General features: G+C 38.0%; 1 pseudogene; it reads right to left on the reverse strand.

Moving 5' to 3' along the window:
• Positions 1–11,465: 11,465 nt before the first annotated feature.
• On the reverse strand, positions 11,466–81,580 carry LOC149144727 (WD repeat-containing protein LWD1-like; annotated as a pseudogene).
• Between the last annotated feature and the right edge of the window lie 62,599 nt (positions 81,581–144,179).

Consider the following 144,179-nt stretch of genomic DNA (forward strand, 5'->3'; position numbering starts at 1 on the left):
TCTCTTTTCTAAGACTAACAATTTCACATTCCAATTTTTTGTGATGTTTTTCCCTTTCAGCCAGTTGACATTGCAGAGAATTAATAATCACATTTTTCTCTTCTAAACAAATTTTGAGATTAGAAATCTCTTCATAAAGACCTTCTTCATCTACAACATCCATGTAATCATCATCTTCAAAAGCCATTAAAAGTTTATAAATATTACCTCGTTCATCTTCGTCACTATTTGAAAGTCCATCACTATCTTCATGAGTGTAATAGCTTTTCTTATTTGCATTCTGTTTCTTGTTCCATCTAACAGGTTCCTTCCCCTTGTCAATCTTATCCTTATGAGGAAATTTGGCAGCATAGTGACCGACTCTTCCACAAGCAAATCATTTGAAAGGTAACTTACCTCGGAATCGTCCAGCACCCCGTTGAAGGTTTTTGACAAAATTTGATTCTTCTTCTTCTTCTGACATGTATCCTGACTCATAGTAATCTCATTTTCCTGAAGCCTTGAAGGTAGCTTCTCTCCTGTCCGATGGTCCTCCTTTCCTCATTTCATAAGCAGTCAGAATTCCGTGCAGCTGTGACATGGTAAGGTTTCGTAGATTCTCCTTTTCTTCTATTGTAGAAACTTTAGATTCAAACCTAGGGGACAAAGATCTTAGAACCTTTTCAACCACAACAGCCTCTTTTATTTCTTCACCCAAATTTTTCATACAATTAACAATCTCATCTACACGAAGGAAATAGTTAGCCACACTTTCATCGTTGTGCATTCTGAGATTTTCATACTGAATTCTGAGGGTTTGAAGTTTTGCTCGTTTTACCTGATCATCTCCTTCATAGCTCAGAACAATCTTGTCCCATATTTCTTTTGCGGATTTATACTGCATAACCTTCACGAATTCTGATTGAGATAGGCATCCTAATAGAGTATTGACAACCTTTGCATTTGTTTCATATTTCTTCTTCTCAGCCGGATCTGTAGGAGTTGCTGATGGAAAAGTGTACCCTGTATCTATGATATCCCAGACTTCTGTACCAAGAGATTGAAGATAGGCAGTAACTCTTACCTTCCAATATACGAAGTTTGTCCCGTCAAAAATTGGTGGCCTGATAGATGCTTCTCTCTCATAGTTGCTCATGATGATGGATCTTCCTTCAAGCGATTAAGCTTCTTCAGAAGAACCTGGTTCTGATACCAATTATTGTAAATAACACTGAGAGGGGGGGTGAATCAGTATTATTAAATTCTTTTCAATATATCTTCCAGATTTATACTTTAATTTATTCTTCAGATATTGATCATTAATTTGTATGTCAGTACCATATAATAATGAGCAAGAACAAGAAAAACAGATAGTCACACCAAAGAACACCAGATATAAGGTGGAAACCCAATGTGGGTGAAAACCACCTGCTGCAATATGTCTCTATCTTCTTTCAATTAGAAACTTCTTTTACAATGATTTTGTACTAGTGCAGTCCTTTACCAGTACGTAGGCTGCAACCTGTTGAGAGCTACAACCCTCTCTCGTTTTCCAGTCTCTCCTGGAAAGGAGCTACAACCCCCTTAGCTCTTGTACTAGCTGATCTACTAGTACGTAGGTGTTGACCTACTTCTTTTCTTCCAAGGACCTCGTTTCATTAATTTTCAGACTGGATCCATGAACATCAAATAATCATCAAGTACATGTGAATCAACCAATCTCCTTTTACAATCACACAATGATTCAACCAATAACTTCTCAGAATGCAGTAACTAGAAAAGAAATACCAGTAATCTAAACCCAGAACTCTGCAGCAATAGATAAAAGGCAACCAACAAATATTTCAAGAAAAGTCCGCAACTTCACCAATAGAAACCTGCGAATATCCGCAGCTCTTCTATGTCTAAACTGTGCAGATCCGCACCTGATCCTTCTTCTTCTCTGCGTACCTCCGCACCTACTCCTTCTGTTGCACTGCGTACCTCTGCGCAGATCTGCACCTACATTGTCTGCCTGACAGCGTAGCTTTGCACCTGGTGCTTTTGTTCCTCTGTGTACCTCTGCACTGTGCCTTCTGCTACGCTGCGTACCTCCGCACCAGCGCCTTTTGCGCTACGTACCTCCGCACCTTCACCTTCTGCTGAGCTGCGTACCTCCACACCTGCGCTGTGGATCGCTTGCAGACCTCCGAATAGAGCCAATTTATCAGTCCTCCAATGTGCCACAGACTGTCAGATCCACAAATCTGATCATGCACCAATGAGATCACGATAGATCCACCTTACAATTTACAGTATTCACCTTGATTTAGATCTAGCGTTATCAAACCGATCACCCAAAATTTCAAATCTTAAGATATTCAATATTCAAAAAGTGTCTAGCCAAATGATCTCCTTTCCTTTTTATAGGCAAGCCCATACTCAAACCAAGGATCAAAACCATAGAGAACCGATACAAGGGACCCAAAACCGAGGTTCAATAATTTAGATGCTATACCACGGACCAAAACCATAGGATCATATACATCGGACTAAATACCATGGACCATTCATAAGAATTCCCACGTGCGTGCGCTTCTCTGCATTGAAGTGAGTGAAATTGAGGTCCGCACCTTTTGAACAGAGTACCTGCGGGTATGTCTGCACTTCTTGGTCGGGGTACCTACGGGTTTGCAGCTTTTCTTAGGCTCACCTGCGGGTATCACATTTTCTATGATTTTGAGAGCCTGAACAGAGATCTGCCTTTTGAGTGAGTTGCCATCAAGTACAACACCTGTGCCATAGCGCCAAACCTGAATCATAATGAGAACAATTAAAAACCATAGGAATCCCTACTAGAGACATTTCCAAAGTTGATGGATCATATTCCTGAAGGATCTCCAACCACAAATGAATCATATTCAAGACATGTTACACATGGTCTCCCCAACCTTTTTCCAATCCCATTTCCTATAACCTACCCACACCAGAGTAAAGTAACAATCAAACATAGGCCTTGACATTTGTTTTTATCTTTGATATCTATAAACTTTGAATCTGGTTTATTTCAAGGACATATTAATTCATAATTAAAGTCGTCTAGTCATGAGAAGGTATCAATCAAGTAGGACATCAGAAAAATCGACCTCAATGAGGTCCTCAAACAATTCCTACAATATCAATATTTTTCTTGATATGATATCTTGGGTAGAAAAAAGAACATATATGCAAAAGAAAAAGCCATATATTACTTGTGTTGAAACTCATATATGGCATAATCTGAGGCAACTTTTTAATATGTTCCTCTTCCTTTACCAAAGGAGATTGTAGCTTGGTTAAACTCTATATACTTTCATTCAACATCAATTCCTGCAAGATAAATTTCACACATTATTCTTTCCCATTTCTCAACATGCTACAAATGATAAATTGAAAGTCACATAAAACCAAGCGCAGACCATTTTCTAACCAAAACAAACAAACAAACAATGTCTCTAATAAAACTTCACACCTCAGAAATTACTCTGCCACATGCTTAGGCTAAAGGTGAGATTATTTGAATCATCTTTAGCTCATACTTAATGGGATATTTGTATTGTTACCTTGATGTCAATTTGGTCTTGAAATGAATATATAAATCGATGTCATTATTAGTGAAATTCATGTATAATTTAGAAAAATAACATTACAAGGTATTGGTAAATCTAGAGACGTAGGCATCTATTCATAATGGTAAATGAGGGTGCACACTCTCAAACTTATGTGATTGAGTGGCACTATCCATAAATACATTATTGGTTGTATTAAAATTTGCATTTAACCCATTTATTCTAAAGATTCAATCAGAGAACACACAGGCAGGGTCCCAGAACGTCCCTGGGCTTGACAAGAAACAAAGAGACATTCACTCTATGACGATTTCATTATAGAGACAAAAAATATCCTAGGGCTAACCCAACAACAAGAAAACATAAAACAAATATGGAAAAATACACATACAGGTTGTGTTCCAAGTATAAGATAAGATCATTTTATTTGTGTCCACTAAATGACCACAAAATTAACTATCTAGCAAAAGAGAATATAAGCTAATATATCATTACAAATATAGATATTATAAACTGAAAATCTCTAAAAATATGAGTATTGAGCAAGAGAAGAAAGGATAACAGGCCCCGTTAGACCTTAGAACTGAGGATGAGTGAGAGGACCAAGAGTCATACAAAACAAGATATATTAAGAAAGTCATCATAAAACTAATATGAATTCTATATTTTGAGAAACTTCTACACACATTATATTAAAGAAGAAAATCATTGTAGTTGGCATTTTTCCAAACAAAAAGCTAGGAAACCAATCTGTAACAGAAATCAAACATGCAGGAGTATGTCTTTCCTTTTTTATTAAATGAAAAGTTAAATTTGTAACATATGAAGGAGCATTTAGATGGAGAAAACATGGCAAATGACATATTGAAACTACATCTAATACCAAAATTTCATAATTAGGCATACACTAAGTTGACTTACCTCACATTGATGAGCTACTACTGAATATAGTGGTTTATTAGTTGCATATGTACAAAAGTCCCATATCAACAAATGGTGATCATATCCAACAGATCAAAAAGGTACTCGTGCCTTAAATTCCATGCAACATCTTCCGCGACACCCTCATGGACCTACATTAACATGAGGTCATCAAACATTTTCAACAAAGATAACAAAATTGACATTGTAAAGTAAAAAATACACATAAACAGAAACTCACCAACAAATCCCATTAAATTTCTACAAAAAAAAAATGATAGTAAACATTAAGAATAATCTTGGCATCTTTTAATGGTCACATTTGTGGGGTTGTGAGCTCAGTTCTAACAATGTATTTTCCCTTTTTTTAAGGATGAAAATGGATTTTGACACAACTTGAATAGCATGAAACATTAACAAACCTAAAGAAAATAACTTTCAAAGCCTAAAAACCTATGTGTGTTCAATTTCATATAGAATCCTCTGCTAAGATGCAACTGACAGACAACAAAATATGAACCAATCCTATTATATGGAAAATTCATCCAACTCATGAACTATATTCAAATTCCAACCTAATGATAATAAGAGGGCATTATGATGGGTGTATTTATTTGCAGTCAGACACAAAGTTACTTTGAATAACATCTATCAAAATAACTCACCTTATATATTTGTTGGGCCTCAAGCACTTTGTTTTTGGTAGGTGCATTAATGTCCCACAAACAAATTTGTGTGTCATCTGAACCACTTAGAATATGGCCATGCTTAAAATAGCTCCATGATAATTACTTTTGAGGTTGAGTATCAAGTATTGTAATAGTCCCCCTCCTTGAAATGCTTTGCTCCCAAATTAGTTGTAATGTTGGGTATTGTAGAATATCTAGGCCTCACTATGTCGCCTCTTCTGCTGGTAGATATTTCCTCTACCTAATGGTAGTCAATGGCATAGGTCTTGGATGATACTTGCAAATTCATCAATCAACCATTGCTCCTTTAGTATTGTTATTTTTTGGGTCCTTACCCTACTATGCAAACCCTTTGTGGAATTAAATAGGAAAGTGAAACTTAGCTCATTCTTAGCAAGCTATTTGGACATTTTGTTTGGTGTAATCAGGTCGTTTGCACTCAGTTTTAGTTCTCTAACACTAATAAGTTTTTGTCCTTCTTCAAATTTTAGGTAAAGTTCCTCCATAATCATGCAGAATTCGCCCAAGCTCTTCAACCATTGAGCTCCAACAACAACATCAACCCTCGTAGTTGTCCAATTGCAATTTCGTCCCTTTGACCATCATTTTGCACTCCATCATACTAGCATTGGCCATTGATGCTTGGAAATTCTATAATTGGACTACTTTTAGGTGCAAGAAGTTACCAACTTTGCATCAATGATGTTACGAGCACTCTCAGAATCAATGAGAGTCATCATAATTTACCCTTCTCTAAAGTTTTAAACATTGGCTTGCATAGCATCCCTTCTTGTGACATTTGCAACCAGTCACATTCCTCAGGTCCTCCCTCTCAGAATGAGACATTTATCATCTTTCTTACCATTCCTAGTCCCTTCTCATCTTTATTCTTCCTACCAATGACTACCAGGCCATTCACGTTCTCAACTCTAGCTTCCACCATTTCTCAAATCATTTCTTCCTAGATATAAATTTCCCAAATCCTTGAAAATATGGGTGTGTTCATGGGCACAAATACTTCATACAAAGGTTCCAACATGTACAGATCTGATACCATCTTAATTTCAAAACTATTGATTAGGTCTGCACTCAAAGAATGAAACCTATAGGAACTAAAGCTGAAAATTTAGTTTCCCCCTATCAAACCTTTAGATATATATACACTAAAATTTTTGTAAGGCAAATTCAAGAGTGAAAACACAGAATCGAAAAACTCAAAATAGCAGATAGGAAGTGACTAGAATCTACATACATATGCAATTAGGAAATTAGGACAACAAGCCACAATAGATAGATAGGGTATTAGAGCCTAATCTGCATGACACATTAAACTCAAACATTCTAGACAGTGAGGATGAACTCCAACAACAGTCACATTAACTTTGTTTTACTCAGAAAAAAGAAAAAAAAAAAGTATTACTGCCACTTGGCATCACACTCAATCTCTATGAAAAACTTAAAGATACCATACACATTAATTGTCACTACTAAGCTAATGTGCCCCTTCTCTCTTTATAGACTGAGAGAGTGAAGGGAGGTCACAACTGCCTCATAAAAGGCTTTGAGAAATGCACCCTCATGGAGTTAATGTCATCAAATAAGATTAAATTCCACTCATGATTGTAATCTCAACATTATATGCATACAAGGAGTGTGTTACACCTACAAGGTGTCTTCTACCATCAATGTGCCCATGTTCAGGTGTAACCACGAGCATCTAAAAAACCCCTTGGGAAGTGCACCCTACCTAACTGATGCACAATAACTCTTGCAAACCAAAAATAGCAGAGATGGTTTTAAAAAAAATATACCCTTTGTGAAGATCTCTCTCATAAGATCACCCTCTCCCAACATTGCAATGTTTGGTCCTATAGCACACCCTTACTAAAAGGTGAACTCTGTTGTTGCTTTGCCTAGGCTGAAGAAGAAGAACACCTCTGAGTAATAGGTAATATAAAATAATGCATATACATAAGACAATTAGTTTTCGCAAACGTAACCACTGAAGCTGGTTGACACACCTAACCTATTATTAACTTTTTAAAGTTCAGATTAACATGTCACAAACTTAATATTTATTCCTAGCATTCACCAAGAATGTCCTAGTCATTTACTTGTAAGACTAACATTTAATGTTGAAAATATCAACACACAGTAACAGTCCTAACAATCTAACCTAGCCTACCTACTTAGAATCAGTAAAAAACCCGAAAGTACTATCAAAACTGTAATATGATTTTACTAGAAATTGGAGCAAATCAAACTGAAAATTATAACAAGAAGGTAAAACAGATGTGAAGCTCAAATCATGTCATTGTTTTATTACTCTTAAATACAATAAATCCAGACACCACATCCTTAACTATCTGGGACATCCTGTAAAGAAGATAACATCTCCATACAAAGATCAAGACAAGTGTTTCACATCTATCAAAGTCACACAAAAAAAATGGCACAAGTCAACTTTTCAATCCTAGAATAACAAGCTCATGTTATAGGCTACAACCTATGCATGGCCATCAACAACATATCAAAATGAAAATCACTCTCATGCACACCTCCAATCCTCTGGCAACTGAACCAACCAAGACTAGGTCAACTTCCTCATCCCAAGAGGATTCTGAAGCAAGAGTAACATCATGGGCTACTTCCTGTGTCTGGGAGAATCCATCAACCCAGACACTGTACTCTAAAATAATCCCATCAACTGCAAACTTGGGTTCAAACCCAACATCATCGTCCATCAAAGGTTCTGAACCTCTGTCCATATCATCCCATAATGCAAGATCAATATATGCGTCCCCAAAGCTAGAAGGATCATACAACTTCTCACTAGAATGTACAAGTGCCACTATATCATCAAGTACCCTGTAATGGTCACCCTCTCTCATCCCTCTTTCCAAATTCTTTGAAGTATCTAGACTACAATCATTAATGGTTCACCATTTTCCCTCAAAAGCAACTCCCCATTATACATTAGTCATACAATAAACTAAAATAAAATTCTTCTTCTAACCATAAACAAATAAGACATTATCCAACTCAAGAACATCACCAAAAGTCATCTCAAAGGAAATGGGGGCAACTTCTCTTACACGATAAGTAGCATAATCACTAAGCTCAACGAACATGTTTTTGTGTTGTTCTTGAATCCTATGAAATAAATTATTGTCATGTCATATGTCCTGAAGCTCCACTATCCACATAGCATCTAAGTTCCAACTTTGAACATTAGACATAGAGTTAAAGGACAAGCAAGAGACCAAAGCCATTTCCATATTGGAAAATTTTCAATAAGAAGAATATCCTCCACCTATCACAAGTGAAAAACACCGACACCTATCAAAAAAATCAGCCACCTATCACAAGTCCTCCTAGGCATCTCACCTATTGAAAATGAAACTATGCCAACTAACAATCACATAGATCTACCACCTCTCACTCCTGAAACAAATCAGGCACCTATGGTAGGTCCTCCTAGGTATCACACCTATGAAAAAAAAACATCCATGACCATCATTAATATGGTGGATCCATCATCTCTCATGACAAGAGAAACCAAGGTTTCAAACCAGCAAAAGCATCTCACAGGTCCAAGTTATGATCTCAAGCAACCTAGGGCTGATTCCCTATTTGGAACTGGAAGTCTAAAATTTGGGTTGGGCAAGTGAAGAATGATATCAAGATTCCATTGCAGGCCTATGATCATCATGTGTAGGCAGCCAATTGGATTGCAAGGATTCTCTGGATAGGGAAAAAATATTTGAAGAGGGACCCTACTTCTTCTACTCCGGTGGTATCTATTTTATATGTTGATAGAATTGTTCATGATGTACTATATGCTCCCACAAGAGCACGATGTGAAAAATTCCTTCACAATTTGGTCAAGGTTGTGAGAGATTCATAATATTTGAGAAATTGAGTAATCACATATTGCACAAGGACTTGAAAGTAAAAAGTATTCAAAAGTGTAATGAAGCACCCCAAAATACCTTTGAAGCAAATATTAAGGACAAAGGAAAGTAGAAGAAAGAAGGAACTACTAGCAACAACTACAAGCCTCTTGCTTCAAGATGAGTAGTATAACAATTGGCAATTGAGAAAGAAGTAGATCAATGTCACAAAACATGAAGAACAATTTATGCTTTCATTGCCTCTTAAGCAAGAGATAAGTCGACATAGTGATTCTTTGATTATGGAGCTACTAAGCATATCACTAACCACAATGATTGGTTTATTGCATTTGTAAAAGACAAAACCACTTTGTGGTGGTTTTGGGTGATAAAAAGAAGCACTCTATTGAATGGAATTGTAATGCGTAGGTCAAGGTGAGAGGTATATACCTCCATGTTGATGAATATGCTTTGTTTTCCTATTTTAAGTAAAATTTTCTTTTAGTTAGTGAAATTATAAAGCCTACTCTATTTTTCAATGTTTTGGAAAGAAATATGCTTTGTAATTGATAAGTAAAACTAGATACAAAGGAACAATGGTTGTACAAGATTATGGATGATAAATGGTGGTTGATATCCTTGATATCCATGAGAAGAAAGAATAACAAGCAAGCAACACAAACTACCCTTTGAAAGAGGGAAGGATTGAAAATCCAAAGGTGTTTTGAATCTTTCCCATGATGATATTTGTAATGTATGTGGACAACATAAGGTATGTCCTATTGCCTATTGCATTTATAAGGATAATATGTTGTCCCAAAAAAATTGACCACAATTCTTTTGAGGAGCAAGGTTTGGTTCTAAATGTTATTTCCAATGCCATTGGTTAAAAGCAAAGAGATATTAAGAAATAAATTTGGTCATGAAAAGGACAAGTTTTATGAAACATAGAGAAAGAGAAATAGTTGAAAAGGGCTCCCTAGAGGTACATTATCCTTTAAGGAAAATTCATAGTACAAAAGAGTGGAAAGATGGGATAGACCCAATGTCACAAATGGATGGTGAAAACCATGCCAACGTTAAAGGGGACAAAATCTTGAAGTTGCATGGAGGGAAGATCAGTTTGTTGGGACATGATGAAAAAATGTATTCTCAAATTGTAGGTGCTATGCTTGATGGAGAGTTGAACAATGAGATAACTCAAATTAGAGAAGTGTGAATTTTTTTAGAGTAGCGTCAATAGATGAAGGTGCAAAAAACATTGCATATTTTCAAGAATGTTTTGGAGAAAATAGAGGATTCAAGAGTACAATGCAAAGTCAGATTCCTTTCGGCCGATGGAAAGAATTTTATTTTTAGAGAGTAATTTCATCCCTCATCCATGAGAATTTTGTTAATGGTGAGCAATTATTTGAAAATCAAGCATTTGAAAAAGTAGTTAATGTGTGCCAATAAGGAATTGGATGAAATGGAATGAAAGGTTCTAAAACTACAGAGGAAGAAATTGATAATAAATGGGAATCCATGTAAATATTTTATTGTCAAGAAGCCTATTTTATGCAAAGTCACAAGAAGGGCCGACTTGTGTATTTTAATGATGAGAGTCTAGAATCTAGTCATCTCCAAATCCATACTTTCTAATATGGAATCTATGATGCTCCTCTACATATATAAATCTAATAGATCTAAAGTTTTTCTTTCGCAGTGTTTACTCAGAAGAATCATACAATTTTTATAGACAGAATATGGGATCATATGTGAATGGAAAGACTTATTGTGCATGTAGGAAAGAGGAAAAATAAATTTACAATCAGTAGCAATAGAGGGTCAAATAAAGACACATATTACTAATCCTTACCTCCTATGCTCATCTAATTCGCAGAATTTAATATTGGAAGCTTTACGGAGGGCTTCTTTCCATTCATCAATTTGCTCCTTGCCATATCTACCATTCAATTCATGTTTGTGAAATGTCGTAAGACCCTATACACCAACGAATTTCACCAGGACTAACATACCAAAATACTGGTGGTAGCTACCACCAGTTACATGTGTGCAATGCATGTATTGTCTAACTTCGAAGAGAATAAGAGAGAAACAGATAAGAGCTAGAATGTCCCTTCTCTTTATTTTTGAGATGACAATATACCCTAACACTATTTAAAAGAATGAAAGTGCAAAGGAATTGACGACCTTCAATATTTATCTCCAATGTCCATAATTTACAGTCAGTCATATGCTCACCTTAAATAGGGACTTAGAAGTCTCCCTCTGCCTAAATAAGCCTAAACCTAAAGCCAAGAAGATGCTCATTCAGTGAAGGGAATGAATCACAAGATCCAAGGGACAATTGTTATCTCCATCTAATAACTATCGGTTTGATGTGACCTGTCCTTTCAAACCTTGAAGATCTGCAGCTTGCTGGAGAAGGTGATGGTGACCTAATTAGGCTAAGTGGAAGACCACTGCAACTGCTTGATCTTGGCCCCAATAGTGTAACCAAGAATAGGATTGAGGTCATCATCGATAGGTTTTATCATGGAAGAGAGATCCCATATGAGGGCTTGCAAGTTGTCTCCAGCAGTGCAGATGTGGCAAGAGCTATGCGGTGCCCAAGCAATGGCATTGACACTAGCCTGGTGCCTCTGGAGCTTTGTGATAGGTAGGGTTGGATATCTGATATCCAAGACTACAACCTTGGGGCTTTCCATGATAATGGTAGCCATGTATTTGGGATCTTTCTTGTTCTAGCCTAATTTGACCAGGAGAGTATCAGGCAGAGAGCTCTCATAGATAATTGTAGAGTTCTCCTTGTCCCTCAAATAAAAGACCCTAACAGACCCATCTGTGCTGACATAGGAAAAAACACTGGCACCCCCTAGGCAATGTCGTAGACCTCCTTGTTATGGGCAATCAATTGGGTGTCGACAACCTCCTTGTCGATTTCCTAGATGGTGCAGGTAGTGACGATGCTGGAAGTTGTGTTGATCCTCTTGGGTTCTTTCTCGTTCCAATCGAAGGAAGTGAGAGGGCCACAGAACTTGTTGTTCTTGTTGTTGTTCAAGAGGCTCTTTGCCTTGACATGGTCATCAGAAATGTGCCATATGCAGGAAGAATTTTAACATACCAAAATATTGGAAGAATTTTAGTATCAGATTTCAACATTAAAACTAGCTCATTCAAACGCCAAACATACTTCACATAACTCTGGGAGAAAATGGGGATGCCCTCAGTCTGTTAGAAATTGTATTTCCTCCTCTTCTTTTCCTTCAAATTGATATCATAATGATAAGATCCAAAGAGTCGGAGATTCTGCAGCCGCAACTAAAGGGTTGAAAGTTTCGCTACCGCTCAGTGATAAATTGTACCTTGATAAAAGAAAATGGTGGTAGAGAGTGAGGGTCGCAACCCTAAATGCAACAAGAAATTTTTTTATGGAAGGAAAAGTGTTTCAGCTGCCTCCTTCGCTGACAGCCATTATTGATGCTTTGAATCCAATAAAAAAGAGTATGAGAGCCATATAACAAAAGGCCAAACCCAATCCTTGAGGCAAGTTTAAAAGAGTTTAAAAAAAACCCAACCCTTTACACAAGTTTAAAAGAGTTTCAAATTTTTTTTGAAAGTATTTTTTTAAAAGGGTCGTAGTCGTGCCTGCTGCGGAAGGTTGGAAGTTGAAAGGGTGTGAAAATGATTGAAAAGTCTTTTTTTAAAGTTTGAAAAGTCAAATATTTGAGGTTTAGTTTAATTTTATTTTTTAAATCGTTCAAAAGGTTTTTTGGTATATTGAAAAGTGTTTGCACTTATAAAGGTTTGTAAAGAGTTATAAAAGGGTTTATTAAAAAAAAGTGTTTTTTTATATATTAGAAAAGTGTATGGTGTAAAAAAGGTTTACAAAAATGCTTTCAAAAAAGTTTTGGGAGATTTTTATAAAGGTTTTTATGACTTGTTTAAATTTTAAAACATTCCATGATACTTTAAACAAGTATGAAATGTATATTTATACACAAATTATTGTGTATATATATATATATATATATATATAGATATATATATATAAAAGATAATGGTGAAGTCGGTTTAGGAGAATATAAACTTTTAAGTATGATATTTGTTTGTTGGGTTGTTCATACTTATTTAGTGAAGTGAACTTTATCATTGGACTTGATGGATTTACTAACCTAAGTAGATAATAGCCAAGTTAGTGAAGGAGAATATAGGCTTGGAGAATATAACTTTTTAAGTAAGATATTTGTTTGTTGTTTTGGTTTTTCATATATATATATCTATATATATCTATATATATATATATATATATATATATATATATATATATATATATATATATATATATATATATATATATATATATATATATATATATATATATATATATATATATCTATATATATATATATATATATATATATATATATATATATATATATATATATATATATATATATATATATATATATATATATATAAGAGAATATAAAAAAGGAAAAGGATTTTATTGGAAAAAGAGTTTTTATTGAACAAGAAAGATTAGGGTTTTGCAAAAGTCCATTCATCTGCAAGGTTTTTGGTATGTCAAGCATGACAATGTTTTGGGTTCATATGTCTTGGTTTTGAGTTTCATTCCACAAGAAATGGGTGAAATGGTTCTGTGCAAGGTAGCAAAAGCTACATCTTCCAAGGAAGCATGGAAGATTTTGGAAGCATAATTTGGTGCAAGGGGGAGTGACATGCAACAACAAGATGTGTCACAATTTGTTGAGTCAGCCGCAGATCTGAGAGTAGATAAACAAGACTCTGAGAGAAGAATAGAGCTTGGAGAATCCCACTCAAAAGTGGATGATGGTTGTCAAGACCATAAAATTGAAACCCATTATGCAAGCATGCATATGGATGAAGAAGATGCAACAACGATTGCAGAGAGAGAAGCATAAGCCTTTGTGTGTGAAACGAAGCAAGAGCATATAAATTCTCAAGGACTCCACTGCAATGTGAATGGTGTAGATGATGGTGAATCCCACTATGATGAGACACATGTGGATGATGACTGCAATGTGATATGTGAATTGGTGAATCTAGCTGCAACTGATGAATTTGGTAAAGTTGAAATTGTCAATGAGCACATGCATGCTCGGATATCCCACAATAGAGTGGATGAAAATTATGTTGATGTTAAATTTGATGAAGAACCATTAACTGGTGATGAGTGGTTGCATATGATGCAACAAAATACTCTTATTGATATGTTATTATTTGGTGAGAGAAGCCCACTTGTGTTTGGAAACCAAGTGGAAGACAACATGTTTGCAGCAACTTATGTTTGATGACATTTGTTGACAAGGAACAAGCAAAATAATTCTTCCCTTATGGCATACATTTTGAGGAAATGATCTACCCTATGTGTCCCTACACTTGGTCCACATAAGAGAGAGAGGATGACCTCTAGCAAAGATGAGGGAAAATAGTGTGAAGGCCCTCGAGAAGATATTAATCAGGATGATGGTGTCAAAATTGGATCTGGAAGGGCATATAAATCAAATGCAGATGGACCCACAAGCTAACCCAACGACCATACTCCTTCACTTGGTGACAATTGAATGAGATCTCTGGGATATGGAAGATGGAGAAATCGATCAGGTAACAATCTCAATCAATAGGCATATTGAAACAAAGGTCTCCTCTTGTTTCACCAACGACATTTTCCAGCTTTCAAACCTAAAAATGTATGAAACTTGATGTTATCAGGGTTCAAAACTCCAACGGTTATATGATTAAAAATCTAAAGGGCATACAAAATAGGGCATAAACACAGAATCAAACCCTGAGCATGGTCTCACTGTTAGAAAATATATTTGACATTTGAAGCACTAGATAGACATGATTATTTGAAGAGAACATATGCGTGATGAAGTACCACAAGGTGTACATTGCAAAAACCCCAAACATCATCTACCACGGGCACTGTTGTTGTTGTTTCCTTCCCGTAGGTGAAACAACTTGCTTGCCTCTTTCAGGTGATGCCACGATTCTTAATAATATTAATGAATACCACTCCCTTTAGAATTCTCAGATTGAATGACAGATTGAAATCGTTGTAAACCCTGAAAAAACAATCAATGGGGTTTTGGGCAAAAATAGGAAAACTGAACTCAAAAGGAAGTGTGGAATCGTTGTCCAAGTGTGAGTCGAAAGTTAAGATGGATTTTTTGTACTTTCCACCTATCGCAAAATCTTGCTCAAATTTATTGTGCTTGGAAATATCACTCAAATTTAATGTGCTTGGAGGGATTATATTTTCCCTAATTTAATAATAATAGGATGCATTTATGTTGTCATTAAAATTAAAATGGTGTAAAATAATTTTTATCTATTAACAATAATCTTGGTGTAAAGTTTTATTTATTTATTTTGAAACATGTAATCTTACAATTTGATTTCCATTTTCAATTTAAATTTTAATAAAAATTAAATCCCATGCAAATTGATTAATTTGTATTTTTTCAATAACGGGAAACCCTATTATAACTCAGTTTTCAAACCAGAAGTGAAGACATCCATCTTTAGTTGCTATCTACGAATGCATCCTAACTCACCACTGTTATTCAAGGAAAACCACATCACCTGGAATGACCCGTTGGTGGTCTGTAAAGGGGCAGGCTTTCATGCTTACTAGATGCCTCTGTGTCTTTGCCCATTAACATGTTTCCTTATGTTCAACAAAGATGAGCTCTTAGCCAAGAAGAAGCAGTTTTAGGGCATACTCCAGGCCTATTCGATTAATTTATATTTCAAAGAATATATTAAAATTAATAGTTAATTTTATTATTTTTATTTATCGAATTCTATATTAATACGAGTTGTCTTTAGTGCAAGATTGGCTAGCCTTACATTGATGAAATCAACCCCTGATTCTCTTTCTATTTTCTTTTCAAGTAATGTTTTCCTAGTTCCATAAGGGCCATACACCAAAACACTGGAGGACTAAGGAACTTGCTCTGCTCAAACAAATTAGGCCTCTGTAACAAAAGAATAACTAGCTCATAAAGTTCCTATTTAACCTATTCTAACCCTCCAATTGAGTCAAAGGTTACATCAATATCATCTATATTTATAACATAACAAGCTATCACAACATGTAAGAGAAAGGAATCACAATCCAAAAAAAACAGTGCACAATTAAAATGACTAACATAAATGACTAATTTGTATTATTGTAGTACTTTTTAAGTAGTCATATTTTTGTTACTAAACTAAATTATTCATTCACGTTAGTCATTTTTAGTTGCATTACTTATTATCTAGTTGTATATTTTAACCCGAGAATAAATTAGTAATTTATGTTAGTTGTTTTGAGTTGGGGCACTTAAGATTTCTCATTTTTGGTTGTATTTCACTTGGAAAAGTTGTGGTGACCAAATTTTTTAGTCACCTGGTCATTAATTTTCATCATTTTCTACTAGTGATTATATTAAGCTGAGTGGAGCCCTCAAGACCATATCATCCCAAGGATAAAATCCTAGGAGTTTCCCTTTGGGACCTTTTACAAAAACATCAGGATGCCTTTGATTGAAATCATCGGGGTGACAAGGATTTCCATATCCATGTATGCCCTTTATATAGTTCCCCATGACTTTTACCCATTGATAACATACTACGGCCAAACATATTGGAGGGGCCCACCCCTGTGACATAATCATTGGTATTTTTCTCTCCTTGCACCATTGCTAAGATACGCCAAGGTTACATGGAGGATCCACATGGTAAAGGTGCACATTCACATGGTTATTTCCCCATTGGCTATTACATGAATTGCATGCACCACTTGGCATCTAATCCATTCCACTAGGCCCATGATTTTCACATACTCTTGGGGATAAAATCCCTACAGGATTGCACTGAGCACTACAAGAAATCGCTGGGGTAGGGGGCACCTATGTGACGTCACAAATTCGATACACCAAGGTGACATAGTTTGGTCCCACTGGACCTCCAACCCTTTTCCATTGCGGCTTTCACATTGCATGAGGTTTTGGGGTCTTTGCAACATTGCAAGGGGTCATGGTTTGGAAATTCCCATAAGCCATGTCATCCCAAGAATTAAATCCCATAAGTTCCATAAAGAGCTTCCCTTCAAAATATCCAGGGTAATACATATGAGGCTCTTCCAACGACGAATACTCCTTAAGGCATTCAATAGCCAAAATTTCCTTTAGGACATAGGTTTTCAACTCCCGTGAGCTACCAAAATCGAAACTTATATATGTATGTATTCAGAGCCCTTGCTCAAGCCTCAAAATCCATAACATATGTGAGCTTATTTTTGCCTCGATGAGCTACCCCCCTGAGATTTTAGTATTCTTGGCCCATATTAGCCTACGCTCTACAAAATATAAACATATTAGATATTTATATATGAGAACAGGGCTATCCCCCGTGATATTTTTCATTGCCTCAACCCATCTCAGCTTGCATCTTGAAAATATATATTTATAAACATATTTATATATGAAAATAGGTGTATCCCTCCTGATATTCCATATTACAAAATAAGGCATAATGGCCAAATTATTTTAACATAGCCATTCAATCTCTTTTTTTTATTATCAGCGGCTGTCTTTCTTTTTCTTTCCACACACAAGTTTTTAGACAAATATGTAGGCTTAGAGTAAACATAGGAATGAAAATTATTCCTCAAGAAAATAATAAAGGAATCATAATCACATTTCTAAACAAGAAAAAAGGCTTTCCATGCTATGATTTGGAGCCATTAGACCCAGAATGCACTCAATAAACAGTGATACAAAACTTCAAAGATTTAGCCCTTATATATATGATAGGAATTCTTAAAAAGAAGTATAAGCCCTCATGAACTACATTCAACAAGTTCATGCACCATCATTCTACATCAGTGCAACATCATTTAGAGCTACATATCAATTTCCACAAAGAAATTCTTTAATTTCTCAGTTCTCATCTCAAAGATTCTTATTTACAATATAGAAAAACGACAAACCTAAGGTGGGACTTCAATTTTCCATACTACCATAGACCTATTGTAACCATAATGACTTACATCAGTCACCCCTAATCTAGATCCATGATCTAAGGGGAATTTCAATTTAGCAAGAAGATATATTTAGTACACAAAGGATACAAAATATATATAACATTGGGTGTTTTATCAGCTAGTCAAGCACAATAAAATTTATAACAATAAGTGGTTTATTAGCTATGTCAAGCACTCTAAGAGTGGTTTATCAACCTACAACAAGCATCCTAGGTGGTTTATTAGCTATGTCAATCACTCTAAGAGTGGTTTATCAACTCGCTCTTAGCAAGCACCCTTCTTCATATGGTTTATTAGCCCTAGCTAACACCCTAAGTGTTTTTCATCCATTTCCTGACAAGTACTCATTCCCATTTCCTCTAAATCCTCTTGCACTTATGGTCAAAAGTTCCTCTTTTAGTGAATCCCATTCCCTAAGCTCATATCTCTTTCGAGATTGACTCATGAGGTTCACTAAGATGAGGTCCAACCACACATTGGTGTGCATTTTCCTTTTTACAATTTCCTCAAGTATCTCTCCATCTTCCTCTTTGTTTTATTTCGATTTTCACCACAAACTTAATTAATGGTGCCAACTAACCCACCTGGGTTTATCTTTCCTCTTTTGTTGGCTTAGGGGGTCCTGACTCAGGTTGAGAGTTAGTTGTCTAAACCAACAAAACCCTACACTACTGTCCCTTTCGGTAACAACCCGCGTAGCGTAGGTTGAAGTCTCACTCAAAGCAGTATGGGGGATGCTGGAACTAAGTTTCTGCATCCAGAGATCAATGTGATGTATTTTATTGCCCTAGATCTGCCTTCAAGTAGATCTATATGCCCTTAGGGCTTGGTACTGCAACTCCCTTAAAATAATCTCTACACCTTCGCGAAGGTCTATGATGGGTCTTAGGGGACCCTTAATGATCAAATAATTCACTTACGTGCATCAGAAAACAACCCTAGATCTGAGCTCGTTCAGATCTACTTACGTATTTAATAAACATAATAGAATGTATCACAATCTTTGTGAAAGTACTTAACATACAATGCATACAACGATTAAGACTTATTCCATAGAGTCGCACATCATTTGATCATTATTTCATGAAAACATTATTCATCCACAACATATCGCAATCATAAATAAACAAAAGTAAACATATAAACACAAGAATTATTTGATAATCTTTTTTATTGATCTTTAGTTAGGATTTATAGAATCAAAACTACCCTGTTCACTCAACTGCGAACTTTATCTAGGCCTCTACGCACTCAGCTGCAAAGCCTTTCTCTCTATCTGACCCACTTCTCTACATTATCTTGTATTGACCCATTACTAACATGATCTCCTATCTTATGCCTTAGCTTCTCTAAGACACACCTATTTATACAATCCCATGGTCCATGGACCATGGGTGGATCTCAAAGCCGAATCAAATTTACATAAACAAGGGGCTAAAACCCCTTTTACTCCTAATCATCTACGTGCTGCGCATCCACAAATCTAGGAGAGTTTACATCTTTTACAAAAATTACATCAAAACTTGGGTTATTCTAACCCCAAAACTGACCCAGGTGATGAGCCTCATCATTGGGTAACTATATGGACATAAATACACCTCCAAGCTTATTAAAATAAACTCTTCTCATAATTCCTTACATATTTTAACTATATTTTGCTTAATGAGATGAATAAAAGTAAGATGTTATGTCTAGTGGTCTAATGTGCATTGATTACGGGTTTTTGATAGCAAATCATGGAAATTTTGGATAATTAAGGGTAGAAACTTGAATGAGACAAGGAGGAGAGATTATAGGAGATAGATCCTTCTCATTTAATCGTCACTCATTCGAATATTCCTCAATCAAATCACACTAGCTCGGAGTTGCAAGCAGCCAAGTCATGGAGATCATGGGCAACCGAGCCAATGACAGTTAAGAGTTAGTTCATCTTGAGTTTGGGAGCCAAGCCTCCCTAGATTTAAGGAAGTCGTTGGAGAATTCAGTTGTATAAATAAGGAGGCCTAGAGCCTCATTAGGATTTGGATTTTTTTATGTAAGAGCACTAAGCATTTTTGAGTTCAAGTTTTGTGGAAAAACATTGTTATGTAATTTTTTTGTTATGTAAAGGGCTGAAGCTCTTGGGTTAGGGCCCAACGCTAGCAGCAAAGGCTCCTCTTCTTGTACTTGTATGTTTAGGTTATTTCATAGATTAAGTGTTGAGTTGATTTTAGCATTTTTCATTGCAAGTAGTGGTGAATTTGATTAGTTTGCTTCCATTTGTGCATTACTTTAGAAATAGAGAGATAAAGGAATACCAAAAAGGTTGATAGTAGGGGAATTTGGCCTCACTCCTCCCCTCAGGGACCATGGTTTGAGGAAAGAACTCATATGCAGCGCCAAAAATACATAGTTTTGAATTCTTATGGAATTTAGGGTTTTCTTCTACTTAGGCCAACATCTTTTTAGTCTTCAAGAATAGGATTCAATTTTAATTTCTAATGTCTTCAACGTTGTATTAGATCTCATAGTGTTTCACATTATTCTGCAAGTATTTCCATGCATGAACTAGGCAACTAGATAATGAGATTATGTTTTCTTAAGTTGATTGAAAATCTTTCTTGTTTGACATGATTCATGGATAAATGTCAGCAATTGATGCAGTGTAGGAGTTTCAATAGTGCAGGTAGATCTCATGACCAACAACCCCAACCTAACCTCATCCATCCATGATAACCAAAAGCCACTAATTCCATCAACCAATTCATCATTCCATAAGAACAACTTTCCAGGTTTGTTGAGCAAATCCAACCATCTCACAAACTCTGTTTTGAGCTCTTAAAAAGTCCTAACCACTCCCCTACCTTATTTCTTTGACAATTCATCTTCCCTAAGCCCTATACCACCTTCCGAATCACTCCTATTGCTCTCAGCTGGATCCTATAGGAGCTTTAGGACATCCTGTAGGAAGCATTAGGACATCCTGTAGGACGACCTGTAGTGGCCTGTTTTGAGGCTGATTTGTGGAAAAAGCTTCCTGAAGGATAGGAGAAGACCCCTACTTGCCTCCCAAGCCATTCGACCTTGCACCACCATCTATAACACACTTGCCACATCACCAAGAAGGTTTAGCATTCACAATTTCACAAAAAAGGGACGAAAAGAAAAAGAGTTATTGTGTTCATTCATATGCACAATAGTAGAATGTTTGGTTATTTCAGAGTGCATGCCTAGGACAATTAGGATTACACACATGTTAACTTAGAATTTTTTTGAAGAAAAACCTCTTAGCAATTAGTTATATGAGTGGTGTGTTTAAAGCATTCGATTTTAGTCTTTCCCTACTACATTAGACATTATTTCAATACTCCCAAGTAGTGAAAAATTCCCCTTTCCTCATTAGTAATCAAGCATCTTCTGAATCAATAGAAGGTTGGTTTGAGAAACCATAGTGGTCTATCGCCAGCTCAACAGTGACAAAGAGTGGAACCTTCGCATCTACTTCTGTATACAACACTGTCACCTCCAAGTTTGTATGAACCCCAGGTTGATAAAGTAAAGTTGGTAACCCCAGGAGTTGCAGCATTCTTGTTCGGTTGTAGAAGACATCTAAAGGCGATATCTCTTCTATATGCAAAACAATTTCATTCGATGGATCCTTAGGAATTATCCTACATCTTTACTCATAGGTAGGCCACTAGTTCCTTCAGTTGGAACCATATTTGTTGATGTCTTGTGACCAATTGTCACTTCAGACGTGATGAAACCCTGTGAACTCTCGGGATTGCTTATAATGGAATCGAACTGTTTCCATTCTTTAAGGAGCTTGGGATCAATATGAGTATCTATATCCATGTGTTCCCTACCTTTTCCCTATTCTTTCTCCTGAGCTGGCTCTTTTCTTTTCTCAGGAATTTTTTCCACAGCAGGAGATTTGTCAATAGTTTGTTGTTCATGCTCGCTTGACTAGATTTTAGGGTTGGTGACTAATAAGTCTAGAGGCGGAGTTTGCAACCTCTACTCTCTTAGCCTATTAAACACTTCCCGCCCTTCATCTTGATACCTAATCCTGGCCAATATAATACTCGTGCTCATCACTTTTTGGTGCCATTGCCGGGGAGGTTTTTGAGTAAGATGTGATTTCTTCTTTCTTTCTTCCATTTCTGATCTCTTTCATTCTGCTATTGGCTTCATTTCTGCAAGAGTAATTGTAAGTTTCTTTTCTTTCTTTTCCATTCTACAAGTGAGATTTCATTCAATAGTTAGTATCCATTTAGTTTGTTATTTCAGTTCTGCAATTAGTCTCAAAGCTTGAAAAAAACAAAAAACAAAAAAAAACATTTCTTTCATGCCTCATAGGAATAGGGATAATTTAGGAAAATTTCTGCCAAATACCCCCACCACTTCAAATAGGCAACCTCCCCTCTTCTTCTGTGGTTGTGAATTGGAAGACCCTTCAGGTGAACAAATAGAGATTTTTGAAGAGCCTATAGGGGGAGAAGAAGAAGGAGAACCTATTCCAACTGACCTAATGGCTGAAAATAGGAATGGTAGAGGAGATAGAGAAATAACTGAGGGTGCTTTTCCCATCAGAGAAACCAATGGGAATGACAAGATGAAAAACATAAGCCCCTCTACACTTCCTCACTTCCATGGCCCAACTTCAGAAGATCCGGATACTTTCTTGTTTGAGTTCGTTGTCATATGTATAACTTATGATTACACCACTGACGATCTGAAGTTTAAATGATTCCCATCCACTCTCAAGGATGCAACTTTGAACTGGTTCATGGGTTTACCTGGGGATATCATCACCACCTGGGCTCAGATGCAGCAAGCTGTCAACAATAAGTATCAGGACTACTACAGGTCCAAAGACACTAAAGAGGAGATTTTTAGAATGATCTTGGGACTTGATGAATACTTAGAGGATTATGAGGAAAGATTCCAGCTTAGCTACAAAAGGGAGAGGTGCGCACTTGATCTTGAGTCACTGAAGCTAGTCCTACTCAGGGGGGTTAGGGAAGACCTTCCGGATACCTTAAACTTGCTAGCAAGAGGGGACATCTACCAGCTACCATATGATGATATCAAGAATGTTTTTAAGAACCATTCTAGGGTAGCTAGGAAAAAGGGTAGTAGTAGTCAACCAATGGTTAGCTCATCCTCTTCCAACACATCCATAAAAGGTGAAATTGGAAATATGTTGGAAGATTTCAAGAGTGAAATGCTACAAACTCTTTCCCTACAGATGGACACTATGCACATCAAGAGAAAGCAGGAGGAAGCAGAGAGAGAATTAGCCATCTTCTGCCCTAGATGCATAAGAAGTCACCCTAGGAATGAATGTCCATTAAGCCTTAATGAAATATGCTCGGTTTTTTAATAAAACCACTCCACAGACATGTACCCTTCTCTACCTGCACTAAAATATGTGTATCAGGGAATTGATGGGGTGACAAAACATCTCTTCTACATAAATCAAAGGAGACCTCATGGGCCTCGACCATACTAGCAAGGCATGCAAGGGTCATCCTATGCATATTACAACCCTAACCAAAACACATCCATTTCCTCTTCGGGGCCCCCTGATCGTCCCTCCTAGTCTACAACTTCTCCTTGGTCTTTTGCACCTCAGTACCATTCCCAGCCAACCAACCAGTCATTTCAGCAATATACTCCTCCACAACTTCAGTGGAATGCGCCACCCCAGGGGTGGAGGTCCCCATACAATAATTCTCTAGCTTTATTGCCTTCACCTCCTACTCAACCACAACTTTTACACCCTGCTCCACCTAAATAACCTCAGATGCATGCCTAGCCAAATCCGAACCTGAACAATAGACATGAACAACAAGTATACAGTGGAGAGACATCCTACCCTGCTTATGTTGTGGAGATTCAAGAGATCAACCTAAGTTTTGGGAGAGTACTCCCAGAGAACCAACCTCCATCTCCACCTAGGGAGAGTGAGGAGGAAAGAGAGGAAAGTATGCCTAGAGTGAATCCACCACCCTTTCCTGAAATATTAACTCAGCCATTCCATCCTACCCCAGAAGAGAATGAACTTCTGGGTGAATTGAAAAATATATGTGTCAAAATTACACTTCTCCAAGCCATTAAAGATGTACCTATTTACAAAAAACGGATTGAAGAGAAGTGTTTCAAACATCCAGGGAGGCAAAAAAGAGACACCCCTACTATTAATGTCGTTGGACAGCTGTCCGAATTAATGTTCGGGCAGGTAGTTTGTCCAAAGTATTTAGACCCTGGAAGCCCTGTAGTAGATGTGCACATCAATGGCACCATTGTCCCACATACCTTGATTGATCTTGGGGCTGCTATTAATGTAATGACTAAGGACACCATGCTCAAGCTCAATCTCCAGGGTTCATTAAGAAAGACCACAACAGTCTTGCAACTTGCAGACCATTCCATAGTAGCCCCTGAGGGGATTGTTGAGGATGTGATGGTCTCCATCGACTCTTAGGAGTACCCTTCAGACTTCCTAGTTCTTCAGCCTAAGGCCAAGCTTAGTAGTTATCCTCTCATACTTGGGAGACCCTGGTTAGCCACTGTCGATGCCTACATAAGTTGCACGGCTGGAAATATGACTATAAAAAATTGGCATTTGTCCAAGCAGTTGGTCTTGTAACCTCTCGCTCAGCCATCCTTAAAACATGATTTACCTTTATGGATAGAATAGGAGGAAGAAGATGAAGTATACTCAGACCAACTCTATACCCTAGAAACTGCCATGGGAGGAGGACAACCAGATGAAGATGATTTGATTGAACACATACTCCAAAATCCAACTCCCAACACCTTGTCTTTAGAGTAAGTAGTAAAGGAAGCCAAGAGAAACCATCATATTGATCTATGCTTAACTGAATCAAACCCTACTCGTGTCAAGACAATAGAATGTTGGCATTATGAAGCATGTGTTGTACTTGATGGCAACCCTCTCATAGAAGAATATCTCACTGATGTATAACTGGATGAATCTTCAGAAGAGATGTCAGATGTAGCTGATGGAGGACAGCTCAAAGGAATCAGATGATAGTTCTAAGTGTAACAAGTTAGCTTTGCCATCAAGTCCAAAGGGGGAGATTGTTGGCATTATGAGATAAGTATTGTCCTTGATGGCAAACCACTCTGATGACAAATCATAGTGCAGAAGGTCAGCAGCAAGGAATTTATGATCAGACTATAAGAAGAAGAGAAAGTTCATACACGCAGGTTCATTAAGCCCAAGTCGCGTGTACACGCTAGTTCACTATATACCAAGTCGCGTATACGCAGGTTTTCTATATACCAAGTCGCGTGTACACGCAGGTTGGCTTCAGTAAAAGCGCGTGTATGTGGAAAACTCATTTTTGGTCCGTGGCGGTTATTCCTTGGAAGTTGTGCCTATGGTTTCGGACCATGGTGTCTCGACGGACGTGTCGATCCCTTGTTTTGAAGTTGATGGTTTTGGATTTCTATGGTTTTGGCTCGTGGTAATGAGCAAGGCCTAAGGCTATATAAGGAGAAGAAGATCATTAGGCAAATGTATCTGAAATTTCTTGAATATCTGATGAAGTATTAGATCCAGTATGCAGGTTATGGGTTGATGATGCATTGCTTGATCTGAGCTAAGGAGAGATCTCACCGGTTGATGGAGAACAAGATCTAAGGAGAGATCGGGATCAAATGGTTTGAAATGAACTATCTTTATATGGTTGATTATGCTTATTCTAGATCTGCATACTGACGCAAATAATGTTCTATAAGGGTTATAGTATGATTGATGTCTGGTACAGCCGCAAAGTTATAAGGAAATATTTTTAGATCTGTACGCGGGTTGGCCTTGGAAAAAGTGCGTATACACGCAGGTTGGGTTCATCCAAGTAGCGTGTACATTGTAAAGTTTGATATTTAAAGTTGCAGTTGGGTCTGAATGATTTTGCAGAGATCTGTGTCAGCTCTGTGTTCTGGTGACTGTGTTATTGACAGGGTTTCAGTGTTTCAGTGATTCAGAAATTGATGATGTTAGTAGTGATTGTTTTGAGCTTCAATGATAGTTATGGGTCCAGTATGAAAATTTGATGAAACGTGGCCTTTCAGATTATGTGTTGTGCTTCAGTGTATCCAGTCTGAAAATTGATGAAACGTGGTACCTGGAGGAGAGAAGATTGTAGGCAAGCACCTACGTACTAGTATCTAAGCTAGTACAAAAGCTAAGGGAGATCTTTGGAGCATTGTAGCAGGTAGCAGCCTGTGTACTAGTAAATGGATCGGCTAGTACAAGAGCAAAGGGGGTTGTAGCTCCCGTACTGGTATAAGACTGCACCAGTACAAATATTGTAAAAGGATTTTCTTATTAAGAAGAAGATTGAGATGACTTGCAGCAGGTGGTTTTCACCCACATTGGTTTTCCACCTTATATCTTTGTGTTCATGTGTGTGGCTTTTGTGTGATGATCTGTTCTGTTATACTGCACCTGTTTACCGTTAATATGGTTAATAATGTTCTGATGCATTTACTGAAGATAAGCTAACTGAATCATAAGATTTCTGGATATACGCTAGTTACTTTAGACACAGCAGCGTGTACACGCGGGTTCACTTAACTGAAGTAGCGTATATGTTTTTGAGTGTTGAAAAAGTTTTAATGATCTGATAATACTGATTCACCCCCCCCCCCTCTCAGTATTATTTCCAACATAGAATTCAGCCCTGAAAGAACTTTGAAAATTAACCCCTCTCTTTCTCTACACCAAGAAGAAGAGTTGTGCAACATGCTAAGGGAACATCAGGATGCCTTCACTTAGAATTACAAAGAAATGAAGGGAGTGCACCCCTTAGCGTGCACCCACCACATTTATATGAAAGAAGGCTGCAAACTAGTCTGAAAACCCCAAAGGAGAATGAATCCAGCTCTCAAGGATATAGTCAAAGAAGAACTGCAAAAGTTTTTGGATGCAGGATTCATTTACCCAATCTTGGACAGTGAGTGGGTTTCTCCTTTGGTGTTGGTTCCAAAGAAAAATGGGAAGTGGAGGATTTGTGTCGATTATAAAGAGTTAAACAAAGCAACAAAGAAGGACCATTTCCCTCTACCCTTTATTAACCAAGTGTTAGATGGCCTGGCGGAGATTTTTTTTTCTCTTTCTTAGATGGGTTCAGTGGGTACAATCAAATCTAGATTAGCCCAGAGGACCAGGATAAAACCACCTTCACCTGTTGTTGGGGTACCTTCACTTATAGGGTCCTTCCTTTTGGCCTATGCAATGCCCCTGCCACTTTCCAGAGGGCAGTCTTGAGTATTTTTTCCGAGTTAGTCCATGATGCAGTAGATATACTAGTCAGTGTGATCGGTGCCAAAGGATGGGGAAACCTACCCCAAGGGATGAAATGCCTCTACAACCTCAAGTGACTTTCAAGCCATTTGACAAGTGGGGCATGGATTTCATTAGACCCATTGATCCTCCATCCAGGAAAAAGTAGTACACCATTGTGTGCACTAACTATTTAACCAAGTGGGCTGAAGCCAAGGCCATCAAAGCAACAACAAAAGAGAAAGTGGCTGAGTTCTTAAGGGAAAATGTAGTTTATAAGTTTGGGTACCTTAGAGAACTGGTCACTGATCAAGGCAGTTAGTTTATATTTCACATGATTGAAAATTTGTTAAGCCAGCACAAGATCAAGCATAGAACATCCACTCCTTACCACCCACAAGATAATGGGAAAGTGGAGGTAAGAAACAGAGCACTGGAAGGCATTATGACCAAAGTGATTAGCAGTAGTAGAAAGGATTAGGCAGATAGATTAGTTGAGGCCACTTGGGCCTACAATACCACCTGGAAGACCACCACTAGATTCACTCCTTATGAGCTCGTCTATGGGAAGAAGGCCATATTTTACATTGAATTTGAATACAACACCTTAAGAATGGTAGCACAAATGGATCTAGATCTCAGCAGGTCACAACAAGAAAGATTGCTTCAGCTGAATGGGTTAGATGAATTTAGAATGCAGGCCCTCCTACACACACAGGTGACTCAAGTTCAAAGGAAGATTTGGCATGACAAGAACATAAAGGACAAACAGTTTCAAGAAGGTGATTGGGCTTTGTGTATGATTCTAGATATAAGGATTTTAAAGGCAAATTAAGGACTAGATGGTTAGGGCCTTATGTCATATTAAAAATGTCATGATAATGGTTCAGTACAGATAAGAACCATTGATGCAGAGGCTATCCCTTTACTTGTCAATGGGTACAGATTGAAGGTATACAGGAAGCTCTTATCAAAGAAAGAATTCATCAATGGCATTAGTAATACAGTGATGGTGGTGGAGAAAGTCTCAACTTCTACCCCATTAAGTCCCTGAACAAAGAAAAAAAAGAGAAAAAAAAGAGACTCAGGTGAAAACCTCCATGAGGCACCTGAGTCCCACTGTTGGGTTGAAAACCTCTTGAGTAAAAGAAAAAATAAAAAGATCTCTGGGTGAAAACCTTGTTTGAGGCACCCAGGGAAAACAATTAGGATGAAAACCTCTTGGAGGCAGACTAGTTGTTTTAAAGAAAAAAAAAAAAAAGAGAGAAGAAAAAGTTTGAAAATGTTGTTTGCAGGTCAGCAGGAGGAGGATCAGAGCAACTTGAGAGGAATAAAAGGACATACACAATCCATATTTTCATTCCTCCATCCCCTATTCTTGATTATCCCATCAATCCCTCTATTTATGAACTCCTTCAGCTCAGTTTACACAGACTCTGTGTTTTCTATAGGATTCCCTGTAATCCTACAGGATTCCTTGAAAACCTACATGAGTTTCCTATAGGAATTACAGTGGCTTGGTAATCCCAAGAAAAGTGACCCTAGAGCAAGGGGATGACCAGCCTATGTCAAAAAATAAAATGTTTACTCCACCACCTCATCACCATGCCTCTCATTACCATGTTACCCCTGCATCCATCCAATAAGTCAATTCAAAAAGATTACAGTTTTCAAAGAAGAAAAAAAAAATAAAAAAAAAATAGAAGAGGGTGAGAATAGAGGACAAGGGGACAATACCTGAAGGCTATACCTCTCACCTACCAATCACTAGACCCCTTCTATACCCATGTCAACAATCCTCATTCTCCAGAAGTGAAAAAAAGAATGAAAGTTTAGGGGAGAGGCAACTATAGGACATCCTGTAGGTTTCCTGTAGGAAATCCTGTAGCAGCCTATCCCACAAAGGAAATTTCACAGGGTTGCAGCCATCTTCAGCATTGAGATTCCAAGGTCAAGGAATCTCCTCCAGAGCTCAACAGCAGTAGCAGGATCATCAACATCACTCTCCAGTACCTGCACATCAAAGGAAACAAGCATCAAAAGAGGCCAATACAAAAAATATGCAGCAAATACACAACACAAGGACATCATTCTCCAACAAGCATCATCATCAAAGCATCTTACTCACAGGTATGTCACCTTACTCATGCTCTCACGTTAGCAAGATATGATAAAAATGTAGGATTATGTAAGAGTTGGTTTTATAAGAAAAGGTGGCCAATTAGCTTGGCCACCTTCGGCTAGTCGATGAGGAGAAAACAATTAGACCACTCCACACGTGGCAACAGTCAAATCAGAAGAAAAAGGAGATAATGCCAAAAATGGTTAAGTTACAAAGGAACGAAGTGGGAGATGATTACGAGGTGAGTGAAATGATGGACTGATAGTGGGACCAATGGTCCAAAAGGAGGTGCTTGTACTTAGATAGCCAACACACCATCCCACACAATCATCCATATAAGGAAATAAAACATTGATTCCCACACTAAAAGAGCATCAGAAATATTGAGAATTCAATGAAAAAATTATTGCCTCGACCTTCTTGAAGCAGCACCTACATGAGACAGTGAGTATTTTGCAGCGTAGAGGCACCTACAGGATCCTATAGGAAAATCTAAAAGATCCTACAGGAAGACCTACTAGATACAAAGAAGTCATCTACAGGATTATCAATGGGAATTAAGGGAGGAGAGATCAAAGGTTGTCCTCATCAGATAGTAACCACTGAGGTAGGAGCTATATCTTCCCATATTTCCCAGTTAAAAAAAAGAAGAAAAATCCTCAATTTAGTTAAGGAAGTTGCAGTCTAGGAGAATTTTATTGCGGAGTTATCATTTAAATCTCTCACCCACTAGAATTCTTGAATTATATCCATACAAGCCTCCACAATTACTAGGGAAAGATGATAGGGGGTTTTCACAAGAGAAAACCCACAAACACAGTAAGAATTCTTCACCACCCTCCTGTAGCAGAAATTTTCACAAGGCACAATTGGATGGGTTTCTTTGGAAGAATGAGAGGATACGATGATGAGGTGGCCAAAGACTTTTCTCTCTCAGTCATACCCCTAACTACGACCCATGCCACTGCTGTGGTGAAATGCCTATCAGTAGAAATCACCCATGAAGTTATAAGAAGAATCACCACACTCCCTTTAGGGTTACCTTGGAGGAAAGAAGATAAGGGTAACAACACACTTGCAAAGAAGAAATTATTTTTGGAAGGGGAGGAGGAAATGGAGGAAAAAAATTGGGTTAGAGGGGAAAGCCTTCCATACCCTTGGAATGAAGTTAGTTACCACCTCATTAAATATATATCATGTGAAGGGAGATACAGTGTGGTGTATGGATACCATTTCAGACTTCTCCAAGAACTGAGATTTGGAGCAGACACACCTCCTCAAAATAGACTAAGTATACCCTACTTTCTTCTTCAATCAATGATAGATATGAGCATCAAAGTGCAGGAGGGAAAACATCAACAACTAGCTCATCATGGGTTTGTTATGTTCCTATACCAATAGGTGTCATAATTTTTGAATGGCTGAGATAAAAACTGTAATATGTACATACCTTTGATTTCTGCAAATGTTTTCCATATTCAAAAAAAAATAAAAAATAAAATGTAAAGATGGTATGTCCTAAAGGAAAAATCAAAGGACAAAAAGAGTAAAAAGGTATAAAAAGATGAAAAATGAACCCCAAAGAAAAAGAAAAAGACCATGAAAGTGTGCAAGTCCAAATGCCACTGCTATTTTACTTTTTGTACAATAATGATTGTGTGCAATTTGTTATTTATGCCACAATCCATGGTAACCAAACAGTTTAATCTTGGTTATTCCATGTTTTGAATTTCATGCTTAGAGATAGAGAATAAAATTTGACCAAACTGTTTAATCTTGGCAGATAAGTAGATAGGTAGAGTAAATAAAAGGAGCTCAACAGTTTAATCTGAGCCCTTGGATGTAATAAGGATAGCCTTAGATAGAGTTCTATTGTAAAAGAAAAGAAAAGTGTTTTGATAAGGGTTTGCCAGCTTAAGTGCACCCTAATAAAGAGTAGAAAAAATGGTAGGATGAGTAGGTGGGTAAGTAGTTGCATGGTTGCAGAATTATGGTGATTGATTGGATAAAATCATATCATTTACTTTCATCATCAAGTTGCTAAGATATGGATGATAAATGAACATTTACAAAGTCAAATGATTAATTTCCCCATTCATTTCACCTTTAATTTCACTAATTTCCCATAAGCAATGTCAAAAGTACCTAAAACCTTAAGTTAAAGGGCTCAGAGCATTTCTCTGACTTCTGGAGGGACCGGACCCTCAGCCCAATAACTTATAGGGTCTAAGTACTAAAGCCCCCTTACCAACATTCACCCCTCCATAATTCATTCATTTTATCTAAAAAATCCCTTTTCCTAAGGTAAAATCACCATTTACCTAGGGAAAGTAATTACCCCCATACAAAACCCCTTTTTCACAAAAACCCACAAATGCGCGTTTAGCCTAAGTTATAATGTTTTATGTGAATATGTAAATAAATTTCAAACACATTATACTTAGCGCAAAGTCCACTTTTCCGCTTTCATTTCATATTAACTTTTAATTTTAATTATATTTATTAACTCCCAAAAATAAACCCTTCCCCGTATATTTTATTAAATCCCATATGATAAATATTCTGCCCTCAAGGTTTGAAACATAAACCTTATTAATAAATTAATTAAATGGATTAATTAGTCAATCAACGGTCAATTAAGAACCATAATCCTCCGCCGAATAAAAAGAGTAATTAGTCAATCAGTGATTAATTAAATCTGTCCCCGCCAATCAAATCACTCCCAACGTCATTAAACCTTCCTAATCCGCATTTAAGTAACCCTTCCACTCATTAAAACCCCGTCGGGGCCCTCCATTAAATCTCCGATCAAATCATAGCCTCGACCACCGTGCGATCTAACCCCTTTAGATCCAATGGTCTACACTCATATCGGGCGGCCTTCGAAGGCCGACCTTTACCTGCCCGATGTGAGCGGTTTCACTGTTCACCCCGCCGCTATGTGGCGCCTGATGAATGGCATCGGGTGGCCTCCCCCAAAAACCACTTATCCCAAAAAACGGTGCGATGGATTCCGCTTACCACCTCTACTACACGCAAAAATGTCACATCCTCATTGGCGCCAACTGTCCTTTTCCCAATGTACCCGCCAAAATCATTGACTTTATGCATAAAACCAAAAAACTTATAGTTTTTTCGTTTATCATGAAAAAGAACATTCTGACTTCCATGCAAAGCACAAAGTACGTTCAACTGTCAACCTTCTACCAACCGTCAACTTACCAAAGTTGCTGAACTCAAAACCACCTTGCAGACCCGTGCGCTTCCTACAAACAGTGCACAGTCGCCATTACTCCATTCAAAAGCCGAAACCAGGTATTTACTCCATTTCCACTGAGAAACCATGTTTTATTGTCGAACCTGAACTGAATTGCTTTATGTACTAAGTAATTTAGTAAATTAAGCCGCATGGTGATCCTAAAATAATCCGAAATAGACCAATTTTTCCCAATTGCACTAAAACCCTTTGCCCTCGTCCTTGAATCTACAATAATCAAGGATGGATGCCCCAATTGCACTAAATATCATGCCAATCATGACTCCTCACAGGTATTTAGACCATCTCCCACTTGCAGACAAAGATTTCCATATTAAAGATACTTTTGTCTCAAAATCCCCTTTGAAACTATTCTGCAAGTACAGAGACTAGCACCTGAACCGTGCAGACTCCGTTGGACTTTGGGAATCAGGTTTTTCCAAGTACCAGTTCCCCATAGTGCATATATTCCCAGAGATTGTATATTACTGCCACATGAACTATGATCCTATCCAAATGGCAGTAAGAACCCCTAACCAGTCTGTTCTATTTACTATCACTGCATAATCTATTAACAAGATGCTACAATTGCATCCAAGCCAAAGCCTGACTCCTCTTTCCATTGGAGATATGCTGAATAGGTATCCTACCCTCACATCAATCAAACTGGCTCAATTATTCCAGACCTTCATTAGAGAAGAACAGTATACCCCAAAGGACTCTTCCCCTTACCTATGGACTATTTTCTCCAACCTTGGACGAGACATCATAGACATGATATCCAATGTGCTAGGCTATACCACTAGTGAATTTGTTGATGAAATCATAATATCTTTTATGTCCATCTACTCTCCTGGCCAACCACCAGGCATCATGTTTGACTATGCCAATTTAATTGCCGACAAAATGCATGATCAATTCATGAGATTGGAAAATGAAAGAGTGTTCACGTATTCTTCAGTTCTGTATCATTTGTTCCTATATTACCGAGATGATAGATTTCCAATTTCCCTCCAAAAGCTTGATACCATAGGCAACCCAAAATCAGTGATCTTCTAGACTTCATTGATCCATCAATTTGATTCTCAATACTCCTATACAGATTTCATAGACCTCTTTGTGTACCCTGTGACAACTATGCTACTAGGAAGCCCTCCCCCCAGAATCCATGCAGACATCAGGAGGGTCCTACAGTTGTCAAGGCAATATAAAGTGGGGGATTGATACTTGTACCAAAACTGCACTGAAATCAAAATTTATGGATGTGAGTTGGCTCCCTATAGACTGCCTAGATACCTCCCTATGAGATTTTTTGCTTTGGAGTACTACAGGAAAATGATAAATTCATATGAGGTTCACTTTGTGAAAACCAAGAAGAAAGCCCAACTTAAAATAAAAGATCAGCTGGGCCCATTTATTTGTAACAGTAGGGAAGCAGGAAAGGAAGCAGAGGAAATCCTCCGAAGGTTGAAACTAAAACATATATTTATATGGAATTATGACCCCTTAGATTTCATTTGTAATAAGAGACAAAAGAACAAACTATCTCCTTACATCCACCATAGAATCCATGAAATTGAACAATATGCTAATCAATTTGAGTGGGTGGAAAATACTTTGATAGATCGAGATAGCACAGAGGTTGCCGTTGATAATGTTTTGATAGGTTTAGACAGAAGACTTGATGATGATTCCTTTGTATAGGTGCTAGGAGAGTCTCAGTCTCAGAGACAATCATAGGGACACAGTGGGCAGACAGCAAAAGCAGGGCCATCAGAACAAGCAGGACCATCAAAGCAACCAGAGATTTCAGAACAGCCAGAAGAATCTGAACAACCTAAAATTTCAGAGGAACTTGCTCAACCTGAACAAATCATGAGCAATCTTCCTGTTTTGCAGACTCCTCTAAATTTGGAGAGGAACCTCAAGAGATACAGAGAGGAGTCCACTCCTTCTAGTAGGCTTGTTGCCCAAACCTATGCTAAGAGGCAAAGGTTGAATCCATATTCAGAGCAGGAATACACTAAGGAAATAGCAGGAAATTCAGAAGCAGAAAGGACAGAAAGTATGCATACCACTCCTTTAGGAGGGCCACAAGAACCTTCCACCTCACAGACTCAAATGTTGGACAGGCAACAAAGTGTGGAAGTATCCTCCTTCTAGGCTCCTACTGGACAGAGCCACGATATTAAAGAAAATTATAAAGAAATTAAAGCAAGGAATGAAAGGCTAAAGGTGCAAAGCTATGCATATTATCTGAAGATGGCTCCAACAAACCAAACAAGGCTAATGTCAACCTTTGATATAAAAGAAGGTAAAATGCAGATGAATTTTTTGAAGCCAACCACACAGCAACCTAAATCAATGGCAGATTACCTAAAGACAAATTTTGGAGTATTGGCAAAGGATATCCATCCTATTGACCAAATTGAGTTACATAAGAAAACTGGTGAAATGGTCTACTCCACTTTAAACAACAAAGAAATTGCAGCCCACCAACTCCAGAATTCGTTGAATAACATATCAGCAAAATTCCAGTTGAAGAAGGCCTCTTCACAGGTCAAAGACACCGGAATAAAGTCCTTAGAGGACTTGGTCATAGAGCTGGGAGATGATCCCAAGGATGTGAAAGCTACAGAGAAGCTTATAAAGAAGAAAAACAATGACATAGTTGCACTTAAGAAGCAACTTAAAATTCCTCCTCTACATCATCCTCAAACAGCTGAAGTGTTGGAAACATAGAAGGAGGAAGAGCTTAATGACCTAGTCCTTAAGTTAAATGACCAATTGAAGGAAACTGAAAAAGAATTGGATAATTTGAGACAGTCCAAGTAGAGTGAGTTGGCCACCGCTCCCTAGACTGTAATACCTATAGTTTCCACAGCAGTGCCCTCCACCTTGGCAGCTACCTTGGCACTTACACTTCCACCATCTACAACGTTGCCAGTAACATGTACTTCAGCAGGCACAACTACATCGACAAGCACAGGGACACCAACAGAACAAACTGCTGAGTTGATCAAGGCCATGGAAGAAATGAGTATCCAAGCCACTGAGCTCAAGAAACTCAGAGAACAAGTGACAAGTTTAGAGACCAATTGTAAACTTGCACAAATACAGCAAAAGGAAGAAGCTCAGAAAAACCAAAGGATGGTAGATAGGATAAAAGCCCTTGAAAAAGACTTAACATTAGAAGTGTCACACGGAATAAGTTGATCTTGCGGACAAGATAGACCTTCCTAGAATCTAAAGAAGACCTAATGACAAGCAAACCAACCAGACACTATCTTTCTCTAAATATGCTTTGATAAACAATGGCAAACAAGTGCTTTTAGGTCCAACGCAAGCTTGTGGATGCCCTCGCTCCTTCGATCCAAATGAGCTCTTTGTCACAAATCTGCAAACACAAAAAAGACAAACAAATTAAATAGCACTTGAAAAGCCAATTGCATAAAACATATTTAACATGAAAGTCAAGGAGTCCATGAAACAAATAACATGAGATACTTGTTGAGAAAAATGAGTTTGATTGTATTAATTCAAAAGAAGAAGAACTTTACAACCTTTGCCTTGACGCTGTACAGGCTCCTCCCAGGGTCCAGCAAGAAGTCTCCTCTACTTTGACAAGTTTCACTCACTCCCCAATGAAGCCAAAAAGGTATGTGATCTCTCCTCTTAAGCTCAACTAGGAAGTCTTAATTTCACCAGCATTTACCCTAAAAAATGTTCAGCTTCTAACCTCTCTAGCAACCAGCTCATTGCCTGTATTTATAGTGCAATGGAGGGAGGTTACTAGGTCCTCCTTCAAAGGGATAAAGCCCTCCTTCAAAGGGATAGCTCCTCTCATCAAGGGATTAGCTCCTTCTCTTTTGGGATGCATGAACCACCTCAGAGCGAACAATCCACGTCAAAATTCCTTCTAGAAACCTCTAGAATTAACCCAAAGTGAGTTTTTTAAGATAAAACTTGCGCCTTTTGACTTTCACAGGGGTCCGCACCTACACCGTTAGGGACAGAGTGGGTAGGTCCACAGTTTTTATACACAGAAGGTGCGGGACCGCAGGTGACAGTGAGAGAAAGTGTGGAACCAGAGTTACATTGATTTTTAATGTCTTTCTCTCATTTCCAAAGCTTGACTTGAAGAGCTGAGGTCTGAGACTTGCTTAGGAGGACAGTACAAGTGTTGATAGACCCATACTGACTGCAAATAATCATGGTGACAATATTTTTGTGTAACAAGAAGAGCCATTGGGAGATATGAAAGAAATTATTTGGGCCAACATCATTGATTCTATCAATGATGTTTGGCCTTCTATTCAGATTATTTTTGAACAAACAAAATTAATCAAAATGGCTACAGAACCAATCCACAAGACAGTGGAAGAATTGGGAAATAAACCTGAAGAAGCCAATCAGTTGATCACATTTTTGAATAGCGAAAATAGATATCAGCTTGATGAATTGGAGATAGAAGATAGAACAACAAGAATTATAGAGATCAAAAAGGTTCCCACCAAAAGGAACCTAATGCTCAATCTAGAGAAAATATGTTAGAGCATCCAAGTAGACATTGACAACTTCATGCTAAACTATGTCATCTTAAGAGAAAAAGGACTTCCAAGTCCTATGGTAATAAATGACAAGCGGATGACCTAGGAAGATTACATTGAAAAATTATACAAGCTGGCCAGAAACCAAGCTAGTACTTCAGGGGTGAACTCTTTGCCCACTGGAAAGGTGTTATATGATGGCCTTGAGAATATGTTCTACATAGAACCTGAAGTCAAACACTTGTTCACAAGCAAACCAAATTTTTCCATGTACACGAACGCTGATGAGATTTACAGAAAAATGATAAGGATGAAATTACTTGACAGTGAATGGTGGACAAACTTGACTGATTTCCTATAAGTTACTATAGTAAATCTACATGGTAAAACATGACTTCCAATTAAAACAGGTAATATAGGATCAAAGCAAAACAAGCAAAGAGTATCAGTAGGTAGAAGATAAAAGTGATTCCAACACATAACTACAAAGCAACTGAAAGAGCCAAATCTGAGTTACAAAATCCAACATAGTCACAATAAAAGGGATAGCTAGAAGACAGTTCTCCATCTGTCTCTATCTTCGTGTTGAAGATATTTTTTGTTTCCTAGAATAATTCTCATATGGTTATGAGATATTTTGTATCAATTTTTGTATAAATACTTCACAAATTGAAGTAATTAGGGTGGGTTCAAAGACATTTCAGTAGACATTTCATATCAAGTTAAAGAGCTATTGTAATCAAGATTGGATTGGCTTGTTGGATCATGCAATAAAGTTAAAGACATTTCACAGGATTCTTGTGCACAGTGGAAATCAAATAAGTATTATCTCTTCATGTTTATTACTATTTTCTCTTCATGTTTATAAATATTCACATGTTTCTCTATGAAATCTGAATGGTAAACAAGGAATGATATTTTAGAATTAGCTTTAATGCTCTCTGTCTTGACTGTTTACTTTCTCACTGTTTTCTACTAAACTATCTTAGTCTAGGAATTCTTAATTGCTCCCTTACTTCTGTAGTTTTCCCCCCTTTGGTCCATAGTAAAAGATTCTTAGTTGCCCTTTCCTACTGATCATCCTTCTTTTCTTCATCTTGATCCTGGTTTAAGGATTCTTCATTGCCATTTTACCTGGTTAGGACTACCTCATCCATTTGGACCTGGAAATTTTCTTCTTGGTGTGCTAGCCTGCCCTGTGAACTCCTACTTTAGTAATTTATCTAATTCAGTTAAGCCACTCTTTGATTGACTCCATAGCCCAATGGTTTGAAGGCTTGCTTTGCCCATCTATTCCCAGAATTTCACCACCCAATCATAATCAAAACCTCATAAGCATTAATAACTAGCCTAAGATCCCATAAAAAAAAAAGTTAAATCATAAAGAGAGAGCCCTCTCTAGACTTAGGTTGGCTAGAGCCTAAGCCTAAAATATTGGTTTATGGTTGCCTCAGAAATTTCTTTCTTTAACCTTGAGAAAATTCTGAGTGATAACATAGTGGTGACTCCACTGGGGATTCAAAATCCTAAGTCTTAATAAACCTTTGAGAAATTCAAATTTTCTTATTTTAAGCCTCTGAAAGGGTTTTTAGAAGTTATTTCAATTTTTTTTTATAAAAAGCAAAATAATAATAAAACGCTCGAAATCTGGCTTCAGGGAGAACTCACTATACCAAGGCCAACCCTGATCCAAATCCTCCCCTTGTATTTGAAAATCCCAACCTTATTCTGAGAATAATTAGAAGACAAGAAAGTTTAGTAAGCCCTAGACCTGTTTTTAGATCCAATTCATGCCCTCCTGAGTGGTTATTCATTGAATACATCCCTTTTGATGAGTATTTTGACCTTTCTCTTTTAAAAACAAAGTCTGAGAGTGAAATTGTGGACACAGTCCTAGATATAGAATTCAGAAGAGAACTTGGAGTCCAACGAGCTAACTTGTCAATGATCAGTACCTTCTGAACTCCCCTTAGTCATCCCTTACCACTGATAGACTCCTTGAACTTTCTGAAACAACTTCAACATATTTTATCTCACCATCGTTTCCCCACACCTCTGAAGATCAGCCTTCACCTTCATTTACCTTCCCTCCCCCATCAACCCATCACTACCCTTCCAATACCCACTGCCCCAGTGACCCCAACTCCCCTTATTGTCCCAAATCCTCCTGTTACTCCAATTCCTGTTCTCAATCTTGTCCAACTTAGAGCTATGGCACTCAGATATGCCCCCCTTGTGATGTCTGCTCCTCAAGGTGCATTACCAACAGATTATCAGAGTAAAATTATCTTATTCGATGGCACTGGAACCTACACAGCACAACAACACACTGAGAAAATGACATATTATTTTGAACTACATGAGATTGACATAGGATATGTCCAGATGAGAATCTTTGTCCAAACTCTAGCTGGAGAACTGAGAACATGGGTTAGATATTTTCCTCCTCAGAGCATAGATAGTTTAGAAGTCATTTACCAATAATTTTTAAATAGGTGGGAGAAGAAAAAGAACCCCCTTCAAATTCTTTTTGAATATGAAAACCTTAAAAGGGGACCAAACGAAACTGTTCAGGACTACTGTACTAGGTTTAAGAATGTATATAATGTAAACCCACTTGACCTTAGGCCTCCACGTGGCTTAGCCCTGATTAAGTTTCCAAATGGATTTGACACAGATATGGATTTTCAACTTAGAGAAAGGAATCCCCCTACATTTGAAATATGCAAAGTGTCAGTTAGTGTAGAAGCTAATCTGCTATCCAAAAGGGCTAGGGTTAGAAATGAAAGAAGAACACCTCTGAAAGATGAAACTTCACCCTTTGATAAAAAAATGGATGCTTTAGCTAAAGGAATGGAAAGGTTGATGGTAGAAGTCATTGAAAGGAAACCTCACTGGGATAACCAACATGCTAATCCAGTAAGGAATCCAAACTTTAGGAAGAACCAAAACCAGAACATTGGTAAAAATGGGCCTGATCAGAACATTAGACCATCTTTCCAAGAAAATTATGTTGAAACTTCCCACCAAGAAGACCTTGAGGTATATTACAGGGAAAAGTGTCTATGCAGAACTGCTAAGCCCACTAAGGTGTGGTAGCTACCTTAGAAACAAACAAAGTAAAAATACTTTCACTTTCCTTTATGAAATATAGATGAGAGAAGAGTAAAGGAGACCAACCTCTGTCTTGCGCTTGGCTCCTAGTTCGATTCCTCTCTCTTCTGATAGTCCTTTGCTACTTGCTTCCTTGTACACCCATCTTCACAGAGTACCTGTAGAATCAAAGTAGCATAACACTATACAAGAACATGGATCTATTATCATAAACAATCTAGGATCAGATGTAAATTGACCATACAAATACATAAAACATAAACGACACAAGAGTATGGAGGAAAACTTGAATAGCTTTATTGATAATCAAGAAAGAGCCAAGAGAGTTACAACCAGTTGTTCTGACCCAGCATCATCCTCTCAGCAAGTAAGCCCTTCTTCACCTCATGCAAAGCTTAGATCACCCAACACTATGATGTTTCCTCACGAAACCAACAGCAATTCCTTACAAGATGCAAAATTCCAGCCTCAGGATCTCTGGGATGAGGGATCCATATATAGATATCTGTAAGGGAGATGAGTCAGCTTGTGATTTGATTAGTGTCTTCCCTCTGATAATTCTTGCTTCCACTTGGAGATTGATGATCTCTTACTCATCCTTGGTCGAATTCAGAGAGGCAAGTGTCACAGGAGAAGTTTCTGGAAGATTCCATGCCTCTCCACCTCGCGGATTGACACTGCCATTTGTCACTTCTCACCCATCGCACCCCATAGAAGGGATTTTTGAAATGCAATGCACCCACAGAGTGTACTTAGGTGAGATGCAACGCACTTTGCCTATGGAGCAGGTGAAATGATCCTGTTTTGACCAGTTTTGAGTAGTTTTTCATGGAGAACTTCTGGGAGAAGCTGTAATCAGTTGACCTTGTTCCTTTAGGGGTTAGAACAACACTTTTAGGGACTTAGGAGCCCTTGGTTTATGGACATTTTATGCTTGGGGTTGCAGTGCCCAAAAATGTCTATAACAGTTGCCCCCTAAAGCATGAGGTCGTTAATCGTTTTTGATGTCGGGTGAAATGCTTTATCATGAGGATTCGAAGTTCTTTCAAGCTGGGAGGAGACCTGTAATAAGATACAATACAATACATTATCTCCATAATATTTCCATGATCTAGCTGAGGCGAGCATTCCCATGCTCAGCTTTATAAATTCATTTTCATGTACATAGGACAGACAATCGTCTGAGTGTAGACTGATGATTCTGGTAGAGCCATCATCCCTTTGATTGGATGATTATCTGTGCAGCAATGATGTACATTTGATGTCTTTATTTCCCTCAATATATATCGCAGCTCGGATGGATGAAACTAGATCTGGGGTCTTCAATCTCGTTCGATCTTCACTCGAAGTACAAGTCGATCCATGTGAGAGATGTTCTGGAGTTGAACATGGAAAGACATCGCCTGATTACCAGCCAATGATGTAAGCTGTTAACAGGCGCGAGAGGAATCACCGATAATAATAATGACCCTCAAGGTACTGCAATAAAATTCACGTGGTGTGAATAAAGGACTTGGCATCGAACACCACACAAAATCTTTCGGTCGAAGGCCATTGATGTAAACCTGTTGCCGGAAGTGAGAAACTTGCCATTGAGGCATGCAAGCTTCAAAGTACTGAACGGGGTGTCCCTAGATCAGATTCTTGGATAATGAGCTGATGTCGACAAGAAGCGATCCGTCATAGGAGGGCCTTAATGAATCCCACATCAATGACACGGAACAGAGCAAATGATTTTTAATGGAGGTGAAAACGATCTGGTGATATAAGGTTCAGGGTGGCGGTCATGAAAGAATGGAGCGTAAATGTATTGCAGCGGGTGAGACATAGGTGAATTCTCTGAGTGACTTCTCATGAACATATCGACGAAACTGACGTGATGGATTGGTAGCATTAACCCCAAATGTGGATGGTGTGATGGGACCATGGTGATGTGACCGGTGAATGAAACAACCCAACCCGACTTGGATGCGGAGTGAAAGTGTCATGTTCAAGAGCGACTTTCTACCAACAAAGTTTCTTCAAGTTTTCTTCCCAATTTTTCCCCAGTCATTGCTGACAAGTACCTCTTTATTTTTGTCAAGCTTGAGGAGGATAACATATGCTTGTTCTATAATTTTCCCTTCGGGCAAACCCATCGCTATGTTTTAATGAGCCTAGCGATAGTGAAACTCGTTCTTGTCTGCTATGGACAAGTTTGTCGCTATTAGGTTTTAACGAGTTTAACGACAAAGATAACTCGGTCCTTTTCAATTTTAGAGAGTCTGAAAAGGGACGTAAAGAAAACTCCAAAATTCCTTTTTCGTCATCTAATCCCTTAAGTCCGAAAAAGTATAAAACAATACAGAAGGGATGAATTTTCGATACTTTTAACGAGCCGAACAAAACAAGCGCTCGATCTTTTTGTGTAATAATCCCTCAGGTCCAAAAAGATTAAAATCTAAAGGAGGGATAGAACTTCCGATCCCTTTAACGAGTTGGAGAGGCCAATGGCTCGGCAATCTTTTCATATTTTATGAGTCAGTTGAAAAGAGATTAAATGAGACTCGTTTTTGAGGAACGAGTGATAAAATTGGGTAGCAGCTGATTCCAGGTAAGGTTTGGAATTTTCCAATCACAGCAGTGTTACAAGGATGGCTAGCGGGATCACTCTTTGCAGCTGTTCCTCAAAAGGGGTAAACAATCAAATGGAGGTGAATGATCGGCCAATACAGAGTGGAGGTGATGATGGGAACACGACCAAGGCTTTAAAGGCTGAAGTACTATATTCACGATGATTATTTACCAGGAATTGGTTCATTTTTTATTGAGCTTAAACACTGGGGGAAACATTTGCTCATTGCTTATGTTTATTTTTTAACGAGAATGAAGTCTGCGTTAAAACTGCTCAATTAATCTAGTCGTATAATAAGAATGTCTCATATATGAAAATGACAATTTTTAGAGTTTTGCCCCACATCCTTTCTTTATGCAAGTTAGGAAACGACCAATCCTATGAGTTTAAAGGGTTAGAGGACCTACAAATTTAAAAAATAAATGGTCGCTCTTCGCTTGCACGCCAAAAGGTTTGCATGCCCCCAGGTATAAAATAAAGCTTCAAGGTCACCTTTTATTCTATCGACAAAACAATTGTTTTATCAGGAAAGGTCTACCTCTTTCAGGTTACCAAAGATTGTTCTATTCACACCGCAAACAAAACACTTCGACGATGTCTACCGAAATAGACAAAGGCAAGCCAATCCACTCACATAACTTTGATGAGGGAATCTTATTCCAGTCTAACCCCCTTTTCCAATCACGGACGAGAGTACAGACTAGTCATATATCTCTCGCGGAAACCTACCCTATACCCGAAGTTTTCCTGCCGAAGCAGACCAGGGTGCATGCCCCCTGGGTTTCAGTCATGTCCCCCGAATCACTCGCGCTCATCAGGTGGACGGACTGGGGATTGATGAGACATTTCTTGTGTAAAAAGACCATTTAGGGATGGTATATGACTATTTGCTATGTGTGATCCAGGAAATGAAAGCTGATCTATGAGCTTGACCACTCTTCCTTCCTGCGGAAAACACATTACTCTAAAGAGTGATGAGACAATGGCTCCCATGCAATAAATATAGTCTCGTCCAAGGAGTAGATTATAATCAGGGGTCTTTGGACTACCATTATGTTCATATGAATGGTTTTCCATCTCAATGTTATGGGCACATTGGGAAGGATCCCTAATGGTCGACTGGTTCCTTTGTCAAAGCCTGGTAGATTTTTCATCTCAGGCAAAAGCGATGGCGAACCAAGCACTTTCCAAGCAATCGAGGAAAGGATACTCACATAATCCCCTTCATCTATGATGGTACTGGCCATAACCATTCTATATATTTGAGCAATGATTCGGAATGGTACACTAGCCGGTAAAGGTCTGCCTAGTTGATTCCAGTCAAAGGAAACAACTAAGTTGCTTGGAGGTGGGACCGAATAGACGGCCGGGTACAACTCTGACGAACTTCCTTCCTACGGTAAAGGAATGGGTAAATTTCCCCCATGTTCATCGGAGTCTATGCTTACGAAAAGAATTTGGCCGGTGTCATCCTTGTTCTCTTCGGTGACTGTATCATCTGAAGATGGAACCTCTAAAGGCAAGATTGGGTCGGCTGCCGTCTCGACCTATTGACTTTCGTCTGGTATGGGTTCATATGGTTCGTCTTCAATGATAGATGTTTCGGCCGACCACCTGGGTGGGTCAACCGGATTTTCAACTAGTGACGGACTTGGCAAGAGTTTTTTATATCCAGGAGGAAGTCGTAACGGTTAAACCGGATGATCATCCAAAACTCTTTTAGCCTCGTCTAAGAAGGGACAACGGTGGATGGCATGATCGCCTTCGCACAGTTTACAAGGAAATCTATATTTTCCTTTTTGTCCTGGGGCTTCACTTTCACTAGTCGACGGTGTGTTCTCAACATGATCATCAGAGGTTGATGACACCGGGTTGTGCAAACGAGGAGACCGGTCCCTTAAGATCCGAGGGATGCAAGGACAATCTCTATGATAGTGGTCTCCTTTGCAAATGACACATGGTGATTTAGGCCTGGTCGGTGTAGTGTGTGGATTTTCGCTAGACGACGCTTGGTTGCCCCCTTTTGCTTTTGGCTCCTTCTTCTTCTTTTCCTTCTTCTTCTCAGATACTTGATTTTTGGCTTTATCAACCCCATCAAGCGAAGAGGAAGGAGGAGAGGAAGAATTGGAGGAAGTAGAGGGTTGGGGGGTAACTCTGGAATCGTCTAGTTGCTGACTCGATTGTTCAGGAATTGCGGTGTTTTGAACGACAGAGGTTGAGAAGAGCCATACAGGCAAGCCAATTGTCAATCCTGGAAGTGACAATGTGGCCATATGGGGTGCACCAACATCTCCCCAAGAGGAGAAGGGACTAGGATTTCCTCCAAGAGGAATTCCCTGGTTGGTGGACTCCATTCTCTCAACCTAAGACCAACGTAGGAAAGGTGATAATTATTCCGTTTAAAATAAATTTTAGACGCTTTGACACAACTTGTTATTTCAATTTTAAAGAGTCGAGAAAAAACAAAAGATGACTCTAGTCGCCTTCGATTTTTAATGAGCCTGAAGTGACAAGTGCTCAGATGGACCTTTTCCGTTAAGGAGTCTGAAAAGGAATGAAAGGGACTGCTCTGGAAATCTAGGCAGAGGGATTACCAAACTAATCCCAAAACTGCAGAATACTTTTTACGGTACGACAGTCAATCTTCCCGAATGTTGTGTTCAGTGCATTGCGATCGATAGGGCGGCAGACACGGCTTCCTATGGATAAAGGATTAAGCCTATTGTGGTCTCCCAAAATATACTTGACGGTACGTGGGAGCACAAGTCCATACTGGCACTTATCGTCTCAAAGTGGAGGAATCACCCAACCAACAGTGAGAACAACAGTTACCAGGCTTTACAACGCCGGAATACGTCTCTAGCCTAGACCTCTAGATGTTGTGCGTTAGGTTCCAAAACATTGTTAGATTCATTAAATTTATTTTATAGTTGATCTTGCTTAAGAAATTTTCCTTTCAGGTTCACCGCGTGATGTAGATGTACAATTCCTAAAATGCAATCTAAGATGATAAATAGTCTTTTATCTTCTCTGTGCAATGAAAATCGTAGCTACTAAGGAAAGAAAGACAAAATTCTTTCAACAAAGAGCAAAGAGCACACACTATATGCACTGTCCTAAATCAAACCAATCAAACAGTCTAAATGCAAATGCACATGCATGTATTTGTTTTCAGCCTTCTTAATATGTGAATGATAAAAAGAAAGCTAATGCGCAAATCTGAATTACTTTCAAGCAACAATTACTAACAAGTTTCTTTTCAAATTCAAAATGAAGACTTGCTTTCGACACTAGAAAGACTACAAATTCCGATCAGATGCAACAGTAACAGGGTAATCGACTATCAAGAGCAATTAGACTCTCTTCTATGACTGAAAACGACACTTGTGACACTTTCAAATAAAAACGACAGTACAATTACGTTACTTTTTTGCAAAGGAGAACTGAAAATGACTCAACAAATACACAAAAAACATTTACAGTTCTTTGCACAATGGAGGCGGAATATCAGCAAGGAAAGGGGTTTCAAACAGAGGTGTACTGACTACAGGTAGCAAAACTCATGAATAGAACTGAAAAGAATGAACACAGAAACCAAAATTGAGGAACAATGCCTAGTCTGATCAGCGCACCTGTAACACAGTGAACTTGAAATGCAGCACACCTACTACACTCGGGAAGTGTGCTGAATTTCAGATTCACAGAACAGAGACTGCGCTGGGCCAGAGACGAGACTTTGCTTGGGTTCCGGGTCACAGTTTGCAGTTCATTTCAGGGATTTTGGCCGAGCAAGTGGTAATCAGTAAATCAACAACAGGGGTAGATCTAAAGAGGTTACTAGAGCCACCACAAGGGAAATTAGAGAGTTTGTAAATTAGTTGTTTAATTCATAAACAAAACTCGGAGATTGACTGAAGCGACATTTATCTACTTTGCATTTGCATAGAAAATGCAGTTGGAAAGCTACCTGGCTCGAATTCAGGCTCCGTCTGTAAGTTTAAAAAATAAACAAAATGTAGATTAACAAACAACCTAGTCGTTCCCCAGCGGAGTCTCCATTTTGTTACAGGGAAAAGTGTCTATGCAGAACTGCTAATCCCACTAAGGTGTGGTAGCTACCTTAGAAACAAACAAAGTAAAACTACTTTCGTTTTCCTTTATGAAAGATAGATGAGAGAAGAGTAAAGGAGACCAACCTCTGTCTTGCGCTTGGCTCCTAGTTCGATTCCTTTCTCTTCTGATAGTCCTTTGCTACTTGCTTCCTTGTATACCCAGCTTCACAGAGTACCTGTAGAGTCAAAGTAGCATAACACTATACAAGAACATGGATCTATTATCATAAACAATCTAGGATCAGATGTAAATTGACCATACAAATGCATAAAACATAAACGACACATGAGTATGGAGGAAAACTTGAATAGCTTTATTGATAATCAAGAAAGAGCCAAGAGAGTTACAACCAGTTGTTCTGACCCAGCATCATCCTCTCAGCAAGTAAGCCCTTCTTCACCTCATGCAAAGCTTAGATCGCCCAACACTATGATGTTGCCTCAAGAAACCAACAGCAATTCCTTACAAGATGCAAAATTCTAGCCTCAGGATCTCTGGGATGAGGGATCCATATATAGATATCTGTAAGGGAGATGAGTCAGCTTGTGATTTGATTAGTGTCTTTCCATTGATAGTTCTTGCTTCCACTTGGAGATTGATGATCTCTTACTCATCCTTGGTCGAATTCAGAGAGGCAAGTGTCACAGGAGAAGTTTCTGGAAGATTCCATGCCTCTCCACCTCGCGTATTGACACTGCCATTTGTCACTTCTCGCCCATCGCACCCCATAGAAGGGATTTTTGAAATGCAACGCACCCATAGAGTGTACTTAGGTGAGATGCAACGCACTTTGCCTATGGAGTAGGTGAAATGATCCTGTTTTGACCAGTTCTGAGTAGTTTTTCATGGAGAACTTCTGGGAGAAGCTGTAATCAGTTGACCTTGTTCCTTTAGGGGTTAGAACAACACTTTTAGGGACTTAGGAGCCCTTGGTTTATGGAAATTTTATGCTTGGGGTTGCAGTGCCCAAAAATGTCTATAACAAGGTAGACACCCAAATCAACCTAATGGGATTAGATGATGAAGAAATTATTTTTCTAACTCAGGATGACCAAGAATTATACATGCTTCAACAGTTACAGACTCAAACTGGAGAATCTTTTGACTATAAGCAAGGGTATGACTTTGCTATTTTCAAAGTGCATAAACAGTACAATTTAAGAAGCAAAAAGAACACTAATGTTCCTGATCAAAATAAAAAGGCAGTACTTAACTAGCCTAAGAAAGTAAAAGCTGCAAATCGGAATCCTCAAGTTACAAAAACCTTACAAATCCTTTCTAGACCACATCAAAACCCTCCCAGTCCCACCATTGAAGATGTAACTAATGACCAACCTTCCACTTTAATCCCCCTCAAAGGAACAGTGGAACAACCTCCAGAAATTATATTAGAAAATCCAATTGAAAACACTCCAAGCAATGAAAAAGAAGAATAGACTACCCCAAACATTGGTGCTAAGGTTTCAAATGTTCAAACAGACAAATCCCCTTTGCCTTTTAATTTGGGAGCAGAGGTGGCCAAACTCAAAATCTCAGTGCCTCTGACAGAATTGGTTAGACATGAAACTTACAGATCTCAAATAAGTAAATCTCTAAACTTCGTTGAAAATGAAGACTCAGTAAACCTATTTGATGATCAACCTAAGTTAATTTTTGGACTTGATGTTAATGGAAATCCAGTTGAAGGAGGGATACCTCCCTTCTACATCAACCTTAACATCCACGATAAAATCCTACATAATGCCATGCTCGACTTTGGGGCTCCGCATAATCTTATGCCTAAGTCTGTTATGGAGAAGTTAAACTTGGATATCACCAGGCCTTATAAGGATCCGTTTTCCTTTGATTCAAGCCAAGTTAAGTGCTTAGGGCTTATAAAAGATTTGTGTGTTTCCCTAGTTCAGTACCTTGCCAAGACCATACTTATGGACATAGTTGTTGCTGATATACCCCCTAAGTATGGTATGATGTTGTATAGATCTTGGGGTGCTAAACTCCAAGGATCTCTGCAACTTGACATGTCATATGCTACCATATCAGTCTTTGGACATCAAAAGAAGCTATATTGAGAGACTCTGATGAAGTATGTAGTAAGTACCTAGGAGAGACCTCAAAACTTTCCTATATATTTAGAACATTCTGATATTGATTCTGTTGACACCTAATCATCAGGATTGGGTGAATAAGTGTAACTGATGTAAATAAATAATAAGAAATATGAATAGTCACCAGGAGATGAAGTGAACAGTATCTCCCTCATGTATATAATAAAGACCAACCTAAATGAATGAGAACGAATTGATTTGGAGGAGTTACTGCCTGGTTTGACATGGTATCAGAGCCAGCCCCCAAAATTAGCCTTTGTGTAACTCCTGTGTCAGTTCCCTGCCTATCTTCTACCTATTTTGCAAAACTCACACCTCTGTCTGGTGTCAGTTGCCTAAAGCCTACTCCAACTGTCCATACATTTTCATATACATTTTATATTCCCTCTAAACAGTTCGCCCTCCAACCATTCTAAGCTCAGTGGTATCGTTGGTCCGAATAGCTCAGTGATATCGCTGGAATTGCTGGAAACTTAGTGGTATCGACACTATAGAAACTCATCGTAAAATTCCCATGCTCAGTCCACTCCGGACTCCACTTCTTGAAACTGAGCTTCCATACTAGTTCGATACAGTGGTTTACTCACTGGTTATTCAGACTCTGGTCTTCCAATATCTATATTCATATTTGCGTCTTCCATTCTTATAACTCAAATATTTCTGATTTATGTAGAGCTCACTGGTAAAAGATAGGTCAGCGAGAAGCAGAGATCTGGTAACTTGTAGGTCAAGGCAACTTCAAAAACTTATGCTGATACAGTGAGAATGACGTTCCTAACAAGCACAGAGTTCGGTTTCTGCCTTGAGTGTCCCTAGCTTCATGGATTGAAAATTCAGAGCGGTTACTGGATAGAATGATCGAGACGATGTTCGAAGACTCGTGTATCGTTCGCCCAAAGGGTCTGGTAGAGATACGGTGAGCATGGAGATGTGGTGACTTGCCACTCATGTTTTTTTAACACATTTTTTAATATATAACCCAACCATACATGGAACATTGGTATATCACTTCCTCTGCTGCAATATATATGACTACGATCGCTCCATGATATATCATTGTTGCTGCAATGCTTTGTTATGGCAGCGGTATTTTTTGTGATTGTTGTTGTTGTTGATGAGATTTTTTGGATGTATACACAGTGAATATATTTTTGTGGATTTTGTTGGAAATACTATGGTCTGACATGGTCTGATATTGCAGTGTATGGTATTACATTTTGTATAGTAATACTTCTGTCTCCATATATCAGAATCAATTAAAAAAAAAAAATTGCAGCAGAAGTATTTATTTTTACAAAACTAAGATTTTACAGTATGCATTCAATCATATCTATTGTGGGAATAGTTATTACTAGTAAGGAGAACTATCTTGAGTGGTCCCAGATGATAAAACACACCCTCATTTTCAATGAGTTGTGGAAAGGAGTGTGTATTGGAGACGAAGACAAAGAGCCAGAACAACCTAACTCAGACAAAGAGTTTGCCATTTGGGAAAATAAGAATAGCAAAGCCTATGCATTAATTGAAACATCCGTAAGTGAAGAGGTGAGTCGCCATATTTTGCCATTTTCAACTGCTTTTGAAGCCTTACAAAAGCTGAAAGAACTCTATGACTCACATTCTGCACTTGAAGTTGTTCTACTCATGATTAAACTCTTCCCTCTTGAATTGCAAAATAATGATCCTCTTGCTCTTGCATCCAAAGTAAAATCGATAATGCATGATATCAAAGCCACTAAGGTTGAATTGGATATTCCTCTTATCACTTTTCTCAAGGCACGTTATCCTACATACTCCAATTATCTTGAGTCATTGCAAGCAAATGGAAATCTCAAAGATATTACCTTTGACTCTCTTGTGAAAAAAATTGTTGAAAGAGAGAAAGCTTTTGGAAAGAAGATAGCCCTTGAATCTTTTGAAGAGGATGTGTGCCTTGCTCATAAAGAAAAGAATCTTACTCAAGATTCTTCCAAAGGAAGAGGTGGTTGAAGAGGAAGAGGAAGATATTTCAGAGGCAGGGGGGCAGACACTCTCAAGGAGAAAAGTCAGATTTGCACTGCATACGCTGCAAAAGAAATGGATCACATGATGCCTCCACATGCAAGTTACCTTGGGACAAAATTGAGCAGCAAAGAAACCAACAGAAAGGTAAAACTAATGACACAGAAAAAGGTAAAGCACCTGAATCTGCTCATTATGTGTTTCACAATGTAATATTGGAGTAAATGAAGACTTATTTAATGCTTCACTTGCTTCTTGGAAAAATGATTGGTTCCTTGATTCAGGAGCAACTTGCCACATGACTCATAGAAAATATTTTTTTGAAGAATTTATTGACAATGTTGATGGAGCAGTATACTTTGCAGACCAATCAAGCCATCAGGGCTTGGCATAATTAGGCTCAAATTGCGTGGTCTTCCAGACTTCCTTCTGCATCATGTTCTATATCTCCCATAGCTGAAGAGAAACTTGCTGTCCTTGGTCCACATCCGCCAGCAAGGTCACTCCATTCATATGTTTGATGGAAAGCTTGAGGTGAGAAAAGCATCTGACCACTCACTTGTCATGAGGGGGATAGAAGAAGAAAGGCTTCTCAAGCTGCAGGGTACCTCTGCTCATGCACAACATTTCTCATACAACTCTCATTATGAAGAAGGTACACTTCCATCAAGTTTATTATGGCATGCTAGATTTGGACATTTGAACTATGATAGCCTCCACTTGTTGAAGAAAAATGGTGTTGCTAGTTTGCCTACAATTCCTAGGAAACTTAAGCAATGTGATGCTTGCATTCTAGGAAAGCATAGCAAACAATCTTTTCATGATTCACATTCAAGAGAACATAGAAAACTTGAATCATTCATTCAAATTTATGTGGTCTAATGCCTGTTCCTTCTGAAAATGGAAATAAATATATGATGACATTTATTGATGACTACACCAGAATGTGTTGGGTTTATTTATTGAAGAACAAATCTGATGCTTTTCAAACATTCAAGAACTTTCTTACATGGATTGAAAATGATGCACAATCTCATATTGTCTCTATTCGCACTGATTATGGAAAAGAATACACTTCAAATGAATTTGAAAACTATCTTCGCCAACATGGGATCAAACATCAAAAAACTGTGCCTTATAATCCCCATTAGAATGGTGTAGCTGAAAGAATGAATGGGACAATCTTAAATATGGTGCACTCCATAATGTTTTTCAAAAATGTAAAGTTGATGTTTTGGGCTGATGTAGTTCTATGTGCTGTATATATAAAGAATAGTTGTCCATCTAATGCTATTAGAAACAAGACTCCATATGAAATGTGGTATGGGCGCGTTCCTTCGGTAAAGCATCTCAGGGTCTTTGGTTCCACCTGTTATGCCTTGATACCAAAGGTACATAGAAACAAACTTGGTGCAAGAAGTCGTAAGTGTATCTTCCTGGGGTATTCAAACACCTCCAAAGCATACTGTCTCTATGATGAAGTCAATAAAAATTTTGTGGTATCTAGAGATGTAATCATTCTTTAATCATCCAAAACTGACAATGTTCTTGAGTGACAACTTGATTGCTTGAATAGATTTGCAAATGCAAAATAATTTCAAGAATTTGATAATCAGATTCCACATCTTGAAGGGGGGATTCCTATACTAGATCAACATGTGGAATCTTCTTCTGAAGAACTCTCTCCCTCGCATGAAACTCCAACAACAAATGATGGTTTAAGTGATGTGATTGATAGAATTGGGAGACTCAATCTTGATTCAGTCCCAACTCAATCAACAGAGTAGCCTAGACCATCTGTGAAAGGTCCCCCAAAGTGGCTAACAAAGACACTTGAAAGTGTTCATCTTGATGAGGTTGGGAAGACAAGAACTAGAAATTCAAACCGGAAAAATGGAGGTGATGTAGATGCCTCTGATTCACTTGTTGATATGGATGTTTCTTATGATTGTGAATTGAATTTGTCTATAGGTTTCGAACCAAATTCCTTCAAAGAAGCTGCTTCTCATGATGAATGGAAAGAGGCGATGCAAAAGGAGTATGATGCCCTGATAAAGAATGGCACTTGGAAGCTAGTTGATCCTCCATTAGGAACCAAATGAGTTGGTTGCAAGTGGGTCTACAAAAACAAGTATAAAGCAGATGGTTCACTTGACAAGCACAAAGCCAGGCTTGTGGCAAAAGGTTTTGCACAGAAGGCAGGGGTCGATTATGAGGAGACTTTTGTCCCCACAACAAAATGCGCTACCATCTGGACAGTCTTTGCCCTAGCAGCTTAGAACGGTTGGAAAGTCCATCAAATGGATGTAAAAACTGCTTTCTTGAATGGAGATCTAAAAGAGAATGTTTTTATGTCCCATCCTGAAGGATTTACTGTGAAAGGACATGAACATAAAGTATGCAAACTTGTGAAATCCTTGTATGGCCTCAAACAAGCACCTCAAACCTGGTATGAAAAACTAACTGAGCATCTTTTTAAACTCAATTTCAAACATTATGATCTTGATGATGCAACTTTATTTGTCAAGAAAGTTGGAAAAATAGTTGTATATCTTGTGGTGTATGTAGATGATCTTTTGATGACAGGGAACAATGAAAGCTACATTGCATCCATAAAAAAGGAATTGAGGAAAGGTTTTGAAATGACTAATTTGGGCTATGTTCATTACTATCTTGGTATTGAAGTAACTCAACATCCAAAGCCCATATTCCTTTCTCGAAAGAAGTTCATTGGAGATCTGTTGAATAGGTTTGGCATGACAGAATGCAATCCTCTTACTACTCCAATGGAACAAAACTTAAAGCTTACATCCATTGAAGGAAAAGAATTTGTGGATGCAACAAAGTATAGACAGCTTGTAGGAAGTCTCAACTACCTAACCCAGACCAGACATTTTGTTTGCTGTTGGAATCCTCTCTAGGTTTATGCAAAAGGCTTGTGAGGGACATTGGTCTGCTGCAAAAAGAGTTCTAAGATACTTGAAGGGAACTCAAGACTTTGGAATCAAGTATACACAGGTGGACGACTTCAGCTTGATTGGATACTATGATTCAGACTTCGATGGAGACAAAGGAACTGGTGTATCTACTTCAGGTTATGCTATGAGTCTTGGATCAGGAGCTGTCTCTCGGAGATCATACAAACAATCAGTTCCAGCAGATTCCACAACAGAAGCAGAATTTGTGGTAGCAGCGCAATAAAAGAAATTGTGTGGCTCAAGAAAATTCTTGAAGATTTGCAAGTAAAACAAGAACAATCAACTCCACTCATGATTGACAATACCTCGGCAATAAATTTGGCCAAGAACCCAAAGTTACATGATTGAATGAAGCACATCAATAATAAATATCATCTGATTCGACATCATGTTGAGGCCAAAACAATCCATCTCCGCCATTGTTCCACAAATGAGCAAATCGCAGACATCTTCCTCAAAGCGCTTGGAAGAGAAAAGCTTGAACGATTTAGAACGATGCTTGGACTCACCAACATCCCTTCAAATTAAGGGGGGGAATGTTGACACCTAATCATCAGGATTGGGTGAATAAGTGTAACTGATGTAAATAAATAATAAGAAATATGAATAGTCATCAGGAGATGAAGTGAACAGTCTCTCCCTCATGTATATAATAAAGACCAACCCTAAATGAATGAGAATGAATTGATTTGGAGGAGTTACTGTGTGGTTTGACAGATTCTTTCATACTTTACAATGCTGAAACTAATCAAGAAGACACTTCAAGCAACATAACAACAGAACAAAAGATATTGCAGTATTAAAAGAAAATCAAAATGTCCAAATTCATGAGATTTCAGATAAAAAAGATGACCTAGATGCCTTTCAGATAAAAAAGATGACCTAGATGCCTTAGTCAAGAAAGATTTCATTCCCCCATATAGTGAAAATTATGAGCATGAAATCCTATGGCATCTTGAATTTGATGGGTCAGTCAACAAACTAGGTGTCGGAGTAGGTGTATGGATTTACAACTTAAAAAACGATCATTCAGAGGGTCATGCCTACAGGTTGAACTTTAAATGCACAAAAAACATGGCCAAATATGAAGCGCTTATGTTAGGTCTGAAACTAGTCAAAAGGTTAGGATCCATTAGAGTCTCTATCATGGGAGATTATGAATTGGTAATTAAACAAATTAATGCCGTTTATATGACTAGAGATTCTAGGCTAGGATTTTATAGAGGAACAATTGTAGAAATACTAAATACTTTTTTAGAAACCAAACTTGCTGTTATCCCAAGAAAACACAACATGCAAGCTCACAACTTAGCCATGTTTGCTAGTACTTGCAAGCTGCCATTTCAGCCCAACCATCAGTACACTGTTGAGGTTAGGCACAGACCTTCCATTCCTGACAACTTGAAGAACTGGAAAGTATTTGAGAATGATCAACAAATTAACAATTTTTTGACTTTAGATAATGAATTTGTAAATAGCAACATAGACACAGACATAGAATTAGATTTTGATTGTTCTGATGAAGTAGAAATTAAAAAACTAGAAGATGGTCAGATAGATAGACTTCATCCTACACAGTTTACAAAAGCAAATATCTAAAACCTAAAACAAATGGAAATTTATGAAGCAATTGATGAAGAAACTGAAGTCATAAACCTTAAAGACAATTTTCTACCCAAAGGATTAACTCCTTTGGAGGACTTATTTGATTCAAATGATATTCCTAAAAATCCTAAAATGGAACCCTTGAAATTAGACATTGAGGAATGTAATATAGGCTCTGAAGAAGATCCCAAATTGATAAAACTTTCAAAATCATTACCTCCCAATGAAAAAGTGAAGCATATGGAACTACTGAAAGAATTCCAAGATGTTTTTGCATGGAATTATGAGGACCTGAAGTCCTATGATACCAGCATAATACAACACACCATTCCCTTAAAGAAAATCAAAAGCCTTTTAGACAGAAGCTTAGAAGAATCAACCCTGTTCTACTACCCTCTATCGAAAATGAGATCAAAAGAATATATGAAGCTAATGTTGGGTGTGGAGCCTGATTATCTTTTGTATTCAAAGGTCTCAGCTGGATGTATACCCTAGGAAGATTTTACACCCCTCCAAGCGGGGGGGGGGTGCGGGGGGGACTTGTCCCCCCAGCAGGGTTCGGGGGGGTTGATCTCCCCTGGCTAGGGGGTCCGGGGGCCAGCGGTCCCCCGGCGGGGGTTCGGGGCCAACGCCCCTGAAGCTAAAAATAGATGTAAAATTGCCTTGTAAAAGTATAGTAATTTCTAGTCAATCTGGGCCGTTCATTAGGTGGATGATCTAACGGTAGAAATTATGCTTAGTTTAGAGATTTTTTCCCTAGAAGGCAACCCCTCACTATATATGAGGGAATTGTATTGCATCTATGTAGATCTGTATTCTGAGTGAGGAAGAGAGAGGAGATTGAGAGAGAAGAGGGAGTTATAGCGGATCTGTTGTAGGTTGTATCTCTTCAGCTTGCTGGATAATATAATAAAATAAGGATTGGTTGTTTCTCCATGGACGTAGCCCAAACTGGGCGAACCAAGTATATCTGTGTCTCTCTTGTTTTATGTGTTTTCTGTGTTTATTTTTCTGCAATATTTTATCTGTTCAATTGCTCTATAATATATAATTTTCTAACAACTGGTATCAGAGCCAAAGGTATATTTGGATGATAAACTCACAGGAGAGAAGAGTTCCTGGTTCGAGTGGGAGCAATGGCAGAAGATGGTAGGTTTAGGGTCGAAAAATTCAATGGCAAAAACTACCAGCCGTGGAAGATGCAGATGGAAGATTATCAGTATCAAAGAGATCTGTACCTACCATTTAGCGGAAAGACAAAGAAGCCGACGAGTATGATAGAAATAGAATGGAATATTCTCGACAAAAAGGCACTTGGAACAATACGGCTGTGCCTAGCAGCGTCGGTAGCGTTTAATATTTCAAAGGAAATGACAACAGAGGGTTTAATGTTGTCACTGGCCAAACTATATGAAAAACCCTCAGACTCAAATAGGGTATTTCTTATGAAGCGTTTATTTAATATGAAGATGTCAAAAGGTGGATCTATTGCAGACCATTTAAATGATTTTAATACAGTTACAAGTCAGTTAAGTTCTGTAGGGGTAAATTTTGATGATGATGTTAGGGCTCTGTTATTTCTGTGCTCATTTCTAGAAAGTTGGAATGGTTTAGTTATGGCCATTAGTAACTCTGTCTCTGGATCTAGTACTTTGAAGTTTGATGATGTTGTCGGTGCAATCCTTAGCGAGGAATGCGATGGAAAAGCTCCGGTGAGACATTAAGTAATGCTTCGACTGCAGAGACTAGGGGAAGAAAAATGGAAAGAGGAAAGAGCCCAGGATATCACAGTAAGTCAAGAAAAGGCAGATCCAAGTCCAGATCGAGGATAGTGTGCTGGAAATGCGGGAAGAAACGACACGTGAAGAAAGATTGCAAATCTTGGAAGGGAAAAGAAGGAGACGTGCAGTAAGAAACTAATCATGAAGCGAATGTAACAGGTGATGTGTTGCAAGATGCTTTGATTCTTTCATTAGAAAATACTATTGATGCCTAGGTGGTAGATTCACGGGCCTCATTCCATGCCACACCTGATAAGAAACATTTTCATGATTATGTTCAAGGAGATTTTGGACAGGTTCGATTGGGTGATGATAAACCCTGTAAAATCATTGGAATGGGTATAGTTTTCATAAAACAATAGAATGGAAATCAATGGCTATTGAAGGAGGTAAGGCATGTTCCAGATCTGAAGAAAAATATGATTTCAACAGGGCAGTTGGGAGGTGAAGGTTGTGTAACTACTTTCAAAGATAAATCCTGGAAGGTCACTAAAGGATCCCTGGTAATAATGAAATGAGGAAAGGTTGGTACATTGTATTTATGAAATGGTATTTCTAATTCTGTTAATGCTTTAACCTCTACAGGAGAAGATACAACATTATGACATCATAGGCTCTTGGCACATGAGTGAGAAGGGGATGCAGATTCTTCACTCAAGAAATTTGTTGCCAGGTTTGAAGCATGTTGATTTAAAATTACGTGAGAATTGTGTTTATGGAAAACATAAGAGAGTCAGATTCCTTAGAGTTGGGAAAGAAAAGAAGAGTGAAAAATTAGAGCTTGTGCATATAGATGTATGGGACATGCTCAGGTATCATCTCTTGGTGGCTCTCGTTATTATATTGCTTTTATTGATGATGCAACCAGAAAAACCTGGATTTATTGTATTCGAAATAAATCTGACGTATTTGATACTTTCAAGAAATGGAAAGCTTTGGTTGAAAATGAGACAGGACAAAGGTTGAAGTGTCTCAGATCAGACAATGGAGGTGAATATTGCAACAAAGAGTTTGATAGATACTGTTCTGAGAATGGAGTTCGGAGAGAGAAGACAGTTCCAGGAACACCACAAGAAATGGCGTGTCAGAAAGGATGAACACGACAATCATGGAGCGTGTAAGGTGCATGAGATTGCATGTAGGATTGCCTTTACAATTTTGGGTAGATGTTGTAGATACGACTGTTTATATAATAAACATAGGGCCTTCAAGTTATTTTGATGGTGGTATTCCAGAGGAGGCATGGACAGGTAAAAAGGTAAATTACTCTTTTTTAAAGACTTTTGGTTGTGAAGCCTTTGTCCACATTAACAAAGAAAATAGAACAAAGCTTGAGGCAAAATCAAAGAAATGTACCTTTATTGGATATGGTGTTAATGATTTTGGTTATTTCTTTTATGATTATGAAAAACACAAAATCATTAGGAGCATAGATGTCATATTCAACCAAAAGGTTCTGTATAAGGATCAGCTGCAGGAAAATAAACAAGAAAAAGAAAACAGAGATTACACAGTGCTTGACGAGATGACAAAAAAAGTGATGGTGCCTAAAAATCATAATGATCAATATCCAGAACAAAAAACACAATAGCAACAAGCACTTCAAACACCTGAAATTGGTGTTAGAATATCTACTAGGATAAGTAGACCCCTTGAACGATACTCTCCTTCATTATATTATGTATTGTTGACTAATTTTGGTGAACTAGAATGTTATGAAGAAGCAGTGCAGGTAGAAACCAGGAAGAAGTGGGAGCAAGCCATGAAAGAAGAGATGGACTCCTTAGCACATAACCAGACTTGGGACTTAGTCAGGTTGCCTGAAAGTAAAAAAACATTGCAGAATAAATGGGTTTACAAGTTGAAGGAAGAAGGTGGAGGTAGAAAAAGGTATAAAGCTAGACTTGTGGTGAAAGGGTTTGCACAGAAAAAGGGTATAGACTTTGATGATATATTTTCTCCTGTTGTGAAAATGACTTCAATCAGAACTATTCTTAGTCTAGTAGCAGCTGAAGATTTACATCTTGAGCAGTTAGATGTAAAGACAACCTTTCTCCATGGGGATTTGGAGGAAGAGATATATATGCAATAGCCACAAGGATATGAGGTAAAAGGGAAGGAGAAACTAGTGTGCAAGTTGAAGAAGAGTTTGTATGGCTTAAAACAGGCTCCAAGGCAGTGGTATCTAAAATTTGACAAGTTTATGTCTGAACAAGGTTATACTAAGTGTCACTCTGATCATTGTGTTTATCTCAAAAGGAAAAATGATGGCAGCTATATTATATTGTTATTGTATGTAAATGACATGTTTGTTGCAGGTTCTAACATGTAGGAAATAAATGTGCTCAAAAGGAAATTGGAAAACTCATTTGCAATGAAGGATTTGGGTGCTACAAAACAAATCCTTGGTATGAGAGTAACTAGAGACAGAAATAATAACAAATTAACATTGTCTCAAAGTGAGTACATAGAAAAGGTGTTGAAAAGGTTTAATATGCAGAATGCAAAACCAGTTAGTATACCTTTGACTAGCCATTTCAAATTAAGTAAGGAGGTGTGTCCCAAGACTCAGGAAGAAATGGCTCATATGTCTAAAGTTCCATATGCATTAGCAGTTGGAAGCTTAATGTATGCAATGGTCTACAGAAGGCCTGAAATTGCACATGTAGTGGGAGTTGTAAGCTGGTACATGAACAATCCAGGAAAAAAACATTGGATGGCAGTGAAGTGGATTCTCAGGTATTTGAGAGGTACCACAAATCAAGCATTATGCTTTGGTGTTTCAAACATTGCTCTACAGGGATATGTTGATGTAGATATGGCATGTGACAGAGATAATAGGAGGAACACTATAGGATATGTATTTACTGTAAGTGGTGTTAGCGCTTGAAATTTCACCTCAGGCTGAAAAAGGTAAACTCCAAGGCAACATCAAACCACTTAGCCTCGTAGCTAGCCCTACGGGGCAGGAGAGGGCTCTCTCCGGTATATCTCGGTAAAGATCTTCAATGGGCGAGATAACCAAAAAGGGAACACTGATATTAGGCTAGTAAATTGATAAAAAGGTTTGAATTGGGAAGTTTTAGGATTTTGGTGGAAAATCGGGGAAAGGCAATTTTGGGTGCGGGGATTGGACACAGTTTTTGCAGGGGGTTCTTTGGGGCAAGGTAGGAGACTGTATTGATGCCTTTGAATTAAGTGAATGGATAGGAATGACTGGTGAGGAGCTAAAGAGAGCAAGAAACCTTCAAGGGTTCTCTTTAGACAGATGAAAACATAAATATTAAGCAAACTTAAAAGCAAAGCATGACAATCATGAATTCTACTTTAACACTTCATTCGCCTAATTTGCAGAAGGAAAAGTAAGATGATGAATCACATAACAAATTTAAAAGTACAAGGAGATACACACTATCAATACATGTAACCACAGGAATCCCAAAAAGACTGCAAAACCCTGGTCTTTCTTCCTTTGCCAAAACTGTAGTGATACAATGAGTAATACAATAGAGCTTATCCCTCAAGATTCCAACCTTCCAACCATGAAAATGATTGATAAAATACATAATATAGATCATGCCAACCCATTCCCTAGCCTCTAGGGGTCGAGCTCATCCTTCTAGGAGCTGTTTCAACCAATTCTAAATTGAGCACTAAAATCTAGGCAATCAAAACAACTTGCCTCTATAAGCTAGGAAACCAATTCATTCATTAAATGTTTGCTATTTCATGAATGAATCTTCTAGAATAGGTAAATAAGTGTCATTTCAACATGAAAATACATTAATTTCATCAAAGAGGGTGAAAAATCCCATCACAAGTCAAAACTGGTCAAAGCTGGGCGAATTCCTGAGCTGTAGATGAATTCCTGTGAAAACTGCCCAACGGGTCGCGCACTTTTCCAGGTCGCGCTACTTTGGAGCTGATTGTGAGGTACTTCCAGGTGTCAAAATGAGAAAAAAGTGGGCTTGTTGGAAAGGTCTAGATGTCTACTTTCCAACCCAAGTGGAATCTCTGAATTTGGGGATCATTTGCCCCTCCAAAATTGCAATCTCCCAAGACTGCTTCCTGTGTGTCAAAAATGTGGCAGAAAGTCATTTTTTGACTTTCTGGAGGCCCAAAACTTGGTGAAATTTCTTGGCAATGGCTGATCAAGTGTAACTTTCCATGAAAAATCTAGAAATGCTGAGTTTTCCCAAAATGGAGTTGCCCAACGAAAGGGTCGCGCATTGGTGGACAAAACCTGTTTTTTGCCCAAAAAATCACAAATGACCGAAAATGCTCAAATTTTTTTGAAATTTGTGCTGGAGTTGAGTTATTTAGCATCATGCTCCTTCAAGGAAGCCTCAGCCAAGATATGGAGGGGATCAGACCTTTTCCTTCGTTTTTGTGCTTTGGCCAGCCGTCTTTGGAGCACCTTCATTTTTGCCTTGCATACGTGCATTCGTGCCCAATAGTGATTTTTCATGTTCCTGAGCAAGTCCTTATCTTGGTTGGCCTTGGCCAACAACCTCTCCAAATGAGCATTGACCCGGAGAAGCATAGCCTCTCGCTCAACGGGTACCAAATCGCCGGGTCTCTTTCGAGCCAAGTTGCGGTCCTCATGGATCCTCCGCAACTCATCAAGAGTGTGCTCCTCCTCAAGTTGCTTGTTGCGCTGCTCTAAGTAGGTGATTGTCCAATTTTCCCTTTCCAATCTTTGCTGCAATGAATCATTTTCAGCTCTTAGGTGCTGAATGATCTCCTTTGACTCTAGGCTAGGAGAACTGATGTCAAGATCAACAACCTCTATGCCTGGAACACCTGATGGCCCCTCATCGATCTTGGGCTGTTTGCCTCTCTCTGGTATCTCTGCTGCTGAAGAAGGCGAGGCCCCTTCCACCTGATGTGGAGATAACACTCGCTGAGCTGCTGCAAATAAGGCCCTGTGGCCTCTCTGATATGTGACCAATGGAGGAGAGCTGACATGTCTGGTCTCAGGAATATCATACTGCTGTGAAGGCCCTCCCTCCTCATGAACAACCTCAGGGGGTGATGATGCTGATGCTATGAAAAAATCCCGAGAGATAAAATCCTCCCATGGGATACCCTGTTGAGCCAACTGATGTATGACCACAAGCTGGATCAAACCATAATGATAGATGCTCCTGTGCTGCTGTGCTGGACTCCTTCTCTGCACCAAGGGCACCATCCTCTCAATATTCTGGCACAGGAAAACAGGGATGTTCATCATCCGTACCCGTGTGAAATGCATCAACAAACGAATATGGTATGAATACACACGTGAAAATCTGCCCTCACAGGTGAAATAGCGCATGATAAGCCTCATCAAGGAAACATACTCATCCCTCAAAAATCTAAAAGGAACTACACCAGTCATGTGTCTCATAAAGGCAGGTTTAATGTAGGACTCATACTGAAATCTATCCAACAGTTTGCGCTTGTTCCACACTTCTCCAACATTAGGTATCCCCGTTGCTTGGGCAATCATCTCAGGTGTCAATGTGAAATCCACCCCTGCAAGGTTCACATGCCCATCATGCAAATGCAAAACAAACAAGCGGGCCAATTCCCTGTGATGCTGGATTTGAGAGATCCTCTCACAAAATTCATAACATGACAGATAGCGGAAACATGTGACTGCAATTGGACAAGCCTGCAAATCGGTCAAAGAGGTGGGCTCCTCTCTCTTATGGTGACCACTCTTACCACCCCTGTGAGGCCTCCTTTGTACCTCAACCTCCAGAGTTGACTCACGATCATCACTTTGCTCATATTCGGTCTCGGTTTCTGACATGGTTTTGAGAGCAAAGAGGCTGGAATGTACTGCTGCTTCTGCTAAAAAATATGCTGTTTAATTATTGAATGCTGTTTCAAGGGGACAAATAGCACAAGGGAAATGTTAGGGAAGGGAAAATTTTAAGGGAAATTGGGAAAAATATATGAAATAGGGATTTTAAGGGAAGGAATGATGATATACCCCATCACACAATTATCATTTGCAAAGTTTTTATGAGAAACAGGGTTTAGGATTAGAGTCTTGATTTTTAGGAATAGGGGTAGGGTTTTAGGTCTTTTGGTATTTTTGGTAGAAAGATTGAGTAAAAATGATGAGGGAGGTGGAAATAGGATGTAGGGAAAAAGTGGGGGTGAAAAGGATAACCTTGAAAACAACAAGACAAACCCTAGCTCAACCAACACTTTGACCTTCTTGAGCAAATATGCATTGGATTCATTATTTCAAAATGATGACTTTAAAATACATTCTCATGCTTTTCAAGCTTTGGCAAACAATGTATTTTAATGATGAGAGGCCTACCTGCAACCTTGAAGCAATCCGGGGTTATTTAGCAGCTTACTGGCGAAATTTGGCAGAGGAATTCCCAACAGGTCGCGCGCACTGCCCAACGGGTCGCGCGCCCTCAACGGGTCGCGCCTGTGTAATTTCTGAACTGGAATGGGCAGCCTGACGGGTCACGCTCGCCCAACGGGTCGCGCGCCAGTCTCAATGGGTCGCGCGCAGGCAGACTAGACAAACTCGCCCAAATTTTCTTCAAAACGATTCTCTCTATTGCTTTGAGGCACAATGAAGACTAAATGGAGGGAGAAAGGGGCTTTATAGTCTTGTTTTAAATTAATTTCATTTCAAACCCTCTTTCTAATGTTTATCATGACACTTTTTCAAACTTTGAATGCTGCTGACTTTATGGTTTCCTTTTGTCCTGAAATTGGTTGAATTGATGTTTTTCTTGAAATTTTTTGCAGGGATAGCTTCTAAGGAATCTTGGCAAATGGGACCAGGGCTGCATGTTGACTTTCAAAGAATTTTGAATTTTTACAACTTTTTACAAAACTTTGAGAAAATGACCTTGGGATTTAAAAACATGGTTTTTAAATCCAAGGTAAAAATTAGCTGTACAAGATGAAATCTTTTGAAGAAACACTTTGATAGTCATCCCTCTGGCCTGCTGGGCATTTATTGACTTTTAAAGACCTGACCTTAAAGACAAATTGGACCCAAACCCTAGACCTAGGACTTTTGACCTCAAGACAAGACAAGCAACCTTAAAAGAGTTTATTGACTGAAACAACTTGATCCAGCAGTGCCAAGAGGGGAATAAAGACACCAACTCCTCCATCAGGGTTATGGCATGCCTAATGGAATGCAATGAGATGACACTGATGAGACACCTACTTATGCAAATGCAAAGAGCTTTGATCGCTGATGGAGGGATACTAGACCGACTCTAACAGGTGGAACAATTGTCAGTTGGGTTTCAAAAATCCAAGGTGTTGTTCACTTTCAACAATAGAAGCAGAGTATGTTGCTGCTACAGAGGCTAGTAAAGAAATGATTTGGTTACAAAGGTTTCTGGATGAATTGGGTAAGAAGCAAGAGCTGGGCAGGTTATATAGTGACAACCAGAATGCCATACATCTTGCAAAGAACTCTGCATTTCATTCCAAGATTAAACATATACAGCTCAAGTACCATTTCATACGGTCAGCATTGGAAGATGGACAGTTGAAGCTAGAAAAGATACACACTAGCCAGAATCTTGCAGATATGTTAACAAAAGTTTTGACCAGGGAGAAACTGAGAATCTGCTCAGTTTCAATTGGTCTTTGAGTATTATGAAGAAGATGAGAAACAACCAGGTCCAAAGTGGAGTCATTGTCTAGCAAATGAAGAAACGGTGGAGTTGCTATAATCAGTCTCCAAGTGGGGATTGTTGGGTGTGGAGCCTAATTATCTTTTGTATTCAAAGGTCTCAGTCGGATGTATACCCCAGGAATATTGTACACCCCTCCACGTGGGGGGCACTCGTCCCCCCCGCAGGGTTCGGGGGGGCTGATCCCTCCTGGCTAGGGGCTTCAGGGGCAGAGCCCCCGAAGCTAAAAATAGATGTAAAATTGCCTTGTAAAAGTCAAGTAATTTCTAGTCAATCTGGGCCATTCATTAGGAAGATGATCTGATGGTAGAAGTTATGTTTAGTTTATGGATTTTTGCCCTAGAAGGAAACCCCTCACTATATATGAGGGAATTATATTGCGTCTATGTAGATCTGTATTCTGAGTGAGGAAGAGAGAGGAGATTGAGAGAGAAAAGGGAGTTACAACAGATCTGCTGTAGGTTGTATCTCTTCAGTTTGCTGGATAATATAATAAAAGAAGGACTGGCCATTTCTCCATGGACATAGCCCAAATTGGGTGAACCATGTATATCTGTGTCTCTCTTGTTTTATGCGTTTTCTGTGTTTATATCTCTGCAATATTTTATGTGTTCCATTATATAATTTTCTAACAGCTAAGATTATTGCATCAATTAGGTTCTCAGACTGGGTTTCTAATTTGGTACCTACAAGAAAGAGAACTAGTGAAATCAGGTTGTGTGTTGACCTCAGGAATTTGAATAAAGTTTTGCTTAAGGATACCTATCCTCTTCCTAAAATGGATCACATATTACAGAGGGTAGTAGGTTCAACCAGAATCTCACTGCTAGATGGGTTCTCTGGCTATAACCAAATCCTAGTCCACCCAAATGATCAGGGAAAGACTGCATTCACTACCCCATGGGGCACTTTCATGTATGTGAAAATGCCATCTGGGTTAAAAATTGCAGGGGCCACCTTTCAAAGAGAAATGGACATAGCATTTCCTAAAGAGATCCATGAATTCCTACTAATATACGTTGATGATATCACAGTATTCTCCAAATCAGATCAACAACACCTGGATCATCTTAGGCAGGTTTTTACTAAATGCAGAAAATATGGAATTTCTTTGAATCCTAAAAAAATCTTTATTTGGGCTGGAAGAGGGGAAATTATTAGGACATATTATCCCTAAAGATGTATCAAGATTGACCCAACCAGAATTGAAGCCATTCTGCAGATACCACATCCCAGGAACATCAAATAACTTCAAGCATTTTTAGGCAAAATAATCTTTTTCAGAAGATTTATCTCTAATTTAGCTGAGTTAATTAGATTACTAAACAACATGCTAAAGAAATATTCGACTATTAAATGGACTCTAGAGGCTAAAAAGTCATTTGAAGATATAAAACTGGCCTTGACACAAACACTAGTTCTCATCAGTCCCATGTTTGATAGGGAGTTCATTATATTTTCTTTTGCTTCAGAACGCACAATTGCTGCAGTCCTCTTGCAGAAAAATGATCAGGGTTTTGAACAACCAATAGCCTTCTTTATTAAAGCTCCGAGAGATGCAACTTTAAAGTATAATATAATGGAAAAGCAGGCTTTTGCTCTGGTTAAAGCTATTAAAGATTTCAGAGTTTATATCTTGTATTCTCATATAGTAGGTTATGTTCCAAATGCTTTAGTCAAAGACATCCTAACATAGGATAGACCTGATGGAAAGAGAGGAAAGTGGATAGCTACAATATTAGAGTATGATTTAGAAATTAAACCTACAAAATTGTTCAAAGGCCAAGGTTTAGCCAAGCTCATGGCTGAATCAAACTACCAGGCCCTAGACGTAAACTTCATTGCAGTACTGGATAACAAAGAGGAGATGGTGACTCCACAGATCAGCCAAGACTTTACAGATTCACCATGGTATGATGACGTTATATACGTTCTAAAAAACCTTCAAGCTCCTCCAGAGTTATCCAGGACTAAAAGTAGGTTATTAAAAATGAAATATTTGAAGTTTTGCATAATTGACAATGCCTTATTTTGGAAAAATCATGAAGGCATCTTTCTGAATTGTTTGTTAAAGGAAGAATCTGATAAAATTCTGCAAGAGTTTCATGCAGGTGATTGTGGGCGACATATCTATTGGAAGACAATAGCTGATAAGATCTTGAGGGCTGGTTTTTACTAGCCCACTCTATTTGTTGATGTAAAGAAGTTTGTAACCTCATGCCACAAATGTCAGATTTTTGAAGGGAAAATAAAATTATTGCCATTACCTTTGAAACCTATATCTATTGAAATACCATTTCAACAATGGGGTCTTGACTTCATTGGTGAAATTCATCACGATTCCTCTGCCCAACATGGATGGATCTTAACTGCCACAGATTATTTTACAAAGTGGATAGAATCCATACCCTCAAGACAAGCCACCGACACTGTCATAATAGGTTTTCTTGAGGCCAACATTCTGTCCAAAGTTAGTTTCCCCACCAAAATCATCACAGACAATGCAACAACCTTTAAATCAAAGAGGAGAATTGATCTCTGCAACAAATATCACATAACACTTGGTCACTCGACAGCATACCATCCCCATGGAAATGGACTTGTAGAGTCATCCAATAAGAGCTTAATGAATATTATCAAAAAATTATTGGAAGATAATAAAAAGACATGGAAGAAGAAACTATTAAATGCCTTGTGGGCAAACAGGCTGACCACAAAGAAATCTATTGGTACCAGTCCCTATCAGCTAGTCTATGGAATGGAGGCTGTTTTCCCATCTTCTTTGGGAACTCCAGTGATGAAATTACTCCAAGAAGCACAGGTTGAGCTAAATGATATTTAGAGAAGGATCAACCAGACAATTCATTTGCAGCAAACCAGGGAGGAAGTGTACATCAGATCCCAAGTTGTGTAGGAGAGAATCAAGAAAGAATTTGACAAGAGAACCAAGGCAGAAGATTTCTATCTAGGAGATAAAGTCTTGAAATGGGACTCAAGAAGGGAAGATAAAGGGAAACATGGGAAGTTTGACTTCCTATGGAAAGGTCCTTACATTATTTATGCTTTTAGAGGTAATAATGCTTATTTTCTCAAGGAATTGGATGGTGCAGAAGTAGAAGGAGGACTAGTCAATGGTCGAATGCTTAAGCACTATATAGATCCCAGTCACTGATTTTACTAATTACTTGTACATATTATATCCTTCATAAAGTTTAGTGTGGATTGGATGGTAAATTTTGGAGTTGAAGCCCGAAGAGAAGGCCCTAAGCTTCAAAAGTTTCACTATCAGTAAATATCAATAAAGCAGCAAAGTAAAAGGAAAGTTGCAGAGTAAAATCACAAAAATTCAGAAGGCCATTTATCTACTAGTTCTTGACATTTGACCAGGAAATGCCATCCCCAAGTGGGGCCATTGTTATGTTCCTATACCAATAAGTGTCATAATTTTTAAATGGATGAGATCAAAACTGTAATATGTACATACTTTTTCTTTCTGCAAATGTTTTCCATATTCAAAAAATAAAAAAAATAAAAAAATGTAAAGAGGGTATGTCCTGAAAGAAAAATCAAAGGAAAAAAAGAGTAAAAAGGTCAAAAAAGATGAAAAATGAACCCCAGAAAAAGAAAAAGACCACGAAAGTGTGCAAGTCCAAATGCCACTGCTCTTGTACTTTTTGTACAATAATGATTGTGTGCAACTTGTTATTTATGCCACAATACATGGTAACCAAACAGTTTAATCTTTGTTATTCCATGTTTCGAATTTCATGCTTAGAGATAGAGAATAAAATATGACCAAACTATTTAATCTTGGCAGATAAGTAGATAGGTAGAGTAAATAAAAGGAGCTCAACAGTTTAATCTGAGCCCTTGGATGTAATAAGGATAGCCTTAGATAGAGTTCTATTGTAAAAGAAAAGAAAAATGTTTTGATAAGGGTTTGCCAACTTAAGTGCACCCTAATAAAGAGTAGAAAAAATGGTAGGATGAGTAGATGGGTAAGTAGTTGCATGGTTGCAAAATTATGGTGATTGATAGGATAAAATCATATCATTTACTTTCATCATCAAGTTTCTAAGGTATGGATGATAAATGAACATGTACAAAGTCAAATGATTAATTTCCCCATTCATTTCACCTTTAATTTCACTAATTTCCCATAAGAAATGTCAAAAGTACCTAAAACCTTAAGTTAAAGGGGCTCAGAGCATTTCTCTGAATTCTGGAGGGACCGGACCATCGGCCCAATAACTTATAGGGTCTAAGTACTAAAGGCCCCTTACCAACATTCACCCCTCCATAATTCATTCATTTTATCTAAAACATCCCTTTTCCTAAGGTAAAATCACCATTTACCTAGGGAAAGTAATTACCCCCTGTTATAGACATTTTTGGGCACTACAACCCTAGGTATGAAATGTCCATAAACCAAGGGCTCCTAAGTCCCTAAAAGTGTTTTTCTAACCCCTAAAGGAACAAGGTCAACTGATTACAGCTTCTCCCAGAAGTTCTCCATGAAAAACTGCTTAGAACTGGTCAAAACAGGATCATTTCAGCTGCTCCATAGGCAAAGTGCGTTGCATCTCACCTAAACACACTGTGTGGGTGCGTTGCATTTCAAAAATCCCTTCTATGGGGTGCGATGGGCGAGAAGTGACAAATGGCAGTGTCATTCCACGAGGTGGAGAAGCATGGAAACTTCCAGAAACTTCTCCTGTGACACTTGCCTCTCTGAATTCGACCAAGGATGAGTAAGAGATCATCAATCTCCAAGTGGAAGCAAGGACTATCAGAGGGAAGACACTAATCAAAACACAAGCTGACTCATCTCCCTTACAGAGATATATATATATATATATATATATATATATATATATATATATATATATATATATATATGGATCCCTCATCCCAGAGATCCGGAGGCTGGAATTTTGCATATTGTAAGGAATTGTTGTTGGTTTCTTGAGACAACATCAGATTGTTGGGTGATCTAAGCTTTGTATGAGGTGAAGAGGGGCTTCCTTGCTGAGAGGATGATGCTGGGTCAGAACAACTGGTTGTAACTCCCTTGGCTCTTTCTTGTTTATCAATAAAAGCTATTCAAGTTTTCCTCCATACTCTTGTGTCATTCATGTTTGCTGCATTTGTATGGTCAATTTACATCTGATCCTAGATTGTTTATGATTATAGATCCATGTTCTTGTATAGTGCTATGCTACTGTGATCTTATAGGTACTTTGTGAAGCTGGGCGTGCAAGGGAACAAGTAGTGAAAGACTATCAAGAGAGAGAGGAACCGAACTAGGAGATTAGCGCAAGACAAAGGTTGGTCTTCTTCGTTCTTCTCTCATCTATACTTCATAAAGGAAAAACGAAAGTAGCTTTACTTTGTTTGTTTCTAAGGTAGCTATCACACCTTAGTGGGATAAGCAGTTCTGTGTAGACACTTTTCCCTGTAACAAAATGGCGACTCCGCTAGGGACGAATTAGTTTGTTTGTTTATCTTCCTTGTTGTCTATTTTATAAACTTATAGACAGAGCTTGAAGTCGAGCCAGGTAGCTTTCGAACTGCATTTGCTATGCAAATGCAAAGTAGATAAATGTCGCTTCAGTCAATCTATGGGATTTTTTTATAAATTAAACAACTGATTTACAAACTCTCTGATTGCCCTTGTGATAGCTCTTAGATCCTCTTTAGATCTACCCCCGATTGTTGCATTACTGATTACCATTTGCTCGGCCAAAACACATGAACTGAACTGCAAACTGTGACCCGGAACCCAAGCCAAGTCTTGTCTCTGGCCCAGCGCAGGTATTGTACTGTGAATCTGAAATTCAACGCACTTCCTGAGTGTAGTAGGTGCGCTGCATTTCAAATTCCCTGTGTTACAGGTGCGCTGATCAGACTAGGCATTGTCCAGTTTTGGTTTCTGTGATTCATTCTTTCCAGTTCTATTCATGAATTTTGCTGCCTGTGATCAGTATATCTCTGTTTGAAACCCCTTTTCCTTGCTGTTATTCCGCCTCCTTTGTACGAAAGAACTGTAAATGTTTTTGTGTATTTGTTGAGTCATTTTCAGTTCTCCTTTGCAAAAGTAACGTAATCGTACTGTCGTCCTTTGATTTGAAAGCGTCGCAAGTGTCGTTTTCAGTCATAGGAAAGAGTTTGCTTGCTGTAGATAGTCGATTATCCTGTTACTATTGTATTTGGTATGAATTTGTAATTTTTCTAGTGTCGAAAGCAAGTATTCATTTCTAAATCGTAAAATGTTGTGATTGCCTCCATTTTTGATTTCGAAAAGAAACTTGTTGATAGTTGTCGCTTGAAAAGTAACTCAGATTTGTGCATTAGCTTTCTTTTCTCCATTCACATACTAAGAAAGCCGAAAACAAATACATGCATGTGCATTTGCATTTAGATTGTTTGATTGGTTTGATTTAGGAAAGTGCATTTAGAGTGTTCTCTTTGCTCTTTGTAAAAGAATACTGTCTCTCTTTCCTTAGTAGCTAGGATTTTCATTGCACAAAGAAGATAAAAGATTGTTTATCATCTTAGATTGCATTTTAAGAATTACACATATACATCTCGCGGTGAACCTGAAAGGCAAACTTCATAAACAAGATCAACTATAAAATAAATTCAATGAATCTAACAACGCTTTGGAACCTAACGCACAACATTTAGAAGTCTAGGCTAGAGACGTATTCTGGCGTCGTAAAACCTGGTAACTGTTGTTCTCACTGATGGTTGGGTGATTCCTCCACTTTGAGACGAAAAGTGCCAGTACGGACTTGTGCTCCCACGTACCGTCGAGTATATTTTGGGATACCACAATAGGCTTAATCCTTTATCCATAGGAAGCCGTGTCTGCCACCCTATCTATCGAAATGCATTGAACACAGCATTCAGGAGGATTGACTTCCGTACCGTAAAAATGATTCTGCAGTTTTGCGATTGGTTTGGTAATCCCTCTACCTAGATTTCTAGAGCAGTCCCTTTCGTTCCTTTTCAGACTCCTTAACAGAAAAGGTCCATCTGAGCACTTGTCACTTCATGCTCATTAAAAATCGAAGGCGACTAGAGTCATCTTTTGTTTTTTCTCGACTCTTAAAAATTGAAAAAACAAGTTGTGTCAAAGCGTCTAAAATTTATTTTAAATGGAATAATTATCACCCTTTCCTACGTTGATCTTAGGTTGAGAAAATGGAACCCACCAACCAAGTAATTCCCCTTGGACGAAATCCTAGTCCTTTCTCCTCTTGGGGAGATGTTGGTGCACCCCATATGGCCACATTGTCATTTCTAGGATTGAAAATCGGCTTGCCTGTATGGCTCTTCTCGACCTCTGTCGTTCAGAACACCGCAATTCCTGAACAGTCGAGTCAGCAACTAGACGAATCCCGAGTTACCCACCAACCTTCTACTTCCTCTGATTCTTCCTCTCTTCCTTCTTCTTTGCTTGATGGGGTTGGTAAAGCCAAAAATCAAGTACCTGAGAAGAAGAAAGAAAAGAAGAAGAAAGAGAAGAAGAAGAAGGAGCTCAAAGTGAAGGGGGGCAACCAAGCGTCGTCTAGCGAAAATCCACACACTGCACCGACCAGGCCTAAATCGCCATGTGTCATTTGTAAAGGAGTCCACTACCACAGAGATTGTCCTTGCATCCCTCGGATCTTAAGGGACTGGTCTCCTCGTTTGCACAACCCAGTGTCGTCAACCTCTGATGATCATGTTGAAAACACACCGTCGACTAGTGAAAGTGAAGCCCCAGGACAAAAAGGAAAATATATATTTCCTTGTAAACTGTGCGAAGGCAACCATGCCATCCACCGTTGTCCCTTCTTAGACGAGGCTAAAAGAGTTTTGGACGATCTTCCGGTTTCACCGTTACGACTTCCTCCAGGATATAAAAAACTCTTGCCGAGTCCGTCACTAGTTGAAAAGCAGGCTGACCCGCCCAGGTGGTCGGCCGAAGCATCTATCATTGAAGACAAACCATCTGAACCCATACCAGACGAAAGTTAAAAGGTCGAGGCGGCAGTTGACTTGGTCTTGCCTTTAGAGGTTCTATCTTCAGATAATACAGTCACAGAAGAGAATAAAGATGACACTGTCCAAATTCTTTTCGTAAGCACAGACTTCAATGAACATGGGGGAAATTTACCCATTCCTTTACCGCAGGAAGGAAGTTCATCAGAGTCATACCCGGCCGTCTATTTGGTCCCACCTCCAAGCAACCTAGTTGTTTCCTTCGACTGGAATCAACTAGGCAGACCCCGTTTACCGGCTAGTGTACCATTCCAAATTATTGCTCAAGTATATAGAATGGTTATGGCCGGTACCATCATAGATGAAGGGGCTTCTGTGAGTATCCTTTCCTCGACTGCTTGGAAAGCGCTTGGTTCTCCATCGCTTTTGCCTGAGATGAGAAATCTAACAGGCTTTGACAAAGGAACCAGTCGACCGTTAGGGATCCTTCCCAATGTGCCGATAACATTGAGAGGAAAATTTTTTCACATGAACGTAATGGTAGTTCAAGGACCCCTGGATTATAATCTACTCCTTGGACGAGACTATATTTATTGCATGGGAGCCATTGTCTCCTCACTCTTTAGAGTAATATGTTTTCCGCACGAAGGAAGAGTGGTCAAGCTCGTGGAACAGCTTTCATTTCCCGGATCACGCATAGCAAATAGTCATATACCATCCCTAAATGGTCTTTTCACACAAGGAATGTCTCATCAATCCCCAGTCCGCCCACCCGATGAGTGCGAGTTATTCGGGGGGACATGACTGAAACCCAGGGGGCATGCACCCTGGTCTGCTTCGGTAGGAAAACTTCGGGTATAGGATAGGTTTCCTCGAGAGATATATGACTGGTCTGTACTCCCGTTTGTGATTGGAAGAGGGAGTTATTCTGGAACAAGATTCTGTTGTCAAATTTACGTAAGTGGAGTAGCCTCCTCCACTCACCTTTGTCTATTTCGATAGACATCGCCGAAGAAGTGTTTTGTTTGTGCTGTGAATAGAACAATCTTTGGGTAACCTGAAAGAGGTATACCTTTCCTGATAAAACAAATGTTTTGTCGGTTTGAACAAAAGGTGGCCTTGAAACTTTATTTTATACCTAGGGTCATGCAAACCTTTTGGCATGCAAGCGAAGAGCAACTATTTATTTTTTAAATTTGTAGGTCCTCTAACCCTTTAAACTCGTAGGATTGGTCGTTTCGTAACTTGCATAATGAAAGGATGTGGGGCAATACTCTAAAAATTGTCGTTTTAAATGGGACATTCCTATTATACGACTGGATTAATCGAGCAGTTTTAGCGCATAGTTCAAGCTCGTTAAAAAATAAACATAAGCCATGAGCAAATGTTTCCCCCTGCTTTTAAGCTCACTAAAAAATGAACTATTTCCTGGTAAATAACCATCGTGAATGAAGTACTTGAGCCTTTAAAAGCCTTGGTCGTGTTCTCATCATCACCTCCACTCTGTATTGTCCGACTGTTCACCTCCATTTGATTGTTTACCCCTTTTGAGGAACAGCTGCGAAGAGTGATCTCAATAGCCATCCTTGTAACACTGCCATGATTGGAACATTCCAAACCTTACCTGGAATCAGCTGTTACCCAATTTTATCACTCGTTCCTCAAAAGATGAGTCTCCTTTAATCTCTTTTCAACTAACTCGTAAAATATGAAAAGATTGCCGAGCCATTGGCCTCTCCAGCTCGTTAAAGGGACCAGAAGTGCTATCCCTCCTTTAGATTTTAATCTTTTTGGACCTGAGGGATTATTACACAAAAAGATCGAGCGCTTGTTTTGTTCGGCTCGTTAAAAGTATCGAAAATTCATCCCTTCTGTATTGTTTTATACTTTTTAGGACTTAAGGGATTAGATGATGAAAAAGGAATTTTTGAGTTTCCTTTACGTTCCTTTTCAGACTCTCTAAAATTGAAAAGAACCGAGTTATCTTTGTCGTTAAACTCGTTAAAACTTAATAGCGACAAACTTGTCCATAGCAGACAAGAACGAGTTTCACTATCGCTAGGCTCGTGAAAACATAGCCATGGGTTTGCCCGAAGGGCAAATTATAGAACAAGCATATGTTATCCTCCTCAAGATTGAAAAAAATAAAGAGGTACTGATCAACAATGACTGGGGAAAATTGGGAAGAAAACTTGAAGAAACTTTGTTGGTAGCAAGTCGCTCTTGAACATGACACTTCCACTCCACATCCAAGTCGGGTTGGGTTGTTTCATTCACCGGCCACATCACCATGGTCCCATCACACCATCCTCATTTGGGGTAAAACTACCAATCCATCATGTCAGTGTCGCCGATATGTTCAAGAGAAGTCATTCAGAGAATTCACCTGTATCTCACCCGCTACAATACATTCATACTCCATTCTTTCATGACCGCCACCCTGAACCGTATGTCATCAGATCGTTTTCACCTCCATTAAAATCATTTGCTCCATTCCGTGTCATTGATGTGGGATTCATTAAGGCCCTCCTGTGACGGATCGCTTCTTGTCGACATCAGCTCATTATCCAAGAAGTCGATCTAGGAACACCCCGTTCAGTACTTTGAAGCTTGCATGCCTCAATGGCAAGTTTCTCACTTCCGGCGATAGGTTTACATCAATGGCCTTCGACCGAAAGATTTTGTGTGGTGTTCGATGCCAAGTCCTTTATTCACACCACGTGAATTGTACTGCAGTAACTTGAGGGTCATTATCATTATCGGTGATTCCTCTCGCGCCTATTAACAGCTTACATCATTCGCTGGTAATCAGGCAATGTCTTTCCATGTTCAACTCCAGAACATCTCTCACATGGATCGACTTGTACTTCGAGTGAAGATCAAACGAGATTGAAGACCCCGGATCTAGTTTCATCCATCCAGGCTGCGATATATATTCAGGGAAATAAAGACATCAAATGTACATCATTGCTGCACAGATAATCATCCAATCAAAGGGATGATGGCTCTACTAGAACCATCAGTCTACACTCAGACGATTATCTGTCCTATGTACATGAAAATGAATTTATAAAGCTAAGCATGGGAATGCCCGCCTTAGCTAGATCATTAAAATATTATGAAGATAATGTATTATATTGTATCTTATTACAGGTCTCCTCCCAGCTTGAAAGAACTTTGGATCCTCATAATAAAGCATTTCACCCGACATCAAAAGATTAACGACCTCATGCTTTAGGGGGCAACTGTTATAGATATTTTTGGGCGCTACAACCCCAGGCATGAAATGTCCATAAACCAAGGGCTCCTAAGTCCCTAAAAGTGTTGTTCTAACCCCTAAAGGAACAAGGTCAACTGATTACAGCTTCTCCCAGAAGTTCTCCATGAAAAACTGCTCATAACTGGTCAAAACAGGATCATTTCAGCTGCTCCATAGGCAAAGTGCGTTGCATCTCACCTAAACACACTATGTGGGTGCGTTGCATTTCAAAAAGCCCTTCTATGGGGTGCGATGGGCGAGAAGTGACAAATGGCAGTGTCATTCCGCGAGGTGGAGAGGCATGGAAACTTCCAGAAACTTCTCCTGTGACACTTGCCTCTCTGAATTCGACCAAGGATGAGTAAGAGATCATCAATCTCCAAGTGGAAGCAAGGACTATCAGAGGGAAGAAACTAATCAAAACACAAGCTGACTCATCTCCCTTACAGATATCTATATATGGATCCCTCATCCTAGAGATCCGGAGGCTGGAATTTTGCATATTGTAAGGAATTGCTGTTGGTTTCTTGAGACAACATCAGATTGTTGGGTGATCTAAGCTTTGTATGAGGTGAAGAGGGGCTTCCTTGCTGAGAGGATGATGCTGGGTCAGAACAACTAGTAGTAACTCCCCTTGGCTCTTTCTTGTTTATCAATAAAAGCTATTCAAGTTTTCCTCCATACTCTTGTGTCATTCATGTCTGCTGCATTTGTATGGTCAGTTTACATCTGATCCTAGATTGTTTATGATTATAGATCCATGTTCTTGTATAGTGCTATGCTACTGTGATCTTACAGGTACTTTGTGAAGCTGGGCGTGCAAGGGAACAAGTAGCGAAAGACTATCAAGAGAGAGAGAGGAATCGAACTAGGAGATTAGCACAAGACAGAGGTTGGTCTTCTTCGTTCTTCTCTTATCTATACTTCATAAAGGAAAAATGAAAGTAGCTTTACTTTGTTTGTTTCTAAGGTAGCTATCACACCTTAGTGGGATAAGCAGTTTTGTGTAGACACTTTTCCCTGTAACACCCCCATACAGAACCCCTTTTCACAAAAACCCACAAATGCGCGTTTAGCATAACTTATAATGTTTTATGCGAATATGTAAATAAATTTCAAACACATTATACTTAGCACTAAGTCCACTTTTCCACTTTCATTTCATATTAACTTTTAATTTTAATTATATTTATTAAATCCTAAAGATAAACCCTTCCCCGTATATTTTACTAAATCCCATATGATAAATATTTTGGCCTCAAGGTTTGAAACATAAAACTTATTGATAAAGTATTAAATGGATTAATTAGTCAATCAACGACCAATTAAGAACCATAACCCTCCACTGAATAAAAAGAGTAATTAGTCAATCAATGATTAATTAAATCTGTCCCTGCCAATCAAATCACTCCCGACATCATTAAACCTCCCTAATCCACATTTAAGTAACCCTTCCGCTCATTAAAACCCCGTCGCACCCCTCCATTAAATCTCTGATAAAATCATAGCCCCGACCACCGTGCGATCTGACCCCTTCAGATCCAATGGTCTACTTTCATATTAGGCATCCTTTGAAGGCCGACCTTTACCTGCCCAATGTGAGTGGTTTCACTATTCACCCCAACGCTACATGGCACCCGATGAATGGCATCGGGCGACCTCCCCCCAAAACCACTTATCCCAAAAAGCAGTGCGATGGATTCCGCTTACCACCTCCGCTACATGCCAAAATGTCACATCCCCATTGGCGCCAACTATCCTTTTCCCAATGTACCCGCCAAAGTCATTGAATTTACGCATAAAACCAAAAAACTTATAGTTTTTTCGTTTTATCATGAAAAAGAACATTCTGACTTCCATGCAAAGCACAGAGTACGTTCAAATGTCAACCTACTACCAACCGTCAACTTACCAAAGCTGCTGAACTCCAGACCACCTTGCAGACCCATGTGCTTCCTACAAATAGTGCACAGTCACCATTACTCCATTCGAAAGCAGAAACCAGGTATTTACCCCATTTCCACTGAGAAGCCCTATTTTCTTGCCGAACCTGAACTGAATTGCTTTAAGTATTAAGTAATTTAGTAAATTGAGCCGCCTGGTGATCCTAAAATACTCCGAAATAGACCAATTTTTCCCAATTGCATGAAAACCCTTTGCCCCCATCCTTGAATCAACAAGAACCAAGGATGGATGCCCCAATTGCACTAAATATCATGCCAATCATGATTCCTCACAGGGATTCAGAACATCTCCCACTTGCAGACAAAGATTTCCAGATTAAAGATACTTCTGTCTTAAAATCACCTTTGAAACTATTCTACAAGTACAGAGACCAGCACCTGAACCATGAAAACTCCATTGGACTTTAGGAATCAGGATTACCCAAGTACCAGTTCCCCATAGTGCATATATTCCCAGAGATTGTACATTACTGCCACATGAACTATGATCCTATCCAAAGGGCAGTAAAAACCCCTGACTAGTCTGTTCTATCTACAATCACTGCAGAATCTATTAACGAGATGTTGCAATTGCAACTAAGCTAAAACCTGACTCCTCTTTCCATTGGAGATATGCTGAATAGGTATCCTACCCTCACATCAATCAAACTGGATCAATTATTCCAGACCTTCATTAGAGAAGAACAGTACACCCTAAAGGACTCTCCCCCTTATCTGTGGACTATTTTCTCCAACCTTGGCCAAGACATCATAGACATGATATCCAGTGTGCTAGGCTATATCACTAGTGAATTTGTTGATGAAATCATAATATATTTTATGTCCATTTACTCTCCTGGCCAACCACCAGCCATCATGTTTGACTATGCCAAGTTTATTGCCGACAAAATGCATGATCAATTCATGAGGTTGGAAAATGAAAGAGTGTTAAAGTATTCTTTAGTTATGTATCATTTATTCATGTATTACCAGGCTGATAGATTTCCAATTGCCCTCCAAAAGCTTGATACCAAAGGTAACCCTAGATCAGTGATCTTCTGGACTACATTGATCCATCAATTTGATTCTCAATACTCTTATACAGATTTCATAGACCTCTTTATGTACCCTGTGACAACTATGCTACTAGGAAACCCTCCCCCCAGAATCAGTGCAGACATCAGGAGGGTCCTACAGTTGTCAACGCAATATAAAGTGGGGGTTTGGTACTTGTACCAAAACCACACTGAAATTATAATCTATGGATGTGAGCTGGCTGCCTACAAACTGCTTAGATACCTCCCTATGATTGTTTGCTCTGGAGTACTACAGGAAAATGATCAATTCAGATGAGGTGCACTTTGTGATAGCCAAGAAGAAAGCCCAACTTAAGATAAAGGATTAGCTGGGCCCATTTATTTGTAATAGTAGGGAAACAGGAAAGGAAGTAGAGGAAATCTTCCGAAGGTTGAAACTAAAACAGAGCTTTATATGGAATTATGACCCCTTAGATTTCATTTGTAATAGGAGATAGAAGAATAAACTATCTCCTTACATCCACCATAGAATCCTTGAAATTGAACAATATGCTAATCAATTTGAGTGGGTGGAAAATACTTTGATAGATCGAGATAGCACAAAGGTTGTTGTTGATAATGTATTGATAGACTTAGACAAAAGACCTGATGAGGATTCCCTTTTACAGGAGTCAGGAGAGTCTCAGTCTTAAAGACAATTGCAGGGACACAGTGGGCAAATAGCAGAAGCATGGCCATCAAAACAAGCAGGACCATCAAAGCAAGCAGAGCTTTCAGAACAACCAAAAGAATCTGAACAACGTAAAATTTCAAAGGAACTTGCTCAACCTGAACAAATCATGAGCAATCCTCCTATTTTACAGAATCCTCTAAATGAGGAGAGGAACCTCAAGAGAGACAGAGAGGAGGCCACTCCTTCCAGCAGGCCTGTTGCCCAAACCTATGCTAATAGGCAAAAGTTGAATCCGTATTTAGAGCAGGAATACACTGAGGAAACAACAGGGACTTCAGAAGCAGAAAGGACAAAGTATGCATACCACTCCTTTAGGAGGGACACAAGAACCTTCCACCTCACAGACTCAAATGTTGGAAAGGAAACAGAGTATGGAAGTATCCTCCTTCAGGGCTCCTACTGGACAGAGCCAAGATATTAAAGAAAAGTATAAAGAAATTAAAGCAAGGAATGAAAGGCTAAAGGTGCAAAGCTATGCACATTATCTAAAGATGGCTTGAACAAACCAAACAAGGCTAATGCCAGCCTTTGATATAAAAGAAGGTGAAATGCAGATGAGTTTTCTGAAGTCAACCAAAAAGCAACCTAAATCAATGGCAGATTACCCAAAGACAGATTTTGAAGTATTGGCAAAGGATATCCATCCTATTGACCAAATTGAGTTACATAAGAAAACTGGTGAAATGGTCTACTCCACTTTAACCAACAAAGAAATTGCATCCCACTAACTCCAGAATTCGCTGAATAATATATCAACACAATTATAGTTGAAGAAGGCCTTTTCACAAGCCAAAGACACTAGAATAAATTCCTTAGAGGACTTGGTCATAGAGTTGGGACATGATCCCAAGGATGTGAAAGCTGCAAAGAAGCTTATAAAGAAGAAAAACGATAACATAGCTGCACTAAAGAAGCAACTTAAAATTCCTCCTCTACATCATCCTTAAATAGCTAAAGTGTTGGAAACATAGAAGGATGAAGAGCTTATGGACCTAGTCCTTAAGTTGAATGACCAATTGAAGGAAACTGAAAAATAATTGGATAATTTGATACAGTCCAAGCAGAGTGAGTTGGCTACCACTCCCCAGACTGTAATACCTACAGTTTCGACAACAATTCCCTCCACCTTGGTAGCTGCCTTGGCACCTACACTTCCACCAGCTATAGCGTTGCCAGTAACAGGTACTTCAGTAGGTACAGGTACATCGACAAGCACAGGGACACCAACAGAACAGACTGCTGAGTTGATCAAGGCCATGTAAGAAATGAGCATCCAAGCCACTGAGCTCAAGAAACTCAGAGAACAAGTGACAAGTTTAGAGACCAATTGTAAACTTGCACAAATATAGCAAAAGGAAGAAGCTGAGAAAAACCAAAGGATGGTAGACAGGATAAAAGCCCTTGAAAAGGACTTAACATTACAAGAGCCATTGGGAGATATGAAAGAAATTCTTTGGGCCAACATCATTGATTCTATCAATGATGTTTGGCCTTCTATTCAAATTATTTTTGAACAAACAAAATTAGTCAAAATGGCTACAGAAGAAATCCACAAAACAATGGAAGAATTGGGAAATAAACCTGAAGAAGCCAATCAGTTGATCACATTTTTGAACAACAAAAACAGATATCAGCTTGATGAACTAGAGATAGAAGACAAAACAACAACAATTATAGAGATCAAAAAGGTTCTCACCAAAAGGAACCTAATGCTCAATTTGGAGAAAAGATGTCAGAGCATCCAAGCAGACATTGACAACTTCATGCTAAAGTATGGCATCTTAAGAGAAAAAGGACTTCCAAGTCCTATGGTAATAAACGAAAAGCTGATGACCTAGGAAGATTACATTGAAAAGTTAAACAAGTTGGCCAGAAGCCAAGCTAGTACTTCAGGGGTGAAATCTTTGCCCACTGGAAAGGTGTTATATGATGGCCTTGAGAATCTGTTCTACATAGAACATGAAGTCAAGCACTTGTTCACAAGCAAACCAAATTTTTCCAAGTACACAGAAGCTGATGAGATTTACAGAAAAATGATAAGGATGAAATTACCTGACAGTGAATGGTGGACAAACTTGACTGATTTACTATAAGTTACTATAGTAAATCTACATGGTAAAACATGACTGCCAGGTAAAACAGGTAAGACAGGATCAAAGTAGAACAGGTAAAGAGTATCAGTAGGTAGAAGATAAAAGTGATTCTAGCACATAACTACAAAGCAACTAAAAGAGCCAAATCTGAGTTACAACAGCCAACACAGTCACAATAAAAGGGACAACTAGAAGAAAGTTCTCCATCTGTCTCTATCTTCATGTTGAAGATATTTTTTGTTTCCTAGAATAATTCTCATATGGTTAAGAGATATTTTGTTTCAATTTTTGTATAAATACTTCACAAATTGAAGTAATTAGGGTGGATTCAAAGACATTTCTATAGACATTTCATATCAAGTTAAAGAGTTATTGTAATCAAGATTGGATTGGCTTGCTGGATCATGAAATAAAGTTAAAGACATTTCACAGGATTCTTGTGCACAGTGGAAATCAAATCCTTAATGTACCTTCTTAAGCACTTCCCATCATTGATATCCCTCCAATTCATCATTTTCCCACAAACCCTAGCTTCTTGCTACAATTTGACAATTTTCTAGGCTAGGTCTGTGTTTTTCCCTTTTGGACCCCTTCCCCTCACTCAACATTTGAAATTTCACTTTCCCCTGCTTCCTAACATCCCTCCCTACTTCCCAAAACTTTCTAAAGAATTTATAAGCCCCTTATCCCCTTCATTTCACTTCATTTCGACAAATCCCTTGTTCCACACATTGGGATAGGTTTTACTAAAATGATGTTTTTGAGCAATAAAAAATGAATTTGGAAAACATGAGAGAGGTTTTTGTCAATAATAGGCCAAGAAAGAAAAACCTCCTTCACTTCTTACACAGGTGTCATGGTTTTAGAGAAATGTCAAATATAAAGCCGCCTCAGGAGGGTTGCTGCACCTTTGGAGTGGCCTTGGTAAAATCAATATTTCTCCTAGCTTGGTTGGCCCAATGACTTGCTTGATGAGTAAAATGATAACTAGACACAAAGATATTTCCAATGAGATATCATGAGCTCAATTTGGAATTGAGTAAGACCTTCAAATGTTGACTGTAACAACACTCTGCATTTAGGCAGCCTCATTTTGCACATTTTGACTAGTCTTGGGATATTTGACTTTTGAAAGGGCAAATGAACTCCAAATTGAAAAATTCAAGATGTTTGGGAAAGTAGACTCAATAAGATTTCCAACAAGTTATCTTGAACCCAATTTTGAAACTAGGAAGGCCTCCAAAATCGGTCTACAAAAGGGCACTGCGCTTCAAATCAGTGGCGCTGCGCATCAAATTTTGCAACACAGGAATTTTCAGCCGATGCGCAATGCCACTGGCGCTGCACATTGAGTTGGCTAAGAATTTTTCAAAATGGCTTGCATTTTTGATTCCTCGTGGAAAAATACTAAAACCTAGAAAGTTTCATAAGTTTTGGAGGAGATCTAGGTCACCTAAAGGGCAAAAGACATTGGATTTAAGAGATCTGTGGTTTGTATCTTTTGATTCAGTTACCGGAGAATCCACAGTATGAACACAGGAGGCAAAAGACACCTAAAAAATGCCCTCTTTGCCACTTTTTGGACCCACAGGAACCAGTCTTGGGAGAATTTTTTTTTGAAGGGGAAAATACACTCCAAATCCAAAAAATCCAGTTGTCATAGAAAGTAGATAGGTAGCGATTTCCAACAAGCTATCTTGGGCCTCATTTGGTGAAGTGGAAGGCCTCCAAATTCAGCCTTGAAGTGGCGTTGCGCATCAGGCTCACGGTGCTGTGCATCAGGCAAATTTTTGCCAATTTTGCCTAAAAACTCAGAATTTCTCCCAGTTTGACTATCAGTTGAATTTTTCTTTTCTCCTTGGTAAATAAATGATGTAATATGATGTAAATATGATGAAAAATTACTTGAGGAGGTAGATACATCAGTTAGAGGTGGTTTGAGGTTGAATGAATCAATTTCCATAGTTTTAGAGGCAAGCTGTTCCACTGCCTGTTTTCTAGTTCCTAGTTTAGATGTTGTTGAAATAGCTCCTTGACTCATGGATTCGACCCCTGATGGCTAGCATTGGTGGTTTGATGCCTATATCATGTACTTTCTTAGTCATTTGTAAAGGGTTGACTTTGGCAAAAGTGTTGGACTCTTGTGGATGCATTGAGCTATTTTGTACATCACTTTTGCAGTTTGACAAGGAAATAAACCAGGGTTTTGTAGCATTTTGTGGGATTCTTGTGGTAATGTGAATTAACATTGTTTTCTTCTCAATTATTTAGTTTATCTTATGTTTATGTGTGCCATCATCTCTTTTTTTTCTGCATAACTAAATGAATCAAGTTTAAAAGGTGGAATCCATTAGTGTTTCAGTGCTCTGCCTTAGGGTTTATTTAGTTTTACATGTTTTCTACTGTTTGAAGAGGACTCATGACATTTGCATGCCCTATCCAACTCCTCACCAGTCTTTAGACTCACCATAACATCAATTTCAAAGTGCTAAAACACTTTCCTACCTCGCCCCACAGAAACCTCTACAAATCTATGTTGATTTCCTGGACCCAAAGCTGCCTTCCTCATTTGATCCAGAAACCAACCATTAAAATCAATCAAATTTCTCTGAGCATATACCTAGCCTAAAGTTAGTATTTAAATCAGTCATCTCAAGCCTTCCTTGATATATTTTCATTGAGATTGACAAGGAGAGAGCCATTTCCCAACCTGGTAGGGCTAGCTACCAGGTTAAGCGTGGTTTGATGTTACCCTAGACTTGCCTTCCTTCAGCCTAAGGTAGATTTAGGAGCTAACAAGACCAACACCTCCAGCTCCTCAAGCAATAACCATAACATCTCTAAACACCTCCTTCACCTATAACAACATATCTAACTCCTGCAACAACAACATCAAGGCATCCAACTGTCTCCAACTCTAGTAGAAGCACCTCCAACACAAGCAACCACACCTCAACACATGAAGCAACAATCCAATGCCTCGAACACATGAAGCAACAATCCAATGCCTCAAACACATGTAGAATCATATGCACCACCTAGAGCAATACTCCAACCACCCACAACATCAACATCTCCAACCAACTCAAAATGTATGGAATCCATCTCCTCAACTAGGTCTAGTCACAAGTATGTTGACATCAATGCCAACTAACAATACCATATAGTCAAGCATCCATCACACAACAAATTATAAGTAGCACCATGAATTTGTTGACATCAATGCCAATAATTTTCATTGATAAAATCTGAATCAATCACTCCCTTGGGAAATTCATAACAAAGGTGAAGAAATCGATTTACAAAATCCTCTATAGATTCACTATATTTAATTATTAGCAAATCAATCATATTACATACATTTTGACGGTCATACCCGTGAAAGGATTGATGAAGCTCCTTGAAAAATTGATCAAATTATTGAATGGAATTGGATGGTAAACTCTAACATCACTTCTTAACTCAACCTCCAAGAGTGAGGGTGAATTATATACAATCAACATATTCATCATTGATTTCATTATATTTTAAAAAACCAATAAAATCAAATATATGTATGGCTATGAATGTATCGCCCTCACCATCAAACCTGAATTGAGACAAGTTCTGAGACTGCTCCTTGAAGATGTAAATTTACCATAGGATAGGTTAGAAAAACATTTAGAGATTATGATTTGGGAAAGAGCCATTTAATATCAGAGATTCAAAATAGACTCACTGGGCAGAGATTGTTATCTAGCCCTCCTTCTAGAGCCAACTATTGATGGTGTTTGAAATCCATCAACCAAAGGGGTCTCCTCGATGTGAAGTCCCAATTAGACCTCACACTGTTTGGAGTAGGATCGCCAACCAGAAATATGGCCAGTTTCCATTATCCTTAGGTATTTTCCTTCGCTTCCATTATTAACATAAGAGGTTATACAAACATTCTTTGAAATAAGCAAGTAAGTTGACACTGTGAGGCATACAAGGTACTTTCACGACAGGGAGAAATAGAGTGAGCCTCTAGAACAAAAGTAATAGTACCGTCCTAAAAGAGACACACAAGAGCATAAGAGAATTGCAAGTTATCTTGCAAAGTAGCTCACAAGAAAACCACAATTATAAACCAAATACAACACACCTTCAACAAGATAAGTACCAAAACCACCGAAATAGTTCAATTTCCTTAGTACATGTGAACGAAGTGCATATTGCAAACATCTAAATAATAGTCCTACGATATTCATGATACATGCTTGAAAAAATGCTGGCTCATCGAGATTCATATATTAAGTGGAAGTGCCAAGATATACAAGTACAATGCTACAACACTATCCCCAATAACAGTAAGTCACCACTTGCTTCTCCAAAGAATATATTCTCTCCTATGCCAATGCTAAAGAATCCAAGGTGAAAGTTCAAGTCCCAAAAGTCCTCTTACTTGAGTTATGAGCATCTATTTATAACAAATCAGGTGACACTGCACCTCCCATGTGACTCGTGACCTCCCTCATGTCTCTTGAGCTTCTACAATGACTTTTCGAATTCTTAAATGACCTTTGACCTTCTATAAGACTTTAGAACTTAATAGAGACTCTTCATATTCCATGTGGGACCCTTGGTCTTCCATATATTTTACATTTTCTCATTTGGATAATTACATAATTACATTCCACAAGTGATATGGCAAGGCACTATGACACATGTGACTCTTGAGAGGACTCTTAAAAATGATGACATGGAACTTCATGATAATGTTACATTGCCAAGATGCTCCTTTTGTTGCTTTATTTACATCTTCATGATGGATATTTTATGTTCTTGATATTTACCCTCCAAGGGGATGATTGATATGGAGTCTTCATATGATCATGATCTTTTATCTTCTCATAGAAACTAGTGTCTCCTCATATTTTCTTCAATTATCAACTTTGTCTTTGTAGCTACAAAGGTGTCTTCTGGTAGGGTCTCCTTGTTCATCTCCTTCATCATCATCCTGTCATGACAAGATATAATAGATACAACTGAAATCCAGTCATGACATGACAACATTAGCCTGAAAACTCCAAGTCTATCATGCTTCATGAAAAGCATAGACTAAACTAGAATTGGGTGTTGGACTAAGAGGTAGGCTCAAGGATTGTGTAGTTGTGCAGATCAGGAGGTTAGGGGAAAAAATTGAGGTTTGAGACTCCGCAGTGCACAATTAAGGAAGGGTGAGGTAGGCTGACTATGCAGTTGAAGGGCTCAAGGAGGCATGCTAAGGGATTGAGGTTTCACACTATGTAGTTCCAGAGGGAGGGAGGCCTAAGGTTTGTACAAGTACGCAGTTTAAGGAGTCAGGATGGAAGCTTGATCCTTGAGACTGCACAATGCGTAGAAGGCGCTAATTGGGAGGAAGGATTGCACATTTACAAAACCCAAAGGGCTAGGGATGAGCACTGATACTGCACAATGTGTAGTTCTGGAAGATTGAGGGCTGAGACTATGTAGTGCACAATTTAGGAGGGCTGAGTGAAGCCATGTTGCTATGGCAAGATTTTTTCAGAATTTGGCTAAGTGCAGGATCATTGAGGTGAAAGTGAGCAAGGGAAGAACCTGAACATGATCACATACTTAGATAATCGATGACACAACATTGATCACTCAGAACCCATGAACAACATAATCACGTCAATGTGATGACAATGCAACAAATTCCCCCAAGTGCGACACTTAAGGTACACTTTGCAATGATAGTGATGGCACTTGTGTGATAGTTCTTGAAACTTTGTGAATGAGTGTAATACATGTCTACATGATAAATAAGATTCATTGGCACTGAATTTAACCATTGAAATGAATCAAAACTACACTTATGCGATATGCGATGCTTCCTATGCCAAAAGACAAAATTTGTGATGGTAAGAGAAAAGTGCAAATGACACTTGTAAAATGCGAACTACATTGAAAGAAACAAATGCCAAAATGAAGATAACATGAAAGTGATACTTATTGAAGTGAAAAAAAGAAAAAGAGATAGTCATAAACATGAAGGTGACACTTGCGAAAGTGAAGGTTCACAAAAGAGAGTTGGGAAAAATCACAAAAATAGAAGTAAAATCACAACCAAAAATTAAAGAATGTCAATTGAAAGTGTGCACTGACTATCGTCATAAGTTGAAAATCACATAGACATTGTCTCATGGATTGTGATATGCTTGTTCAAGCTTGCGTAAAAGAATGTGCTCTTGAACTTGTTATAGACTAAACATGTATATGCAAGTGACTTCGACACTCGGAAACTAAGAAGAAGACTTAAAAACTTAAAATAAACATTCATTGATCATAAGGAAATAAATCGTTAGATCCTCAATATTCTCCAAAATTCACGTGTAGGAATTCTTTTGGATGGTGTTGATTGCAATGTCAACAACTAGGTTCTATGTATATTTCTCCATTAATTCCTTCAATTTCACCTTTAACTCCATAGGTTCAAGGGTGCTCATATGATAGGGGGATTTTGTTGTTGGTTTTTTCCTGGGATCAACTCGTTGGTGAACTCAAAGTCTCTGTAGGGAGGAAGTCTTGGAAATTCATCTAATAATACAATTATGTACTATGTTTTCCCTATGTAATTTGCTAAGGGATATGCATTAGCCTCTTTATCTTATATGATTTGGATGGCATAAAGGGAACAACCTTTTCTACTACAACACTTTACTTGCATCGTTGAAATCGTTTTGAGTTCTATCAACCTCTTAACACCCTGCAATGTTATTGGGTCACCTTCATTTTTGAGGCACTTCGGTACTTTGTCATAACAATCCACCTTCACTTTCTGGGCTACCATCCAATCCATGGCTATCTAAACATTGTAAGATCCCAATGGAAACAAATTAAATTTGACTGAAATAGTGATGCCTTAATTTCTACAGGGTAAGACTCAACCATATATGTTATCTGTATCTTTGTCCCTAAGTGGTCAGCTACATAATCCATGATTCCTCATGGGTTTGTTTTTCAGGAAAATCACATTTTTCCACAATCTTAGGGATAATGTAGCTAGAATTAGATCCTAGGTCAATTAAAATTGAGACTGGTGAGTTTTTGACCTTACCTTCCATTTGAATGATCATTTCTTGCCAGTTTTCTTGCCTATTATCCAATGCAATGTATATATTGGGGATGCTATGGGCCACACCATTCACATTTGTTGCCTCTTATAGGTTATATAACTTCTTTCCAATGTTCTACAATAGTAGAAAATTTCTTCAAATATGGTTCTATCCACATTCCCAACATTTTATGCTCCCTTTCTTGGATACTTCACCCTACTCAATCACTAATTTCTAAGGTGTATTTTTTATTATTGTGGAATTTTTTTTGATGTTCATTTTGGGTGAGGTTATTAAAATTTCCACCCTTTCATCCTTTCTTGTATCATGAGGTTCTCGATCTTCCTCCTTTTCCTTCCTTCTTCTAGTTAGCCTATACCTTAGTCTTATGCTTAAAATGTTCATAGAAATGCTTGGTCTTTTGAATAACCTCCTAGAGAGTGTTAGGTTAATAAAATTCTATTATATATTAGTATGCTTGTGGTAACCCATTGACATACCTTTGGATTTTAGTATTCTCATAATTTACGTAAGGTACACACATTATTAGTTCCAAGAATTTGTAGGTATACTCCTCAAGTGTCATATGCCCCAGTTTGGGTTCATAAAATTCCTTGTCTTTGTTGTCATAATATTCCATGGACAAGAATTTTGCTCAGAAGTACTTTTCATACTTCCTTCATGTAAGCTCCTTATCTCTAATTCCTTTAATGTTATTTAAATCATCCCACCATATATCAACTTTTCCCTTCAAGCTGGAGACATCCACCCCGACCTTAATGTTCTTAGAATAATCATGCAATCTAAAGTACTTCTTTATTCCAAAGAGCTAAGCCTCTACATCTTATTATTTATTTACTTCTCCATAAAAGGTAGGGGCTTTTTATTTCTTGAATTATTTTAGTAGGGGAATCCTCCTACTCTTCCTTTGATGATAATATCTACTATCTACATAGTATGATGATCTATCAGGGCTGCTTGATCTCTTTCTAGTGCATTGAGAAAAACTATTCATCTCTCTACATGTCTATGCCTCTTTCTTGATTGACTACCTTCTTCCTTATTGTTGTCCCACTCATGCTTTTGGATCTCTAGTGAAATTTCCTTAGGCCTATACATATACTAATGATTGGTACCAATCCCTGGCTTTCTATGTCTTTGCAAGTTTGATAGACTCTGCAGTAATACGACATTCACTTCCACTTTCTCTCTAAAAATAATTTTGCTATCTACCTTCCATCTCTGTATTTAAACTCTAAGGGTTCTGAGAGTGTCCATCAATTCAATATTTTTCTCTTCTTTCATCTTCTCAACTAACTCTTCTTCCCACCCTTGTTGCGCTTTTTTCACACTGTATTGTTCAAATACGTTGCTCATTCTTTCTCTTTCTAATCATATCTTGATGTCTTCCAATGTAATTTTACACACATGTAGATGTTAGACAACCATAAAAGAAAACAAAAATAGAACATATTATCATCACCTTGGTCTATACAGAATTGAAACACCAAATTTCAGTTAACACATAAATAATATTCTATAAATAGTTCCATGAAACCATGAATTTCAATAGAACGAAAAATCTAATCGACTAATCATATCAAGCATTCATCTAAATGATGCATATGAGCCTTTTAAGCTTCAATGCTTGAACCTATAGCTTTGATACTAATTTTTAATACACCCCCTACTATCCCTAGCCCCTACTAAGGTAGAAAGAGGGAATTTACTAAGCTCACTCGACCTCCAAGTTTCTGGTTATGGAAATGGGGTCTAAATTTTTTATTTTTTCAAACCCTTCAACACATAAAATGGAAAACACCACTCTGTTTTTTTTGTTGAGACCTTTGTAACAACATAAAATTGGCTTCAATTTAACTCCTTGATCAAAATATGTAATAATTTAAATTTTTGGCCTATAAACTTATTCATAATCATACTGCCCTCCACATAGGCTTCCTAGTCATAACTCACATGTTAGTTATCGAATTGTTCATTACGGTCGATACTTCTGGGATCCCCATTCCATAAGGTTATTATATATAACATATACATATTATTATAATATAATACATTCACACACATTACTAATTCATAATATTAAGCTGAGTGGAGCCCTCAAGGCCACATCGTCCCGGGAATAAAATCTTAGGAGTTTCCCTTCGTGACCTCTTACAAAAACATCGATATGCCTTTTATTAAAATCGTTGAGGTGAGAAGGATTTTCCTATCGATGTATTCCCATAATATAGTTCCCAGTGGATTTTCCCCATTCGTAACATATTGCAATCAAACATATTGGAGGGGCCCGCCCCTTCGACATAATCCTAGGTATTTTTCTCTCATTGCACCATTGCTAAAATATGCCAAGGTTACATAGAGCATCCACATGGTAAAGGTGCACATTCACATGGTTTTTTCCCCATTGGTTATTACATGACTTGCATATGCCACTTGGCATCTACTGCATTCCACCAGGCCCATGAGTTTCGCATACTCATGGGGATAAAATCCCTATGGGATTCCACTAGGCACTACAAGAAATCATCAGGGTAGGGGGCACTGGTGTGACGTCACAAATTCTATAAGCCAGGGTGACATGGTCTAGTCCCACTAGACTTCCAACCCTTTTCCTTTGCAGTTTTAAGATTTCACGAGGGCTTGGTGTCTTTCCAACATTGCAAGGGTTCATGGATTGGATATGCCCATAAGCCACATCGTCCTAGGAATTAAATCCAAAAATTTCCATAAGGAGCTTCCCTTCAAAACATACGAGGTAATACATCAAAGGTTCTTCCAACAACAAAGACTCCTTAAGACAGTGAATAGCCCAAATTTCCTTTGGGACATAGGTTTTCAACTCTTGTTAGCTGCCAAAATTGAAACTTATATATGTATGTATTCTGAGCTCTTGCCCAGGCCTCAAAATCCATAACATATGTCACCCTGTTGTTGGCTTGATGACCTATACCTCCCAAGATTTTAGTATTCTTGGCCCATCTCGACCCGCGCCCTACAAAGTATAAACATATTACATATTTATATATGAGAACAGGGCTATCCCCCATGACATTTTTCTTTGCCTCGACCCATCTCATCCTGCAACTTGAAAAATATATATTTATAAATATATTTATATATGAAAACAAGCCTATCCCTCTTGAGATACTGGTGTGACGTCACAAATTCTATAAGCCAGGGTGACATGGTCTAGTCCCACTAGACTTCCAACCCTTTTCCTTTGCAGTTTTAAGATTTCACGAGGTCTTGGTGTCTTTCCAAAATTGCAAGGGTTCATGGATTGGATAGGCCCATAAGCCACATCGTCCTAGGAATTAAATCCAAAAATTTCCATAAGGAGCTTCCCTTAAAAACATACGAGGTAATACATCAAAGGTTCTTCCAACAACAAAGACTCCTTAAGACAGTGAATAGCCCAAATTTCCTTTGGGACATAGGTTTTCAACTCTTGTTAGCTGCCAAAATTGAAACTTATATATGTATGTATTCTAAGCTCTTGCCCAGGCCTCAAAATCCATAACATATGTCACCCTGTTGTTGGCTTGATGACCTATACCTCCCAAGATTTTAGTATTCTTGGCCCATCTCGACCCGCGCCCTACAAAGTATAAACATATTACATATTTATATATGAGAACAGGGCTATCCCCCATGACATTTTTCTTTGCCTCGACCCATCTCATCCTGCAACTTGAAAAATATATATTTATAAATATATTTATATATGAAAACAAGCCTATCCCTCTTGAGATACTGGTGTGACGTCACAAATTCTATAAGCCAGGGTGACATGGTCTAGTCCCACTAGACTTCCAACCCTTTTCCTTTGCAGTTTTAAGATTTCACGAGGTCTTGGTGTCTTTCCAACATTGCAAGGGTTCATGGATTGGATAGGCCCATAAGCCACATCGTCCTAGGAATTAAATCCAAAAATTTCCATAAGGAGCTTCCCTTAAAAACATACGAGGTAATACATCAAAGGTTCTTCCAACAACAAAGACTCCTTAAGACAGTGAATAGCCCAAATTTCCTTTGGGACATAGGTTTTCAACTCTTGTTAGCTGCCAAAATTGAAACTTATATATGTATGTATTCTGAGCTCTTGCCCAGGCCTCAAAATCCATAACATATGTCACCCTGTTGTTGGCTTGATGACCTATACCTCCCAAGATTTTAGTATTCTTGGCCCATCTCGACCCACGCCCTACAAAGTATAAACATATTACATATTTATATATGAGAACAGGGCTATCCCCCATGACATTTTTCTTTGCCTCGACCCATCTCATCCTGCAACTTGAAAAATATATATTTATAAATATATTTATATATGAAAACAAGCCTATCCCTCTTGAGATTTTTCACTGTCTCAAACCATCTTGCCTATAATATATATATATCTATATATCTATATATATATATATATATATATACATATATACATATATATATATATATACATATATACATATATATATATATATATATACATATATATATATATATATATACATATATATATATATACATATATATATATATATATATACATATATATATATATATATACATATATATATATACATATATATATATATATATATATATATATATATATATATATATATATATATATATATATATATATATATATATATATATATATATATATATATATATATATATATATATATATATATATATATATATATATATATATATATATATATACATATATATATATATATGTGACAAAGAAGGGTTTCCATGCTCTGATTTGGAGCCATTAAACCCATAATGCACTCCATAAATAGCAATATAAAAAATTCAAATATTTAGCCTTTAGATATATGATAGGAATTATTAAAAAGAAACATAAGACATCATGAACTACATTCAACAAGTTCATGCACCAACTTTCTACATCAGTGCAACATCATTTAAAGCTACATGTCAATTTCCACAGAGAAATTCTTTAATTTCTTAGTTCTCAGCTCAAAGTATCTTATTTACAATATATAAAGATGATAAAACTAAGGCGGGACTTCAATTTTCCACCCTACCATAGATCTATTGTAACCATAATCACTTACATCAATTACTCCCGATCCAGATCCATGATCTAAGGGGAGTTTATTTGTAGCTGATTTAGGAGAAAGATATATTGAGTACACAAACGACACAAAATATATATATCATTGGGTGGTTTATCAACTAGTCAATCACAATAAAATTTATAAAAATGGGTTTTTTATTAGCCTTCTCAAGCACTCTAAGAGTGGTTTATCAAACCACAACAAGCACCCTAGGTGGTTTATCAACTCTCTCTTAGAAAGCACCCTTCTTCATGGGGTTTATTAGCCCTAGCTAGCACCCTAGGCATTTTATCAAATATCTCTTAGAAAGAACCCTTCTTCATGTGGTTTATTAGCTCTAGCTATCACCCTAAGTGTTTTTTCAGCCAGTCCCTAGCAAGTACTCATTCCCATTTCCTCTCAATCTTCTTGCACTTCTTGTTAAAATTTCCTCTTAAAGGGAATCCCATTCCATCATCTCATATCTCTTTCTAGCTTGACTCATGAGCTTCACCAATAAGAGGTACAACCACACGTTGGTGTGCATTTTCCTTTTTATCATTTCCTCAAGTGTCTCTCCTTCTCCCTCTTGGAATGTTCCTCTTTTTCTTCTTATTATTTGCACCACAGAATTAATTAATGGTGCCAACTAACCCCCCCATGTTTATATTTCCCCTTACCTATTATATCATGGATTTATGGTCCCACACTTCAGGGAATTATATAAAATATACTCTTTTATAATATCAAGTATCATAACATTAGAAAAATCAAGGGGAAATCATACCAAGGATGTCATGTTGCTATTGCAATTAACTTCACCTCAACATAACTCAAGGTGACAGATAGTAATGCTTATTTTATTTTCATTTTTGGTTGGCTAACAACTATGTGAATGTAGCAATTGATAGGAAAACATCAAGGTTCAACAATAAATATAAAATATGAGCAACAAATTAGAGAAGTATGCTACAAAAAAATCTTAACAAAGTCCTAAAGAAGAGTTAGTTTGGAAGATGAAAGAGGAGGACACTCCTAAATTGATGGACAATCGTAGAAGCCTAAGATTTAAATTAATAAGTGGCAAGGTTGATAAGGAGAAGTTTTGGAGAAAATAGGAACTTGGTACCAACCATCATGAATGATACAAACCCAAGTATAGCCTATTAGAGATCCAAAGGCATAATATAGATACTAATAGAGTAGAGGGAAACTAGTGAAGAAAGATACAAAAACATGCCAAAAGGAGGAATTGATCAGCTCAACGCACTGGAAAGAGAATAAAGTAGTCTTAACAACTCATTAGATTCTATACCTAAGAGACACCATTGTCAAAGGAAGAGTAGGAAGAGTCCCATACAAAAATAATTCAAGAAAGCAAAACTGCCTACCTGACAGAGAGGTGAAGAAAGTGGATGATGTTGAGGCTTGGATCTTGGGCATGAATGAGTAGTTTAAGTTGCATTTTTATATAGATAACATGAAGTTTAGGGTGACTATATTCAACCTAAAATGAAAAGATGATATAGGGAGGAACTTAAGAACATCAAAGACATCAAAGACATCAAAGACATCAAAGAGAAGGAGTTGTCATGGAGGAAGTTTGAAAATCACTTTTGGGAGAAGTACCTATTTGAAAAATATGATGATAGAAAGGCTAAATAGTTTTGTGAACACAAGTTGGGACAAATGAAACTTGAGGAGAAAAAAATCATATTCTTGGACTTGCCAAGGTATGTACCTTATATCAAGGATGAAAATACTAAGATCCAAAGGTATCTCAATGGATTAGCGTATGCATACTGAGACAAAATAGAGTTTAATGAAACAAAATTTTTGGAAGAGACCATCACGAAGGCCAAGCACTACTATGAGAAATCCAAGCATAAAACTAAGGGTTAGACTGATTGGAAGAAGAAAAATAAGGAAAATTCCAAAGAAAAGAAGAAAAATACCTAAATATACAAGCAAGGGGGACAAATTGGAAAATTTAATGTGTCTACTAGGAATGTCTATAAGTAAGTATCCACAATCATCAAAAAACAAAAACCCAAAGTCAGTTAATAATGAATATGAGGGATCTAGGAAAGGACCTATGCAATGTTGGAATTGTGGAGAAAATCACCGGAGGAGAAATTTACCTCAAGAACAAGAAGCTGGAAAGAAGATATACAAAATGCAAGAGGAAACAACAGTGAATTATGTGGCATAAATCATACCCAAGATTTATGCTGCATTAGACAATAGGCTAGTAGACTAACAAGCTACAATTACTGAAATGGAAGGTATGGTTAAAAATTTATATGTTTTAATTTTAATTGACCTATGATAAAATTTTAGCTGCACTGGTCCTAAGATTGCAGAGAATTATGGATTTCCAAGGAAGATACATGAGGAATGATGGATGGTTCCGTTAGCTACAAGAACACAAGGAGGATAACCAACATGGTTTTATTTTCCTGCGGAAATTGGCATGACCACTATGGCCAAGATGGATTTTCTGCTAGTGGGGTCTCATGAGATTATGATTGGAATGGATTTGTTTAAATCTCCTTGAAGCAAGTTGACTACTATGGTAAAGTTCAAACGTTGCAATAGAAATGGTTGTGCCCATTATTCTATCCATGTGACAAAATAAAAAGAAGCCAACACAAACCATTTTTTCAACCTACCAATTATTGAAGCAACACAACCATGCATTCCTAGATGAATTTCCAGGAGTTACACATAGTAGAGATATTGACTTCACTATTGAGCTGATCTTAGGAATAATGCAAACAATTAAGGCCATTTTCCAAATGAGCACCCTAGAGCTAGTTGAATTAAAATTTAAGTTGAAAGAAATGATGGAAAAAAGGACATATGACCTAGTGTTTCATTGTGGGAAGCCTTAGCTCTATTTGTAAATGAGAAGGATGGAACATTGTGTTTTTCATAGAATACCAACAATTAAATTAGAAATAGTGAAAAATATGTATCCACTTCCCATAATTAATGATTTATTTGATAAGTTAAGAGGGGTCACTTTATTCACCAAAATTTATTTGAGGTTCAGATACCATCAGGTCAAAATCAAAGAAGACATTCAAAAAACGACTTTTAGAACACAATATGGCCACTATGATTTTCTAGTTATACCTTTTGCGCTGACAAACACTCTAGCTACTTTCATGTTCTTGATGAATAACATGCTTAGATTTTACTTTGCTAAATTTTTGTTGGCATTTGTGGATAATGTCTTGGTATATTCAAAGGACAAAAAAGAGCACGAGGACAACCTCACAACTATTCTACAACTGCAAAAGGAGAAAAAGTTGTATGAAAAACTCAACAAGTGTGATTTTTTCCAAACCCAAGTTCACTAATTGGGGTATATAATTGTAAAGGAAGGAGTGGCTGTTGATTTGGAGAATATCAAGGCAATAAAGGAGTGGCACACTCCCCCAAATCTAATGAAAATTTGATCCTTTATGGGATTAGTTGGTTATTATCAAAGTTTCATCCATAAATTCTCAAATATTTGGCATCCCATCACTACTTTACAAAGAAAAGGAGTAAAATTTCAATGGACACCCAAATGTCTAGATATTTTTGAATAAATCAAGAAGTTACTCACTTATGCATCCATATTGAGAATAAATGACCCAGAAAAAGATTTTGTAGTTTGCACCAATGCTTGTAAGGAGGAACTTGGTGGAGTCCTAATGTAAAAAGTACATGTGGTTCACAACGAATCTAGGAAGTTGAATGACCATGAGAAGAATTATGTGACCCATGACTTGGAGGTGGAAGCCACAGTTCATTCCTTAAAGATGTGGAGTGTTGACATGGTTAATCCTCTCTGTGGACAGAGACGATCCCTCTATCCCAATGAGTGGGTCTAGAAACTGAAGTGATAATAAATTAGACATATTCCTAGGTTATAATTGAAAAGTAGAACAAAAGATATGACCTACCTCGTTTTGATGCTATTCAATTTCCTTTGTCGAGGGCCTTAAACCTCTTGTGTCATAGACTTGTTCCTGCTTCTCTCAACGCTTATGTACCTGCACAAGTGATCAAGAGACAACAAAGAATTCCAAAACCAATATCAAATCCAATAACAACCTACTTAACTGATCAAGGAATGCCAAGCTAATACATACATGAACATATATATTTTGGGAAGATGAACCAACAATTGTATATTATTTAAGGAATAAAGTGAAGCTTACAACTACAACCTTGATGTGGAAAGGCTCTCCTTGAGTGATAATCCAAGTCCAAGCCAAGAAACTATCCAAACAATCCTCCAAGTCTAATGAATAGCCTCTATGCACAAGCTCAACATAGGGGTGAAAATGGACATATACCAATGATTTGGGAATGGGAGAGGAGGATTTATAGGCCGGGAGAGGGAGTTAGGACTTCTACAAATATAGGATTAGGCCCACATCTCAAGGAGGTAGCTCATAGAGATAAGGCAAAGAGGTTAAAATGGGAGGATTTGACCTCATCTATGCGAAACCACCTCCAGCTTGTCACTCTGGAAGCTTCTAGATCACTAAGCTTCTCATCTCCTTTGGGAAAATTACCTTTTTGGCATCATCATAGGTATGCAAGGGAATAGAGCGATGCTATCACGGGTTAAACATAGTGCAACAAGCGACCATCACTTTTTTGAGCTTCATAAGAATGATGACTATCATTTTAGGATTTTAAGAGCTATTTCTTCAGGAAAGCTCAAGATATTTTCCAAATAAAGTATTAGGAGGGATCTTAGCTGTATACATGGATGAGTATACTGTATAATGGTCATTTTTTGGGCACTTTAGGGTATGTCACAGGGAAGTGCAAGAAGTGTGACAAAATACGGTTTAACAAATTCCCCCTAAAGCATGAAGGCAAAATGAGGAGTGATGGCTGAGATGCTTTACGAGTTCTTGCAAGGACGAGGACACGCACTATTAAGAGACCTGCAAATCAAGGACACATATACATATACATATTTGAGATCAAGACATGAATCCATGACATGGATGCAACCATCTAGATGATGAAGACTATATGAAAAAATCCATGGTATAGGCACAACCATCCAGATAACGAGGATTGTCATAAATATAACGTCCCATGGTATGTGTCACAACCATCTATATAGTGGAAACATGTGTACAATCATGAATGACATATAACTCCATGTAGCTTGAGTCATACCAGACAAGACTTAGGGTTTTGTGCCCCATCCCAACCTGATCAATGTACGAATCCTAACATGCGAATAAATGTGTTGAATTTGAACATGCTAAAAAACCACCTGATTATTGGCCAATGATGTGGATTGTTAACAGGTACGAGAGAAACCACCAATAATGACAATGGATCTCAAGGTACAACAATACAATCCGTGAATGTGATAATGAAGCTGAGGTCAAACACTCGTGGAATCACCCGATCAAAATCCAATGATGAAGACTTGTTGTCGGATGTGAAGAACTGGCCATTAGGGCATGCCAACTCTAAGGTACTGAAAGGGAGTTTCTAAGTCATCTTCCTGGATAATGAGCTGAAGTTGATAGGAAGTGACCCATCGAAGGAGGGCAATGATGAATCCCTCATCATCAACCCAGAACAAGGAATAAAGTGGAATAATATTTAGGACTGTAGCAATGACTTAAAAAATGTGTAGGTAAATAACTACAGATTGGACTTCTCTTGAACATTGGTGACATGACTCCGGAGTGTGGCAACATTTGACTCGACATAGGAATAAAGGTCACGATGATAGAATGGAAAAGTAAAATGAGAGGCAAAATGGATCACACAAACCCAGGAGGACAAGTGACTGAGTGAGGATATCCCAAACCCAACACGAGAGTAGAAGAGTGTCATGTTTAAGAGCGACATGCTACCTATACAAAGGTTGTCTCATCTTCATTTTTTCCTCGCTATATCTAGTGAGTACCCCAATTATTTTTATCACAAGCTTGAAGGGGATATCATATGCTTGTCATGTAAGTTCATTCTTCGAATGAATCCATCCTAGTAAGTTTTACGAGTCCTAGGAAGGAGAAACTCGGTCTCATCATGGTGACAAGTCTTTCATTGTAGAGTTTTAATGAGTTTGACGTAAGAATAGCTCAGTATATTTTTCACATTTAGAGAGTTTGACAAAGAAACGAAAAAGAAAACTCCATCACGTCCCTTTTCGTAATTTGTCCCTTGAATCTGAAAAGGTAGAAAACAATATTTGAGGGAACCTCTTGACCATGTCGACCAAGGTGTACCTTTTTCATAAATAGTCAATATCAGCCTGAAAAAGGGGTTAATGTATACTAAGGTGACCTCAATTCATTTGCTTTAACGAGTTCAAAACAACAAGTACTTGGAAATATTTTCAGTTTTCAAGAGTCAGAAAAGAGCTCAAAGATGACTCCAGGGGGGTTCCTTTTTCATTTATTTAATGAGTCTGAAAAAGAGATAAAATAAAACTCACGAGAATCGGTCAATAAAATTATTGCCCTTGCGGGGATTCCATGCCCAACATTCAACAATATTATTGGTTGTTCGACCAAGGCATATACCTTGTAAGTTAATCAACTCACAATTAAGGTCATAGAGTACCCATGTTGCGGAAGACAGATTCCGTGTGCTATGACAAGCACCATCAGCAAAACCAACATAATGACTTGACGACATCTGCAAACCGAGTAGAACACAAGGTAAGCAGAAAAACACATGTCTGCAAAGAAAATAAACATACCAAAAATAAAAAATGCACACTAATGAATTAACACACTAATGTAGAAAAGTTATTACACGAATTTCACGCGTAATACTTCTTGAGATACAACCCATTATGGGGTTGTGACAATGCATTTCCCTCATAATCACATAGCTCATAGGCACCTTTTTGTAAGACACACTTGAAAATGTAGGGTCCATGCCACATGGGTTTGAAGTTTCCTGCTCCCAATTTATCTTTGACTTGATCATAAAGAAGGACTAAGTCGCCTTTAGCAAAAGTGTGATGAGAAATGGTTTGGTCAAAATGAGCTTCGAACCATTTATTTTGAGCTTCGATGGCCATCACAATAATGAGATGAGTCTCTTCAAGACTCTCAAGATACAATAGTTGTTCCTCTTTAGGTGAGGTATTGAGAAGAAGTTCAATAGCTAGTTTAAGCGAGGGGATTTCACATTTGATTGGAAGAGTTGCCTCTAAACCATACACCAGCTAGAATGGAGTGAATCCAGTGGCCATCTTAGAAGAAGATTTGTAAGCCTAGAGAGATGAGAATAGCATTAAATGCTAATACGTTTTGTGCTTCCCAATGGTACATTGAAGCATAGCAATAAAAACTTTATTAAATTCCTCAACTTGGCCATTGGCATGTGTAATAAGGAGTTGAGCTATCATGTCAAAGGCCAAACTGAGAAGTCATCTCTACCATCACGTGCTAACGAAAATGTGATCCATGATCAATCACGATAGTTTGACGTGCTATGACATGGTTAAAAAGGAACTGAGCAACAGTAATACCATCAACATTTTATGTAGGCATCGGCTTGGCCCATTTAGTAAAATAGTCAATGACGATGATTATATAATGATGCCCCCCAGATGAGCGAGGGTCACATGTCATGGAATCAATGCCCCATTTGGCAAATGGGACAACTGTAATTACTAGGTGTAGGGGTGCAGGTGGGGCACACTGCTTGTGGTTGAAAATATGGCATTCATGGCATGTTTGAACAACTAGAATGCAATCTTTAAAGATAGAAGGCCATAAATAACCGTCGCGGAGGATTTTTTGAGCAATGGAATATCCAGACATATGACTGCCATAGGAACCAGAGTGGCAATCATTTAGGACTCGCTCAGCCTCTTCAAGGGTGAGACACTTGCGAAGAACAGAGTCCACAATAACCCGATACAATGTGTCACCAAGGATCTGATAAGGTTGGGACTGATGCTGAATGTGGTGTTGGTCGGATCAGGACAACTCAGATTAAAAAGTTTGGGTTTGGAGATAAACAATAATACCTCTATACCATGGGTCAAGAGTGTTGATTAGAAATAGAGTTTCATCGGGTATCTGCTCAGTAAAATCAGTTGAAGTGCTTACAGACGCAAGAGCACAAATCAACTCAACAAAGATGAGTGATTTCATTGATTTGGCAGCCATGAATTCTAAATAAAACTCCAGTAGGATTATGATCAATTTGGAGTTTTTGCCTCTGAGTAACTGATGAGTCAGTATATATGTCATGGGGTTGCAATCAGAAATCACTATGGTTTTCCATAAGACGATATAGTGTCGAAATCTTTGGATGACATGAACTGTTGCCAAGGCAAGTTTTTTGACATGGGCATATCGAGACTCAGTATCGAGAAGATTTTGACTTAAATAATAAACCATGTGATTTTTTCCATCATCGTCATCCTGAACTAACACCATAGCAATAGTAGTACCAGTTGCAGCCAAATATAGGAAGTAATCACGGTGATAATCGGGGGGATGCAATAAAGGAGAACTGATCAACGTGTTTTTTAAAGAATCAAAGGATTTCTGGGAAACTTCATCCCAAACAAAAGGGATACCCTTCTTAAGTAAGCAAGTAAAACCCTTGGTGGGTTCAGCATAATTAGGGACAAATCGATGGAGAAAATTAGCCTTTCCTTGCAGGCTCTGCAATTGTAGTAATGATTTGGGGGGGTAAATTGACAATGGCCTCAACTTTCAAAGGATCAATCCGGATACCTTTGCGAGACACCACAAAACCTAAGAACTGTCTAGACTCAACGCAAAACACACATTTGTGTGGATTTAGACAGATATTATAATGTCGATATCGTAAAAAGATGGAACTTAAATGATTCAGATGATCACGATGCTTAGTAGAATGAGATGGTAAGTAGTCGAGGTATGGCTGAATAATGTGTCAAATGTCGTAAAATGCATAAGACATTGCTCGTTGGAAGGTAGTGCCAACATTTTTCAAGCCGAAAGGAAGCTTTTTGTAAGCAAAAGTATCCGAGGGACAGGTAAAGGTTGTTTAATGTTGATTAATGGTGAAATGTTAATCTGGTTATAGCCAGAAAAGTCGTCCATGAATGAACAATCTCACTCCAAACGCATTCGTTGATGATTTTATCAATAAATGGAGTAGGATAATTTTCCTTAGGACATGCGCGATTGATATCACGGTAATAAACAAAAAAACGTATCGTGCCCTGCTTTTTGGAAATAGGGACGATATTGGATACCCAATCCATCAATGGAATAGGATAAATAAAACCTGCTTTTAAAAGATTCCCCACTTCTGCTTTAATAGCAGTAGCCTTTCAAGGTTGCACAGGGAAAAGCCATTTTCAAATAGGTTTAGCACCAAGATAAGTCGGAATATCATGCACCACTATTTTTGGATCAATACCAGGCATTTCCTCATATGACCAAGTGAAGATGTCTTAGAATTCTTTAAAAAGTTGAGTATAAATCCTGATCTCATCTAGAGAACAGGAAACCCCAATACAAATGTTCTCAACAATTCCAAGTTTAATGGAAATTTCAAGAGGCATAGTAGCAATGATGTTTCCCTTATTACCCTACAACAATACTTCATGCACCATGATAGGTGTCTGAAGTGGAGTTGTGGGATAATGAGAAACAAGCGCTTCAAGACAGGAAGACGTCTAATCAAGGCTAGGAAGAAATGAAGAACGATGATGTAGACCATTCCATGGAGTTTCATCCAAAGACATGACCTCAACGATACTCTCGTCGGTGGAGACTACCTTGTTCAAAGGTTCCAGAGAATCCCAAGAACCAAGCCAGCGAGATGGAACATAAGTGTCTAGGTTCATACTGAAAAAAGAATGACTTTTTGAAGAAGCCATCGAAGCCAAGACAATTTCTTGATAATTTTGCTCCAATGGACTTAAAGGCATAGCATCACCAAATAAATCAATTTGATCTGTAGTAGGGATAATCCAAGAATCCATAGAGATCGAGATCATATTGACTGAATGAACATTTGGAGGTGGGAGAGTAAAAGTACCCATTAAAGTAGAGTCTTTGAAGAGATATGCCCCCACACTCTCATAAGGAATCTCAGTATTTCCCACGTAAGGGATGTTGATGTTTGAGGAACCAGAAGAAAAGAAGGACAATTGATCAACAATGTCTATTTTTCCTTCATGAGGAAAATTAAGTATGCGGAACAAAGAAGACACCACAAAAAACATAGCATGGGTCCAGCTTCGCTTGAGAAGAAGATTGTAGTTGAGATTTGCATCTACAACTTCTACTTCTAATTCAATGATCTTTCCTTCTAATGTAATTGAAAATCTCGTGAGAATACTGTAAGGATGTGAGCCTCTGCCATCAAAGGATTCCAAGGTGTTCGGAGACTGGTTAAGAGAAGGAGAGCCAATGGATTTCCAACACGAAATTAACATGATGCAGGTAGAGGCACCTTCATCAATAATTGTCTGATGAATCTTCTTTCCTTTGATAAGAACCTGTATAAAAAAATAAATCTGATTAGGAAGACGAGGCACGTGATTTTCGAGATCAAAGGTAATCAGACTCGAATCAAAAGGATCAATAGCACCGATGGCAGACAACAGTGACTTCCCGCTATGTTGGATAGGATTGAAGAACCTCTAAGGAAGACATTGCCGAAGGTGCTTGAGCTAAATCTTCAATAATATTGTAATGTTGTGCATCTATAGCATTCGTATTAAAAGATGGTTTCCGAAGAACACCTTTGGGAGGTGGTCATATGACAAACTCACTGTTAGGGCGCTCGATATGGAGTGGACCAGAACTAGACAAAGTGAAAGTAGAAGGAATATCAATAACTTCTTTCTCCATCGTCTGCTTATGCATGGTTTGATAGTCCTTAGTTTGAGTAGCGATTGAGATAGGTGATGAACCTTGCATCATGGACACTTGGGAAGCTGAGGAAGTAGAGGAATGCTGTTGGTCTACCAACCGCATCTGTTGAGATGGAAAAGGTTCTTTTAAGATAGCCGGAGTCCCTTTCAACAAGCGATTAAATTCAGAACCTTGGGGAAAATCCTTGGTGTAATGATCCTCCTCACATATGAGGCAAGGATATTTCGGCTTTCTTTTAGAAGCATCATCAAAAGATGATTTAGGAGGGTCCTGTTTTGGGGCATCAGCTTTGGCCTTACCTTTTCCCTTCTTTCTGCCTTTGGAGGCCTTATTAGCTATGGTAGACTGGACAACATGTACCTCAGAGGTTTTATGAGGACTGGATGAATTCTTTGAAGAATTATTGGAGCCAGTGTTTGAGACAAATTTCTGCTTCGAAGAAGCTTTCATGAAACTCTGAGACACGGAACCAATTACACTATCAATAGGTGGTGTATCAGGAGACTTTGATGCTCGTACAATGTTCCAGATTGCGAGTAGACCATGTCTAAACACTAGGCACAGACAATAACTTACTCTTCAGTAACACATCCACCCATAACTATATCCTTAGAAATCTTCTTGACAAATGATTTGGTGAACCATTCTGTCAACAAATCATCATTAATCTCAAATTTGATGAGGCGGCATCAACGTCTCCATTCATAGATATGATCAGAAATGTGGGTCGCGTTATCTTTCTTAAGGGATGTAATAAAATGAGTCCTAGTTTCATATCAAACCAACAATTGGAAATGAGCGAGGAAAGCCATAGCTAGAGAGTTGAAGTCACGATAGGTACCTTGAGGAAACTCGATATACCATCTAGCGACAACACTTGTGAGGGTTCTTTGAAAGAGTCAAAGATAGATAGAATCGTCGACATATGAATTGGCGGAGCATCAGAGGTGATATGTCATCACATGGGCTTGCGGGTTCTCCTTAGCTTTTCCCTTGAATTTGGGGCAATCGCTTGGAAATTTTGTTGGAATTGGAGGCCAGCAAGGCGAATGAAGAATGGGATCATTCATGAGCCTCGAGACATCGAGAAACTCCAATGTATCCAAGAAAGGAAATTGCATGTTAAACGACATATAAGGCCTTTGAGGAGACCCAAATTGCAGAGTCCACCCTTGTTGGTAAGGATTTCCCCCCCACAGTGTAGGATTTTGTCCATATGGGACCTAATTTTGTCCCCACTGAGGGTTACCTTAACCATAAGGTGGATTTGGTCTAGGGTAGGCTTGATATTCTCCTACCATAGGTGCTGATAATAATTGTACGTGGCATACGGGTTATAAGGTGGTTGAATCTATTGACCCTGGATGTAAGGAGATTGACCCTGCTACTACACGGGTTGCCCTTGTCCTTGCAAAGGCTGACCTTGCTGATATGCATATAAAGCTTGCTACTGCTAAGGTTGACCTTGTTTCTACAAAGGCTGACTTTGTTGTTGTAAAGGTTTACCTTGCTACTGCAAAGGTTGGACTTGTGAGGACAAAGGTTGAGAGGACTGCTGAAAACACTGAGTTTGCAGCTGCAAAGGTTGCTGTGACTACGGAAAAGGTTGCACCTATTGCTGTAATAATTGCCCTTGCTGTTGCAATGCTTTCCCTTGTGTTTGCAAAGGTTTCCCTTGCTGCTGCAAAAGTTGTCCTTGTTGTTGCAAGGGTAGCTAGATAGTTCCTTGGGTTATACCCTGAGGGTATTGATAGTTTCTGAATTGAATCTAACCATATCCACTAGGAATAACGAACTGACCATGCTGGACATAAGCTCCTGCTTGAGGAATGTAAGACGGATTCACCAAGGCTTGCAAACCATATGGGACATAATCCTTTTGGAGTGGAACTTGAGCCGTATAAGGCTATCGATATTGGATGTTACCTAACCCAGATGGACTAGCAGGGTTTGGAATAACACCATAATAAAGTTGATTAACGCCAACCATGTGAGTTTGTAATCCACTCACATTGGTTTCGCCTGACACAAGAGGAGTATTCAGATCTTGGCCCCCAGGCGGTGGCACATTCTATCCACTTGATGGAGGGGTAGAAGAACTTACTGAAACCTGACCTCAAATAGATGGTTGAACCAGAAGGGTCGTTGAAATGACGAGACAGGACATGACAAAATGGTAGGTTGAATAGGAATTGAGGTGATATCAGTTTGTAATGAAGTTCGAGAGGTCGTGTTCAGAATGAACAGATCTAATGTAGGCATAACATTGGAAGACCAAATGGGGTTTTGATACAATGACGAGGCACTAGGAGTACCCAAAACTAACTGAGCTAAGGTGGTATAACCATGTGGAAACATGGGTCCACTAGTTTTAGGAAAAGAGAGAGACGAGACTCTTCCTGTATAGGGAAATCCTTTTGGAGGAAATTCATATCCTTTCTCATCATCAACATGGGGAGTATGGGTAGCGGAAACTTCCAAATGACCCAGAGAAGAGGTTGGGATTTCACCTTCTGACTCCATACATGGAAACAGTTGGTGACGAGGAACTTGAGATGTAAGAGCATATAACTCCAAAGGAATACTAGGTTGATTGTAGGGACTATAAGGATGTTAAGGAGATATCACAACAGAATCAATCAATGGATTCGACGAATAGAAAACAAGCCTATGTGGAATCTCAGGGGTCCGAATAGGTTTATTAGAGGTATCCGGATCAGATTATTGAGGTGACAAGAATTTGATGGAGGTGGCCGAGAGGATAAAGGTTGGATGCTTAGAATAATTCCAAGTTCAAAACCTTGATCCTCAAGTGACTGAGGAAGTTCCAGATGAACTCCTTGGCAGGACCCTTTAGTATCAGATAATGAAGGGGAAATATGAGATGAACTCAATGGTTCAACGATGATGACTTCCTCTCAAAAGAAAAAAGGAAAAGGAGATTCATTTAGGGCTTTTAACAATCCTGAAATTAACAAGGAACTACTCAATATTGGTCCAAGAAGCAACTGCTTGGATTTGACACGTTTATGGTGGGAAGTTATTTTTAGGAACAAAAACTTTTCCTTTTCATATTTTAATAGTCGAGAAAAGGACGAAAAGGTGACTGTAGTCACTTTGGATAATTTAGCGAGCTTGAAAGGACAAGATGCTCAATGATATTTTAACATCTAAAGAGTCAGAAAAGATCGAAATGACTGCTCAGGTGAATCGAGGTAAAAGGAGTACCAAGTAACCGTGAACTGCAATATACACCTCAAAAAATAAATTTACCAAGGACTTGACGTACGTGTAGGAAATCTTCCCGAATGTTGTGTTCGGTGTATCATGTTTACAGGGTGGCAGACTCAGCTTCCTATGGACAAATGTTTGCAACCTATGGGGGTATCCCTTTATATACGTGATGGTACAGGGAGCACAAATCCGTGCTAGCGATGTCTAATGTCAAAGAGAATGGAAACGATGAAGTTTTGAAGATGCCCGAACACGTTTCTAGCCTAGACCACTAAATATGAATGTTAATGTTTCAAATGCTCCTTAGATTATTGATAGATTTTAAAGTTGATCTTGGAATTCTGTTTCAATTTCAAGGCCTTAACGATGTTACCTATTCCTAAAATGCAAACTAGATGATGAAATGAAATCCTTCAATTCGATGAAAGTTATCTATGTAGGGAAGAAGATCACTCAAATCATGCATCAAACCAAATGCAAAAGTGTATCCATGACAATCTTCAAACGCTGAATGAAAAATATGAAATCTAATCTTTCATATGATAAGAAAATGTAATTCCAAAACAAACCTTAAAGCAAAATTTCCTTAAGATATAATGATGATTTTTCTCTTTTTCAAAATGAAACCAACGTAATCTAGTGCAAAAGGAAAAGAGAATGAAAGAAAGCCAACAAATATGAAAATATCTTTCACACCAATGATTTGAATGCAACTCAAAATTATTCGAAAACTATGAATAGAATAGCACTTCCACTTTCACTTTTTGAAACACAAAATTCAAAGCAAACACTTCCTTTTGGTTCCAATGAGACAATCAATTTGTAATCTATTGTTTGTGAAATGAAGCTTAAGTGACTTTCACAATATCCACTAATGAAAACAACTTAAGGCATAAGAACCAAAAGTGATCTGCAAAGTATGTCTGAACACACAAAGACTCTTTAACACAGGTACTTGATCTCTAATGACTGATGAAAAGACTAACGAGTGGAAGAAGGTTGACCTAGAAGACCTAGAAACCCTAAAAGGCTAATCAAAACTCAAGCACACTTAAACCAACTACAAAGGGGATTTCAATTAGACGATAAAAGAGTCAACCAAGATAACATTGGTCAATAACTGGGAGAAGGTAAACAAAACTGAGAATAAGAAGAAAAACCCTAAATTTATTAATCTTCTGCAATCATCACACATGTCAGGAGGAAAGTAGTGATCATCGCTACTGTAATCAACAAACCCGTGATTTCATTACGACTATTAAGGTCAAAAATGTGATGGTCAAGAAAATCAAAGAAAAAACACAAAATCTTCAAAAACAACTCAAATTAACAACCTTCAAGCATCTACCAGAAAGTGACACTGACTACAGACAAGCAAGGATGTCTAAAAATGAATGGTTGATCAAACTCGTCAGAAGACAAGGTGAAGAAAGTGAAGGAAAGGGTCATAGGCTCCCCAGTGGAGTCGCCATTTTGTTGACAAGGTTAATCCTCTCTACGGATAGAGATGATCCCTCTAGTGCAATGAGTGGGTCTAGCAACTTAAGTGACAATCAACTAGACATCTTCCTTTGTTATAATTGAAAAGTAGAATGAAAGAGATGACCTACCTCATTTTGATGCTATTCCAATTTCCTTTGTCAAGGGCCTTGAACCGCTTGTGTCATGAACTTGTTCCTTCTTCTCCCAGCACTTATGTACCTACAAAAGTGATCAAGAGACAACAAAACATGCAATAACCAATAGAAAATCCAATAACAACCTACTTAACTGATAAAGGAAAGCCAAGCTAATACATACATGAACATATATATTCTGGGAAGATGAACCAGCAATTGTATATTCTTTAAGGAACAAAGGGAAGCTTACAACCATAGCCTTGATGTTGAAAGGCTCTCCTTGAGTGGAAATCTAAGTCCAAGCCAAGAAACTCTCCAAAAACTCCTTCTCCAAGTATAATGAATAGCCTCTAGGAACAAGCTCAGCATAGGGGTGCGAATGGACATAGACCAACCATTTGGGAATAGGAGATGTTGGCTTATTAGGGCTTGACCTAGGTTTAGAGGTGATTTAGCCAAACAAATCCCGATACTACTAGCCCTTTTAGCAACAGTTCAGGGAGAGCGGACTGAGGTCTCACCTAAAGTAGTATGGGAGGGTGCTAGAACCAGGTTTTCGCACCCTGGATATTTTTAATGGGTTCAAGTGGTCCACGGGTCGACCCTGAACGCACGTTGCTACGCATGCTTTCCTGTACCTCACAGTCCAAAATATTACCTTTGCACAACCCTACTTAGGGGCCAAATGCTATTATTACCCAAGTCCTTACTAGTATTCTACTCTTAGCTTGTTGTATGTGTTAAGTTATATTTAGCACTATAAATCATTCATACATGTACACGCAATAAATAAACAATATATTTGCAATTTACATCAACCATGCATTAAATCAAGAACAGATACACAAATTGGTAACAAAACCTTTCTTATTAATCTCTTCTTTGGTTATAGACTCGATTCCACCCTGTGCATTTAGCTGCAGGGGTCTGCGCACTTAGCTGCAGACTACTAGGCCTCTGCGCACTTAGCTGTAGAGCCTTTTCCTATCCTACAACCCAAGACACACTTCGCACTTTGACTTAATCACTATGACTTTTCATGCCCCTCCTCTAGTCTCTATCTCCCCTATCTACTTAGAGCCTCACTCTATTTATACAATCGCATGGTTTTTAGACCATGGGTAGGCTGACATTACATTACAAAACTAGGGCAGAAAACCCTATGACTCTATCATCCATTTCGCGCTTGACGCCCGCAATTCGCAGAGTCTTTACAACAATATCAAATCAAAACTTGGTCATTGAGCCCCAAAACATGCCTTGGGGGGATTCCATGCCCAATAGGCCCCCAACACAAACATCGTGACTCACCCTCGAGTCACTCGGTTGGCCCGACGATCTTGGCGCGGAGTCCCTCAAACTGTTCTCGAACTGTGCTGATGTTGGCAATGAATTGAGTTACTGCTTGCTGAACCTGCTGCATTCGTTGTTCTGAGACCTTTGTGTCTGGCGTGCTTCTATGCATCTGCATGTGCATCCCCTGTATGTGCATGAGCTTTCCTTCGATATTCGCCGTGATAGTGAAGTTCTCATCAATCCATGGTTGAACATGCACTTTGAGAACTGCCTCCTTGTGTCGCACTGTGTCCACCTGCTCCTTTAGTGCCTTAGCCTGCTGCATCCTTGCAAGCTGCTGGGTGAGGACCACTGTATGCGTAGTTCCTAAAAAACTGTCATATTGCTGTTGGAGCTCTCGCGCTTCTATTTCTAATTGCTAGATGTTGGGGTCCTCCTGCAGAGTCATGAGAACCTCAAGTGCGTCTTCTAGCATACTGGTGCAGTCTCGCACTGCACTTCTTATTTCCTCCAATCTCGTTGTGATAGCGCTAACGCGCTATTCTCTGACTTCTAGGGGAGTGAAGGGCTATGCATTTAACCGCAGCTCGACGATCTGAAGATTCAACTCCATCTGAACCTTGGTCGCTTCTTCCCCAGCCTCGTAGACTCCAGTTGGTAACTTATAGATTCGCACCTCTACTGGTAGATCTGGTGGGATGGCCAGCTCCAGGACACATCGGCAAGCATTGTCTACAACCTGCACCAGTTGTTGATTCTGTGACACCAATTCATTGTGCTGCAAGCTGAGCTGTTCCATGTTTATATTTTGCTTGCTGAGAACTTGGATCATGTGGCTCTCCCTAGCACGCAGTTCTACCGTTATCCTATACAGTGTCTCACGTGGAAGGGTAGCCAGATTAATGCCAAGGCCTTTCATCATGTTAATCGAAAATCTATCGGTCTCATTTGCTGCTACTAGGGCCCCTTCTAGCAATACTATTGTGTTTTCCATTCGTGCGCACAACGTCTTCCCCGCTGCCATGGATCTTGCTGCGAGGTGGGTGGAAAGGGTACCCACTTGAGGGGGATGCACCTGTAACTTCTGTAGCTATGCTTTGAGGGCCCCAAACACAATCTAGTTCTCCTGCATAAAATCCTGAAGGGCCTCGTTTGTGACATCGCGAACTGTCTTGCCAATGTCATTCAGATCACCTTCGGTTAAGGTGATCGGGTCAATGGCCAATTTCGAGGCCTTGACCTTCTTCCTCAGTCCTACTCTCTCTACCATGTGTGGGTGCTTTAACTGTGTGGATGCGGTCCTTGGGTCCACACTCCCTTCTATTTTTTCTAGTTCCTCTGCCTCCTACCCCTGTGAGGACATTGCTTGGCCCTCGTCTGCCTTCGTGGTTGCTTCCTCTACCACCTGTGCTGCTGCTACTGCTTATGTGGCCTTTTTCTGCTCGGCGACTTTCTGTGCTGCTTCCCTCACTGCCCGTTCCTCAGCTGCTGTTGTTTCCTTCCACCTTTTCTCAGCCAATTTTATGACATGCAGCTTGGCATCATCCTTATTCTTCTGTGCTGTCGCCTTCTCAAGTTCTACAAGATCTGGGGTGCGCCATTCTGGAGGCCATGTCCCCAAGACAGTAAAAATGGTGTCGTTAGTGGCTACAAAAGGTAGCCTCGACCACTTCTTCACTGGATCCTTATGCGCCCTAATAAAAATGTTGTGCATATCAGCTTTAAAGTCTGCAAAACTCTACAGACTATTGTACACTATGGGCGACAGGCGCGGCTTCCGGTTTATCCACATTCAGATGTTCATCTCCATGAGCACCCAAAATATTTTGGTGTCGCGTATCTGTTTTGCATCCTTCATGGCGTAGAGCGAAGCGTACTTCGCAGCCTCCAATAATTCTCTATCAATTCCAGGGAATTGACTGTCCTCCGGCAATTCTCCCACTATGAGCACTATGCATAGCAACAACCACGCATAGTGGAAGGTTTTAACCTGCTCCTGGGCTTCGCGACAATTTTTCAAAAATTCCTTGTAGAGGAATTCAGACTAGCTGAACTAGACCCCATCCGCACACTGTTCAGCCAATGCGACCATCGGCGTTGGTACCTCATCGGCGCGACACTTCCTCATAACTTTTTCAGCCAAGATTTGGGTTGCTACGCGTACCCCTTTGTCCTTGATGCTGGAGATGTCATAGCCCGTCTTCTTATTCTCTAGCTTGTACTTTGTCTTCATGGCTTCTGCAAGGGCCAAATCACTGCCCTTTCCTTCGTCTATGGTCGTCGGGTCATTTCCTTTGCAGGGGAGCTGAGAAATGCGGTGAATAAGGGGGTTATTCGTGATTGGGATAGGCTCCTCCAACCATAGATACCCATCATGCACCAGGCAGAGGAACTGCCTGATGACGAAAATGGTGATTGGTGTGCAGTGGAAATGCAGTACCCATAGAAAGTTCAGTAACCTAGCCTTTTCCACACTGCGCAACCACTTCTATGGCTTTAGCGTTGTCACCATCCCCACATTGTTCTGCTTCATGAGGTTCCCGCTCTGCATGTGAGGGAACTTATCACGGTTAGTGAGGTCCCAATATTCAAAATTTGTGGTTGGCATGCAGCCCAGGTGCATGCCTTCAAATACAATGTCGTCTAGGAGGAGCGAGGTCTGGAGTGTACTCTTGGTTTTGTCCAAGTCCTTTGGCACTTTGGCCTTCCCTTTCTGCGGAGGGACATATGCGGGCAGTTTTGCTGCACAACATGTAGGTTGAATATCCTCCTCCATGCGTTCGTCTTCTTCCTCTGCGATGATCAAGGCCTGCAAATCTTCTTCCTCCTCATCTATTTCTATCATGATAGCTTTCCCCTTCTCTTCCATTGATAATTTTTTGCGTAGCGGGTTCCTAGGGGACACACGTACAAGGGCCATTGCTTGTTTATCTTTCTTCGGCCTTGGCGTACGTGGTGATTTTGAGATCTTTGCTACAACCTTAGAACCTTAGGGAGCATCCTCCATATTTAGGGCCTGCAGAACCTCGCCGACGGTTACCTCTTCAATTCCCAAACCATCCTTAGTTGCTGCCATTATGTCTTGGCTGTAATCTGTCACTCGCGAATTCAGGGGCTCAATTATCACTCAAATCTCAATGCTCAGAGCTCTGCTCAATCGCTCAACTCTCAAATGACCAAGTGTTGTTTGCTGGGTAGACCTTTGTGTTTTATAGCACCTTTTGAATCCAAATTCGACAACTCCCCCTAATTTTGGTCCATTAATGCTTTCTTGGCAGCAAATTTTCCCAAATCTTGTCCATAAATTGCATCTTAAATGCCCGCTGCCCACTCCATTTGTCCTCAAGTCAAGCATCCCATCATGAATAGTGACTCCAATGGTTACTTTCTGACCAGCTCGTGTGGCAGCACAGCCTTCTGCTCACGGTCGCGGACCTTGTGACACTCTGCTTCTGCAAGCATCTCCCATATCGCGTAGCTTCCGGGAAAAATAGTTTTTAGTCCGTCGCTCCCTTTCAACTGCCTGGAGCACTAAGATTGCCCTTCCTACGGCTATTCAAGTGGTTGCACCACCCGTGTAGGGCTCCATCTTGTCCTCTATCATGGTTCGCGGAAGCTTCCTACCTTCTATTGTTGGGGCCTGCATTGTGCACCTCACCATCTGCAGCATGCTACCTTGGTCACTATGTCTAGCAATATGTGGTCCAAGCCAAGGCATCAGACTGACCAATTCACTACGATAGTTCCCAACTATGTCATTATGATCATGCACACCTTGCCTTTCCATCGTAGTTTTTTCGGCAAGAAACTTCTCCTTTATTTCGTCCTCCAACTTTTTGACTTCCGCATCCATCAAAGTGCTTTTCTGCCATAACTGTACCCTTTCATTTTCTAGTTCACGGAGTCTAAGGTTTACCTGTTGGATTCCTTCCTCCAATCCCATGCATTCTGTTTTGTGCAGCTATGTGATCTCTCCTTTCCTGGCTTCGTGAACCAACATATCTACGGGTGCTACTGTGAACAGTCTCGGCTTTGCATGCTCCAACGGGATCACAACCTCTGCTTCATAATTCGATTTCAGAAGTGCCCACGTGGTTAGGGTTTTGCACATGGTCCTATAAGCCCATAGAGTCGCTAGTACGTGCAGGACCCAGTCAGTGCATTTCACATGGTGGACCGCGTTCAGTACTTCACACACTTTGCCAAAAGCTTCTACGTTGATCATTGTTGGCGCGCTTGGTCTTATCCAACTTCTTTGTTCGTGCCATTTTCTTGCTTGCTCCTACTTGTTGGCCCTGTTTCCTATTGCGAGGACGGTGTGTGTTCGTGTAGGTTGCGTACCATATGCTTGCACCGATCTAGAGAGGTGGGTGCGCAAGCTGTTTCGTCCATCGTACCCGGCTTTCATCCACATCTGAGGCTTTCCAAACCACATGAGCATCATGTTCCTACATTCCCACCAGTCCTCAAAATTCTACTGGTGCGTACCCCACCACCTTGTGGGCGTAGCACACAGTGCCCATTTCAGAGCGTCGAAATGCTGTTGTTTTGGTACTTCTTTTTGAAATTTATTCAGGAAATCATCTACCGCGGTTAGTCCGTCATACATAGGCAAATCTCTTGCCTCTGTTGCTACACAATGTAGTGACCTTATCATCATGTTGCAGTTGAGTGTGGTTACCTCGTGTAACCGATTCTTCCATCGTTCTATTTCTTCGTCTGAATTCAAAGTGAAGGAGCTTTCGCGCTCCCATGAAATCCTGCCATCTGTTGTTGGATTCACCTAGTCCTGCTCTCACACGGTTATCTTGTAGATATAGTTTAGATCGTCGTTGTTGTCACAATCACGCACCGGTTCTGTGTAGCGCAATCCTTCCGCAGGGTCTAGAAGTAACACTACGTGCAGTGGATTTTTCTCAAAAATCATCTTGTGCTTTTTTAGGTTTATCACTCCATTCATATCAGTGGCCCAATCTATTCCTAGTAGCACGGGATAGGGATTTCTGCCATTAACAATCTCTATCACTTTGAAATCTGCAAGCACACTCGCACCTTCAATATCCACCATTATTCCCTGCAATCTTCCCATGGGTAGGATCTTTTGCTGGTTCGCCATTCGCAATTGAATAGGAGACCATTGAAACGTGGGTCTGCTTATGCACTCCCATGTCTTCTTTGGCAGGACGTTCGCATCCGATCCTAGATCCAAAATCACTTGATCCATTTCATATTCCCGATTTGTGCAGTCAATCTCATTTCCCTTCCTATTCGCGTTGTGTGTCTTTTGATCTTCCGGACTACATGAGGTTCTCTTGATCCAGTACATTTAGTGATGAGTTCTTGCGGTCCCTTCACAACCTTGCTGTCACGCAGCAACTTCATGCAAGTCTCCAGAAAGGTAGTGAGCATTGATGGGTCCATCCTTGGTTCTAGTTGATCTTTACTACTTGAAGTGGAGGCCTCCATGAAGCTCTTCTTAGCTTCCATGAATGTCTCCTTCGCGCTCTCCAAATCAAACTCTGGTTCCTTTGTTGGAGCCTTGCAAACCCACGCACTGTTTTCTAACTGCTTACCTTTGTCATTTCCTATCGTGATACCGCTTCGAAGCACAATGTTTACATTCGGGTCCTGCTCATGCGGCTCAGACCTCATCATTTGCAGATTTTGAGTCGGGGGAGGTTGGAGTGTTTCTTTATCTTGCAAGCTCGCTATTAGTGTGGGACAGTCCTCTATCTCATGATCAAACTGGGTACAATATAAACATGATTCTCTCATCAGATTTGTACAATCGCGGGCATAATGCCCAGGGCCCCCGCAATTGTAACAGATCAGCTATCCGCGACCCCTTCTTGGGCCCATTCCACCTCGACCTCATCCGCTCCCCTGAAATCGAGTGTGTGCCATCCCTACATTTTAATTGAGGGCTCATGTTTTGGTCTGCTCCCTGTAGGTAGGAGTCTGATCCATCATCAATTCATAACTTCTATAGGTACAATCATCATGGCCTACTGACATGCAGAAATTACATAATAACTACTGGGACGTCTGCATATACTTCTGTAATAGATGACAATTATCTGTAGCATGCTTCCCTCCTATCTAACAAATCACACACCATAATGTAGACGCCATGCTTGGTCTTGCTTGTGCCTCTGGTCTCAATGGTATTGGCCCTCCTTCCGCCAGGTAGTTAGTGAACACTGGACAATGGTCCTTGTCATGTCCTTGGCCTTTGCACTTTATGCACCATACTTCCTGACACACTTCTGGGCGAGCTGTCCTATCTTGTTTCAAACTATTCATCTCAAGACATAGGTTTTTCAACTGCGTGTGGATATATTGGACTCCTAAATTAGGATCTTGTATCGGGGTGTTGTGTAGTCTCGTTACAATCTCCAAAGCCTCGGCCCGAGTTGATAGGTTCTGCTGTGACAATACGGTCCTTAGATGTAGCGTCATCGACGCTACAAACCATGCACAATGTTTCCCATCTGTCAAAGTCATATTGGCTTCACGAATCATACACTTTAGTCTCTGATCTATATCCCAAGGGTTCTCACCTGGAAGCATCACGATTTCCTTAAATCCAATAATCGACTGGGTCTCTGATTTTGGCTTGCTAAATTCCCTGTTTAGCGCAACTTGGATATCTGTGATCCCTGCATTTGGATTGCCATTAGAATGATTAATGTACAATGTTAGTGCATGATCCTGCAAGGCACTAACCAGTGTTGCCTTCTTGATATTATCATCTGTGACTCCTTGCTTTTCCCATACAACCTTTACTACGAACCAAAATTGGTTCAGATATTCATTCCCTAATCCTTTGAACACTGGAAACTTAATCGCACTTGCCATTTTGAACTATGATGGTGGCGGAGGTGGTGTGGGTGAAGATGGTGAGACTGGTGGCGGTGTGGGTGGGGGTGGTATGCAGAGAATTCGCTGTCTTATCAGGCTGATCGCACTTCTTGGTGAAACTTTCACTAGCTCTTCCTCGCTCTCCCGTAGAGGTGAAATCAAGGGACTAGTTTCTATCTCTACGCTACCTTTGTTTCTATAGATACTCCCGCTTCGTGTAGCCCCAAACACCAATTTATTCGCATAACCCGCTTTTCACACAGTAGCATTTTAATCCAAGTATTCAAAGATTTAATGTAGTTACCTCACAGTCCTTTGAGGAAGCGTCGTTTTGCCTCGCTATAGCTGACTGACATATCTATCTCAAACTCGGTGATAAACCCTCCTATAATTTGGTTGAGCCAATGGTCCACAGCGTGCATGATATTATCTTCCGATGCTTCTAGTCTATTTACCAACTCTGGAGTCCACACGATTGGTTTGTCAAGCCTACACCTTCCTTGACTGTCTGCTAGCTTCGCGATCCACTCGTACAACTCAGAGGGAAAGGATGCAAAGAAAATTTCGTGGATTTCCGTATATAAGTAGCTATCTAACCATTGTTCCTTTAATACTCACGGATTTTGAGGCAACTGTTGGGCCGTGAATACGACCACTTTTTAATACTTATTTCATCCATTTTTACTCTTCTTTATCATGTCATTTATCATAATTTATCAAATAATTCCATCTTATAATGATTTATGCTCTTATGGATGAATATTATTTCTTCTCCTTTATTTTTAATAAATTAATGATTATTATGCATAATTTTATTAATGATAGTTTATTAATATATTTTGTAACATCACTCACCATTTTAACTTCCAAGATATTTGTCAGATTATAGATTTGATCTCCAAATCATCATCAAATATTCCAACTCAGAAATTCGTTGGAATAAGAAATGATAGTTTTGCGGTTGAGATTATGGGAAAATAAGAAGAATCTGGAAAATCCGGAACATGGGTTTTGTCTAGAACAGACCAAATTAACTTTATTAAGGAACGGTTTGCCCAAATTCAGCTTGTATTGAGCAAAACACAGGGTTCTTTGAGCACGATTTTCTCAGTTTTGCTATGCGGCCGCCCTCCAAATCTCAGCTGCAAAGCCAAATTCGCCTTGCTCTTGTTGAAAGATGGATGGAAATATATTTTCTTGTTGATCAATTGGTTAGAAATAATCCAATTTTGTAATAATGATCATATTGTAATCTTCACAGTTGTAACTGCTCTCTGCTCTTTGTGTATTTAAATCAGAATAGAGATTAGTGAAGAAGAAGGGGAGATGGATGAGAGATGGATGAGAGATGGAGAGATTTCTTGTTGTAATTATACAATTCCTCATCGACTCTCATTGATTAAACAGAGATCGACTGTTTGTAAACGTTGTTATGCATGATTAATACAAGAACGTGTTGCCGTTTAACTTCTTAGTTCTGTAGTAGCTCAGTGGCGTTTCACCGGTGGTTGAGGGCCCGACCCTGGTGGATCGATCCGCTGTTTGTATCTCTACCTTTTCATTACTGTTGTGAGATAGTTCATATTTGCTTTTATTACAGTTTGCAAGTTAATCGGTTTGCTATTTAATTGCTTTGATATCAGTGTGTTATATTAACGAATCGTGTTGCTGTTCTTTTATTATTTAACAAGAATCTCAACACTGTATAATTTATCTTGTTAATGCCTTAATAGAGCTTCGCTGTTCTATTTCAATTATGGTTTCATTCCACTTGCTGTTCCGTTTGATTGATATTCATTACAGATTGTTGTTCAATAGGATTGGTTATTCGATTCCATTAATTAGAGTTTGCTGTTCAGATTTATTAAATAAGATTCGTTGTTTAATTCCTTTAATTACAGTTTGCTATCCATTTACTTCGCTATTCATTTCTGTTGATTAATTGCAAAGAGTTTGCTTTTAAAAAGTTTTCCTAGTTTACTTTGAATAGCAGCTTTAGTTCAATTTCTATTTCCTTTTAATTGCTTTAAAGCAGGACTGTCAACTGTAGAGAACATTGGTTATTGCTTCCTTGTTCTCAGATTGATTGTCTTGTTCCAGTTTGATTTCAATTACATCAATCTCTAGAGGAATGAGTTATTGCTACTGTATCCTCGATTGATGTTTGCTGAGTGAATAGTTGGATTTCAAAGCATTTGAGTTTATGTTGTTGTAGTTAGATTTGTTTTTCAAGCATTCATTTACTTTTGCATTTTAAGCACTATACTGCAAAACATTACTCTTGAGTAAATAGCCGCCTCAGATTGAGTACACTCTTGAAATAAAAAGTCATTCCTGGGTTGACAATTAATGTCAAGATAAATAGGAGTTAAAAAGACACCTTTTATCGCTCAACATTTTGGCGTCGTTGCTGGGGAGAGTGTAGCCATTTTTAAAGAGTAGTGTGCATCTGATGAGTGCTTGTTAGGAAAGAATTGGGTATTAAAAACAGAAGGTAAGAACCTGCGTACGGAGCATGTAGAAGCCCTGCTCTCCTGCTCGCTTTCCAACAGAACTATTAAAGAACTTAGGGTAGAAATAGATGTTTGAATTTCTGTGTGAATGACTCCTGCTCGCTTTCCAATAGAACTATTAAAGAACTTAGGGTAGAAATAGATGTTTGAATTTCTGTGTGAATGACTAATATATATATATATATATATATATAGAAATTTTGAAAAACAAATCTCATGATTTCTCTCAAGTGGTGATGTAAGCACCACCCATTTCACTAACCAATTGACAGGAACATTTGAAGAAGGAGCCTCAAAGAAACACACGAAGAACATCTTCTATTATGATAAAATGGCTTACATTTCTAATTTTGAATTTCCTATCAAAGATCTAGGAGGAGTGACACAAATGCACATAATTCCCCCATCTTTTCTACGAAATTTTCATGGTTTAGCAAATGAAGATCCAGATACATTCTTATTTGAGTTCAAAATACTTTGTAGAGGATATGATTATTGTACTAATGTTCAAAGGTTGAAAGTGTTTCCTTTTACTCTAAAAGGAGCAACGCTCTAATGGTTTATGAGCCTAGGTGGGAACTGCATCCAAACATGGGAGGACATGAAGAACATATTTTTGAAGAAGTACCAAGACTATTGCAAGGCCGATGAAGATATTTTCGATATGATACAAAGGGAAGATGAAAGCTTGTAGGACTATGTAGATCGATTTCATTACAACCTTCAAAAATCAAAATATAAGCATTTGGAAAAAGAGATCTTGAAAACACTCCTACTCAAAGGAACCAAAGATGAATTTTTAGAACTCTTAAATCTGATAGGAAAAGGTGATGTTTTTCAGTTGTCATATGATGATGTTTGTGAATTGTGCATAAGATATTCAAGAGGAATCTCCAAGGCTGGTAAGAATTCTAGAGACATTTGTTCTTTCTTTTCCAAATCTGCTACAAGAACAAGAGACATAAGAGCTGAAATCAATGTTTTATTTGAAATTTTTGAAGTTGATTTTATTAGCTCTCTAAGTTCAAAATTGCATGTTTTGCAGGGTCAGAAAAATCAAGAATTTGATGAAGTGTTTTTCCCTCATTACCAAAAGGAGCATCCCATAGATAGTTGTTCTTCTTTATCTATGATGGAAGTATTATATCAAAGAGAGGAGGAAGCTGCAACAAGGTCAAAAACATGGAAATCATGGCCTACGGGTATGGTTCAAAACGCTTCTCCATTCTCTTACTTGCATAATCCATTATGGAATACTAATGTGTTAGAGCAACCATGTCAATCTCAATATAACCACCACCAAACTTGTCTACAAGTTTGGCATGGTTCATCTTACGATTGCATGACTACTCTCCCTCATCTTGTAGCACAAACACATTCTCCATATTCTTCACCAACTCTTCCACAACATCTTGCTTGCATATCAAAATCATTCACTCAACCCAATCAACTACATCATCAAAATGCTCCATTCTGTACACAATTTCCTACTCAACTCATTCCACATCCTAACCATAATAAACTAGTACAACATGCTAACAGTGTTGAACTACAAAATTTACCCACCCTTCCCACCCATTCTATCTCACATGCGCCATTAGAGAAAACTTACAATGAGATTCAGAATGTTTCAAATTCAAAAATTGTAGAAGCTATGGAAGAAAATGAGGTTTCTTTTAGTTTGCATCAACAAGCCATTTTAAAAGCTCAAGAACTTCATGGTATGATGGCTATGGCAAATCAAGAAAGTAAAGGATATATTGAAGATTGGTTTCACTCCATCATTTGTTTGCAACATCACTCCATACTTCAACAATTTTTGACACCATCTTTTCAAGGGAAGTTGGCTTCGCATACCCTAATATTCATTAATATGCATTTTTCAAATTTGGGTATGTGCATACTAGAGGCCTTATTTTTAAAATGGTTCCATTGGAAATACTCTTATACATAAACATATTCGATTCTCAAAGAAGAGTAGGATAGTGGAGAAAATAAAATAAATAAAGAAATAAAACAAACACATTTTTTTTTTATTTTTTTTATTTTTGTAAAAATAGTTGTTTCTTTGTTGCAACACGTTGTGAAATCAACATCGATGATAAATATTCTAATTTATGTGTATGTAGATGAATTATATTGCAAATAACAATTCTACAAACACTTATATTCATTTTTATCATCAATATGGAAAAATTGCTTGAATATCATTTTTTTGTCTTGCGGGCCTGATGAAATTTCTGAAAACAGAGTCGGGACAATCATGTTTTGGGGGACCAAAAGCGAATATTTTAAAAAAAATGTTTCTATATTAAGTATCCCTTGATGTCTACTTTCCAACCCAATTTGAATCACTCAATTTGGATTTGAAACGAAAACGTTAGAACCAAAACATTGACAGGGTGTCTAATAGGCAGCTCAGGAACAGAGTTGGGACAATCGGTTTTTGGAGGCCTAAATGACTATATTTTTAAAACATGTTTCTATGAGAGATTTCTCTATGAATCTAGTTTACAACGCAATTTGAAACACTCAATTTCGATATCGTATGAGGAATTTATGACTAAAATACTGATTGCCTATCATAAATCAGCACTCTTGAAAATCTGTTTTCTCTGCTGTTCATTAACGTATTTGACCCATCAGTTCTTATTGTATTCAAAAACCGTTTCTATTAGAGATAAATAAATAAATCTACTTTAATCTCCAATTTTAATCGGTTCAATCCGCCATCAAACGAAAAATTTATGCTTGAAATATCAACTGTTGGTCTAAGCTGGAAAATCGAAAATGACTCTATTATGCAGGTTGTTCTAAGCAAATTTGACATATCATAGCATTGAATTTTTAAAACCTGTTGCTACTGGAGATAAAAATTTGAATTAGCTCTCATTTGGCTTTGGAATCACTCAAATCAGACGAAAAACAAAGAAGTTATGATTGAAACACTGCTGGTTAGCATGATTGGCCACTGCTCTCCCGCAGGTAATAAATTAATTTTACTTTGTCTGTGGATTTGTTCTACAAAGTAGCTACTTGTTAGTTTTTTGCATAATTATTGGATTAGGGGAGACCATGCACCTTTTTTTCTCCATGATTTAATGTTTTATTGCAGGTAGATACTCGTTTTTTTGCAGGTCTTAGCAAAACAAAGAAGGTCAATTTATGGACGAGCAATTCTTGAGAGAAATTTTAGTGAAACAAGAGCATTTTATCCAGTTCATTACCTAACAGATTCATAACAATAAGAAATAAAGAATTGATTTCCATTTGAAGATTCATGTCACTGCCGCCAAAACATTTTTCAAAGAGATCTTTTTTTTTACATCATAGCTGTTGTAACTTAATTTATTTATTTACATACTGTTTTTAAATAAAATGTTGTTTCTTTTCTGATTTCTCTTATATTTTGTGTTGCAGGTGTTGCTTCCTTCAAATTGTAGCCCATCCTCAGCATCAATGCAGTGAACAACTAATTCATTCTTTGCGTGCTTGCATTTTGCATTTTTCTATTCCTTTCCAAAGGAACAACGCTCCCGCACTTTCACACTTTTGCTGTTCCTTTTTAAAGGAACAACACTTCTGCACTTTCACGTTTTTACTGTTCCTTTTTAAAAGAACAACACTTCTGCACTTTTATGTTTTTTCTGTTCCTTTCTGAAAGGAACAACACTTCTGCGCTTTCACGTTTTTTCTGTTCCTTTTTAAAGGAACAACACTTCTGCACTTTCACGTTTTTGCTGTTCCTTTTTAAAGGAACAACACTTCTGTACTTTCACATTTTTGCTGTTCCTTTCTGAAAATAACAACACTTTTGCATTTTCACATTTTTTCTGTTCCCTTTTAAAGGAACATCACTTCTACACTTTCACATTTTTGTTGTTCATTTTTAAAGGAACAACACTTCTGCACTTTCACGTTTTGCTGTTCCTTTCCGAGAGGAACAACACTTCTGCACATTCATGTTTTGCTATTCCTTTCCGAAAGGAACAACACTTATGCATTTTCATATTTTTTTTGTTCCTTTCCGAAAGGAACAACACTTTTGCACTTTCACATTTTTGCTGTTCTTTTCCGAAGGAACAACACTTTCACATTTTTGTTGTTCCTTTTTAAAGGAACAACATTTTCGCATTTTTTGTTGTTCCTCTTAGGGAACAACACTTTTTCACATGCATTTTTTTGCTGTGTATTTTTTGGTGTGCATTTCTTTTGCTGTTCCCTACACGGAACACCACTTTTTTGAGTGCTTTTGTTGTTCCTTCAAAGGAGCAACACTTTGGGAGTATTTTCGATAACAACTCTTCCTTTCTCTTGTGGGATTATTCCTAGTTCATCTCAACCACATATTACTGATTCCCTTTCATGCATGAAGTACACTACTTTTATGAGGACAAGAATTATGGATTCTATTGAAGCGAGTTAATATCATTCACGTTATGATCTTTAACATGACAACTCCTTGATGATAGATTCTTTTCAAAAGGGACACAATTATTTATATACTACTTTACTGCATTGTTTTCTGCTATACATGATATTGATTGATCATCTTAATACCATGCTGGTTCTATCCTTCCTGGTTATAATCTTCTCTGTCTGTAATAAATGAGATTATAGGTATATTTTTTTTCTATTGACATGTTCAACTTCTTCTGCCACCCTGCTTTTAAGGAGTACTGAGCCTCCCTCTTTTTATCATAAAAATGTGTAATAACAACAAAATTTTGTTCGCAGATGGAGCATAGGGGGTCTCATTATGAGCCAGCCTACCATGTTCATAAGACTGTAACAAAGTGACATTCCCATTATGGCCACCAAACCAGGGTTATGATCCATTGGATAGCCAAATTATCCTTGGAACAGGAGGTCTCATCACGAGCCGGCCTGATCACTTTTGCTACATCCCAGTGAATGGCAGTGTGGTTATCTACTTACCATGCCAGCACACTGATCTCTTCTGTAGAACAACACTGGAACTTTCCATTTATAAAATGAGGATGCTGGCTCATATGGGTTAAAAAGTAACCCTGCCGAGGCTATGGACACCTTCTAGCAGCAGAGGCTCTGCTTATGGTATTGAAGTTATATCTTTTTGTCAATTTTTACTATAATACCATTTTCTTATTTTTTTCTTTTTATCGGAGAAATTATTTCCTTATTTTTTCCCCTATTTTGAACCTTTATGCATGAGAAATTATTTTCTGATCAATCACATCATTTTTCAGCTAGAATACCGTCAGCAAAGCATCTTTTTGGCATATTGCTGTCCTTTTTCTTTTTTCGCATAACTTATCATCAATCCAAAGCGTCCTATCTCTTATTCATAACTATCTTTACACACTCTGCTCTCATTACCATAACTCTTGCCGTCCTATCATTGAGATGTGTACTCTGCTTCATTTACTGTTATATTGTTCATTCTCTTGCCTTGTCGTTAGCATAACACCTTTCATAGGCTTTATGGTCATGGAATCCCTTTTCCAATTGGAGGGGGGAATGTATGCATTATGCGATAGCATGTGATATAATTACTGCACTCTGCCATAACTTGTTGATTTGACAAAATATTAGTATTTCATGTATACAAAAGTTTTTATGATTGACACTTTTGCATGCATCTTATTTGCTGCTATTTAAAACTAACACTATAGATTCAAGAACATTTTATGCAAAATAGTGATTTGTTTACAGGAGAACAACAAGTATGGGTAGAATTCTATTCGAAGCATGACCACAGTATCACAACTAACAGAAGAAGCTCGAGCAACTTACGAACGTGACCAATTGTTCCGACATGATGTGCTTGCCTGGATTCCACCTTTTGCCTCACTTTCAGTATCCATTCAGCCTACATCAGCTTCAACAAATGCCAGTTCATACATATCATTCTACATTTTTTTTCAGAGGTAAAACTTGAGGTAAAATAACATAATTTTCCGATTTATTATGAATTTTGGAGAATTTAATGAAAATCCATTTTGAGCATTATTTATCATCCTTCATTCCACATCTTTATCACTTCACATTTTTCATCAGCATATCATCTTTTAGTTTGGGGGAGTGTTGCTTTCATTCATTTCTTTCTTGTGATCATGTCATTCATAGTCTCTATCATCCATTGCTATTCTTATTCATTCTCAACCCCTTTCTTATTCCATGTTGTTTTACACCAAGCATAAAATTCAACAGATGCTAGCAACCACCTCTAATTGTTTTCTAGCATCGCATGAGGGCATGCTAACTCTTCAGCGAGGGGGAGGAATTGCTACGCATGATGGATGCTTTCTACTTTCTTCTTCATTTAAGGCATATAATTTCATTTTTATACAATGAAGAAATTGGTTTCCATAATACTTTTAAAAATATGAACTCAATTCTTATGATTTCTGGAAAACACAGATGTATCATTAAAATATACAAACCCAGACAATTTCAAGTTATATTAGTTCATAATATTTCGGAAATCATGCACTATCACCTACAGCCATTTTGTTTATATCACATGATCCGTGCATCAAAACGATCTAATTTTTGGATCATAGAAGCATTCATATATTATAAATTTACTTGCAACATTTCAATAAAATCCGGTTTGTAGTTTTTGAAAAAATGGTTAATGAAGTTGCTGTTACTTATATCATATTTTGCTGCAACTTCATAAGTTGAACATCAATGTACAAATTGTTACGCCTTCATCAACATTGCTAAAATTGAATATTCATTATTTAAGGAAGAATTCATTTGTTCCATCCATTTCATGAGCTGGGATGAACATTTTTTTTATTGCTTGATTAGCACGTGGGTTTTGTCTTTGGGTTGCATGAAGACATGCAATATATTCAGTTTTTTGTTGCATGAGGACATGCAATATATTCAGTGTGGGGGTATGTTGGCCGGTGAATACGACCACTTTTTAATACTTATTTCATCCATTTTTACTCTTCTTTATCATTTCATTTATCATATAATTCCATCTTATAATGATTTATGCTCTTATAGATGAATATTATTTCTTCTCCTTTATTTTTAATAAATTGATGATTATTATGCATAATTTTATTAATGATAGTTTATTAATATATTTTGTAACATCACTCACCATTTTAGTCTCCAAGATATTTGTCAGATTATAGATTTGATCTCCAAATCATCATCAAATATTCCAACTTAGAAATTTGCTGGAATAAGAAGTGACAGTTTTGCGGTTGAGATTATAGGCAAATGAAGAAGAATCTGGAAAATCCGGAACATGGGTTTTGTCTATAACGGACCAAACTAACTTTAATGAAGAACAGTTTGCCCAAATTCGGCTTGATTGAGCAAAACACAGGGTTCTTTGAGCACCATTTTCTGAGTTTTGCTGTGCGCCTTCCTTCAAATCTCAGCTGCAAAGCCAAATTTGCCTTGTTCTTGTTGAAAGATGGATGGAAATATATTTTATTGTTGATCAATTGGTTAGAAACAATCCAATTTTGTAATAATGATCATATTGTAATCATCACAGTTGTAACTTCTCTATGCTCTCTGTGTATTTAAATCAGAACAGAGATCAGAGAAGAAAAAGGGGAGATGGATGAGAGATGGATGAGAGGTGGAGAGATTTCTTGTTGTAATTATACAATTCCTCATCGACTCTCATTGATTAAACAGAGATCGATTGTTTGTAAACGCTGTTATGCATGATTAATACAAGAACGTGTTGCTGTTTAAATTCTTAGTTCTCCAGTAGCTCAGCGACGTTTCACCGGTGGTTGAGGGCCCGACCCTGGTGGATCGATCCGCTATTTGTATCTCTACCTTCTCATCACTGTTGTGAGATAGTTCATATTTACTTTTATTACAGTTTGCAAGTTAATTGGTTTGTTGTTTAATTGCTTTGATATCAGTGTGTTATATTAACGAATCACGTTGCTGTTCTTTTATTATTTAACAAGAATCTCAACACTGTATAATTTATCTTGTTAATGCCTTAATAGAGCTTTGTTGTTCTCTTTCAATTATGGTTTCATTCCACTTGCTGTTCCGTTTGATTGATATTCATTACAGATTGTTGTTCAATAGGATTGGTTATTCAATTCCATTAATTAGAGTTTGCTGTTCAGATTTATTAAATAGGATTCGTTGTTTAATTCCTTTAATTACAGTTTGTTGTCCATTTACTTCGCTGTTCATTTTTGTTGATTAATTGCAAAGAATTTTCTTTTAAATAGTTTTCCTAGTATACTTTCAATAGCAGCTTTAGTTCAATTTCTATTTCCTTTTAATTGCTTTAAAGCAGGACTATCAACTGTAGAGAAGATTGGTTATTGCTTCCTCATTCTCAGATTGATTGTTGTTCTAGTTTGATTTCAATTGCATCAATCTCTAGAGGAATGAGTTATTACTACTGTATCCTTGATTGATGTTTGCTGAGTGAATAGTTGGATTTCAGAGTATTTGAGTTTATGTGGTTGTAGTTAGATTTGTTTTTCAAGAATTCATTTACTTTTGCATTTTAAGCACTATACTGCAAAACATTACTCTTGAGTAAATAGTCGCCTCAGACTGAGTACACTCTTGAAATAAAAAGTCGTCCCTGGATTGACAATTAATGTGAAGATAAATAAGAGTTAAAAAGACACCTTTTATCGCTCAACAGCAACATGTTCCACTTGAAGGGTATGTTACACCGACCTACTATTACATCAATATGTAGGCACCAACATACAAGTGACACCAATCCCTTCTGCAACTTTTTAGGCACGAACCTGCATGATACACTGATCCCCTCTACAACTTTATATGAACCAACCTATAGGAGATGCCAATCTTCCTTGCTACAAGATTTTTAGGCACCAACCTACTTGCTTTCTTATTCACAATGTCTGTTAGTTTATTTTCCTTTCACCAATTCTGCTTGGTGCTTCTGTGTTCACCAGATCTGTTAATTATGTCAGACTAGTTTAAGTACACGAACTAGGACATAATATTCATATCAATCAATGTGTTCATAAAAATAGAAGCACAATACAATATATGAGGAGTTAGGTTAGATTAAATGTCACCTCTACATTTGAATGCTATATTTGAAATAAAAACCAAGAATTCTAATAAAAAATAAGTTAAATCAAGGAAGAATGAAACATAACTTCTTAACTAAACACACTTGCTAGAAATATAACGCACACTCAATTGCTTATAAATGATTGAAATTGAAACAATGATAAAATATGTTTTGGTTTAATAGATTGGTAATTCGCTAGGGAATCTCTTGCTAATAGAAGCGAATGGACACTCTGGTGGTCCTTTATTAAATCTGATAGACATTAACTTGATACCAATTGAAAAGATGAGAATACAATATGGTCTTCTCCATTTATGAGAGTGGAAATGGATGTTCACTCAAATAGCCTTCCACTCAACTTCTTAATTATTATGTGCCCAAATCATTGATCTATTTTAAGAAAGCGATAAATGACTGAAAATAATGACCTATGGTTCTTATTAATATAATATAAAGTGTTAGGGTATTTTCCATTGAGAAAGGTGGTAGATGGCACTCCTACTTTTTTCCTCAACCTTGTCAATTAGATTATCCCCATAAGAAACAACTATCTTGTGATAAATAAAGCTCATAATCAATAATTTAAATCTTTAAGCTTAAGAAACATATAAACAAATTACATTCAATAATATGGCAGTGAATATACTAGTGAGTTCACACAACCGTAAACAACTAATATGGACAATGAAGTTAAAGATATAAAATAAAAAGAATATGAACATAAAATGACATATATACATAGGTCATACCAAAATATACAAAATGAATAAACAACAAATGGAAAATACAACACAAATTTTGGTTTGTGCGCTTTAGCAAGCACACTAAATTGTCTACTAGTAGTTGACAATCAAAACAAAAACATATATTAAATGAAATAATCTTGTAACAAGTTTAAAAGCATTTAAGTCTAGACTGCAAAGATATTTCTGAAAGTATTCTAATTACAAACTTCTAATTCAATCTTTCACAAGCATTGTTTGCTTGCTTTTATGAGTAAAAATATAACAAACTACCCAATTTTTTATTTTTTAATTGTGGCCTCTTATGAGGATGAAATTAGATCAAACCAACTTTATTTAGTACTCAGATCATGGATAAAATTGAGAAAAGTTAGATCTATGTGAAATTCCCAAACTATCATTTATTTTCCTTACTGAATTGAGCACATTGACTGAGGATTCGAGGATTGATTTTCAATGAGTGGATATTAGGTATTCATCCATGTTGGAATATCGATATTCAAAACCCACATCTCAAAATCTTCCCATATTTCCTGCAACAAAATGAACGATGATTTACGAGATTTATTGTCTCTTGTAAGTTCGTGTTACAATACATTTATTTCATAAATTTTTGAAAATAAAAAATATGCAACAAAATACCTTAGGTAACATGTTTATTAGGAAAAATGTGACTAAATTGAATAAAAAATAACATAAAATATGTTTCTTAAGGTCGAATAAATTCATAACCATAGATTTGTTTTTTTCATAAAAGAGGATTGACATCTCCCCCAAACTAGAGATAGTGCATGTCTTCAAGATCAAAATGATTTGTTCAAAATGTTCATCATGCCTGTCAAAGAGGTCTTGTTTCTTGTAACAAAATGTATACATTTTCCTTGGGTGGAGGCTATGATGGTTGTCCTTCTGAGAGCCTTCGTCCTTTCGTACCATGTATAAGCTTTCTTGGAAATCATATTTTGTTCTTCTTGCAAGTTATATTTTCTTCTTTGAAGCTCTGATTTTATTCTATTAATGACAAATTGTGCTTGGTGATTAAATCATTTTTGGATGAGATATCTCTCCCAAACTTGCATTTCTAGAGTAGTATTTGTCATCTTTTTAAGCTTTTTTTCTTCTTTTATAAATCTCTTTCTAAAGGGTGTAAAGTTTCTTCTTGACATGTCATAAAAGCCTTTTCAATTTGTATGGAAGGTAATTTCCTTATGATCTCTTTAATTTTTTCCTCTGTAGTAGTATGTTCATGATATTCATCCACACAAGTAATTATTCTTTAGGCAATTTACTTTCCTTCTTATACGTGGTTATTGCTCTTCTTTCTCCTTTGTTTTTAAGCACTCTATGTAGTCATATAAATCACGCTGATCCTCATCAACATCGTCATTATCATCATCAATATCAACAATATGAGTATTTTTAGTTCTTTTCTTCTTGGTTGCATGAGTAAATGTTGGGATTTGTCTTCTTTTTTGTCCTGCCTAGTCATTGACCTTGTAATTATCCTATTTGTTATTTGTACTTTCTCTTAATTTTCTTTCCTCTATTCTTAATCTTGTTTCTCCCATTCTTCATACATTGTCTCATTTTTCATTGACTGTAACAAACTAATTTTTTTGAGAAATAATACCCAATTCAGTTGAGTTTTAGGCAACTCCCATTCCAATAACATTTTAATTAGTCCATGATGTATAAATTCTTAGTCTCTTTTCTTGGGGTTTTTTGTATCAACTTTTCCATGTTAGCGAGGCTTTTAAGAAAATAATATGGAAGTTTCAACGAAGTTTTATCCTCTCAAATGTTGTAGTATCATGATGTGATAAAGGTAGAATAAGCTAGATCTAGCACAGGTGATATATTTTTGAAATATCAAAGAAATCTCATCCCAAGGGTGTTTAATCCATGACTTAGGCATCCCTATTTTCGATTTAGGTTGGGAAGATAAATCTACCCTCACATGTGATATATTTTTTATCTATCAATGCAATCTTATCTAAAGGGTATTTAATCCAGGAATTCAACATCCCCATTTTCAATTTAGGATGGGTTCTTTTTCTTTTGATGAAGTAAGTATAGGTTTTTCCTTCAAAATATTGTGTCTTAAATCATTTTTGACCTTCTTGTGGAAACCCTGTTCTATGAATAAGTAGATATTTTGATAAATGAACATTGATGTTGCGTACTTAGGCACAATTTCCATCAAAGGATAGTGCAAATTCTCTTGAAACATTCTTGTTGTAGCCTTTAAATTTAACAGGCAAGTCTATGTTGATCTTTTAATATAGGATCTTAATGGTATCAACATGATACTTGATTATTTCAAAACCATATGGTTCAATTTCCCGTGTCATTTTTAATTCATGTAGCATCCCTTCATTCAAAATTGTGTATCATTGTTTGCTCAAACTCTTCAGATTGTGTATGAATTGTATTCCGACTTCTCTATGTGTCATCATGTGCTGAAATATGCTATCAAGTATTTAAAACTACTATTATTGAATCATAGAAATAATATTACAATTCTATGAGAAATATTAAAATAATTTCTTTAATTTCCATTGTAAACCCTCAGTATACATCACAAAAATCTCTATTTCAATTGTAAATACTTCAATCATGCAAAGAAAACAGAGTTATAAGTCATGAAATATTGAGAAATTGACCCTCAAATTTAAGCAAATTATTCGTCCATGACCTATGAAGTTTGATTTGAAACAAGACTTATTCCTTGTTTTCTTTATGTATACATACACTGGTTTTGATCAAAATTTTGGAAGAAAATGAGCCAAAAAAATCTTTATTTTTCTTGTTATAGAAACTCTTTGGCCTATTGAATTTTCCAGGGTTTTTAAATATCCTCAAAGAATCTAGAATAAACATTTGAGTAGAAGAATCATTATCCATTATATATTTACCCTAGTATCTTTAGGCAAAATCAATTTTTGTTTTGGTTTTGAAATGAAGTTTCAAAACAATATGTTATCTAGGGAAACATTGATTTCCAATTTATACAAGATACATGAAATATCAATTTTCAGATAAATTGCAATGTACAAGTTTCTTTTGTTGGAACAAATTCTTCCTTTACACCTATTGCTAAATGAGAAAATTACTTCAGTGTACTAGGTCATACATACCTATGATCACTATATTTTTGAGTGGTTTATTGATCTTCATGAGTTTTCTCCTTTACGCTTCAAATTTGTGCTCCCTGACTACAAATCCATGCTCATATGAATGCCCTATAACATTATTTATATATTTTTACACTAAATAAATGTGTGTCTAGGTGTCAATGAAATTATAACCCATGTGACTCAATGCAAACATTAGACAATGCTTACTCAAACTTAGCAACTCTCAAACCTATATTGTCTTGAGTTTTGAAATGAAACTCTCAAAGTTATATTTCAATAGACATTTCCTTTGCAAAACAAAGTATAATATGTTTTGAAAATAGAGCACTGTATTAAAACACTATTTTTCATTGATCATTACTTCTTTTGGAGGCTCGATCCATTTGAGCCATGATTTCATGATTCATAACGCTTGATACATATTGAAAACCGTATTTTTAGTTTATTGTAATGGCCATCTCAAATTATAGGCAATGTAGGAATATTAACATGTATACGAAACATGCATATGATAGCTACATATGCATGCATCACATGCACTGTGCTAGTATACATATTAACTTATTATGAAAATTGTCAAGAAAAGATAAACGAATTAATTATTGAAAGTTCTAAGTGAATACCTAACACACATAAATATTGAATATATTGAGTGAGGTACTTAATGTATGTACCACTATTATAATATATATAACTATACAAGATAAAAAGGAAAGACAATGTATTGCACAAAATAAAAGGGAATATAATATATATATGGTGCAAAAATAAATTAAATATAATACATGTTATACAAATAGCAAGGGGAATACAATACATAATATATAAAGGAATTATATATATATATATATATATATATATATATATATATATATATATATATATAGATATTTTTTTTTCCACTGGAAAAATCGTAATCTTTCATTAATGTTGAAAAATTACATGTTGTAGATGCCATCGGCATATGCTGAAAACAGTGATCCGTCAAAAATGGTGCTTCTTTAAAGAAAGCAGTGATCTGTCAACACCGCGCAGGGTGTACAAGTGCAAGAAAATATCATGTTATGCATATATGTTTATGTACATGTGGGGGAAAATCATAGTTTTCGCCCCTTTTTCTTCTCAACTTTTTTCCAAACCCCCTGTGGTTCTGTTGGACTTATCAATGCCAATGCAGTTTCAGCCACAGGTTGTGGATTTTCTTTATCAGAGTCTGAAGAATCTGATATGTGATGTCGCTTGTTTCTGCTCATGTCCATGGTATCTATTGTATTTGCCTGTGTTATTTCTGATTTTTCCTGTGGTCTTTTGTCTTCCGCTGTTGGTACTTCGTTCGTCTGGCTGGGCTGTTTGGGATTTGTGGTCTCCATCTCTTCTTCCTCTTCGTCATCTGAATCAGGTGAGGAGAATTGCCATCCCTTCACTTGTTTTTCTGTTTTCTTCTTCCTTCGATTGTCTTTTTTGGCTGATGGACATGTGTTTTGTAGGTGTCCTGTTTGTCTGCATATTCGGCATCTGAATGCGGTATTTTCGAAGTCTAAACCTTGAGTCCAGCTCCGCTGCCCATGCTTCAGCTGAATCTGGTCTGGCAGGCCTTTGCTGAGGTCTACTTCTACACATATCCGAGCATATGTGTAAATTCTTTCCTCCAATCGCTGTCTGTCCCATTTGATGTAGCGTCCGATGGTGTTTCCAATTCCAGCTAGTACTTGATCAGTCCAGAGATGTATTGGGAGGTTGTGTAGACGCACCCAAACTGGCATTTTTGTAACAACCATTGTGTTTGCGTCAAATTCTGGAAACCAGGGTGTGACGAAAAGTCCTGTGGATCCCCAGAACCATGGTCCTTCTTGCAGAACTGCGTCCCTGTCAGCTGCTGATAAGAAGTTTACTATAAAGAATCCTTTGGAGCAGAGGTGTATTTCGCATTGCATGGTCCAGTTCGTGAAGATCCAGTGGAATAAATCAACTGGTTTGGGCCAAAAGCTGTTAAATCTGCATATAACTACTTGCCTTTCATATATATTATAGTACTCCTCTGTTTCTGGTGTGTCTATGTTGTATACTGGGGTATGATCCAGCTGTTCCATAATATATGGCCTGGTGATCATCCCTGATTGATTTGGCGTTGATCCTTCTTTGATTTTCCCTTGCAGGATGTCTTTCAAGGAGGTGTTACTTGGTTTTTTCCCTGCACCTGTGCCACTCCCTTCAGCTCTATTATTATTTCTGCCATTAACAGATGCTCCCCCTCTCAATCTCAGATTAAGTATGATTGTTGACAGGGGTTCAATCTGATATTCCCAGAGATATTTAGTATCTTGAAGGGCTCTGCCCTCATATATCAGATTTTGTGATCTGATGGGGAATCCTAATTCTTTCCTGATCATTTCCTGCACTTGCTTTACAGTATCCGTTTTTTGTACCCAGATAAATTTCGATTTTCCTTCAGGTAGTTTAATAAAAACTTGGAATCCTCTTGCCGGAGTTCCATCTCTTGTAATTGATGGATCTGGTGCAGGGGTTTTGTTCTGTGGTTTTTTCATGTCCCTTATCAAAGGGTGGGCGACCAGATCTGATATTTGATGGGTCCGATCTGCCGAGTTGATATCTAATTTGACGCTCCCAGGTCTCGATCTGCGCCTATTCCCCTGGATCGGATCAAAAAGGGGTCGATATGCCAGTATAGAGTCTAGATCTGTTAGATTAGGGCATATTCTGTACAGGATGCCACGGATCGGAGGGAAGAGCTCCAAATTCGAGCTCCATGGTAGGAGGGAACCCAGATCTGTGCCGATAAAGGACAGAGCAGCGCTCTGAAAATCAATGAAAGGGGTTTTACTTCCATACCTTGAATAAAAATTACGATTTTCCGTCCTGCTAGTTCCATTTTTGCAGAAGGCCGCTTCTCCGCCAATCTTGCTCTCGTCGGCTGCGTCCTGGTGATCTCCTGAGTGGCCGTTCGAACTGCTTGATGCAACCCAGAGATTGTCGGCGATCTGCTTCTTCAGGGTATTAACCGTATCTGCCAGATCTTGGCTGACTGGGGGTTCGCTTTGATCCGGGTTCGTTTGAGCCAGGGGTTTTAAGGGCGGACGATCAACTATGGATCTGGATCCTCCCTGCTCTAAACCCGCTAGAGAGCCCAAGGAACAACAGGCGCAAATGGTCGAGGCCATCTCCTTTGTTGCGTAGGTCTTGCCGCAGAACTCGCTTGCCGCAGAACTCTCTTAAAATAAAAAAATCATATATATATATATATATATATATATATATAGATATAGATATATATTAAATTTTATATAAACTAAAAGGAGAATATAAAATCTACAAACTATACAAACTTAAAAGAATCCATAATATATATAAAGTCAAAAGGAATCATAAAGTAAGCAACGAATACAATAAAGGTATAAATGTTTTACATTAAAAGGAATTTGTTGTCAACCGTTAACGCAGGTGGCAGATGCTTGCTTAGACTTCAGCTAAAGTTTATCACCTTATCCCCTCGCTGGAGGAACCTCGAACAGGGAGTCACTATTTGGAGGCAGAGCAAGATTCTATATAAGATAGGAAAGGCATTTCAAGAAGGGGAGTTTGATTTTGAGAGAGAGATTTATGTGAAACCAGAGGAGATTTTGGAAAGAGGGAAATTTCTAGGAAAATTACATAGATTGATCTTGATTTTTCTTGGAATTTTGGGCACGAGGGCCATAAGATTTGTCTTCTGGATCTGGGGACCGTATAGGTAGACCCTAGATAGGTTGGGAGGTAAAGGATGGTTTGGTAACTACATCAGCGGGAGCAACCACTATCTAAAACACCTTCAGCTGATTCCAGGTATTCTTTTGCAAATTCAAATTTTAAATTTTGATACCTGTTTGGTTGAAATTTGTAGTCAGGGTTATACATTTATTAACCTATGTCTATTCAATTTTTTAATAAGTGTGTATGAATACTTAGTTCAATGATGAATATCATGCCTTCCTTGGTCCTTTACTTTGCATTATCATTAGATTGATATTTTTTCTTTACATATCATTTTTTAGGTCCATCTTTCCTTATATTTCAACCTTGAGCTTGACCTTTTGTACTACAAGGATCTTTATTTTAGAATTTTTAGTCTTATCCTCAATTATGAACATTGTTGCTTATGGTAAGACATAAAGCGGTATAAGATGGTATGAGATGATGATATAGAATTAAGGTACAATATTGTAGGAATGAGATAATTATACAAAAATATAGGATATTCTAATTTTGAGAAATAGGCAAAATGTGTATACTAATATTTGGTTTTTCAAGGTAGGGCTTTATAGGCTAAAATGAGGTTTTTATGGAATTTATTAAAGAAAGCACAAAATTTTGGGGTTTCAAACCACCAAAATTTTGTGATAATGAAATATTAGGAGAAGATATTTATTGCTACACTTTTAATTTTAAAAGTAAATGAAATAAATTGACCATTGTAAGGATTTACCAAACCTTCTCCTTTGTAGCTTAACTTTTTATATTTTTGATAAGTTCTTTGATGATGTGGTATGCAACTTATATCTTTTGGTTGATGATGTAGCCTTACTGATGCTAAAGTAGTTTCTCCATTAGACTTTTGTTTCTATCCTTGAGTGCTTGTTTCATTTGATAGAGTTATTTATTAATTTATCTTAGTTTATTATTCTCCTCTTTTAGTTATTCAACATCCTTCATTAGAGCCAAATTATGTCTTCATTTGTGCTTTAAAATTCTGAGGTATAATTCTTAGGATTTCTTCGAAGGTTGTGATTTACTTTATTATAGGAAATAATGTTGCTCCATTGACGATTTGTTGTTGATAATTTTATTCTTTTTGACAAGTAATTATGCCATTTTGTATGGAGCCTTGGAGGAACTTGTCATTCTTGATCAATTATTTACAAAATTCTTAAAGATGGAGAGAATATATGCAGTAGAGAAACATTAGGACTTCTAGATATGTTCATTATTCTCATATTAAATATTTGAAAATATTTCTCTAAAGAATTATCGTCAAATTATCCTAATCATCATACTATAGCACTTTGTAATTGTGAAACAAAAACACTGGATGGATCTTTTATTTATATTTTTCATTAGTGAATTGCTTAGTTTTTCGATGAAAATTCAAGTTTAGGCTATGCTAGGAACCTAGTTTTTCTTAAGAGATGACTAGTATTTTATAGAAACAAAATATAGAGAATGGTCTAGAACCCTTACAAATTATTTTTAAGATGAAACTCTACAAATTTTCTTTGAACCAACAAAAATTGAGCAAGCACCGAGGTTGCATTTCTTCCCAAAGATGGAGATATATCTACTTGTCATTCTACATAAAAATACTAAGATTGAGAAATATTTACATTGCAACATAGTTTATATGATCAAAAAAAGAAGTGATCCAATCAGAGAGCTCATCGATAGAGACCCTTCCCAGGATAACCATTCCTTTATTGGTTTTGAAGCTTATTTTTTCTTGGCAAAACACTGGAACTAGTGCCATCATTATTAGATTGCACAAAGCCACCCACTAAATTCTCTAGAGCTGTATTCTTGGAACCAATAATATCCACTTCTTCATGAAGATTAATGAATGAAGATTCTAGATTGACTATAATCCTAAAAAAATTAGCCTCCATAAGGAGCTCAAAGGATTGACGCTGCCAGTCATCAATTTCATCCTAGTCCTACCCTGCCACCCTTAATGCTTCAAGAACATCCAAAATTTTATCAATCTGCTGATCCATAACACCAAGGTTCAGGGGGGGAGGAGGATCCTCTTTGCCACAAGAAACATACTACCACCAAAACCTGATCACTTCGTTCATATTCACCAACTTCGTGATACCAACAAAGTTATAACCACCATGAAAAAATTGGGAGGTTGTGCATATGTCTTTATAACTAGAAGTGAGGCAAATCCATAGACCCATTAGGGATTGAAAATCCAAATCTGACTCTTATATTGACAAAGGACACTGAATAATGAGAAATAAAGATACATAACAATGAAATTAACTTATTAGACCTTCTTGGAAAAGAATAGATAGGGTTCAAAACTATGTCCCACCAAGCTTGCATGAGGGAATATAAATGCAGAAGCCATTTCAACGGTGGAGGGGAAACAACTCGTGATATTTAGGAGAGAGAAATAGACACTTGGGATAGAAATTTGAAAAATGGGGATGTAAGGAACTATCAACTCGAATCCCTAATATTCTTAGTGCAACAGAAGTACTTTGAGATCGTACACAACAAAAAACAAAGGTCCTTTATGTTTGACACAAGTATTTTCCAGCTAGAACATATTTTAAATTCAAAATTAGATGGCTAATATTTGACATGGTTATGGGATGTGAGCAATTTTAAACATCCTATGATCCATCTCAAGTAATCCTTGGGCCATATCTGACCCACGCGTTGCCAAAGCATCTGTCATGGATATAAGGTGCCTATAGACATGAATGAATTCTATGTGCTCAAACTGAGAGGTTAATAATAGGATATGGAGAAGAATGGGAGAGAGATCGTTTCTCAAATCACACTTATCCTTTACCACTTATCGAATTATTACCATTGAATCACCAAAAACCACAAGCCTGGAAAAATTTATTTTCAATGCTATTTTAAATCCCTTACAAAGAGACATGGAATACACATTGTTTTTTATGGCATTAACTAGTCCCCACACAAATTTAGCTTCAATTTTTCAATGAAACACCATCTGGTTCCTACCTCCCCTAAAGTTAGTTTGAACTAGACATTGTCGTTTGCTTTCAATGAGAGTTGAACTAGTGCTAGGGAGTTGGATTTTTACAAATACTTTTTTTTTCTTCCATATATGTTTTTTTTTAAATAACCTTTTATTTTTATTTTTATGGGAAAATTAAATTTCCAGATGGGAGAGGATTAGACGTATTATGGTCGGTACACACAACCTGCATCTCAGTTTTCTGAAACATTAGGGAAATACATTCTTCTCAGTTGGAGGGTTGTTGTAAAGATTTAGTTTGTGGCCATTAACCATAAACATGACACCTTCATCAATTATTTTTACCTTGGTTGCTCCATTATCAAACACTTTTATACTTCATAGTGGAACATAACCAATGAGTAGTGAATTTTCCCTTTAAATATTTCAATTTGGAATCAAATAGCAAAGCCCAATCACCAACTTTAAACTCCTTTTTAATGAATTTATCATGCCACTTTGATATTTGTTTTTGGATTATCATGTTATGGTGCAATTATTCTTGTATAGATTTATCAAGTTGATGTAATTGCACGATTCTTTCCCTTTTAGATTCATATAAATATAACCCTAATTTTTCTTCTGATATGAATGTTTGGACTTGGAACTCAATAAGAAGTGAATTTTCTTACAAAATACTAGTTCATAAGGAGTAAAACTAGTAGAACTTTTACAAGTGGTTCTATGTGCCCACAAGGATTTTGAAAGCCTATATGTCGATCCCTTTCTATGTAATTGGGATATCTTAATCATGATTGTTTCTAAAATATTATTATTCCCACTAGTTCTTGCACTAACTTGGAGGTGAAATGTGTTCCCTAGTTAGTGACAATCTCTCGATGGATTCCAAATCTAACAAAGATGTCTTTAAAGAGAAAATTAACCATTGACCACTCAGAAGCTCTTATTAATACCTTAGATTTAGCTCATTTGGTAACATAGTCAGTACATATAGGAATGTATCTCTTCCCTTTTGATTTAGGGTTTATTGATCCAACAAAATATAGAGCCCATTTTCCAAATAGTTATAGACGAACTTGTGTTTGCAGGGAAATTTCATTTGATGCTATTGGTTGGCTCACCCTTTGATAGATATCAAAACTTTTAACATATTGTCTTGTATCTTTGAACAAGGATGGTCAATAATAGCCTTGATTAAAGTTTTAATAAGTATTCATTTTCTACAAAATGTCCACCACAAGATTCAATAGGACAAGCCTTAAGAATATCAAACATTTCATATTCTCTAAGAAATTGTCTAATAACAAAATCATATCCTGTGTAGAAAAGTTTTCCATTGATTTAACTATATCCAACACTTTTCTTAATTACTTTCTTTTTCTCTTTCGGAGTAAAATGAGGTGGTAATTTTTCTGAAGACAAACAACTTGCCACATCAGCAAACCATACTATTTTAATTGATATAAAAAATATATGCTCATTAGGAAAGTAATAAAAAATGGAACAATCTCACCAGGGTTGTTCAGAAGGGAGATAAAATTTTCTACTTGACTGTCCCTTTTGGGACGATCAATTATAGTGATATTGAACTCTTGCAATAATAAAAACCATTAGGTAATGATCTGAAATCACCCATAAATGACCTCACCGAATTAATGAAGGTAATACAGACTCATGTGCTAGGGTGTGCCTATGTTATTTTATGCAATAGTTCGATAAGATTGGTAAATACACAAACATTGAAATAGTAAGAGAAACACAGTAGGCAAACACATAAACACAACAAGTTTAATAAGGAGTTCACCCAATCCTCCTGGGTTACATCTCCTAGTCCAGCCTTCAGTGGTGGCCTTTCTATTGTGTCTTAAAGTAGAGTTTTACAATGATGAGCTCAATTTGAGTCTCACTTAACAGATGATGATCAATAGGATTGTACTTGGATCCCCCAAGTCTCTAGAGTACACAGACTCCCCTTACTGAATCTTGACCTCAACTAGTCTCAGTGGTATGAGTCCAATGTGGTACTCCATACCTGACATGTATACACCGAAGAGTTGTTTGAACCTCTCAGGCATTCTCTAGAGTTCACAGACTCTCGGACTCTCTCTGTCTTTATCTCCTCAATGTTGCCTTTGCTCTGTAGGTCAGCTCAACTTCTCTGTTCTCTGCAATTCACTTCTCTCTTGCCTCTCCGCTTTCTATTTCTCTCTTTTATTCTTCCTCCGTCTTACTCTCTATCCATTCGTGGCTTAAAGCCAACCTGCTCCTTTACTTTTCATTTCCACTTCCCAGCTCTCTGGATCTCTTGAATCTGTCCGCTTGAATTCCCCTGCTCTACATCATCATCACTATGTAATGCTTCACAGAGAGGTGGTCACCTGTTTCCTCACGAACTGAGTGTCAGTTCTCTTTGAACAGTTGTTATTTCCCTTGCTCTAAGATTTCCCACAAAGCTAATTCCTTTGCAAACTCATCAGTCATGCTGGACCTCAAATCTTATGTGACTCAACCTATTTCCCCATCGAATTCGGTCATCCATCAGATCATTTCTTCGTTGTTGATCTAGAGCCTCTAGATCCTATGGTCTCCATCCATATCGGGCAAGTAAGTAGCATGACCTTTACCTGTCCAATGTGAGCATTTTTATCTCTCATCCGCCGGATGTGTGTCACTCAGTGTATCGCATCGGGCAAGACTCGTTCGAACATGCTTACCACTTGAGGCTCTTCCAATATCCTGTCGGTTTTGGCGCGAGACCCGCCTTCTAACAGATTCAGTGATTTCTGTATGATTTTATGCTTTCCTCGTGACCAAGAGCTTGGGGGCTTTCCTTCTCTGAGGGGGACGCCCTACGATACATGATTAGCACTTTAGCGCTAATATCATATCAGAAACTGCCTCTATTTTTGGATTTAGCCTCCCATTTTCCAATTTGTGCTAGCACGCGGTCACCATGGGCCAATGGTTTGCGCGCTTTGACTGAGGGTCCTCGTTGTTTCGTGCTAAGCACAAATTTCCATTGTTTAGAGGTTATTTTTGATAAGCTCTACATCCATAAGACTTTGAAGTTTGACATAATTTGAAACAATCATGAAAACTTAGAGAATGTTTAAGGATCCAATTCAGACCATGACCTTCCCACTGAAAAAGCTTTTGGATCACCAAAAGTTGGTTTTCAAGCATCAACTAAGTGAGGGTATATCTATCTCACTTGTCCAATCTCTATCCACTTTGCACTGCTTGGCTTTGAACCCTTGAGTCCAATCCTGAGGTACTCAACATCTCCCCTGCACATCATCCTCACCTTCTGATCCAGAACTGTGTCTTCCTGCAATTCATTGAGATATTCAGGTAACAGATCATCAATAGAAGGCAATTGACTCTGCTCTTCAGGATCTTCAATAAATGAAGGTTCAAATAGTCTCAAGCTATCTGCATTAATGACTGAGTAGATGTGCATGTAAGCTGGTAAATCAAGGCAAAAATCATTCTCACCAATCTTCTCAAGTATCTTGAAAGGTCCATACCTTATT

This window comes from Pinus tabuliformis, chromosome X (assembly GCF_031772625.1).
Source record: "Pinus tabuliformis cultivar Carrire ecotype Pingquan chromosome X, CPIR1, whole genome shotgun sequence".
NCBI lineage: Eukaryota > Viridiplantae > Streptophyta > Pinopsida > Pinales > Pinaceae > Pinus > Pinus tabuliformis.